The sequence below is a fragment of the Barbus barbus genome (assembly GCF_936440315.1).
Source record: "Barbus barbus genome assembly, chromosome: 40".
NCBI classification, from domain to species: domain Eukaryota; kingdom Metazoa; phylum Chordata; class Actinopteri; order Cypriniformes; family Cyprinidae; genus Barbus; species Barbus barbus.
The window spans coordinates 5,068,912-5,213,090 of record NC_136718.1 but is presented as its reverse complement, the minus strand read 5'-3'; the positions used below and the strand labels follow the sequence as shown (position 1 = coordinate 5,213,090).

At 39.0% G+C, this 144,179-nt stretch overlaps 5 protein-coding genes across 10 annotated transcripts in view; all 5 read right to left on the bottom strand.

Annotated features, from left to right (window-relative positions):
- rbm10 (RNA binding motif protein 10) overlaps nt 1-15,196 on the bottom strand; it is a 23,985-nt gene extending 8,789 nt beyond the window's left edge. For both annotated transcript variants that reach the window (XM_079400915.1, XM_079400916.1), the window contains exons 1-15: nt 15,120-15,196; nt 14,547-14,620; nt 10,136-10,664; nt 9,756-9,944; nt 8,583-8,652; nt 5,859-5,932; nt 4,113-4,199; nt 3,260-3,320; nt 3,005-3,163; nt 2,108-2,268; nt 1,931-2,028; nt 1,665-1,752; nt 684-876; nt 517-602; nt 310-397 (exon numbers count right to left, since the gene is read on the bottom strand). In XM_079400915.1, coding sequence (XP_079257041.1) covers nt 310-397; nt 517-602; nt 684-876; nt 1,665-1,752; nt 1,931-2,028; nt 2,108-2,268; nt 3,005-3,163; nt 3,260-3,320; nt 4,113-4,199; nt 5,859-5,932; nt 8,583-8,652; nt 9,756-9,944; nt 10,136-10,664; nt 14,547-14,563 — 1,900 coding nt within the window. In that variant the 5' untranslated portion in view covers nt 14,564-14,620; nt 15,120-15,196. The remainder of the gene's footprint in view (nt 1-309; nt 398-516; nt 603-683; nt 877-1,664; nt 1,753-1,930; nt 2,029-2,107; nt 2,269-3,004; nt 3,164-3,259; nt 3,321-4,112; nt 4,200-5,858; nt 5,933-8,582; nt 8,653-9,755; nt 9,945-10,135; nt 10,665-14,546; nt 14,621-15,119) is intronic.
- Nucleotides 15,197-17,637: 2,441 nt separating this feature from the next.
- rhoac (ras homolog gene family, member Ac) lies at nt 17,638-23,614 on the bottom strand. Its single transcript, XM_079400940.1, has 5 exons — nt 23,378-23,614; nt 21,662-21,817; nt 20,177-20,297; nt 19,112-19,242; nt 17,638-18,520 (listed from the first exon to the last, which is right to left on the bottom strand). Exons 2-5 carry the CDS (start codon nt 21,815-21,817, stop codon nt 18,347-18,349), a joined length of 582 nt encoding a protein of 193 aa, XP_079257066.1. The 5' UTR covers nt 23,378-23,614; the 3' UTR covers nt 17,638-18,346.
- Nucleotides 23,615-27,466: 3,852 nt separating this feature from the next.
- Nucleotides 27,467-31,867, bottom strand: LOC306859724 (cadherin-1-like). Of its 2 annotated transcripts, XM_079400938.1 has the most exons (7): nt 31,743-31,867; nt 30,537-30,647; nt 29,674-29,784; nt 29,270-29,495; nt 28,959-29,177; nt 28,175-28,280; nt 27,467-27,936 (listed from the first exon to the last, which is right to left on the bottom strand). In XM_079400938.1, the coding sequence occupies exons 1-6, from the start codon at nt 31,773-31,775 to the stop codon at nt 28,198-28,200; spliced, it is 783 nt and encodes a 260-aa protein (XP_079257064.1). In that variant the 5' UTR covers nt 31,776-31,867; the 3' UTR covers nt 27,467-27,936; nt 28,175-28,197. The 2 variants fall into 2 exon arrangements, with proteins under 2 accessions (XP_079257064.1, XP_079257065.1); XM_079400939.1 differs by lacking the exon at nt 30,537-30,647 and having other exon boundaries at nt 31,743-31,844.
- Nucleotides 31,868-50,696: 18,829 nt separating this feature from the next.
- Nucleotides 50,697-88,322, bottom strand: LOC306859711 (cadherin-like protein 26). Its single transcript, XM_079400914.1, has 22 exons — nt 88,263-88,322; nt 85,740-85,862; nt 85,446-85,595; nt 85,193-85,337; nt 81,595-81,767; nt 81,315-81,446; nt 81,019-81,201; nt 77,440-77,759; nt 77,192-77,334; nt 68,760-68,984; nt 68,003-68,224; nt 67,039-67,157; nt 66,175-66,276; nt 65,776-65,859; nt 65,650-65,685; nt 56,799-56,882; nt 56,673-56,708; nt 56,486-56,578; nt 54,812-54,895; nt 54,686-54,721; nt 54,499-54,591; nt 50,697-51,492 (listed from the first exon to the last, which is right to left on the bottom strand). Exons 1-22 carry the CDS (start codon nt 88,311-88,313, stop codon nt 51,286-51,288), a joined length of 2,841 nt encoding a protein of 946 aa, XP_079257040.1. The 5' UTR covers nt 88,314-88,322; the 3' UTR covers nt 50,697-51,285.
- Nucleotides 88,323-107,605: 19,283 nt separating this feature from the next.
- On the bottom strand, nt 107,606-140,147 carry LOC306859714 (cadherin-like protein 26). 4 transcript variants are annotated; one of them, XM_079400918.1, is made up of 17 exons: nt 140,088-140,147; nt 133,826-133,948; nt 133,532-133,681; nt 133,278-133,422; nt 132,183-132,355; nt 131,905-132,036; nt 131,607-131,789; nt 123,996-124,315; nt 123,746-123,888; nt 123,229-123,453; nt 122,415-122,636; nt 121,402-121,520; nt 120,469-120,570; nt 110,127-110,210; nt 110,002-110,037; nt 109,820-109,912; nt 107,606-108,576 (listed from the first exon to the last, which is right to left on the bottom strand). In XM_079400918.1, exons 1-17 carry the CDS (start codon nt 140,136-140,138, stop codon nt 108,370-108,372), a joined length of 2,508 nt encoding a protein of 835 aa, XP_079257044.1. In that variant the 5' UTR covers nt 140,139-140,147; the 3' UTR covers nt 107,606-108,369. The 4 variants fall into 4 exon arrangements, with proteins under 4 accessions (XP_079257044.1, XP_079257045.1, XP_079257046.1 ...); XM_079400919.1 differs by lacking the exon at nt 120,469-120,570; XM_079400920.1 differs by lacking the exon at nt 131,905-132,036.
- Nucleotides 140,148-144,179: the final 4,032 nt, after the last annotated feature.

Sequence of the window (144,179 nt, the reverse complement as noted above, 5' to 3'; positions counted from 1 at the left end):
AAGTATTCTGGAATTGGAATCGAATTTCGATTCCCAACCCTATTCGGAACCCAAATCGAATAAAGTTATTTTTGTTTCTTTGCACACAAAAACTACTCTCGCAGCTTCATAAAGTTATGGTTGATCTACTGATGTCACATGGACTATTTTAACGACGTCCTTCCTACCTTTCTGGGCCTTGAACGTAGTAGTTGTGTTGATGTCTATGGAGGGTCAGAGAGCTCTCGGATTTCATCAACAATATCTTAATTTGTGTTCTGAAGATGAACGAAGGTGTTACAGGTTTGAACGGGTGGGTGGTTTGCTTACGGTACTGCTGGCACTCCAGAGCGGTTCCAGGTGTGGCAGGCTGGTTTGGGGTAGCAGGCTGAGGTTTCCCAATGATTTCCACCGGGGCCTTTAAACACACACACAGTATAAAGAACGACAATTAGTGCTTCAGATAAGCAAAAGCTTTAAACTTAATAGTAACAAAGCAAATAAACTTCTGAATGAACAGGAATAATAGAACACTACCTGATGGGCTTGCGTGGGGGTTGTAGTGGTGACAAGTTGGCTCTGGGATGCTACAAGCGCCAATATGGAGGTAGCACCCGTTTCCCCTGTGATCACATACACATTCACACTTACTGCAATACAAGACTCGTCTGCTGACAGCAGATGTACGTGAGCTGTGGTTATACCTGTAGCGGATGTTCCTCCGTCAGGAGCACCTAATGTTGTGTGGCTGGTCAGTAGCGCAGACACTGGCCCTTTAAAGGCTTGCGCCTCTGCACTGAGAACCTGCAGGGCCGCCTGCCCAAACACAGCTGCTGCCGCCCCCTGCTGGTGCACACCCATATCCCCGCTCTGAGCTGCTGCCGAGAGCTGGGCCGTCTGGAACAATAACCAGTGGTCACCATCTCAACAGGAGTTTATACTGTGTGCATATTTATATATACACAATATATGTGTGTGTGTACGGTGTATATTTATTATGTGAACAAAAACTTATTTTGGATGCGATTAATCGCTTGACAGCACAAATTTTTACTTTACCCGTCTTCACTATTTAATGACATGACAAATTTATATTACCGCCACATTAAGATGTTTATTTCTCAACAATAAATATGTAGAAACGATCTAATTATATCATGAAAAAGTTGATATTAAAACTGCCTTATGTGCAATTTAAATGTTTCTAAACAACTCAGTTTGTACTTGAGTGTTGATTATTAAATACATGTAATTAAATCATTCATTATGAAACCCATTTTCAGAATTTGGCAAATTGAAACTTATATTTTGGTTTCAGTGTTTTCTTAAAACAATTATAATAAAATCAGTGCATCACTACTTGAAATGGCTAGTACAGTATCATGGTAATATTCAACAAACAATCAGTTTTTTTTAATTATTGGTTAAGATGAAATAGAACCAAGTTTGAATATAACAGGTCCATATCACATTTTTTCCCCAGTTGTTTTTAACTAGTAACAGTCACAGCCCAAAAACATCTTCAGGTAGACAAATGTGGTACAGAAGCAGAATAAAATTACATTAATTTAGTCTGCTGCCACATTTAAACATTGTGTGCCCTTTCATTTTAAACCATTCAACATCCTAAAGTTAATTTGTCATCCAAATTAGTATTAAGCCTAATTTCCCAGTGTTGTGGGTACCTGAGTGACGGCCCACTGAGCTGCAGCTATAGCTGTACTCGCTACTGTCGCCACACTCACTCGATTCCCATCTGTCAGAAAAACATCACTGAGAGACAGAGAGAGAGCTCATAAAACTCTACCCCATTCATATAAGCATTATTACAGTAATAAGGTGTTCTGTAAATATTCTCTCACATGTGTGGCTTCACTGCATTTTCCTATTACACAACTATGACGTCAGCCTTACGCTGCAGGATCAGTATCAGAACATCATGAACTCATACCGTTTGGAGCCCTTGGCAAACTCCACAGAAATGAGCTTTCCATCGATAGAGAGAGGAGGCTGTAGGGACTGGAGGATCTGAAGCAGCTGTGAAGCCTCCTAAAACACACATATTAGTCTTAAACATATGCTTTGTAGCCACGATACAGCGCTAACAGAAGTGGTGTCATCGTCTTACTACAATAGTAGTGAGCTGCAGGAAAGCAAACCCTCGGTTGAGCTGCGTCTGTTTGTCTTTGATGAGCCGTACATTTGAAGGTGAGAGAGAAGCAAACGGGGCCAGAGCAGACAAAATGGCCTCCAGCGTTGTATGGGGTCCCAGATTTCTCAAAATCAAAGCTGAAGAGGATAGATGTGAATACAGTGTATTACCCCAGATAAAAGATTTAAAGGCATAGTTCACCCAAAAACTCACCCCCAGACCATCCTTTTTTTCTTCAGCAGAATAGTGAAGAAGATTTTCAGCTGAAACCTTGGTGATTCATAAAATGCAATTCAATGGCTACCGTCACTTTGAGAGTCAGACACTAAATTAATACCTATGGCTTCTGATGATATAACAAGGTCTTATGAAGAAAAATGATCTGTGCAGTCTCGGGCAATGGGGAAATTCTACTCTTTTTGTTTTAATCAACTAGTCCAAAACATTGATTCATTTACGATAAGCACTCAATGACGTCATGTATACCCAAAGCACCCAATAATGATCTAAAAAGCAGGTGTTTTACTTGTCTAAAGCATATAAAGTGAATAAACTGGTCTTTGTTAGCTCATCTTTCTACATAAACCACGAAAAACCATTAAAACTTTCATTTGCACAGTTCACACATCCGGCTCATTGGTCTTCGGTCTGAGTCGAACGCTTTCCTCAGTTCAGTGACCGCTGGAGTAACTGGAGCGCTGAATGAGTAGGGTTAGGTTTAGGGGTAGGGATTGTGTTAAATCTAGATTTTTGGACTGTAACGTTGATCCAGGATCAACAAAAGATACTTGGCAAAATCACGGCGCCCAAGTAAATTAGCAGCAAATTTAAATTTTGGGGTGAACTATCCCTGTAAATGTGTGTATAACTTACTGTCATTGGCCACCTCGACAGCCGGGGACGAGGAACTTAAGCTGATAAGTGGAGCTGCTGTCTGGTATATGGCAGGAAGGGGCAGTAAACCCTGAGCTGAGTCCTTTAATTGCCCCAGAGGTAAACTCTTTGGCACCAGAGGCAGTTTCAACTCAGCCTCTGAAAACAAAGGGCCATATGCACAAACATACATTTATATTCATGTTTTTGCCATGCTGTCACAAATAACCTCAACAAATTAATTTGAATTCACACCTGATTTTGGAACTCCGCATTTGAAGCACTTTTCTCTTCGTTTGAAGTTCTGTACTCCACACTGTCCATCAAAACAGATGTTTGGGAAAAAACATTTTGTTTACATAAATAGCCGATATTTTGTTTTTTCCCCTTATGTCATTCCAAATCCACAAGACTTTTTTTTATTAATATTTTAAACAAAAATTAAGATATTTTTTGTTGCCCCTCCACTGAAACTCCATTCCACCAAAACTTTGATGCTTCAAAATCATAAAAGTAATCCATGTAAATCGAGCAGCTTAATCCAAGTCTTTTGAATAACTTTGTTTCTAACAGAGGCTGCGTTTACACTGGCAGAAAAAATCTGATCTTTTGCTCACATCTGACACAGATCTGAATTTGATGCACACGTGTAAACACAAAAATCCACACGCGATCAGATTTTTTTGTATCCGATCTGAGCCGTTTCCAAATGTGGTTTTAAATCAGATACATAGCCGATATCTGGACATCCGACCTACGTCTAGACACACATATCCGATTCGAACTCCCAAAGCGAGGGTGACACGTTTGTTCATAAAGATTTTTAATGCCGGCGTGCTGTATGCGGTCGTATTTTATTGAAATGGAAACTTTATATAGCTAAGAAATGGTCTCTTCAGAAGTCTTGGATTAAACCGCTCAATTAATATGGATTAATTTTATAACTAGTCTTTATGAACTTTTTGAAAGTTTAGGGACAAAAATCTTTCATGTTTCAATAAAAATATCTCCATATGGGTTTGGAACAACATGGTAAATGACAGAATTTTCATTTTTTAAATGAACTCAAAACTAATTAAGCTGAAATAACGAACATTATGAAAGTTACCTTATTGCAGAGCCAGTCTTCATTAGCACGGGGCTTTGGGTCACTGTAGTGCATAGACACACGCTGTCCCAATATAGTGAGCAGTCTCTGAAAGTGAGACACAGGAAGAGAAGGGACAAAAGAATAAAAGAGGTAAATATCATTTTCAGGGTGGAATTGGCACACTTGAGACCTCATCTCACACAAGAGGGGAGGAGAAGACTGGATAAAAGAGAGAGAGGAAGACAGATATCACCATCAGCTTGAGAGGACTCAGAAAGACGCGCCGGCCTGCGTGTGAGAGAGTGTGTGCGGACACCCTCTCCGGCCAGAAGCCTCAACCTCCCCCATTCAGGGGAACAAAAACATGTCACGCTCACTCCTGCCCAACCTTGAAACCCACATTAAGCCACAAATAAAACATCAAGACAGAGGTTTCACGAAAGCAAACTCATACAGCGATGACAGGGCATGTAGAATAAAGACCTGAATGTATTATTAAACCTGCGCCAACATAATTCCTCGAGGAGCTCAATGCTTAAAAACAAACGACAACTTCCCTCATTCAATCTGTACTTCACACTAGCATTAAAGAGATAATTCACCCAAAAATGAAAAATAGCTACTTTACTCACCCTCAGGCCATCTAAGATGTAGGTGACGTTTTTTTTCAAGAAGAAGATTTTTAGCTGAAATCTCTAAAAAGAACCAGTTCAGAAGAATATGTTTGTGAACAAATCACTCTGGACCATCTGTCTGAGGCTCTGGATTACAGATAATAATGATGTTAATAATAATTTAGTTTCTTGCACACGCTGATTGTTTCACTTCATAAGACCTCAATATATCGGGTTGGTTTGTGAACAAAAAAATCATTGGATAAGACCAAATCTGCAAGGCCATTAGCAGCAAGAACACTACATATCCATGTTCATTTCACATGGTTTTATATGTGAAATAATTAGTGCTTATTACGTCTGTGAAGACTTCTGGTCAAAGTCTACAGTTTTCTGTACAATTGTATGTGGAAACAAAGGCATCATTATTTAGATCAGATTATATTCCACACGGTCTATTATTGTGGCATCATCAGCACAAAAACAAACTTGTGGTTTACTCTTCCTGTCTAAGCCGGCGGTTCTTAGTCAGAATAAGCTGCGATGTGGACCTGATGCTCTCCAGCACTTCAGCAAGGAGGTTTACTTCAGGTATTTTGAGGGGAATGATGCTGTAATAAGTGTACCATAACAAACATACATATGTCTGCCATTGTATCACATTATTAATAACTTATTCCTAGCTATCATGTAAACTGATATTCAGTATAGAGGTCAGCTAATCTATGGACTCACTGGTAATAATTAATTAGATGATACATTAGTGGAACACCAAATTTTCATGCTGTTTTGGAACACGTTTCAAAGCCATGTGGATTCAACTAGAGACAAAATATAGGGCAGGTCTCACGCTAGGATCTTACGGCTGCCAAGAGACACTGTGGCAGATGACTGAAAAAGGGAGATGATAGCACACACAAACTGAGCTTTCAGGGGAACGCTGCTGAATTTATATTGAACTTGGGCATTTCCAGAAAATACCCAACTAGTAGCAGTGTTCGATACTTGTGCTAGACGGACAACCGACAGACCTCATTCTTAAGAGATGGCGAAATCTGTGAAATCATAAGGAATCCAGGCGTAAAGGGTATATTATATCCATACACGTGTGGACTTGTAGTGTGTATGCGTGTGTGCAGTGTGAAGTGACCTGGTTGGTCTCCATCCAGCGGCTGGCCTCCTGCAAGTGATTAAACTCGACGAAGGCGAATCCTCTGCTCTGACCTGGAGACACAGCCGTCGCCGGGCCACAATGACAGAACAACAACAACGCAGTGAGGGGTTAGTGTTTTCATATCGAGAGAGAGAGAGAGAAATAAAGAGAGAGAGATGGTAGAAAGAGATATAGCTGTATTCTAACCAATCATCACACTGTTGCCTTTAAACAGCTATAACGGTTGGAATTTTTTGTCCCTCTGCTATTTACACCAGTCAATTTAACATTAATTGCACAAGACAATTGCAAGAAACTATTAGATGTCTGATGCTTCACCAACAAAACCTAACATCTGAGAACTATATATACTACCGTTCAGAATATTACAATTTAAAAACAGCATTTCAAAATGCAAAGCTGATTTTTTAGCATCATTACTCCAGTCTTCAGTGTCATATGATTCTTCAGAAATCATTTTATGCTGATTTGCTGCTCAAGAAACATTTATTATGCTGTGCTGATTAATATTTTTGTGGAAATCATGGTACATTTTTCTCAAGATTCTTTGATAAATAGAAAGTCCAAAAGAACAACATTTACATGAAATAGATTATTTTTTTTTTTTACTGTCACTTGTGATCAATTTAAATTTAACACACACACACAAAACCATCCAACATAAACATCATTTGTGATTCTTGTTTTTAAAACGTTTCGACGCTCCCCGATTAACGAAATTTGCATACAAGTCTAATTAATAATACCTCTAATCTCATTTTGACTATAGGTTTAAACTTGTCTGAAATCACAACCGTCTGTACAGTACAGGCCGATACCTGTGGGCCTGTGGACTGTGTTTAAACAAAGATGTCTGGCCAATCTGCTCACACTGGATTAAGAATAAAGCTCTTAGAAATAGGCATTCCAAGCAGTCATACTGCAAAAAAAATAAAATCTAATTGCTAAAAAAAAAAAGACATTACATTTGGACCATAACCATTTTAATTCAAATTAAACTGACTAATCTTTAAACTGTGTTCAACAGCTATTCCACATGCCTTAAGTCAATAGTTTTCCCTGAACTTCTACCATAATACTTCCATGCCACTGACACATAAATGGGGTGGAAAAAATAAAGGAAACACCTGGTAATACATCATTATCAAGGATCTATTTACACGGTTTGCCTTCAAACAGCTTCAGTCCTTAGGATGCGGTCACACAAGTCCACAACCGTGCGGGGAACAGCACCATTCAAGAAGAGAATCTTGCTCTTATTTGAGGTGTACAGGATTTTGCAGAACATCTCGTTCAGAAGATTTTTTACAATGACATTTACATCTGGTAATTAACAACATCATGGAAGGTGTTTGACCTCATCCTGCTGTTTAAGAAGTCATTCTCAGTTGTATCGCTGCAGGCGTTTTCACCACAGGATATGGGAACAGTGTTTTCCCCTTAGGTGGCACTGATCCCGTTATGTAACTAGAGTAGTTGATTTAAGATGCAGACGACAGGACGATGAATGACTTCATGGCGTAGCCTATGAGAATGCAGTTATATGCCCGTAAATGATATTTGTGCTGTCAAATAATTTATCGAAAATAATAAATATACACACACACACGCATTATGTAAACAAAAACTTTTATGTATATATAAATACACACACAGTGTCTCGGTCCGGCGTAATAATCAAGGAACTTTGCTGCCGTACCATGGGTGCAGCAGGCGCAGTGATATTATATATGACTTTAAATGATATTTTGGGGGTAATTTCTTAGCCCAAATTGAAGTGTGATTAATTGGGGGTATATAATGTGCTTGACGGCCCTAATAAACTATGTATTACAGTCATCAGACATAATGATTCCCATGATTTAGCTATTCTTTTATTGATTAGGAACAATTAAGAGTTTCCTAAAAGACAGATTTAAATGTCATTCTTTGGCTTCTTCAAATGTAAATCCATTAGAACACAGACCAAAGATGAATCCTCAAAGCATCTCTTACTCTTAAAACTAATTAATTGACTCATCTTTGAAGCTGTGCGATTAAATGACCTGAAAGAAACAAAGTCTTTTAAATGGTGTTTACATTATTTTGTCCACCCTTTTAGCTGAGGACACAAAATTCCAAAACCCATCAAAAAAGCCAGAAATTGCTCACGTAAAGATCAGCCACACTTGTCTTCTCAACACAGCTATTGCAAAATACTTACACAATGTAAGGTGCAAGATCTTCCCCAGACTTCAGGACAAGAGCAATCAAAGTGAGATGAGGTATAAGGCTGACAGGACATGTGAAACAAGCTTGGCACTTGGGAGTAGTTGTGTTTGTGCTTGTGTGCAGTGTACATGTTTCCATTATTCCCATGCTTGTGGATGTATCGGGAGTGTTTATGTGAATGTTGTCTGGTTAAGAATAGTCTGACAAGGGGTGTGGTAAGAAAACAGTAACACAATAGAGAACAGGAAATAATCAGTGATGGCTGGGAGTTAAAAAACATACACCTGAAGGTTTCAAAGCACCAGTACTAAACAGCATCTTTACTCAACTCAACTACACCAGGAGGGAAGTGAGAAAAAAAGAGAGAGGCTGTACTGAAATAACACACTGAACTAGGCAGACGCAAGAGTGAGACAAGGCTTGTTATAAAAGGCAGTGGAAGAGAGACTAGGAGGTCAGTCTGGGGTACCCTTAGTAGAGCTTTCTTACCTGAAGACTTGTTCCTCATGAGGCGAACCTCTCTGGGCTGGATCCCTTGCTCCTGCAGTCGAGCCCGAATCTAAAGATCAAACACCAGCGCTTAACTACACCAAACCTCATAGCAGGACCTCAAATAAAATATTTGGGCAAAATGAGTATGATAATGGCTGAAATTTACTGAAACTTTACTCACCCTCAGACCATTCAGGATGTAGAGAGTTTGTTTCTTCATCAGAACAGATTTGGAGAAATGTAGCATTGCATCACTTGTACATCAATGGATGCTCTGCAGTGAATGGGTGCCGTCAGAATGAGAGTCCAAACAGCTGATAAAAACATCACAATAATCCACACCACTCCAGTCCATCAATTAACATCTTGTGAAGTGAAAACTGCATGTTTATAAAAAACAAATTCATCATTAAGGCATTTTAACTGGAATGTGTTATTATGGATTATGGACTCATATTTTGGCCAGAAGCTTCTGTCACATTTTTTTCTCCTTTCACATCAACATCCATTGACATTAGTTTAGAACTGTTTTGGACTGCTTTCACTTATGAATGGTGCTCGATCTGTGCATATTTCTCTCCTGATTCAGAAAAGGTGACTTTTGAGGACGTGCATTTTAGCAATGGTTTGAAGTTAAAATGTCTTGATGTATTTGTTTCTTACAAACATGCAGCTTTTCACTTCACAAGATGTTAATTGATGGACTGGAGTGGTGTGGATTATTGTGATGTTTTTATCAGCTGTTTGGACTCATTCTGACGGCACCCATTCACTTCAGAGGATCCATTGCAGAGCAAGTGATGGAATGCTACATTTCTCCAAATCTGAGCCAATGAAGAAACAAACTCATCATCATCTTGGATGGCCTAAGGCTGATTAAATTTTCAGAATTTTTTTTTTTTTTTTGGCTGAACTGTTCCTTTAAATCCTGTAATTTGTAGCATGATTTGTATTACACCAAAAAATGTCAATTTATCACACTGTTTTTAAAAAATATTGACTATGTACAATGTAAGTCTCTAGTGCAAACAAACACCAACTCCCACACAGATGTCTATTGCGAAGTAAATGCAGTTCTATTTTAGTTTTGTTTTCTGTTGTAACAGAATGCCACAGACATTTACTGAAATGGTTACTGTATTCATATCAAGAAATAAAAGTAAGACAAACCTCGTTAACAGTGGCATTTGGTGGGAGCATTCGGAGCATGACAATGTTGCTGGGTTTTTGGACCTGCTCTGTATCAGACCTGTAGTCCTGGTCACGGGGTTCTGGCTCCTCATGGCTCATTTCCAGAGCACGATGAAAGCTTCCATCTCTTATTTTGTCCCGAGTTGGTTGGGATTGGTCAGGAAACCCCTAAATCAGAAAGACAGTCATCCTAGATCGCTTACTCTTCTCAAGTTCTTAATAACAAAGAGAAATGTTTAGATATGCTAAAATGTTTATACAGTAAACAATATAAGGCAAGTAAAGGAAATTAAGATTGAATGACTGTATGCTCATGATTCACAGAAAACAACCCGTTCTAGAGAGATAAATGTACTAACTTGTTTGTGTGCAGAATGTCTGATATGTTTGTCTTCCTCAGCTCTCCATTCTGCACTGTATTCGCCCTGAGAGTTGTGCCGCCCTCTAACTCTGCCCCAGGTGTTGTCCTCATTTTCTTCCCCTTCTTCTGGGGCTTGTTCATCCAGATAGAGCTTCTGTCCTGATCTAAATGTCTGCATATCGCTCCTGTGTGCATTAATCTCTGGGTCAAACTCATAATCCTTATCATCCTGCTGGTATCTTGAGTGGATATGCTCATTTGGGGGACTTTGAAGGAGACTTTTTCCAAGTTGGCTGTTTTCGGATCCATGATTTCTCTTTTGTCTGAATCCGGGTCGGTTATTCGAGAAATGACCTGAGGCAAAGTCTGTCACGGCTTCAAAACTACTATCAGGCTCATGCTGTCTTACATTTGTCAAGCTGCTATTCAGTCTATTTTCTTGCCCATAGCCGCGATAGTCCATGTCCCTGTAGTCATGATCATCACACTCTTTCCCATAGCGACCCATGCGGTCACCACGACCGCCCCTATGACACAATGAAAGAGAAAGATTTAAAAAAAAAAAAAAAAAAAGTTCACTCAATTCACTGAAAATTTACTCATCCTCAGGCTATCCAAGATGTATACGTTTCTTCATTGGAACAGATTTGGAGAAATTTAGCATTACATCACTTGCTCACTAATGGATGGTCTGCAGTGAATGGGTGCCGTCAGAACGAGAGTCTAAACAGCTGATAAAAACATCACTATATTAAGATATTTTTAAGTTTAAACCATTGCTTTTGACTAAAATACAACATTGCGTTCTCCAGTGAAAAAGACATCTCGTCTAAATCAGGAGAGAAATAAGCATAGGTCAAGCACCGTTTACAAGTGAAAATTGTCCTAAATAAATATATTGGTGGATATTGATATGCGAAGGACAAAACAGGATGGACATTTTCACTGGATGAAGTGTTATGGAGTTTTTGGCCAGAAGCAAATGTATACAATTAAAATGCCTTAATGATGGATTCGTTTCGTACAAATACACAGGTTTTTACTTAAGATGTTAACTGATGGACTGGAGTGGTGTGGATTACTGTGATGTTTTATCAGCTGTTTAAACTCTCATTCTGACGGCACCCATTCACTGCAGAGGATCCACTGGTGAACAAGTGATGTAATGATAAATTACTCTAAATCTGTTCCCATGAAGAAACAAACTCATCTCAATCTTAAATGATCTGAGGGTGAGTACAATCAACAATCTGGCTCCAGCGAAGAACCAAGCATATGCATTCATGTACTGTCTGTGTGGGTGATAAAATATATTTAAACTAAGCAGTGACAGCAGCATCCTGCAGTGGGAAGTGGCATTTAATCTAAAACCCATTTTAAATCAACATCCGTCTACTTCTTAGTTGTTATAGATGCAGTTTTATGGCATCTTATTAACGCAAAGACAACATGGAATACTTGTGCTTCCCCATATTTGTAAATCCATCTACTACACAGAAGGACTATTTAGGTAAACTTAAAAAAAAACAAGTGTGATCAGCTGCAGGAACTTAAAGCGGTCATGACATGAGAAATCAAATTTGTCTTGATCTTTTGGCATATAAGAGGTCTTTGTACCATTTAAATATCTTGCAATTTGTTTTTGCGTTTGGTTTCAACAGCTCGTTCGCATCTTTGTACAGATATCAGAAGGATCCCAGCAAAAGGAACAAGTGGATAGTTTATTTTAGGGCTGCACAATCAAATGCGATTGTCATGTGCATCTCATCAGTAAAGTCGGTTCTGTGATTAGTAGTAAATCTCCATCAGTGTTGGGCAAGCTACTTGGAAAATGTAGTGAGCTAAGCTAAATGTTACTCTTCATTAACTGAAGCTTCACTACACTAAAGCTACAGCCCTGGGAAATGTAGCAAGCTAAGCTACAGTAACATGACAAAAGTAGTTTACTATATCTAAGCTATTTAAAAAAAATAAATAAATAAATTATATTGAACCAACATCATACCAAGTCAATGCTCTCTCAGTGATCAATAAAACTGTCAGTCAAGCAGATAGACCGGCATAATAGTTCAGATTAATTGTGTATACAACCACTGTTACAAACCAATTTGTCAAAAACAAAATCAGTATCATATGGTGGCCGAGAGAGCTCAACGCGCTGCAACTTCAGAGAACACATGAAAATAGAAAAAGCACCAGCAAAATCAAGAAAACATCTGCAGGTGGTGCAAATGCTCAGAATACAACCAAATACATTTTATTTGCAGTGCGTTTCTTTGTTTGGTTGTGTTGTGAGCATTTGCAGCGTGTACGTTGTAAAATTGAGGAAGTTGTTTTCTTAATTTGCAGGCGTTTTTTCTATTTGCAGCGCGTTGAGCTCTCTCGGCCACCGTAGTATCATATACAGGGCCAGATTTACCTTATATTGTGACATAAGCAAAATAAATGTTTGCTGTAGGCCGGAAACCTCCTAGTGGTAGTTGGTATTGTGGCTTTATTATATACAGATACATTTATACAAAGGGTAACACTTAACAATAAGGTTCAATAGTTAACATGAACTAAGAATAAACTAATTTATTATTAACTAATAAATTAGTTAATGCACTGTGAACTAATGCGAACTACCAAAGAACAACTGTATTTTCCTTAACTAACATTAACAAAGATTAATAAATAGGCTGCTGTAATACATGTATTGTCCCCATTGTTCATTCATGTTAGTTAATATACATCTTATTGCATAGTGTTACCATATAAATGTATATCTCTATACAAATAGGCTAAGTTTATTTGCATCGTTGCATGTGTCATTATATTAAAATCAAGTTCAAATACAAAGTTTTTGACCAGCGAATGTTTTTTTCCCATCATTACCGCCACATCAGAGGCAGTATGTGCATCGCATTACGTTTTCATGAACTTGCAGGTTATACAGTTTTCTATCGCTATGTGGGCACTCAGTTTTTTTCTGTTATTTGGCCAAAATATCACATTATAAATTATTGACATGATTCGCCCAAGATATTTGGCTGTGACTCGACAACAAAATGATAAGACACTCTTCTTCTCTGCTCCTTAAAAACAAAAAAACGTTAGCCTTTATAAATATAATGTTTCTTGAGTAAAGAAAACGCTGTACTTATTCAATCAACAGTTCTTTATTTACCTTCGGACTGCAAACAAGCTGAGATGCTCTAAACTGCACGCCGCACTTCATTGACGAGAGAGGCGGGAGGAATAATGAGGTTTGACTGACAGTTTGAGGAGCCAATGGCGTTACGAGGTTTAGGGTGGTGGCGTCACTTACTGATCCAAGATCCTTAGCTGTTATATTTCTGATTTGAGCTTGAGTTTCAGAAATGCTTTGGAAAATTTAGCTATTGTTGACGTTACCGCGCTACTTTATCAAAAATAGAGCTTCGCTACTGAAAAGCTATTTGATTCAGAAAGCAGCGACGCTACCAGCACGCTATTGAGAAATTTAGTTAAACTAGTACTACTGCCCATCACTGATCTCCATCACCTGCTTTCAGATGGAGCAGCATTTACTACACAGAGCCATAGTTCTCTGACAAGCTACGCAATATAAAAACACATCGCAGACAATATAATCGTACAATTATGAAATCGACGAAATTGTTCGCGATAATGATAGCTGTTTGCAGAGCTTCTCAGTGAACGACGGCTCTGTGTAGTAAATGCTGCTCTATCTGAAAGCACCACATTTAATAGCATGTTTTATTAGCCCTAGTTTATTTTTAATGGCATCCTGGATCGTGTCAGAGGATTGATCAGAGTGTCAGAAAGAATTTTTTTTATAAAAAATAATTAGATGAAGTGGTACTAGACTAGATCTCCACATCGCGAACCGTAAATAAATTATTTTATCATGCTTTTTTTATCATGTTGTCAAAAACACTCACATGCAATAGCGAGGGGGCGTTGATACGGTTTCCTATGCAATGAAGTTAACCAATCATAACAGTGGCCGACTACTGAGAAGCCTTAAAGGACCCGCCCCTTAAAACAGGTCATTTTAGACAGATGGTCAGATTGAGGGTTTAAAATAATCATGTTTCCACATTTTTATTTGTTTTTTGTGCAAAAAAAAAACTTTATTAACATTATAAGTAAACCTCAAAGAACACACATATATATATATATATATATATATATATAAATAAAAAAAAAAAAGTCATGATCCCTTTAAATACTTTTCTGCATATAGTTACACACCTAAAATCTTTAGTACATTTAAAAGATGTTGGTTATTTGCCATTTACCCATTCAGCATGAAGTTATGTAATAAGGTCAAAATATTTATGCAAAAATCCATCCAGCGGTTAAATGCAAATTGATATTAAAAAGAGAAGGTAACACTGCAGGCTGATGGACTCTTGACCTACCTCCTCTCATAATCCATGCTTCAGTGCAAGTCCACAGAAACGCCCACTTCTTTCTCTGCCTGCTTCATTTACAACTGTTGACAAAATATGCATTTACCAATACATTAATGAAAAAAAGCATATAACAAAGAGATTTTTTACTTGACTTCAACTGATCTTTTTTATGCAAGGGTAGGACGGAAAGTAGCGTGAGCTGTACGTAATGCAATGGATTGGTCCAAGCCAAAAACTCATTTGCATATCATTTCTTAAACGCCATTTGGAAAAACTAAAAAAAGGGTGCAAAATGCGCGGTCAGATATGATATCCAGTAGTTGTTCAGTCCTGCAGATGCTAAACTGAGCCTGACACTAATCTATAGAAAAATATATCTAAATACATACACAACAACCGTCAATGAAAGTTGTATCCCTGTGTGCCCCAATAAATAGCATCTGGAAAACAGTGGCTGCGCGCGTGACAGCTTAGAATCAGTTCAGAGAGCACGAGCCGCCCACAGAACACCGTGACAAACATCCACATACGCACAACTTTTAAAAAACAGTATTTTAATCGCATAATAATGACACTTACCTCTGTTGCACCAGCAGCGTCACAAGCGTTGAAACTGATACAGTGTATCTCCAGCAGAGCTCCGTGTAAGATGGCCTCGGTCCGGGAGGCGGGGACACAGCTCTCCAGCTGATTGGCTGAAAACACACTGGCATGCAAACGCATAGAAATGTGTATTAGGTAAGACAACCATTACTAGTAGTAAACATGTTCTACACTGCAGGCAACTGATGCACAATTTTGTTAAATTGCATACAATAAAATGCAAAAATCCCAAAAAAGGTTTGGACACAGTACTATTCACAATACTAATACAATGCCCACTATTCTTCTTGACAGATCAAGTGCTATGATATATTTCAATGCTTTTTCTTTTACACAGTCATAAAGACGTGCTCTTAACTTTAAGACGCCAACATATTGGTCTGTTAAGGTTACATAATCTCCTGCTAAACGAAAAAAAAATCTGAAAAAGTCACTCAATTGCTTTGAACTGCTGAACACAACTGATCCTACACTGACTTACAAACTACACAATGAAAAGATAAATAAAAGAATCACAACCCAGTCTTTAATGCCCCCGGTTTCACAGACAAGGCTTAAGCCTACTCCCCGACTAAAATGTAAGTCTGAACTGTTTTAACTGAAAGAAACTTGTACTGATTGATCTTAAAACATGTCAGTGCCCTTGTTTTGTCTCAAGATGCACACCAGTAATGTGTGTTTCTAAGGCAATTACTTTAAAATCCTAATTGAACTATGGACTAGTCCTGGCTTAAGCTAAGACCTGTCTGTGAAACCAGGCCATAAACTGCTAGTAAATCATAAAGTGCACATTTTATTGGTCCAGACTGCAGATGATTTGCAACTGATTTATGTCATATAATTAGAAGAAACACAAATAAATTGTGCTAATATATAATATATAAGCACAAATTATTTGTATTATTTTCAGTAGTACCTATATATATATATATATATATAGGTACTACTGAAAATAAGTTTATATTAAAGTGCAAAGTACATGTACAAAATGTATAAATAAAAATATGATTACTTGCAGTTTTGCAACACTATGTTATAAGTGTGTCCCACTAAATAAAGCCCTAAACACACTGCACGATTATCGGCTGTCCCAGATGAAAGATTTGCATCATGAAACAATCGTGGCCAATCAGAAATCGCCACGATTGCTTCAGGATGCCAGTCTTTGGTCTGGGACAGCCGATAATCGTGCAGTGTGTTTAGGGCTTACAGCTCTACAGTTTAGCTCCAACCCTAATCAAACACACCTGATCCAGCTAATCAATAGCTAATCAATCAAGGCCTTCAGGATTACTAGAAACTTCCAAGCAGGTGTGAGCTGGAGCTGGTTGGAGTTAAACTCTGCAGAGCTGTGGCCCTCCAGGAACTGAGTTTGAGACCACTGTTCTACACACACATGGTCTTCATGCCCATTTGAACGCTTGGACCAAATACAGGAAATAAGTCATGTGAGTAGACAAGTGCAAAGACTGCAAGTGAGGGTTTTTGGACAGGCCACTATACCTTACCGCAAATCCCAGCCTGCGACCCAATGTGCACACTATCCATTCTAAATTCTGTGTGATATTAGTAATTTTCAATACTATTTAGGGCAGATAGGGTGGATAGTATGCACATTGGGATGCAGGGACCGCTCCAATTCTGACCAGAAACACCTGGACCAGCTAATTATGATCTTCAGGAGCACTTGATTACAGACAGCTGGAGCAGGGCTGGAACTGAACTCTGCAGGTAGGTTCATCTCTAGAAACAGGGTTGGGCAGCTCTGCTGTAAGGTGTCCCATTTATTATCTCAAATTCCAGGAGAGCTCACATGCGCCCCCTTGTGTTGAGTTTCACAGCATTCAATACTAAAGTATGGACTTGGAGGACTGAAACACCACAATCATTTGGCTATGTTCATATACTCTTGAGTAGTATGCAATATTTTGTATGCCAACTACTGAAGACATACAACATGCATTTCCCAAAATGTGCAGTATACAACAAAATTGCATACTTAGTAGTTACTTCGTTTGAACAAGTGATTACTTGGTGTGCAAAATTGTATTGTCAATGCTTTTTTTTTAGCCCCTCTGAAGCACTTTGAGTTGCAGATGTTTGTTATGATTACTTTGTGATCATTAAAATATATGTTCTATATAGTATGAATATAATCCGGGCGTACTACATTCTTCATGTTGTCATTGTCTTGTGACCTACTACCAACATCAGTTAAGGTGATCCACTGCCATCCAACTCCTCTCCCGTGGCCTCATGGGATATCCATCAGATGTGCACTTCAGAGTCTTACTGGAAATAGTAGGTCATCCGGGGACGTTTCGCTTACGTTTTCAAATTCAGACATACTACTATTTTCATATGCAGCCATAGTGGCATTACATGACAATACAGCATACTAATGTTTCACTCACTATATAGTGTACAGTACACTGAGTAAGTAGTACCCCTTTTGGAAAAACAAGGCGTAGGAATTTGAGTGAATGGAAAAAATGACTTTTCAAATCTGGTTTTCTTTCAATTTTATTTCTAAATGCAAATGATTAAAAACTGTTTGCTTTAAATAAATCAGTATCACTAAATGGTTTAGATCCCTAATGTACAGCCCAGAATCCTTTGAGACATCAGCTATAAAAAAGGAAAAGCCTGAAGTGGGAGGTTAAACACAATACAGCCCACTTCAATGTTCAGTGTGTGCTTTAGTTGAGCACAGAATATTCAAACAGAATAAAGCCGGGCAGATACACGCATATACAATGAAGAGTTGGCAACCTGGAGACGTACATGCGCTCATTTGACACAAACATTCATATTCTTACATATACAAACATACATACAATCTGTCCAATGCACAAAACAGTCGCTGCAGGCAGGACGCTTATTAAAGACCTTTTTTGTTTAGGACTAAAGAGTGGGAGGAGAAGAATAACATCAAATATCCCAGAAATTAGAAATTATCTCTTTTTTTGCTTGATGTGACCAGAAAACTCTTATGCCCAAACTTTGAGATGACAGGAAATGACGTCATCTTGTTTCTGAAGTCTTTCGGTTGGTCTCTCGTGGTTTGTCTGACATGATGTCCCAGTATCAGTCTGATACGCCGACTGTACTAGGACATGAATGCTAGGCTCGTCCCATCATCCCTCCCTCCCTGCTCTGACGTCTCCTGGGCTGTTAACTGACATCCTCTCTTCTGCAGGTTTCTATAACAGCAGACAGCCAGTCTTTTTGCCCCGTTTCTTGGCTTGCAGCGCAGCCCTGGTGGCCATCTCAAACACCTCTCTCACGCCATCTTTTGTCTTGGCTGAGCATTCTAAATAACCAAAGGCGTTGATTCGGTTGGCCATGTCTCGCCCTTCCTCGGCCTTCACAGGCTCCTGAGTGAAGAAATATTTCAAAGATATTACAAGCATGTCTAAGTGACCACCCAATATCAAAGGAATAGTTCACCTAAAATAAGAACATTTTCACTCATCTAGGACTATTCAAAATTGATTCATCACATTTGTTCGATCTTCCATTTAAAAATACAAAAATGTTACCCAGAATACCTAAGCTTACAATGAAAATGGATGTTATTTATACTGTCCAGCTCTAAACAAACACCTCCAAATATCATAAAATAACTTTATGAACCACATAGTTTAAAGGTTGATCAACTAGTAGAAATTACCATCCACTTAAATGGAAAAGAGCAGCTTGGACATTTTGCAGCGTTTAAAGGAATAATTCACCCAAAATGAAAATTTGCTACAATTTACTCATCCTCAGGCCATCCAAAATGCAGATGACTGTTTGTTTATCAGCAAGTGATGTAATGCTACATTTCTCCAAATCTGTTCTGATGAAGAAACAAACTCCTCTACATCTTTGATGGCCTGAGGGTGAGTACATTTCCAGCTAATGTTAATTTTTGGATGACCTAGTCCTTTAAGAATTATAAATTTTACTAAGTAAAAAGGCCCTGCCTGTTTCATTTTGGCAAGTTCTCTTCGTGTGTGCTCATCATTTCGGAGATCCTTTTTGTTACCAACGAGGATGATGGGAACATTCGGACAGAAATGCTTCACCTCTGGTGTCCACTTTTCTGGAATATTCTCTGTGATGGATTAAAGGAGAAAGTGGCAATTGTATTAACCATATTTCAAATAATTTTTAAATTATGACAAGTATTTAATGGCTTAACAGAGTAAATCATCTTATATTCTTTAAACTGAGTTAATTGGTATATATATTTTTGTTTTTAGAAAGTTGATAACTGAAACTAAGCACCTGAATCTTTCCCTGTTACCTCAGCTTTGTACAATCTCAGTCTGTTTAGGTTTTGATGTAAAGACCTTATGAAAACCCGATCATACTTGAAAACGCAGTTCTGCTTGGTAGCTAAATTGCTGCATCGTTCATTTTGATGTGAAAGCATTGTATTTAGACCACAAGTGAAGGTTTCACGATTCAATTCATCAGAAAATGATTTATTCTTAGCTGACTGCTTTTACCACTATGAGAAACACACTTAAGGTGGTGATAAAAACGGAAGTATTATAAAATAGTAAAGTATAAGAAAACAGACTGGGTCAATTTTTATTTCATGTTAACTTATAAATTGAGATGAAACCTAAATATTGACAGATCTTTTTTTTCTGTACTGTGACATACATCCACAGTTGTAATGAATTATCATAGAAGTAGATTAAAAATAAAGAGGGGACTTGGATTAATGGGTTGATGATTGGATTTTGGGAAGTGGGCTCATGAAAGAAAACTTGCATCGGCAGGGTTAAGCAGACTGAATTATTGCCATTTCACCAGAAAATTGAGTTATGGTATTTTGATTAAAAATGGTCAATAATTAAAAAAAAAAACAAGAAATGTGCATGGGTGAATCATTCACAATAAGATTAATAACATGCATTTAGAAAATTTCATCTCATGCTGACTTTAATCTTGAAAACATGGTATCGTTTTTTCAACATTTAGAGTTAAAGTGTGATGATTGGGATAGTAATATCTAATTGTTTACGAGGACGTCTTACCCAAGCTATCAGGACTGTCGACAGAAAAGCACATAAGAATGACATCTGTGTCAGGATAGGAGAGAGGTCTTAACCGATCATAGTCCTCCTGTCCAGCCGTATCCCATAAGGCAAGCTCTACCTGTAAGAAGAGAGATATTGGTCAATGTGCTAAACTATTTCAGACAAATAACACAACAGCAATCCTCTTACACGACAATTGTGGCCTCACTTATAAAAGAGGAATGTACATGTATAACTTGCACCAGTGTAACCACATCTATATGGCAGGACAAAATACTGAATATTCTTCTGGTGATGTTGGCAAGTTCAATCAATTCATTTCAATCAGTAGAAAATGTGTGCTAAACGAAACGGATTATTTAAAGGAACACTCCACTTTTTTTTGGAAATGGGCTCATTTTCCAACTCCCCTAGAGTTAAACAGTTGAGTTTTACCGTTTTTGAATCCATTCAGCCAATCTCCGGGTCTGGCGGTAGCACTTTTAGCTTAGCTTAGCATAGATCATTGAATCGGATGAGACCATTAGCATTTGGTCATCAAAAATGACCAAAGAGTTTCGATAATGTTCCTATTTAAAGCTTGACTCTTCTGTACATCGTGTACTAAGACTGACCGAAAATGAAAAGTTGTGATTTTCTAGGCCGATATGGCTAGGAACTATACTCTCATTCCGGCGTAATAATCAAGGAACTTTGCTGCCGTACCATGGGTGCAGCAGGCGCAGTGATATTATGCAGCGTCTGAAAGTAGTCCCCAGCTAGTAGTCCCCTATTATCGAAACTCCTTGGTCATTTTTGAGCGAGTGGTCTAATGGTCTAATCCAATTCAATGATCTATGCTAAGCTAAGCTACACTAAACGTGCTACAGCCAGACCCAGAGATCGGCTGAATGGATTCAAAAATGGTAAAACTGTTCCTTTTTAAAGGTTTGTTTATCGTTACCCAAAGCACAGTTCCACTTTTCACATATTAACCCTTAAATGCATACCTTGGGTCTCTACCCTCTCCCTCCAATGTTTAAAGTTAGACATCAACTTTCTTAGTATTCCTCAATCTATTCATTATAAACAATATAAAAAGAAAATAGTAAAATATAAAAGTTTTTTCTGATTTGTTTTGGTAAAAAGTGTATAGGGTCGCTAGAGACCCGAGGTATGTAAATGTGTAAGTGTAAATAAATATACTTTATTTTATTCTTCTGTAATTGTTATTAAAATATCAAGAGTTTTTTGCTATTGCAGCAGTTAGAGATCCATCCGTGCTGGATATATAGGTCCGGATCGCTAAAGACCCAAATATGTAAGAGTGATTGGCCAAAAATTCATGCATTTAAGGGTTAAAATATTTTTGTAAAAAATACTTGTACATTTAAGTAAATATTGCACTTTATTACAATGCATTCATTGTTTTCTTGGTGCATATCAGTGAAAATAATTGCATTTTTTTCCCCCCAATTGTTTACCAACTGTGTGCTTTCATACCTGTTTTCCATCGACCTCAATGTCTGCAACATAGTTCTCAAACACTGTCGGCACGTAGACTTCAGGAAACTGATCTTTACTAAAAACAATAAGCAAACAGGTCTTTCCACAGGCTCCATCACCCACTATCACCAGTTTCTTACGAATGGCAGCCATCTGCAGAGGAGAAAGATAAAACAAACGATCAGCAAAAAGAGCTTTATAGATCTGAAGCATTTTAAGAAAGAGTCCAGGAGTGAAGAAGCACCTTTAAAAGTGGAGAAATGCCAAGTTTACATGATAGATAGATAGATAGATGGATTCAAATTTATATTTTTACATATTTATGTTTACATTATTACTGTCAAGTAGATAGATAGAAAGATAGATAGACATATAGATAGACAGACAGATAGATGATAGACAGACAGACAGACCGATAGATGACAGACAGACAGACAGATAGATAGACATACAGAGATAGACTGATAGATAGATAGACATACAGATAGATATACATACAGATAGATAGATAGACATACAGAGAGATAGACTGACAGATAGACATACAGATAGATAGATAGATGATAGACAGACAGACAGACCGATAGATGACAGACAGACAGATAGATAGACATACAGAGATAGACTGATAGATAGATAGATAGATAGACATACAGATAGATATACATACAGATAGATAGATAGACATACAGAGAGATAGACTGACAGATAGACATACAGATAGATAGATAGATGATAGACAGACAGATAGATAGATAGATAGATAGATAGATAGATGTGTTCTGTGAATCTTTTCAGCATGAACCGGAAACACAGCTGCGGAAGTATCATTTGACCGGAAGTTACACTGCATCTGTATCGCTATGTTAAAAAAAGAAAGAAAAAACAAAACTTTCCGCAAATATTGACCAAATGATAAAGGCTATAACCTTAAAACACCACATAAGCGATTATCTACGTGTATTGTTGCGTGTAAAGATCGTTATATTGATGATAAGAAACCGTCATGTCGCGAGGCCTGTTACCGCACCCCACCTTCAAAACATTCACACAAATAACACAATAATACAACATAAACATTAATAATAATACAACATAAAACATTAACAACCGCTGTAACACACATACTAGCATGCACAATTACTGTTTTCTTTAAAAACAGACTCGCCTTGCTATAACTTAGATATAACCGTGAAGGAGAAGGGCTGCTTAAGTTAGCCGCTAGCCGACATTATTCAGAAATAAATGATTTTAAACGCACTTAAAACAGAAAAAGGGTCCACACCCCATTATATAATGCCACGAAGACGTTAAGAAACACATTATTTTATGAGCATTTATCTTAACTGTAATCCTTTGGGAAAACGGTGTAAGCGAAATACGATCAAACCGATTTAAAACAAGAATAATGTTTGCTTTAATTCACTGAAACAGATTTTAACATAAGTCTGAAGAGTTTAAACGGTGGATTTCGTTAATCGTTGAATATTTTCTCGTTAATTCAGCTTAGAAAGCAGCTCAATTTAAGCATCTGAACAATTTAAAATCGTTTGTTCAAACTAGCTGTCAGCATAAATGATGCAACTATATATAAATATAAGTTATATATATATTTACAGTCGGGTCGACTGAACGGAAAATAAATCTCGCCAAACGCTATCTGACATTCTCGATAACTTTATGTATTTACACAAAACATCTGAAAACATTTACCGTGTTCTTGTTGTTGTGCTTCGAGGAAGTATGTGCTCTCCTGTCTGTTCCTGCTGGTTTAGAGTCCGCCCATCACTGCTCTCTCTCTCAGACTCAGCTGCTGGGGCTGGGTCTCATAAACCAGCACATTTTTGCTTCTTTTTGTTAAATTAAAGTCACTTTACAAACCTGGAGCCAGAGGCCTCCCTTCATTGAGTTTCCTTTGACCTAGACTTTCAGTCATAAATCAAATTCCATCCCAAAACATTGAAAAACATGATCAAGATCATTGGTTTACGTCAATATTCATTCACCATTTAAATCACAAGCATCAATTTTGGCCCTAAAAACTGATTGAAAAATAAATAATGAAGGTAAATCAATATTTTGTATTGTCAATAGTGCATACTTGTTGAATTACGCGTATTAAAATAATATTTATGTGTGTTTAGCATAGGCCTGCATATAATATTCTAGCTTTGAAATTAGTCCTGGGGCCTGTTTCATAAAACAAGTTCACCAAATAAGCCAGGCTTATTTTAAACCAAATCAATTGGCAAAACTAACTGAAATAAACCTGGCTTATTTGGTGAAACAGGCCCCAGATAAGACAAAAGAGTCAGTTTATTCATTCCACAAATGTTTATAATGTCCTTTCCATCGCAGAATAAATGGTGATTTCAGAGCTGTAGTAGAAGTATTCATGTCGGTTCTGAAAAAATTGCTTAAGTTACAAAAATTCAAAACAGTCTTGTGTAAAATAAGCAGCAGACCTGTTGAGAAACACAGTTTTGCTTCCTCATATACACACAAGGTTAACCTGTTACCCTGCGCCCCTATTTTTGAGCATTTTGTAAAAAACGATATAACCAAATAAAAATGTCTGTAGCTCTTGAACCCTAAGGTCTATATTTAAAAATCTGGTGTTGTTTGAAACTAGACACTTGATCCTTTGTTACTCTAGAGTCATAATAACTCAAAATTAGTATAGCAATAGAGTAAAACAAGGTAAAATATACATGAAATTGACTCGCGATATGTTTTAATGAAGCTCACTAAGGGAAAAATGGATGAGACTTTCATGCCAAAGGCCTGAAAACACCATAAAGATAAAGCTGAACATCTGACCATGTTTTGATTCAAATTTGAGGATGATACTCCCAAAAATGTAGTTTCTGTAAGCTTTTATTTAAAAAAAATCTAGGCGTCCTTTCAAAAAAGCCATTTGGAGACCCCAAATAGACACTTTGTAAACAAATGTCCAAATGAGTCAAAACTACATAATACATATATGTATATCAATTCAGAACTGCTCTGCCCACCAAAACACACAATAAAAAACTATTTCTGAACAGCATTTGTAGTGCTGACTCATTTAGTCATTTGGTTAGTCTACAAATGGCATTTTTGAAAAAAAACGCCTAAATATTTCCTGAAATAAAATATGAAATAATAATTTTTTTATAGGTAAAGACTTACAGAAAGTACATCTTTATGGTATTTCATTTCAAGAAAAGCTTTGGAAAAGTCATTTGGATATTTTATTTCAAGAAAAGTCTAGGAATCCTTTCAAAAATGCTATTTAGAGACTCCATAAGACACTGCATACTACATATGTATATCAATTCAGAACTGCTCTACCAATGAAACCACAAAAAAACACAAAACTATTTCAGAATTTGAACATAACTAAACAGTCTTTATTCTGAACAATTCCAATAATGAAAACAGTGAACCAAAACAGATTTGATCATTTTTGAACTAGTGAAAACACAAAACATGCAAAATACATTGTTTTTACAACATTTGTATTTTTTATTTATTTTATATGGTGAATATTATGAATATTACTATTTTACTAATATAGTAATAGATTACTATTACTAATATTACTAAATAATTAAAAAAAAAAACTATTTACAGTATTTACAGTGGAGGAAGACGCTCTAGCAGCCACTAAAATTGTTTTTTTTCTGACCATCTGGATTAACCAGACCTCTGAAAAGACAGGGAAGAGTGAGAGAAAAAGAGTGAGAAAGTGTGTAAGCAAAACAAATCAAACTTGCAACACTGTTTACATTTTGTACACACACACACACACACACGCGCGCACGCACACACACACAATAACCGGGACATACCCACAAACAAACACACCCACCCACCCACACGAACAAAACTCATGTAATCCCCTCATATTATCCCTCTCCGTTGTCATTTTTAGAATCTAAAACAGCTAACATGAAACAAAAGCTGCAAATACATGATAAAGACACATAAACATTCAAGAGGAGGGTGGAGACACTTACGTGCTAATGCTATCCACGCTTCCCAGCGATCTCAGCGCGTATTCGGCTACTAAATTAGCCATTTTTCTCCCCACGTCCTCCAAAACACCACCAAACGCCACAGAAACACTTCTCAAGTCGAAGATCCACGATGGAGAGATTCAGATGTGAGCTTTGGACAACATCTGTTCGCTGATAGCCAGTCTGTGTAGCGCCGCGACGCCATTATGTGTACGCTTCATGCGTAACCCGAGAGCGCACGAAAACACACGGACAATACGCCGAGCTATTCTCTAAACAATCTTACGTAAACTATTCAAACTGTCAATCACTTTAAACGTCCTTGTGGTTGGCTAACACTTCCATCCATCAAAACTGTGCTGGCGAGGCATTGGCTGGGTTCAAACACCCCTATTGTGATGTGTCCGGATTGACACCTCGCTGACCCATTCACGGACGCGCTTACTGTCCCGGGTTATAACAGCTCCTGCGATTGAAGGAGAGAGACGAGGGAGGGCTATTCTTACTCGGAAGAGACTATTCTGCTGGAAATAGATGGCGTTTCAAAGCTGGAATACGAATTATAATCGATATTTATTGGAAAATGGACGCTATCGATAACTATAACTCGAATCGCTTATGTAAACAAAGGAGGATCTATCGTGTTTTCCCCTATTTTTTCGTTGTTTTGGATTAAAAAGTGGATGCATTTTGAAGAGTGGACCCTTCTCTTGAAATGTATGCTGGTGTGTCTTGGAATAGTCTGAGCTGACCAGCGCTATTGGCGATCAAACGTGAGTACTGCGGTTCGCTTTGTTCATTTTAAATGGCCGGTCTTTCAGCATTTCTGTTAACCCTTTCCTCTCTGGTGTATTGATTTCAAAAACAAGCTCACATCGTTAATCTTGAGTGTTTTAGCTTTCAAATGATATATAGTTAATGATAATTGATTGAATATTGTTCTAAAACAAAGGTAATAAAAAGTCCGACCACGCCCGACCACGCCCTTCCGGCCCGCCCGCGGGCCGATGCGGGTTAACAGGTTAAATGACAATGAAAGCTTAAATTGAATTTTCTAGTTTGCTAAAATTCCACAAGGCTAAAATGCTCAAAGTTGAGGAAGCAACTAAGTGTGAAGAATGTTTTTGTATTAGTTTAACGACTCTTAAACAAGCCTAAGTACTAGACAGACATGCATGCATTGTTGATCAACTTACAGCAGTCGTGTGTTTTCACTTTCCTCACAATTACGCTGGTTAAAGTAGCAGTGTTATCTTGTTACATGGTATTTTTTTCCTCCTGCTGACAGAATCTGAACAAGAAAAAACAGATTTCTGTCTAATTTGCCCGATCATGTCTCTCAGAAGGAATGTGAATGTGCCCTATATTAATTGGGTGATGGTCTTCTGGTGATACGATTCTCATTATGAATGTGTGCACTTGTAGACCTACTGTTAAATTTTAAAAGACCAAGACATTATTTTTTCTTCCTTTTGGGTGTGTAGTCTATCAGGTGGAAATCAATGAAACATCTACTGGTTCGTTCAAAGGCCAGTAGAGACCATTTAGGCCACACGGTTAACACTTTATTTTAAGCTGTTCTTGTTATACATTACATGTACTTACTATTATAATAACACTTAATTATGCATAATTACATGCAATAACCCTAACCCAGACCCTATTCCTAACCCCGACCATACAGTAAGTACATGTAGTTAATTAATATTACTCAGTACTTAAATGTATAATTGCACTGTAACAAGGACACCTTAAAATAAAGTGTAACCTTAAAAAGATAAGCAACAGATTATTTTTATTTCCCTTTATTTGACCACAATAAATAAATGACAATTAACTAAATATATAACGGTCATCACAAAACATGAACAATCTCTGAATTTCAGAAATTCCTACATATAAAAACTATAAATATACCAGTGTAAGCATAACTCTGTACAGTATCACCTACCCAGTCTTAGCAAGAGATAAGGGTTGTTTATGAACACTTTCACATTTGCATGAGCTGATATAATCATGGCACTTACATATTCATTCACCCCATGCACATAAAGCAGAATTAATCATACATCTATTCTCAAAGTCATTCACACTGTACGACTGTACATTTCAAACAACCAAAGCACCCTTCCTTTTAATTGACAGCGTAAAAGCAATGTAGTGCATTCATCAAAATCATTTTCTGATGTCGTTCATGTTTTCACCGCACATTCAGTGACATGACTGAAGTCTGGCAGCGTTTGTGTAACAGCTCTGGCTCGTCAAGTAAAGCTGCGGATAATAGAGGACATTAGTCTGAGACTCTGGGTTTTAGCATGTTGCCTAATCTGCAGCAGAAATTGTGACTGGATGTAGATCTAGCTGTTTAATAGAGCCTTTAATTTACATAATAGGAAAATGAAACATCATATTGTCATAACATATTTAAAGGATATTTAAATAACTTGCTAAAATAGCTGAAATTGGTGTTCGATGATTCTAATGAATAAAACTGCAAAATAATACTTACCAATGCTCTCAAGTTCAGAGTGTTTAAATGCTGTCAGGAATGACAACGTTCTCTGGTTCCTCCACTTTCTTTGCTCCGATCCGACAATGCCCTATCAACAGGATACCTTTTGTTTTAAAACACACACACACACACACACACACACAAATGATTAGATACACAACTTCAGAAACTATCGTTCAAAAGTTTGAGGTCGGTGAGCTGTCTCACAAAGGCTGCATTTATTCGATCAAATACATTACAGTAAAATATATTACAGTAATCTTGTGAAATAGTATTATGATGTATAATACGTTTTTTACGTGAGTATATTTAGATAAGTAATTTATTCCTGTGATCATGAATTTCCAGCATCATTACTCCAGTCTTCAGTGTCACATGATCTTCAGAAATCAGTCTAATATGCTGATTTGCTGCTCAATAAATATTTCTGATTTCTGTTGAAAACAGCTGTGCTGATTAATCTTTTGTAACATTGTAAATGAGTTATTTTTAATTTCATGCAGCCTTGCTGAATAAAAGTGTTGATTTTTTTTTTTTTTTTTTAAAACAAACAAAAAAACATCTCACCGACCCAAACTTCTGGATAGTAGTGTATACTGATTCGTATACAATTTATTTGATATATATATACTTGATATTAAAATGCATCCTCCAGTAATATAATGCAGAGGCAGCTTGCAGAATATAATATTTGGATGAACCAAACAAGCATTTCTGCCAGCTCCTCAAACTAGTGAATGTGAAACCCAGGATTGAGCTTGACATGAAATCACGCTCTTACCCAGCAGCAACAGGGTGGCGGTGGTGACGATTAAGGCAGCGACGGCTGTCACGTACTTCTTTGTTTCTGGGTCTTTGCAGTTTGCAGAACCATCACAGTCGCAGACATGCAGCGAGAGGGTCTGGACTGAATACTGGCCCTGGCTGTCAGAGATATTAAGGGTGAGTTGATGATCTCCCACATGTACGCCACTCTCTTTGATCAGCCTCACAGATGTATCTGGGAGAAAAAACAAAACAAAATTGAATTACAGTGGAAACAGGTATGTTTGTTTGCAAATACAGCGTTAAAAAGATGATTTTCTCTATTACCATTGTCAGACAGAAATGGAGACGGAAGCCTCCATTTCCCCTGGACGTCTCCTGTCAGCTTGACGTGTAATGGTGGGCTGTACAGGGCTGGTTTGAGAGCTGTAATGCTAGTTGTATCCTCAGACAGACACATGGTCATGACCTCCTGCACTGGTTCAGACTTCATTCTCTCCATTACACCCACTTGTTTCATCGTCTTCAATACTGAGGAGTCACTAGCATCTTTCTGGATAAACCGTGATTGGAAATGACATTAATGTGCATCTTGGAGTGTTCAACATCAGTCTCAATTCAGTGATAGAGGTATATAACCCTCATCAAAAACAATTCAATCAACATAACTCGACTGAAAAAACAACTGAAAGCTCTGAAGACAGAAACAAGTTTACACTCTGTTTACTTACTGTTTTTGTGTGTTTGTCGATGATATTCAGTATCGCTGCGCTTGTGCTGGAGAGCTGCATCTTCTCCCCACGATCCTTTGCTTCAACCAGAATAGTGTATGTTTGGGCCTCCTGCATTGAAAAAGGAACACCAAAAGTTGAATATCTGAACTATATCTGTCAGATGATCTTCGACCTTTTGAAAACACGTCTGTCAAGTTCTTGGGAATGTATTCTCTGCAATTCAATAGCTCTAATAATACCACGTGGTATAACCATTAATTAAAAAGTTAAAAATAGATTTACTTTGAATAAGTGTACATATCACAATCACTTTTTAAAAAGGTTTTTAATATAGGTTTAAAGTAAAACGTTTTTTTCACTTATAGTGAAATATTTATTCATAAATGTGATGACGACATTTATTGACCTTAAATTACCATAGTCGCAACATTCTGTATAGGCCTTTCATTTTATTGTAGATCTTTTCTTATGTTTTGTGATGTTTTTCAAATAATGAGTACCAGTAAAAAAACAATAAAATAAAAATAAATGAATAAAATGCCAAAAAAGAAGCAACCTAATTATAATTATTTAATGGCATCATTGACATTTTTTGACTTTTACAAAAAAATCTTAAAATGATAAATTAATTTTAATATTGATCCGTTTTTGTCCACAGATACAATGTCCATGAATGGAAGACTCTTCGATAACTTTCTTCTCAATGTTTAACTAAAAAAGGATGGAAACATTCAAAATTATTCATTTGGTTGAGAACGAACTCAGAATTCTGTGCTCATGCAAAGACGTATGTTGCTTTGAATTTAATAAGTTGGTATTCTGCTATAAAGTGGTCAATTAAAGGTTTCAGTATAACCTACATCTCCCAGTTTATATGGGAAAGGACCAGTGTGCTCCTCTTGCGTGGTCAGTGAATCCACAATCCAGGCTTTGTTTAGTTTTGATGTGGTTGAACTCTGAATCCAGACACTCTGTAAAAGAAATTATTGCCCAAAACATCGCAATTTATCAATTAAAAACTCAATAGCCCAATCATTTCAAGTTCTTATGTTAGCTATCATGTTGCAATGGTAACACTTTATTTTAAGGACCAATTCTCACTATTAACTAGCATGCATATTACTAGCATATTGGATGTTTATTACTTATAAAGCGCGTATTAATGCCTTATTGTGCATGACTGTATCTTAGATCCCTTTATCCTACCCCATACCTAAACTTAACAACTACCTCACAAACTATAGCAAGGTGTTTATGGGAAAAGCCATAGTTAATAGTTGATAGTGAGAATTGGTTCCCAAACTAAAATGCAATCAATGTAACTTGCAACCAATAATAAGGTTGTTTTACAGTATTTTAATGTGAATTATCTGAAAACTTTTTGACAGGTACATTGTGCACCATTCCATTGTGCTTTACATAAATTCAACCTTGGATGTCTGCCACTATTTATTATTTCCAGTTTATAAAAATTATCTGCACACTTAATCTTTTCTGAATGCCATTGATTTTAATGACAACATATGTAAATATCCAGTAAAGTGGAATATAACACACACACACACACACACACAAAGAAAAAGAAAACTCTACCTTAACATAATAAAAGTAGTCAGAAGTAGTGATTTTAATATATAGGTTTTTTTTATATTTTTTAATAACAAAACGAGTAAAATGTTTTGGTAACACTTTATTTTAGACTCTATTACATGTTATATGTACTTATTATAGTTTAATAACAGTAAATTATGCACTAATTAATTAGAAGTAATTACAAGCAACTAACCCTAAACCAAATCCTACGAAAGTACATGGTATTGATTAATATCCCTCAGTACACTGTAAAAAAAAAAAAAGTTGAGCCAACTTAAAATTAAGGCAACCAGCTTCAGCAGATTTTTGCCTTAATTTTAAGTTGGCTCAACTTTTTTTTTTTTTTTACAGTGTAGTTGTAATTGTATAATTACACTATAAGAAGGACACCTTAAAATAATGTGCAACAACATTTTTATGAAATAGAAAACTAATATTAAACTTAAATAAATAAAATCAGTTCTGTTACTTACTGCAACAAGGAAAATAATCACAACTGTCTTCATTTTAAGCAGTGAGAGGGATCAGGCGCTCAGATTCAGGATCTTGCTTTAGCTGTGGTTTAAAGTGCATGTGAAGCAAGCTGGCTGTGTCAAGAGCTAAAGGAAGACGATTTGACAATGTTTATCTGAAAACCTACTGAATCACATGAATTTTTAATAGCTGTAGCACCCTATTGTCTGACGTGCTTTCTAAGGAACAATGTATGACGGAGTCTGGCAAGAGTCCAGACATTCTTAAACGCAACAAAGCAAGAAGTATGAGACGCTACTAAAACAGGTTCTGGTTTCAATTAAATCGAAAAGAAACTTGTTTCAAACGTTAAAACGAATGATATATGCATGAACTTGTACATAGATGTAAACTAGGCCTTCTGTGTTTACCTGTTGGCAATGTGTTTACTGTTGTATTCTGTGGTATGAGTTCAGCTTGTGTTTCCCTATAGCATAACTTTGATAGGTCAGATATTTTATGAACCCATTTATATCCTTCCAAGCAAACAAACCCCACTTCTCATTCCTGACTAAACACAACATACTGCACGAAAGTTGCACTCTCACTTTAATGTAGCTCTGTTGACCAATGATTTTCATGTTTTAAGGTAAGCAGGTATCAGCATTTCTAGAGCTAGTTTTAAAATCATAATATTCTGTGATCTGCATGGAGGATTTTATTTGAATTTTGCTCATTGGAAAACACATGCAAATGTCATTGTATTTTTAATCTGTTATATCGAACAACTAAGATAACGCCAGAATTTGGCCTTTTGTGATCAGCTATCGCTTTCTAAATATAGTGTCAGATCAGAGGTCGTCTGTGAAAAGAAAATGGCATTTACAGTAGTCAACGGAGATGATCAAATGATCGGATGTCTTTGACTTTGACTTTTTGAAAAGACTTTGAAGTGCACTTTCATTGTTTCATTGAAGAGTCTTAATTGTACAACATAAATAACCACAGGTCACACCAAAAACATTTTGTTAGAACAAATCAATCAAAACAGATAGGGAAGATTGATTTTAACCAATTAGAAATGTGTTACTGGCATAGGCACTGCAAAAGGAAAAAAGCCAACTTAAAATTTTGAGGCAACCAGTTTCAGCAGAATTTTTATCTTATTTTTGTAGGAGATTCTCAACTTTTTGTTGTATAAACAACAAGTTGAGAACTCAAAAATCTGCTGAAGCTGGTTGTCTCAATTTTAAGTTGGCTCAACTTAAAGTTAAGTGAACTTGACAATTCACTTAACTTTATTTTTTTAAATTATTATTTGCTTAAATTTTAAGGCAAGGGGTTTCCTCAATTTAAGTTAAGTCAACTTTTTACAGTGTAGTTAAGTTTATAGTTGATTTATTTATCCTACGTGACTGAATATGTACTATATGATGCCATTCTGTACATGCATAAGTGTCACATGAAATTCTGTACAATTAAATGTTTTTAATGGCCCTTGTAGACTGAATTTCAGTCTTATTGTTGTAGTGCCCGGGGAACAATTTGGGGGTTTGGTTCCTTGCTCAAATCATGGTATTGAAGGTGGAAGGAGAGGGCAGTTCATTCACTCCCCCACCTACAATTTCTATACTGAGACTCGAACCCACAACCTTCAGGTTACAAGTCTGACCATCTAACCATTAGGCCATAACTGCCCACTTTACTATACGAAACCAAAGACATATAAATATAAATTCTATAATGGTGATTTTACTGTTTCCACCATAGGCAGAAGTCAGTGGGCACTGAATTTCAGGCACTTGGATTGCTTCAATAAAAAAGGCCCAGTTTTATTGGTGGTTTATTTGTAGTCAAATGCTATTTAGAACTTGCATGTTATAGTTTATTTTAAGCTTATCTTTCTAGACTATTACATTGAAAACTATTGTAAAAGTCCATGCATCAGGTAGATTTTCCAGTGTACTGTCATAGGCAGCTTTCTAGTCTATTCCTTTGCTGACTCCTCATATAAGAATGTTGCATGCCAAAATGAATGAAATTCCAGGCGTGCATAGCTTTAGGGGTTTATTTAATCATTTTCGTTTTCTCAGCCTACATCACAGAAGTGCTTATTCACAGCACACACTAGACTCTGCGTACATTCACTAACATCACAAACAGTTCTGTTTCTAATCCTCGCTTGAAAACGTTGGGGCAGTCATGGCCTAATGGATAGAGAGTTGGACTTGTAACCTAAAGGTTGTGGGTTCGAGTCTCAGGTCTGGCAGGGATTGTAGGTGGGGGGAGTGAATAACCAACACTCTCTCCACCCTCAATACCACGACTGAGGTGAGACCCTTGAGCAAGGCACCGAACCCCCAACTGCTCCCCGGGCGCCGCAGCATTGGCTGCCCACTGCTCCGGGTGTGTGTTCACTACTGTGTGTACACTTGGATGGGTTAAATGCAGAGCACACATACTTGGCCACACACCACTTCCCTTTCCCTTGCACCTTTCTTCTGCTAGAGCCTCTACAGTTGCCTACTTGAGCTTTAAATCACATTTTATACATTAAACCCATCATGAATTTAGAACACATAACTATCAAATTTAACTCCTATAAAATAAAATAAAAACATTGGGGGTACTCTTTTCCTTATATATCAGAAACATTAACATTACATTAACTGTTATAAGCCCCACAAAACAAGGGGTCTGAAAGGCGTTCAACCCATCCAAACCAGAATAGAAAGGATTTTTACATCCCAAGTTTTTTTACATGGTCCTTCAAGCCAGAGGAATGATTGGCTGCAGCTAAGGATATCTCATCCAGTGAAGGATGCTCCCATTGTACCACATAGGAGAATAATGAACCCACCAGCTCGCTTAGCAGACTATGAGCTCAGTGGACCGATGTCTCATGGGTGCCCACCAAGCAAACCAGAGCAGAAGAAGAGTTCAGGAAATCCAGAGTGGATCCTCACAGACCAGTGAGAAGGTACATCAGACAAACTCAGAGAGAGAAGAGTGCATTATGACATCAAGTAAAGCAGCTGCCAGAGCTCACATTCTTGTTGCTGCAGATGAAGCAATATAATGCAGCACTTCATCAGGAGTTGGAGGAACTTAAACCTGAATAGAAAGTTCCACCCAACCTAACCACTCCCCCACGACCATCCCAATGCTCCTTCTCTCAGGTCGCACTGAGTCCAACTTTGATGGACGAGTGCCCTGACCTAACTGAACATTTGGGGCGAATGAACATACCCTCCAGTGGTGAGAGCACAATTTTTCAGCCCAGTTTGGAGACCAACCTGAACCTATCCAGTCTGAATATACATCACTGAGACCTGCTCAGGCAGAGTACAGCTTTGGACCACCATGGTATCCATCCATGCAGAAGAACTTACAGCGGTATATCACCATTCCATCATTGGCATCTCCTGATCCAAGAGAGCCTGAGGATTGCTTTGGAGAACATCCCGCCTAAGTAAGCCACAGAACAATTTAGGTCACAGATCACCTGAAGCTAGAGGAAGTTTTTCGTGTGGCAGACTCATGTTGCAACTCGAGGTTCTCATTCACCAAGACCATGAGGACTCTTAATAAGATCCTGGGCTTGCCTGCTGGAAGATGATGTGGGCTCTTCGAGATGGCACATTCAGAGCAACCACGTACAAATCTTCAAACATTCCTGGCCATGTTGGGCCACCAGAAGAAATAGGGTTTGTTCCCTGGGTGACCAGTGCCCAGAGATGAATGTTGAGAGTGGATTAGTGGAGTGTGGTGGGAATATTGCGGTACATACTGGAGATCTTGGAGACATCCCAACAGAGGAGCTTTGGAGGTATTGGAAGAGGTGGGTTGATCTTGAGAGCACTGGATACAGTTCACAAACAGAGTGAATGGCAAGATGGGCTTGGGTTCTTCAGTGGATTCTTCAGGAGTGTGGAGATGGGAAAGAGCATCTGCTTTGATATTCTTGGGGACTGGATGATAGGAAATTAATGCGGGCGAAAAATAAAGCCCAACTTACCTGACGGAGACAGTCTTTTGGCTTCCCAAAGATACTCTAGGTTCTTGTGATCAGTTAACATCATAAATGGTTCTTGGACACCCTCCAACCAATGCCTCCATCCTTTGAGCAGAAGCTTTATGTCCAGGAGTTGGGATTCCAATTTCTAAACACCTTCTTTCAAACTGAAACTTTAATATAACAAACTAAGGAATTGCTGACACAAGACACAGGGAAACAAAGTCTGGCATTAATGTCTTTCCTGTATGAATTATATTCTGTGGAAAATAAAAGAAGATCATTTGATTTGCTTTAGAAGTGTTTTTTACAGTACAATAGAGGTCAAGCGTAACCAGGATATTTGAGTTAACAGCATCCTACAAAATATCTTCATACCAGAAAGTCATACCGGTTTGGAATGACATCAGGGTTAATAAATTATGACAGAATTTAATCGCAGTAAATTTACTTTATGGCATCCTATAGGCCATTTAATCAGTTTATTCTCAGCACATAGAGACTCCTAGATATCACTCTATAGAGACTGTGTCTGTTCTCCGAACTAGAAAATACAAAAACATCCAGATCAATTTAAGAGTAACAATTTAATTGATGTTACTGTGGCTACTGTATACAGGCCAGTGTAACAGGTACAGAAAGTATTATGTTCATGTGAATTTAGAATTACACACAAAACATTTTCAAATGTGTACCTGATATGCCTGTCTATGTGTGTGCAGTGCACCTGCCCCTTTAAATTTCTGACTGCAATGTTGAACTTAATTTCCTCTCTTTGCACCTCCTCTTCCCTTTCTGCATTGTCTCTGGATGGGAGAGGTGGGTTTTTTAATGAGCTCTGATTAATCTAATTTAATCTTTTTCTTTTGAACTACTTTTGTACTTAAATGTGTAATTTAAATCATATCTGTGACATTATTTTACCTATATATTTGATTATTTTCATATTTCCATCAAGTTTGATCAGTTTTCTGTCCGATGTGAACTTGAAGCATGTGCTGATTACATTGCACTTTACATTCATGTTACAGAAACGGAGAAAGGGCGAATTCACACCGTATACATACTTTTATGTCTTATCAGATTAAAAGAAGAGTTGAACCATCAGCTGATGTCCGTGTGGTTATTCCATCTAAAAAAAAAAACACACAACACAGATTATACCGGTTACACCAGCAGGGCACCATAAAGACTTTATTACAGAATTTGGCGATTTTTTTTAAATTGAGTTAGTGCTGCCTGCAGATAAAGTCTTAATTGTTGGTGATTTTAATATCCATGTTGATAATGAAAAAGATGCATTGGGATCAGCATTTATAAACATTCTGAACTCAATGGGGTTAGACAACACATGTCAGGACCTGCTCATTGTTGAAATCTTACTCTAGATTGAATAATTTCGCATGGAATTTATGTTAATGGTGTTGAAATTCTGCAGCAAAGCGATGATATCTCAGATCATTATCTAGTCTGTTGTGTACTCCATATAGCTAAAGCTGTAAATTCAACTCCTTGTTATAAATATGGTAGAACCATCACTTCTACCACAAAATACTGCTTTGTAAGTAATCTTCTTGACTTATCTAAATTCCTCAGCATTTCCAATAGATCAGAAAAACCGGTAAGACTTTAGAATACTAATCCTTTGTTAATGAATAACTACACAGGAACAAGTCACTAATGCACTATTAACATTGTAGTAACTACTATTACCTAACAATAAACTCTAATTATTGATTTAATAAGCAATAGCGCTCAGTTGAAACTGGTAGTTCAATGTTAGCTAATCAATAACTACTATTTTTTTATATATATATCCTGGAGAACTACTAAGAACTACTGTATACAGTGTCATAATTAATGTGAATTATGCATAATGTATAATTAATTCTAAAATGAAGATCATGGTAACCCACTAATAATGACTCAAGAATGATCAAATTCTTTTAAAGGAACTACTAACTACTTGGATCAGTATTCTAAAGTGAAAAGCATCATTGTAAGCTTTTGAGATATATGTAAGGTTTTGGATAGTAATGACTCAAGTGTTACTACATCCTTCTGAAGAAACTACTAATTATTTAGATCAGTATTCTAAAGTGAAGATCACGGTAACTCACTAGTAATGATTTAAGTGTTACCAAATCTAGCAAAATGAATTTCTAACCAAAACCTTAGAAAAACCTTAAAAGTTTACAATGACTTCAGTCGTTACTAAGGAGTTATCATGATCTTCACTTTAGAATACTGATCTAAATAATTTGTAATTCCTTCTGAAGAATTTGGTAATACTCGAGTCATTACTGGTGGGTTACCATGACCTTTACTTTAGAATTAATTATTCATTATGTATTATTCACATTTATTATGAACCTGTATACAGTAGTTCTTACTAGTTCTTAGGGAGGTATGAAAAAATAATAATTACTGATTAGCTAATAGTGAACTACCACATTCGACTACACTATTACTTACTAATTAATTAATCAGAGTTTCTTGTTAGTTACTAATAGTTACCAGAGTGCTAATATTGCGTTTCTCATGTGTTCTTGTGTAGTTATTCATTAATGCTGGAACAGTATTCTAAAGTGTTACCGAAAAAACTGGTGGTGTAACAGAAACTATGGACTCTCTCTTTTCTAGCACTTTAGATATTGCTCCCAGGGGCATCAAGCACTCATTAATTTTGAGGGGGAACGGAGGGGTGGGAATATATATATATATATATATATATATATATATATATATGTATGTGTCACAAACTCGGCCTCTGTGGCCCACCCTGAACACCACCGGAGGGCACCATCACCGGAATATTAATGGAACTGCATTTCCCACAATGCCCTGAGACTGATTGCGGCACAGGTGTTTCCCATCACCGTTACCCATATAAGCTGCAATATCCAACAACTCACCGCAAAGTCTTGTATTGCCCCGGCTACACTACTAAGCGTTTATTCCTTGTTTATTGATCTCCCGTTTACGACCTTGGACTGTTTATCCGACTCTGTGATTCCCTGCTACCTGCCTTTGTGACTTGATCTCTGGACTGTTGTTTACTTCCCCTGTCTGCCGCCTGCCCTGACTCTAGCCTGGATATCGTTTATGGATTCTGATTTATCTTTGACACCCCTGTCGCTGTTGACTGATCTCCGCCTGTTTGACCCTGTCTTATCAATAAAGCTGCAAATGGCTCCCTCTGCCTCAGACCCCTCATTACAGTATGTATATACACGTGATCGCAAAAGGAAGCTATTACAAACACTTGATGGTGGTTTAAAGTGAGTTCTCAGTAAAAGTGTACTATTAATCTCATAAATTGTCTTATGTAGCATGATGCTAATGTTAGCTCTAACGCACCTGCAGAACAGGTCCAATTCTTCTTCATAATGCATTTTGTCATAATACTTAATGTAAGGTCGCAAGAAAATGTTGTGTTGTATTTATTTAGAAATGCTTTTGATAATAGTTGGGTAAATGTGTACTGGGATTGAAGCGATGTGGCTTGGTAAAAGTTTTATTTGATAATGGCTGAAAAAAAAAATTAAATAATAGAATAATAAAAAAATTAATTCTGAAAAAGAATAATAAGGATAATGTCTCATACCTGACGGAGGTGTGAAGGGTTCTGTTTCCTTTTTGCGATTAATCAAAGTTCATGACTGTGATTAACGCGATTACATTTTTTTATCGATTGACAGCACTAATATATATATATTATATAGTACCTAAGAACATGTTTCACATAATCAGTGTTGTTTACGTTCGTGGGGGGAAGCGCATGCATGAGCGTAATCTGCGTATTAAGCGTTGTTTACGCTTCGGGGAAAGAGTGTTTATGCGTTGTGATACTCTCTAAAATGGTGGACAACATAACTCAGGGGAGAAGAATGGTTGAGTAAATAATGCTATTTTTGTTTTCTTTGCGCAAAAAAAGTATTCTTGTAGCATAGCAAAACTGAAGTTGAGCCATTGATGTCACATGGACTGTTTTACTGATGTATTTACTATGTTTCTGGACCTGGGAACATTTCAGTTGTGTTACTGTCTATGGTGGGTCAGATAGCTCTCTGATTTCATCAGAAACATCTTACTTTGTGAAGATGAACGAAGGTCTTACGGGTTTGGAACAACATGAGGGTGAGTAATTAATGACAGAATTTTCATTTTGGGGTGAACTAACCGTTTAAACTAATTTGTTACGTATTATTACATTTTTATCACAGATTGCCCCCAAAATCCATTTAATAAATAGAGACTATATATAAAGTTGAAGACTCCTTTTTGGCCACTTACAAAACTAAAAATAATTACATACTGTAAACAAATCATTCTGTAAAATGCACGGTTGTGAAACTGCTTATCAGCAAATAAAAACTCTATTATCACTATCCACCCATGTACAAGAGAAGGTTTTAACAAAAAATAAAAAATAAAATAAAAAATAAATTCATTACACCACCATGCTTTTGTGTAATAATTTTTTTTTGAAATTATTAAGCTCATTGACTGTACATAATTCATGTAAATGTTTTTTTTTTTTTTTAAAGATAACTGTTGTACACTTTGTTGTAATAGAAATTTAATTGAATTTCCAGCATTCAAAAACAGTCATGACATTGTCATAATATTTCAAAAGATTCTGAAAAAATGCAACACACTTGCTTTGTATTTGTGTTTTACACACGCAGCCAGATTTTATAGCATCTGCAGGAATGGATATTGCATCCAGTTCATTGTTGGCTAAAAATTGTTCTTCATCTGTGTAACAGTGCGGTTCATTAATACCAAGCTCCTCATCACAGGTTTGGAGAGCAAATAGTTTCTGAAGACAAAAAACAAAAGCACCATGAATATTATTCACCATCCTCAATCAGACATTTGGAAACCATTAACCAAATTTATTTTACAAGATCTAAAAAACCTATTGATCTAAAGTTCTTAATGTTTACTCGGCTAACGAGGAACATTGTCAGAACTTAATGTTTCCAGTAATGTTAATAAAATGTTCAAAAGTTCTCTGTGGATTACTATTGTTCTCAAAGCATTAGTACAAAATCATTACTTATGAATCATTCATTAAAGGTTTTATATCTGAAACAATGTTTTATAATCCACTTTTTATACATTCTGCTAACTTTAACTAATTTTGAAACTACATGCCAACTAGCAGTCATTAGAGTATTAGTAAATTGTTTGTTTAATATCTGTTAAAACAGCATTTTGATGATCCTCCAACAGACATTCTACTGACTGCAAGTAATTCTACAAGTACATGCCAACTTCTTCTACTAACCCTAACCTAACAGTCTACTAATACTAGGGTGACCATGCGTGCCATTTTTTAATAATGACATGCATGGTCACCCTAACTAATACTCTAATTAAAGTTAGTTGACATGTAGTTCCAAAATTGTTTATAGTTAGTAGAATGCCTGAAGTGACTCAAAATAAAATGTTTGGTAGTCATCTAACATTTCTTTAAATGTTACTACATTGAACTTTTAAACAACAAAATATTTCCCAGAATGTTCTAATTTACCCCAGTTGTCAAAGAACACGAAGAGTTTTATTGTTACTTATGATTTGTGATGTAACCTTGGGCTTGAGGTTACATTTGTAGACATTTATATTGTTTATGTTGAAATAATCAGTTTTGTGAAAACCTATACTGGAAGACACCTTCATAAAAACATCCCGATTTAGATTAAAAGTTATTCAAGGCAACAAAGGGTGTTTGATATAAGTATGAGTTGAACTCATTATTATTATTATTATTATTAAAATGCACAAAATCAAACATTCCTGAAAAACAGTTACTGTGGGTTGTGTGATGGAATTACCATACAGTCTGTTCCTGGATTTTACATATTTGTTGTGATGAGATGACCAAGGGCCTCATTCATTGCAATATTTTTTTTGCAGAATTGTGAGAACTCAGAACAGCAATTAAGCATGTAGCTGAAATGAAAAAAGAGAGTATTTCTAAAATCAGATGTTTTCACACTTTCACAAAGTTATCAGCCCCATTGAATACATTTTGCAGTGTTTAAAAAAAATTGTTCACACAAAAATTTACTCACACCATCCAATTAGATGAGTTTATATTAGTGCTGTCAAACAATTAATCGTGATTAATCTCATCCAAAATAAAGGTTTTTGTTCACATAATATACAGTATGTGTGTGTACTGTGTATATTTATTATGTGTATATATAAATACAAACACATGCATGTGTATATATTTCAGAAAAATATGTTGTTTATATATTAAATATATTTATATACAATATAAAATAAAATAATATAAATATATAAATGTATATACAAGTAAATATTTTCTACATATATACTGAATTTGTGTGTATTTATATACACATAATAAATAAACACAGTACACATACATATATTTTGTAAACAAAAACTTTTATGATTAATCATTTGACAGCATTAGTTTATATGTTAATGGGAACAGATTTGGAGAAATTTATCATTACATCACTTGCTCACCAAAGAATCCTCAGTAGTGTATTGGTGCAATTACAAAAAGCATTCTTTATTCATAATGTCAGAGTTAAAGTACCTTAATTTAGTCTGGCAGAAACATTATTTATGATTTAACTTTTAATTAACTAGTTTGTTTGTTTCCTGATGTAATGTGAAATGATTAACTATCAATTACATCTAACACAAGAAACACAAGAACTACAACTGACTTCAGCCACAGCCTTAGATGAAATCAACTGAAATAAAATGAAACATTAAATCTCTCAATCTCAGCAGAAGTTAATTAAACAACTCCACAAACAACATCACCAGCTTCACTCATTACTAACCAGACTGACTTAATTTCTGTCACACATCTACATAAGCTCTTACTGGGAATTACAGAGGATCAGATGTTGATGTTTTATGGGTTAAAATGATGCCACCATCATCGAGAGCAGTGTTTGCTCTAGTTGGGCTCTTGACCCTTGACTCCCGCTTTAGATCTCTCTACGTAGCAATGCATGTGGTGTTGTACATTAAGCATGCGTTAGTTGCTTTTATAATGAGATAGTCATCATGAACTGATTTCATTACAAGTAAATTTTAGGTTTTGCATAATCAACCCTGTGAAGCTACAGATGGCATACAAAGTGCTGCTCTAATAGTTATTGTAAATGACTTTAAGACAATCTAATGCACAACAAATGTCAAACATCTGTATTATGTAGATACACAGACATCAAGAACCAGCATATGAATCTCAACAATGGTGACAATCAACAAAATGCTTTGTGCTGCAATGCATGCTGGGTAAGACCATAGTAAAAACTCCCATCATGCACTGCAGTATAAATAATTATTGTCACCACTGTTGCGGATTACATGATAAGTGTTCATGTCTAAAAGCCTGAGCTGATGCGATTCTTTATCTTCAACACTGAAAGAGCCCAACTAAAATAAGCACTGACCACCATTATTGTGGCATCATGTGTTTTTTTTTTTTTTGGTCAAGGTCATTAAGTTGGGTCTTTTTCATTGAAAGAGATTCCAAATAACTCTTCTCCCCAGTTAATTCAACTAACTCCTGAAGCTTTATTATTGATGCCTCCAAGGTTTTCATATCTCTTGACACCTGTACAATGATATTTTGAGTGTGCTGTTAATTCGTACTTTTCCAAAATCCCACCACTGTCTCAACGGTTGAAAATAATTCCTTGTGGCTCTAAATGATTTCCCAAAAAATTTAAGTGTATCTTCAAAATTCTTGTCACACAACAGGATGCTGTTCATTGACTTCAGCTCGGCATTCAACACAATAATCCCACAACAGCTCATAAATAAAGTAAACCTGCTGGGCCTTAACAATTCCCTTTGTAACTGGATCCTGGACTTTCTAACCGGAAGACCTCAGTCAGTTCGTGTCGGCCACAACACCTCGAGCACTACCACACTGAGCACAGGTACCCCACAAGGCTGTGTGCTTAGCCCGCTGCTCTTCACACTGCTGACCCACGACTGCACTGCCAAGTTCAGCTCCAACCACATCATCAAGTTTGCTGATGACACAACAGTGGTAGGTCTCATCAGCAACAACGATGAAATGCACTACAGAGAGGAAGTGGCACAGCTGGCTGAATGGTGTGGCACTAACAATCTGTCCCTCAATGTGGATAAGACAAAGGAGGTTGTGATGGACTTCAGGAGAAACTGCGTTGACCACCCCCCACTGACCATCGACTGTGGAGAGAGTCAGCAGCACTAAATTCCTGGGGGTGCACATCACAGAGGATCTCACCTGGACCACCAACACCATGTCACTCTCCAAAAAGGCACAACAGCGCCTACACTTTCTCCGCCGGCTGAAAAGAGCAAGTCTCCCTCCACCCATCCTCACCATATTCTACAGAGGCACCATTGAGAGTGTGCTGACCAGCTGCATCACTGTCTGGTACGGGAACTGCAGTGCTGCTGACCGCAAGACCCTCCAGCGGACAGTGAAAAGCTGCAAAGATCATCGTTGCCCCTCTCCCCTCCATCCTGGACATTTTCCTTACACGATGCTCCAGCAAGACCAACAGCATCGTGAAAGACTCCACCCATCCCTCCCACAGTCTCTTCCAGCTCCTACCATCAGGAAGACAGTCCTGTCATTTGCATTTTGTGTAGCTATTGATGTTTCCTTTTTTTCAGGACAATCTCGGATTAAATGTCCTACTTTATTGTAAGCGAAACACTTAATTTTCCCCTTTGCCGCATAGACAACATAATCAAACTCATCAATCCTATATTTAAATGTCAGGTCCAATTCAGTATAATCTTGTACAATCATGAAAGCAAACCGTCTAAATGAAAAGACATGTTTTAACATTGGAGATGCACTTCCAATGGGGATTTTTTTAATCGAAGAAACCAACTTGCCATACCGGGAAAGAGACTGTGATAACAACTGGTCACTTATGAACACCGCGGTCAAGTGAGCCACCTGGATCTCGTTGCACGTCTGTTTGTGGTATTACAGTATGGAGACACGAAATGGCCAAAGAGCTGACGAAGACCTATATTTCAGCGGTTATGAATTAAATGTGTCCCAAAACACAAAAGATACAGTTATATTATGTTTGAATATATCGTAGTAGTTTTCCATTAAAATAAAGTCTGCTAAAATACATTATAGCACTGATTATTTCCTACTATTTTCTACATGCATTATTCAAATTCCTTCAGAGTTAATACGAAAATATCATTAAATTATTTTGCAGAATGACCAAGACTCTGTCTGTGTCAACTTTCCCTGGGTTTTACTGTCAAATTTGGGAGAAAATTAATGGCAAAGTGTGTCACAATGCATTATAGAACTCCTTGACATTTAGACAGGCATTATTCAAATTCCTTCAGAGTTAACAATAAAATTGGAATGAATTCTTCTTCAGGACACCCGAGACTCTGTCTGTGTCAAGTTTCATGAGATTTTACTGTAGAATGTGGGAGAAAATTAATGGCAAAGTCTGTCACAATGCATTATAGCACTGACCATTCCTTGATATTTATACAGGCATTATTCTAATTATTCTAATTAAGTATTAACTCTGAAGGAATTTGAATCATGCATGTAGAAAACAGCAGGAAATAATCAGTGCTATAATGTATTTTAGCAGACTTTATTTTTATGGAAAACTTCACAGTATAATATATTCGAACATAATATAACTGTATATTTTATCTTTTGTGTTTTGGGACACATTTAATTCATAACCGCTGAAATATAGGTCTTCGTCAGCTTTTTGGCCACTTCGTGTCTCTGTACTGTAATACCACAAACAGACGTGTAATGAGATCCAGGTGGCGGCTGGCTTGACCGGGTGTTCACAGATGGCGGCTCAATTGACCGCGGTGGATAAAGCTAATGAATTGGTTGAGCGAGGAATTGTTGTTGATGGTTTGTTTACACCTGTTCTCCCTCTTTCAATGCCGTCTAAAAAAATGACATTGTCTAATGTTTCTCCGTTTATGAACCAACAGGTTCCCCTATAGCAAGACAACAATCCTCTACACTTACTGCGGACGCCACCTTCACTGCATGATGCCACGTGAGTGTATTTAACCCCCGCGAATCCGGGGCCATCATGCTTCCTCAACAGTCAGCACATGGCCCGGAGCTCACTCTCACCAAGATTAAATTTAAATGAAAACAGACAAAAATACCACTCCAAAAAACACACTTATTTATGGCTCAGCAACCACAAGCTCACACTTACAATCAAAGACGCTCAGATTAAATGCACGCTCTCCACACACTCACTCCACAAACGCCCACGCATGCGCACGAGAGAGAGGGAGAGGGGAAGGAATGCATATTCAAATGTCGGCAGGCAGAAATTGGGACCAGTGTTATTTTAATATCATTGACATATTATTATAGTTTTTGTTAATATTTAGAATTAGATTTTATTTGTATATTTCCTGTTTTCATTTTAATTAGGACTTGAGCACCGATGAGCAAGAGAAGCTTTGTAAAGGTGTAAATCGCATTTCAAGCGCAAGAAAAAATTATTTGCTGCATTTTGCTGTTACTCGTAAGTGTAATTCATGTATTGTGAAACTGCATCTTCATGCTAACACAAAATAAATATGATTTGCATTCTTATGACTTCCATTTTTTCGTGCTTACACTTTTGGCATGGTTTTTGCGCTTGAAACGCCTTTACAAAGCTTCTCTTGCGTATGCAAATTTAATTTACGCTTACAGTCTTATGTACACTTTCACAAATCTTACCCTGCGCATGCAAATCTTTATGGCATTATTTTACCTTCATACTAATCCGATTCAATGATCTATGCTAAGCTAAGCTAAAAGTGCTACTGCCAGACATGGAGATCGGCTGAATGGATTAAAAACGGTAAAACTCAACTGTTTATCTCTAGGGGAGTTGTAAAATGAGCCTATTTCCAAAAAAAGTGGAGTGTTCCTTTAAGCAGACCTACATTAGGTAGGTATATTATAACAAATATCCTACTAGCAGAGGGCGCCAATGGCCTGGTGTTGTTTCACTTTACAGAGTGATTAAATTACGTTTAAATCCATTTAATTTCACATGCAAATTCAGAGCGAGGGTTAACTTTTATTTTGAAATCGCAATGTACAACAAATAGCATATATATTAATATGTTGATGTATTATGTAGTTGATGACTATTATGCACATCTCCTGTTTATAAGAGCAAAAACTTCTGATTAGCTAGTAATGTTAGTTTGGTTGAGAGTGAAAGCGGTGTTCCTCTCATACCATTGGTAGGCGAACTAGTGAACGCAAACTGATATCAAAAAGTTTTTTTTAAATGTAGAAATATCTTTTTTTTTTCTCAGCCGCACGCCGGAGATCTGGCACGGTGCCGGAGAACTTTAAGCCCTGCCGTCAGATTCAACCAAATATGGTGCTCCAGATTGCTTGCTGATCGCCTGTACAGTGCGATCCAAACACACTCCAAAAAAGTTGGGACAGAGGCATGCTTAACACTGTGTCACATCAACTTTCCTTTTAATTACAATGTTTCATTGTTTAGGGATTGAGGATACTAATTGTTAAAGTTCTGCAAACAAAAGTCTTGTCTCGCTTTATAAAAGACTTCAGAAGCTCAGCAGTCTGTGATCGTCATTGTCTGATTCGCCTTTTCATGATGAGCCATACATTTTCAGACAGAGACAGATCTAGCACATTCACTCTGTCTACAAACCCACGCTGTTGTAGCACATGCAGAATGAGACCTGGCATTGTCTTGATATAAGAGCCATGGACTTCCCATGAAAGACATCATCTTAATGGCAGTATATGTCTCTGTACAGCACACATTTCCACTGTCTTCTTGATTATCTGAGATGAGCTCTGGCCCAGAGAACCCGGCAACTGAATATCAGTTGATCACATTCAAATTACACTGTAAACCAGTACTCAGTTGTTTTGTTGAGTTTCGGCAGTAAACAGTAGATTACTTATTTTCATTTCCTGTTAGAGAGGCAGTGTCCTGCTTTAACATTAGCCACTCCCATGGGTGTAAATTTCATCTAACAGCTGAGGTGGGGACAATAAACCTAACATTTATCAAGAGCAATTTTTGAAGGGGACACAAATAATGCAGCCAGAAGTGTACAATGGGGATTTTTTGTACTTGGCACTTTGGTGCACTGAAAAATCCTCTTATGTCCATCTTCTTTTCTCTGTCATTTTATCTGTCCAGCAACACAAACACTTAACATCATATTGAGCGAAACCAACACAGTGGTAGATCAGTATTGGACTTCACACATTGGCACATCATTTTTTTGTCATGACTGAGCATCATCTGTATTAAAGAGAAAAGAATAACTTCATCCGATGTTTAAAGTGAATAAAATAGCCTTGACAGCCTACTTACTGGAGTTCCACAACTCTTGCTCTAGACTCGTGTGTGTATCAGTGAGGTAAAGGGGGAAAGCAGGCAGTGGGCCAAACCACTGTGAGGCAAGGGAGGGGGACTCAAAACACTTTTTTTTGTCCCATTTGTATTGTTTTACTACTTGTGCAGTTATTTTGAGTATACATCATTCAATTATTTTCAATACACAGTGTTTTTTTTAATTATATATTTTTTTTAGGGGGGAAACCCTCATATGTCCACCTATGGCCTCTCCAATTTCTTATCTCCGAATGTTGAATAAATTGATGTGTCATGTCCCCTGTTAAACATAAGAGGGAAGTGTCGCCTGAATTTTAACAGTCAATGACCTCCTCATATCATGTACACCTATTTGCAATGTGTAATATAGTTGTTTTAACCAAGTGTGCATTTTAAATAGCATGCATGTTTATAACTATCGTGAATATCATGGAAAGTACATGTTGATAACTGTCACGAAAATTTCACAATCATTCAACAGCCAACAATAAAATACAACACTGTAGTGGAAAGAACACAAAGACACAGAACTTTTTTATATACAGCTATAAACACAGCCTAACCCTATTTGTAACAGAAAACTTTATGCACTTTTACAACAACAACAAATTATACTTATAGTACTAATACTAATACTAATACTAATAATATTACTAATAATATAATACAGTACAGATATTCCCCAATGCCTCAACTCTCACGCTGTGCCACGTATCTTATTTTTATGTTTTACATTTTACGTTTTACATTTTACAGTTATCTTGTTAGGTTGCAAGTCATGTTGCAAGTCATGTTGTTTTAAGATATGACCGTTTGTGCATGTCTGTGGGTGGCACATAGAAACATAACAGTGTTACTGTCTCGAGTTTTGAGATCTTTATACCATCCAGCTGCACTGCCAGATTTATAGAGTAAATCTGTAAGTTATCAAAGACTGATCAGTTACTGAATCACTGCACAAATGAAGCCCGATGAACCAACTACATCAAATAGTGATGGGACTTTGCGTATAAAACTCTTCATGGGTTTCATCCTTAAAGTATGTGTGTTCAAACGTCCCTCCTCTTTCCCATTCATTCATGTTTGTTCTCTTTTTTTCCTGAATTTCGGTTAAACCATATGGTTTGAGAATATCCTAAAGAGGACAGGTTTTTAAAAGTCCTTTATATTTTAGAAAAGTAGATGACATTACAGTGCACATAATTTTATGGAAAGAGGAACAATAAATATAGTTGGTAAGCATCTAAAGAAATTATTATTATTTTTTTTTCAAAGCCGAGTATCTTTTCTTTTCCAAGCGGTAAATAATTTTATCAGCATCCTCATCACGACTTGGTGCATGTGCAGTTAAACGGGTAAACGGAGTAAAAATAATTTATTGAATAAATGAACAGAGTAAATAGGTGAAATATATGAGATTACATATATACAGTATATTAGTGCTGTCAAACGGTTAATCATGATTAGTCGCATTCAAAATAAAAGTTTTTGTTTACATACTATGTGTATGTACTGTGTATATTTATTATGTCTATAAAAATACACACATATACAAGTATAAAAATATGTTGTTATAAATGTTACGTTTATATATTAAATATATTTATCTGTGATATAAATATATACATGTAAATATTTTCTTAAGATATACTGTATGTATATATATATATATATATATATATATATATAGGACCACACCCCTAAATGTATATGTATGTATGTATGTATATATATATATATATATATATATATATATAGAAAAGTCGTGACGTATTGTCAAGTATGGTGACCCATACTCGAAATTGGTGCTCTGCGTTTAACCCATCCAAGTGCACACACACAACAGTGAGTAGTGAACAAATGCACACACACACACACACCGTGAACACACACCCGGAGCAGTGGGCAGCCATTTATGCTGCGGCGCCCGGGGAGCAGTTGTGGGTTCGGTGCCTTGCTCAAAGGCACCTCAGTCGTGGTATTGAGGGTGGAGAGAGCGCTGGACATTCACTCCCCCCACCTACAATCCCTGCCGGCCCGAGACTCAAACCCGCAACCTTTCAATTACGAGTCCAATTCTCTAACCATTAGGCCACGACTTCCCCACATTACATTAATATATATATATATATATATATATATATATATATATATATATATATATACTGTACATGTATATATGTGTGTGTGCTGGATGTTATACAATGCTCTTTAATAAATACATAATGTAACTCATATATGTATCTTATAGATTTTTTTGATTAATGGTACTTTTATGCATTCATAGATTTTGGAAATATTAAAGATTTTTGAGTTACAGGAGGGAAACAAGTGATAAACAGTGCTATTGTGAAGCGGTTACTGTGTGGCATGTAAAAGGGAACTATTTCAAGAGCTGTATGTTGAACATAAATTAAAAAAGAAAAAACGGGTTGAACAGGTTGAGAGACAGGTTGTTTTGTGTTAGGTTTTAAAATAAAACCTAACACAAAAAAATAAATAAAAAATAAATAAATAAAATGGTAGCATGTCATGCTTCAGTAGAATAAACACAGAGTTTTATTAAACGTTCATCGATTCTTAAATAAGTGTACAAATAATACTAAAAAACAGTCAGAGTTTCACATTTTTACAGTGAAGGATTAAAAACACCTGAAACAACAGAGCAGTTTCACGCCCAGGGGAACAACAGACCCAGATATCAGGAGTTTGCATGACACACTCAAAATAGACATTCTCTTCAAACACGCTTAACAGCAACTAAAAACGCTAAAAACCCTACTATCACCACCCACCCATGTACTCTTAGAGCAGGTTTCATCAAATAATTACACCAGCATATGTTTTTATATTAAATATCTGCAAATTTTTCCCCATGAACACAAGTGCCAAAAATACAAAACGAAAACGAACAGAATAAAAGCCAAAAACCTGAGCTCATCAAACAATTAATACTACTCCTTTGTTGCTTTTCAAGCACTGTGGATTTTTGCATTCAGAAAATTCAAATGGAGTTATATTTATCATCACTGATACTGTAGAACTGTAATAAAACTTTTGAAGACTTTTTTTTTTTTTTGCATTTTGTCCTATACATTTATATTTGGACTACACTTCCTGAGATAATTGTCACCTTCTCATCAGGTCAGGTCTGGAAATTGTTGCTAGCTGACTGAACCTGCTGTCCAGATTTTTAAGCATCTCTGGATGAAAGTCATCCTCTGGAATTGATATTGCATCCAATTGATCATTGGCTGTAGGCTGTCCTTCATTTGCGTAACAGTGCGGTTTGTAAATACAAAGTTCCTCATCATGGGCTTGGAGAGCAAGTAGTTTCTGAGGGGAAGGAGGAAAAAACAAAAGTACCATAAAATTTATTTACTGATGATCTAAAATCCTGTTGATCTAGAGTTCTTAATGTTTACTTAGCTTACAAGGAACATTTTCAGAATGGTTCTCTCAAAATTTCTTCCAGTAATGTTAATAAAAAGTTCATTTAGAGTTTTCTGCTCTTTACTATTGTTCGAATTTCCACTTTAGATGTTCTACTAACTATACTTAACTTTGCAACTCAACTAGAAGTCATCGGAATATTAGCAGACTGTCTACATAGTAACTACTAACACTTTATTTTGATGTTCCCCAACATACATTCTACTAAATAACTTTGCAAGTACATGTCAACTTATTCTATTAATCCTGACCTTGACTTTCTGTCTAATACTCTGAGAGATACTTGACATTTAGTAACAAAGTTACTTGTAGTTAGTAAAATGTCTATGTTATGAAGTAGACTATCAAAAAAAAGTGGAACCAAAACATTTCACTTGGACGTTCATCTAACATTTTTTAAATGTTACTACTTTTTTAAAATGCTTAGAGAACATACAAAAGTAACTTTCCCATAATTTTGGAAAAATTATTAAATGGAATATTCCCTTATTGTTCAAACTAGTGCTGTCAAACAATTAATTTCATCCAAAATAAAACATTTTTGTTTACATAATATGTGTTTATACTGTGTATATTTATTATGTATATGTAACTAAAAACACATGCATGTATACATATTTAAGAAAAATATGTTATGTGTATATATTAAATATATTTATATATAACATAAAATATAAGAATATGAAAAATACTGAAAACCCCTCCTGTATAATGTATAAACGTGTAAATATTTGAAGTGCTGTCAAACGATTAATCGCGATTAATCACATCCAAAATAAACATTTGTTTATATAATGTGTGTGTGTACTGTGTATATTTATTATGTATGTATAAATACACACACATACAGTATAATTTTGGAAAATATTTACGTACATGTATATACATTTATATTCTTATATTGTATATTATATATAAATATTTGTAATATATAAACAACATATTTTTCTTAATACACATACACAGGGGTGTCGCTAGACCCCTTTTACTGGGGCACGTGCCCCAGTATAAATCTGCTGTGCGCCAGTATAAATCTCAAGTTTAAGTTTGAACAATTTACTTTATTAGTCAGTGTATTCATTTACATCGATAATCGATAATAAAAAAATGGTCTTTATGTAACATAATAACCTAATTCACGCGAGGCAATGCCTCTATCGTGATATGATTGGATATGATCGGTTATGATTGAATGTGATTGGTTCATGATAAATCCCGCCTCTTGTTTTCGGGCGAACTCTCGGCGTGAATGAAGACAATGTTATCGATTATATATAAAGTAAACAACTCACCCGCTTAGATATCACTGCTATGTCACACATCAAAATAAAAATGGCCTGAAATGGCCTGAAAACGTGATGACTAGTTAGTGAGAATTCAGCATGATGAAATGAAGTATCTTCGTGTCTGTGACAGTGTTTACAGGGCTTTTATGAGGATGACTCGAATAAGTTGTGTCTATTACACTAAGTGCAAATAATTGGTAGAAGCAATTTATTATGAGGCGCCACGTAGGATTAAATCAAACTTCGCTTATCAATACATACATAAAACACGTGCATATACACCTATAAATTACTTGCATATACATGTATACTATTGGATGTTCAAAATATATATATGAAATACACGTGCACACTAATATGAAATCCATACCAATATATGTTAGTAATGAATGCATATACACTTGTGAATAACTTGCATATACATATAAACTTGACGCATGCATACACCTATAGACACTCGCTAATACATATAAACACGATCCATGCATATACACCCACAACAACACACGCACATACATATAAACTCGCTGCATGCAGACATACCTATACATACTCGCACATACATATAAACTCGATGCGCGCATACACAGCCATAAAACACTCACGAAAACATACAAAATAAAATTCACAAACATATACAATTCTGATGAGAAAGACGCATGCTTTAGTTGTGTATATATGTATATGCAAGTGATTTCATATGTGGATGTGCGTGAACTTTTCAATGTAAAAGGAAGGCATTTCACTGTAAAAGGAAGCAGCGGCACTTCCGGCGGGACATTTGAAAATGCTTAACGTGGCTTAATGCATTAAAACAGTGTTTTTAAAAGACCAAACTCAATAAACATGTTATGAATAAAGCATACAATGCATAGACATGCAGATGAGTCCAGAATAAGAACGTAACGCGTTTAATTACGCGTAAAGCGTTTTCCTCCCATAAGGAATATGCTTAACCTGGCTTAATGCATTAAGACAGTGTTTTTAAAATGCCAAACTCAGTAAACACATTATAATGAAATCAAACTATCAAACTACCAATCAGTAGTTTTGGGATCATAGATATTGACTTTGAGTCATAAAAAAGATGCCATTAAACAAATATTTTTAAAATATACTGTCTTTATGTTGTTTGTACATTAAATTGAAGATTGAATGTGAAATTATTGCGATATAAAAGTATATTTTCAAACTTTAATGTTAGGTGGGATTAATCGTGATTAATCGCAATTAATTTCAGAAAAATGTGCGATTAATTAGTTATTTTGTTTAATTGATTGACCTATATATTATACAGTATATACTGTATATATATATATATATATATATATATATATATATATATATACACACACACACAAAACAATGACCCTATAACACTAGCATTCTCTATTCTTTTTCTATTCTATCAACTTGTTTTCTTTTTATTCATTATAAAAAACCCTTGCTACTTGTACTGTGCTGGGATAACCAAGACTTGTCACAGCACTTACATATTATTGATGTTTTGCTGGTTTTGATTGCTACTATTGTCCTCATTTTTAAGTTGCTTTGATAAAAGCATCTGCTAAATGACTAAATGTAAATGAAAATGTAAAATCACCTGCTTGATGGCAATGGCAAGTTTTTGATCCAAGTAAGATGCTTTGGTGTTGTAAGAATAATTGCTTCTAAAACCTGATCTGACACCCGATTGCTGGTTGAAAAAAGCACAGACAATGTTGTGAAAAAGGCTGAGCTTTGCTGCAGTTAGCATATCATGTGAATTATTACTTTCATTTTATTCTTACCTGAACATTTATTCTGCATGCTCGTCTTGTGAAATTCTGAAAAACATACAGAAACAGAAACAGTCCATCACAAAACAAGGGAAATGACCAACACTTTGAAATCTTGATGTAGCTGTTAATACTCACTCTGTTCGTCGAGCGTTTGAATGTCTGGTGGTTGTAGACTGACGATGGAGCCTGTGAAACGGCCTGCTGTCCTTTATGTATTACCTGGATGTCAGGAAGCAAAATTATCATTTTAAGAAAATGTCTCCTGTTCATGTTAAATGTTACTACTTTTTTAAAATGCTTAGAGAACATACACAAGTAACTTTCCCATAATTTTGGAAAAAATATCAAATGGAATATTCCCTTATTGTTCAAACTAGTGCTGTCAAACAATTAATTGCATCCAAAATAAAACATTTTTGTTTACATAATGTGTTTATACTGTGTATATTTATTATGTATATATATATAACTAAAAACACATGCATGTATATATATATTTAAGAAAAATATGTTATGTGTATATATTAAATATATTTATATATGTATAACATAAAATATAAGAACATGAATAATACTGAAAACCCCTCCTTTATAATGTATAAACGTGTACATATTTGTATACACAGTACACATATATAGTGTAAACAAAAACTTTTATTTTGGATGTGATTAATCACGATTAATCCTTTGACAGCACTATTTCAAACAAACAAACAAATAAAGCTTTTAACATGTTTAAAAATTAGACATCATTCAAAATGAACGTTTTTATAACTTAATGATAACATTAACACAACGATCTTAAAACATTATAGTTGTGAAATGAAGAAAAAATATATAAATAAAGAATGAGTAGACAGTAGAGTAGTAATGTGTGTATATATATATATATATATATATATATATATATATATATATATATATATATATATATATATATATATATATATATATATATTAGTGCTGTCAAACGATTAATCGCGATTAATCACATCCAAAATAAAAATTAGTTTATATAATGTGTGTGTGTACTGTGTATATTTATTATGTATGTATAAATACACACACATACTGTATATATTTGGAAAATATTTACATGTATATACATTTATATATTTATATTCTTATATTGTATATTAGATAAATATTTGTAATATATAAACAACATATTTTTCTTAATACATATACACAGGGGCATCGCTAGACCCCTTTTACTGGGGCACGTGCCCCAGTATAAATCTGCTGTGCCCCAGTATAAATCTCAAGTTTAAGTTTGAACAATTTACTTTATTAGTCAGTGTATTCATTTACATCAATAATCGCGGCAAAAAAAATTAAAAACAAAACTGGTCTTTATGTAACATAGTAACCTAATTCACGCGAGGCAATGCCTCTATCGTGATATGATTGGATATGATCGGTTATGATTGAATGTGATTGGTTCATGATAAATCCCGCCTCTTGTTTTCGGGCAAACTCTCGGCGTGAATGAAGACAATGTTATCGATTATATATAAAGTAAACAACTCACCCGCTTAGATATCACTGCTATGTCACACATCAAAATAAAAATTACCCTCTAACACTAGCATTCCTTATTCTTTTTCTATTCTATCAACTTGTTTTCTTTTTATTCATTATAAAAAACCCTTGCTACTTGTACTGTGTTGGGATAACCAAGACTTGTCACAGCACTTACATATTATTGATGTTTTGTTGGTTTTGATTGCTACTATTGTCCTCATTTGTAAGTTGCTTTGATAAAAGCATCTGCTAAATGACTAAATGTAAATGAAAATGTAAAATCACCTGCTTGATGGCAATGGCAAGTTTTTGATCCAAGTAAGATGCTTTGGTGTTGTAAGAATAATTGCTTCTAAAACCTGATCTGACACCCGATTGCTGGTTGAAAAAAGCACAGACAATGTTGTGAAAAAGGCTGAGCTTTGCTGCAGTTAGCATATCATGTGAATTATTACTTTCATTTTATTCTTACCTGAACATTTATTCTGCATGCTCGTCTTGTGAAATTCTGAAAAACATACAGAAACAGAAACAGTCCATCACAAAACAAGGGAAATGACCAACACTTTGAAATCTTGATGTAGCTGTTAATACTCACTCTGTTCGTCGAGCGTTTGAATTTCTGGTGGTTGTAGACTGACGATGGAGCCTGTGAAACGGCCTGCTGTCCTTTATGTATTACCTGGATGTCAGGAAGCAAAATTATCATTTTAAGAAAATGTCTCCTGTTCATGTTAAATGTTACTACTTTTTTAAAATGCTTAGAGAACATACACAAGTAACTTTCCCATAATTTTGGAAAAAATATCAAATGGAATATTCCCTTATTGTTCAAACTAGTGCTGTCAAACAATTAATTGCATCCAAAATAAAACATTTTTGTTTACATAATATGTGTTTATACTGTGTATATTTATTATGTATATATATATAACTAAAAACACATGCATGTATATATATTTAAGAAAAATATGTTATGTGTATATATTAAATATATTTATATATGTATAACATAAAATATAAGAACATGAATAATACTGAAAACCCCTCCTTTATAATGTATAAACGTGTACATATTTGTATACACAGTACACATATATAGTGTAAACAAAAACTTTTATTTTGGATGTGATTAATCACGATTAATCCTTTGACAGCACTATTTCAAACAAACAAACAAATAAAGCTTTTAACATGTTTAAAAATTAGACATCATTCAAAATGAACGTTTTTATAACTTAATGATAACATTAACACAACGATCTTAAAACATTATAGTTGTGAAATGAAGAAAAAATATATAAATAAAGAATGAGTAGACAGTAGAGTAGTAATGTGTATATATATATATATATATATATATATATATATATATATATATTAGTGCTGTCAAACGATTAATCGCGATTAATCACATCCAAAATAAAAATTAGTTTATATAATGTGTGTGTGTACTGTGTATATTTATTATGTATGTATAAATACACACACATACAGTATATATTTGGAAAATATTTACATGTATATACATTTATATATTTATATTCTTATATTGTATATTAGATAAATATTTGTAATATATAAACAACATATTTTTCTTAATACATATACACAGGGGCATCGCTAGACCCCTTTTACTGGGGCACGTGCCCCAGTATAAATCTGCTGTGCCTCAGTATAAATCTCAAGTTTAAGTTTGAACAATTTACTTTATTAGTCAGTGTATTCATTTACATCAATAATCGCGGCAAAAAAAATTAAAAACAAAACTGGTCTTTATGTAACATAATAACCTAATTCACGCGAGGCAATGCCTCTATCGTGATATGATTGGATATGATCGGTTATGATTGAATGTGATTGGTTCATGATAAATCCCGCCTCTTGTTTTCGGGCAAACTCTCGGCGTGAATGAAGACAATGTTATCGATTATATATAAAGTAAACAACTCACCCGCTTAGATATCACTGCTATGTCACACATCAAAATAAAAATTACCCTCTAACACTAGCATTCCTTATTCTTTTTCTATTCTATCAACTTGTTTTCTTTTTATTCATTATAAAAAACCCTTGCTACGTGTACTGCGTTGGGTTAACCGAGACTTGTCACAGCACTTACATATTTTACATTTTCATTTACATTTAGTCGTTTAGCAGATGCTTTTATCAAAGCAACTTACAAAGGAGGACAATAGAAGCAATCAAAATCATTGTCCTCATTTGTAAGTTGCTTTGATAAAAGCATCTGCTAAATGACTAAATGTAAATGAAAATGTAAAATCACCTGCTTGATGGCAATGGCGAGTTTTTCATCCAAGTAAGATGCTTTGGTGTTGTAAGAATAATTGCTTCTAAAACTTGATCTGACACCCGATTGCTGGTTGAAAAAAGCACAGACAATGTTGTGAAAAAGGCTGAGCTTTGCTGCAGTTAGCATATCATGTGAATTATTACTAGGGATGCACGATATGAAAAATTTTAACCGAATTTTAAGTCCTTCTCATGGCCGATACCGGTACCAATACCGATAATTAATTTTTATATTATCATTTTCATATAATCTGCAGTTTGTGCACCCAGGAGAATACAAAATCTAAGATTCACTGATTAAACTGACATTTTAGTAGCTCTGGCCTAACTATAGCAAACATCAGTCCTGACTCTTCAAATGTTTTTTATTTTTTGTGTAAGGCACCACAATACTTTGTAACAGAAATGGTTTAACAGAATTATGACAGAACTATGGTTTATCTGCAATTAACAACTCATTAACAACAAATTTATATTCAAATATTTCATGCATAAAGAAATGCATCTATTCAACGTTTTTAGTGCACGAGGATGAGAAAGTTATATAGTCTTTAAGCAGTGTTGGGAGTAAGGCGTTACAAAAGTAATGCATTACAGTAACGTATTATTATTTGCTGTAATGCAGTAGTGTAAGGCATTACTAATCAATTTTCAGTAATATTTTACTCGGTACATGTTCAGTAACCCTTGCATTACACACACCTTTAGCCCCCAATTATTATTATTATTATTATTTTAAATTTAATTTAAAATCGGGCTCCTACTTTTTTATGTCCCAATGAAAAATTGCCGCGCTGGTGGAAACAACATGAGTCCGTGCTGCTGCGACTGTCAAGAGCCGTCAGCACAGATGAAGAGTTCTGCTTCAAATACACACAATAAAGCAAAAGCCCCAGCAAAAGTAATTACCATGAATGTGTCCGCGGGGGAAATAGTAAGGATTCACCATCTCCTCGTTAGACGCGCCTTTAGATAGAAGTGCTGTCACGGTTCACTCATTCATTGTTTCCTCCTTGTCACGTGTATTGTCATGTGTGTGCGTGTAGTACGTGTGTGGGCGTGGCCGAGCCATCACCGTTCACTACACTCAGCTGAGCGTCGTTAGCAGCGCCAGCTGCAGCTCCTTTACTCACCCATAAATACTCACCAGTTTCTCCTCTCCTTTGTCAGATCGTTGTTGATATCTCCTCATGCTGTGTCTTGTGCCTGTGCCTGTCGTCATTTCCCATCCGTGCTGCTGTCTGGTTTTGTGAGTCGGAGTTCCGTGTTGGTGTTGCTGTGTTCCACGTCCCGTGTCTGGGTACCTCACCTGTCTTCGGATCCGTTCATCACCACAACCACCTGTGTAGTTCATCTGGTCCCTGCGTTACTCCTCGGCGTCGCATTCCTGTCGGTGTCTCATTCTCTGACTACAATAAACTCTCTTTCTCACTCACAACTTGCTTCCTCATCTTTACCATCATGACAGAACGATCTGACCAAGGAATGGAAGCAGCGGGTGCCTCAGTTGGATCCTTGGAAGCGTTCATCGCCCAGAGCATCGACAGGATGAATTCCCAGGAGACAAGTCTGAATAACATGGGCCGTGCTATTCAGGCTCTAGTGACGCAGGTGTCCGAGCTCACCCAGCAATTCCAACAACTGCGAGTCCCCACTGTGCCGCCCACGCCGCCAGTTCCCTCCATTCCATCTGAATCCCTCTTCCAGGCGGAACCTCGTCTGCCCGTCCCAGAGTCTTATTCCGGCGAGCCAAGGTTTTGTAGAGCCTTCCTCACTCGGTGTTCTATGCACTTCGCTCTACAACCCCGAACATTCGGCACTGAGCAGAGCAAGGTGGCGTTTGTGTTGACGCTGCTTACTGGAAGAGCGGCACTATGGGGAACAGCGGTGTGGGAGAATCAGGATCCATGCTGCGTCTCGTTCCAGGCACTATCCGAGGAAATGAAGCGAGTATTCGATCACGCCGCCGCCGGAAGGGAGGCGGCCAGAATCCTCGCCGATCTCCGTCAGGGTGAAAGATCAGTATCGGATTACTCCATCGAATTCCGGACCCTGGCGGCGGAGTGTCGCTGGAACGAGGAGGCGCAGTGGGAGATGTTCCTGCATGGACTGACTGATCGCGTCCAAAGGGAGATCTACGTCCTGGACCTCCCCACCACACTCAATGGACTTATTGACTTATCTATAAGAGTCGACGCTCGACTTTCCAGGATCGAGCGACGCGTTCCGGCCAACCGAGTCCCTGGTGGGGCGGAGAGTCAGCGGTTCAGCAACGGGGAGGCGGTCAGTCCTACCTACGATCACGAACCCATGCAGGTGGGGCGGGCTCGGCTTTCCCGGGAGGAGAAGGATAGGCGGAGATCCCAGGGCCTCTGTCTTTATTGTGGAGGGGCAGGACATTACCTGAATAAGTGCCCACTAAAAGACCAAGCCTGATAGTAACTGTGAGGCTACTGTCGGGTGGGATTTCCGCAGAGAAGACCTCACCACCATCATCGACCCTCCTTCCGGTAAGACTAAGATGGGCTACACACACTTACGACTGTCAGGCTCTACTCGATTCCGGAGCAGAGAGTAATTTTTTGGACATATCATTTGCACTAAAGCTTCAGATCCCCACTAAACCCCTCACACACAGGATTTCTGTTCACGCCCTCAGCGGTCAGGAACTACCCACCATCTCCTTTATCACTGAACCTGTCACGCTTATTACGTCAGGCAATCACACGGAAACTATCTCCTTCATGATCATGGACTCTCCTCTTGCACCTGTTGTCCTCGGCCACCCCTGGCTCATTGCTCATAACCCCAAAATAGACTGGCATCAAAGAACCATCATAGCTTGGAGCAATCGTTGTTATAAGTCTTGTCTTGTGTCTGCCTGTCCGTTGGTCTCTGTTTCTGTGTTTCAGCAGGAGGCGGTGGATCTGTCAAACGTGCCCGCTGAGTACCAGGACCTGAGGGAGGTGTTCAGTAAGTCTCGAGCAGCTTCTGTTCCCCCGCATCGTCCTTACGACTGTGCCATAGATTTACTGCCAGGTACGTCTCCGCCTAAGGGCAAGTTATATTCGCTTTCTGTTCCAGAAAGGGAGGCTATGGAGAAATATATTTCTGATTCTCTAGCTTCTGGGTTCATCCGCCCTTCCTCTTCTCCTGCGGGGGCGGGGTTCTTTTTTGTGGGGAAGAAGGACGGGTCCCTGCGTCCTTGTATCGATTACCGGGGGTTGAACAACATCACGGTAAAGAATACTTATCCTTTGGCGTTGATGTCTTCAGCCTTCGAGAGGTTGCAGGGAGCGTCTATTTTCACGAAATTGGATTTACGTAATGCTTATCATTTGGTCCGCATCAGGAAGGGGGATGAGTGGAAGACTGCTTTTAACACCCCCAGGGGGCACTTTGAATACTTGGTCATGCCCTTCGGGCTGTCCAACTCCCCAGCGGTCTTCCAGGCACTCGTCAATGACGTGCTGCGAGATATGGTAGACCAATTCATATATGTTTACCTGGATGACATATTGATTTTTTCTTCATCTCTCCAGGAACATGTGCAGCACATCCGGCGAGTGCTTCAGAGGTTGCTAGAGAATGGGCTTTTTGTCAAGGCGGAGAAATGCGCTTTTCATGCACAGTCTGTTCCTTTTCTAGGGTACATCGTTTCGTCTGAGGGAGTGCGCATGGATCCTGAAAAGGTTAAGGCTGTGGTGGAGTGGCCAAGTCCAGATTCCCGTAAGGCCCTACAGAGGTTTCTGGGGTTCGCCAACTTCTACCGGCGTTTTATTCGCAACTTCAGCCAACTAGCCGCACCTCTGACTGCCTTGACCTCCCCCAGAACTACGTTCAGGTGGTCTAACACAGCTGAGGCCGTGTTTATCAAACTGAAGGGCCACTTTGTTTCAGCCCCTATCCTCATAGCCCCTGATTCCTCACGTCAGTTTGTGGTGGAGGTCGACGCGTCAGAGGTGGGGGTAGGCGCAGTGTTATCCCAGCGTTCTTCCACAGACGACAAGATGCATCCCTGCGCGTTTTTGTCCCATCGTTTATCACCGGCCGAATGTAATTACGACATTGGTAACAGGGAGTTGTTGGCAGTCAAGCTAGCGTTGGAAGAGTGGTGTCATTGGTTGGAAGGGTCGGGGGTACCTTTTATCGTCTGGACCGATCACAAGAACCTAGAATATATTAGAACTGCCAAAAGATTGAACCCCAGGCAGGCTCGGTGGGCACTTTTTTTCGGTCGTTTTGATTTTTCTCTCTCGTACCGCCCGGGTTCCAAGAACATCAAACCCGACTCTTTATCGCACATTTTTGACCGTTCCGAACGCCTGTCTACTCCCGAGTGCATTTTACCTGAGACTCTGTTTGTCTCCGCCCTCACATGGGAGGTCGAGTCGAAGGTCAAGGTGGCCTTAGAAGGTGTAACGCCTCCGCCCGGTTGCCCACCGAATCGGTTATTTGTGCCTGAGGGTTTACGGTCAGACGTTATTCAGTGGGGGCATTGTTCCAACGTGGCTTGTCATCCAGGAGTCAATCGTACTCATTTTTTGGTTAAGCAAAGATTCTGGTGGCCACGTATGGCTCGCAACGTTCACAGTTTTGTTTTGGCTTGCTCAGTTTGTGCCACTGGTAAGACTTCCAATCGACCCCCAGATGGGTTACTTCAACCGCTGCCCGTCCCTTCGAGACCCTGGTCCCATATCGTACTAGATTTTGTTACCGCCCTCTCAGGGCAACACGGTCGTTTTGACTGTGGTGGACCGGTTCTCGAAGGCGGCCCATTTCATCCCCTTGCCCAAATTACCCTCAGCCAAGGAGACAGCGTTGACAGTCGTAAACCACGTCTTTCGCTTACATGGCCTCCCGGTGGACGTGGTTTCCGACAGGGGACCTTGTTTGGTCTCCAAGATTCCTTCCTCTAGGAACTAACAACTGTCTATGGTGGAGTATGCCCACAATGCATTACCAGTGTCATCCACGGGCCTATCTCCGTTTGAATGTAGCTTAGGTTACCAGCCACCAATTTTTCCCAGTCTGGAATCCGCTCACGCCTTTGTCCAGAGGTGTCACCGCACTTGGACTAGAGCCCGTGAGACTCTGCTCCAAGTGGGGGCGCGCACCAAGGCTAAAGCCGATCGCCACCGGTCTAAGCCTCCCGTTTACGTCATTGGTCAAAAAGTGTGGCTTTCAACCAGGAACATTCCTCTCCGCTCCATGTCTAATAAACTTGCTCCCAAATTCATTGGCCCGTTCACGGTCACCAAGATCATTAGTCCGGTGGCAGTCCACCTCAACCTTCCTCCGGTGTACAGGAGGATTCACCCCGTCTTTCATGTATCCAAAATTAAACCCGTGTTTCATTCTCCCATTAATCCCCCCCCCCCGCGCCGCGACTCGTAGACGGAGAACCCACATTTTCGGTAAACCGTATACTGGACACAAGGCGGAGGGGACGCGGGTTTCAGTACTTGGTGGACTGGGAGGGTTACGGTCCGGAGGAGAGAAGTTGGGTACCTGCGAGAGACATACTGGACCACTCTCTGATCGATGATTACAATCGACAGGTAGGGGAACCTGGGAACGCCAGTAGGCGTTCTTAGGGGAGGGGTACTGTCACGGTTCACTCCTTCATTGTTTCCTCCTTGTCACGTGTATTGTCATGTGTGTGTATTGTCGCATTCCTGTCGGTGTCTCATTCTCTGACTACAATAAACTCTCTTTCTCACTCGCAACTTGCTTCCTCATCTTTACCATCATGACAAGTGCATCTTCACGGATAACGATTATATTAAAGAGTTTTTGTTTTCGTTTTTATTTATTTCGTTAAGTAGCAATTTAAAGCTTTCTTTAGAAATATTTATCAAGTCTGTAAGGCATGTATTTCGGTTCATTTTTGTGAACGAAGGACAGTTGCGCATCACAGATCAGATTTAATTTATCACCTGAGGAGAGTGAGTCGAGCTGACTGACAAGAGTGAGGTGAAAAAGACAAGACGATGGCAGAAGAGTTTCAAAACGAAATGTAAAAGCGCCTGTTTTAAAAATATTTTTGGATTTTGAAAAGCCTGTTGACCTGCCATTTATCGAAGGTGATATTGGAAGATCTATTTATTTATTTTTTAAACATTCGTTTCTCATTTAGGTTATTTGGTTCCACAGTATTTGCTGATTTTTATTTTATTTAAACTGTGATATTTTTCCCATTATTTTACATCAAGATGTATGCAGTCCGTGCCTCAAAACCTTCCATCTCACTAATAAACGTTCTACGTTTTATAATTATTTGTTCCTCAGTCTTTACTGATTTTCAGTTTTGTATAGGCCTACCATGCATATTTAAAATTTGTAAGTTATCTGTTATTTTATATTAGGCATATAGCATGGTGTATTTTTATTCGTTTGGTTAATAAAAGTTAGCTATATATTCTATGTTGTGTGTTGTAATTGATGCCGAATTGCCGTTAATTTAAAAGTGAAAATAAAATACGCACGGTACTTTTACAAGCTATTTAAGCAAAGGAAAGTGAGAAAACTCAAGCGAACTAAAAACAAACAACTTTGACGCCGAATTGCCACTAATTTAAAAGTGAAAATAAAATGCGCACAGAGCTTACAAGCTATTTAAAACTGAAGGAAAGCGAGGAAAAGAGAGAAGACTCAAACGACGTCCACCCCCCATCCACTGAGGTGATACCGGTAAGGTGTTGACACATGTCGATTAACCAGTGGGAAAATTTCCTCACTGTCACAACCCTACTTGATGCCTTTTTTCCTCCTTTCGGAATCCTTGCTGAACACGCGTTGGAAATAGCAATGGCAAAGTCCTCCTCTGCCACCGAGAAAAACTTCCAGACCGGCGAAGACATGTTCGCAAATGATGACGTAATGAGCACAACACATGCTGAGAGTCACTGCAGTTTAAAGCTGCAATCACTTGCACTTGGAAAGAAGATGAATCTCAGATAAATCAGACTGATTGATTGATTTACCAGCAAGCATACTTTATCGGATCTAATTATCGGATTTAATTTATTTATCGGAGCAATAAAAATTACGTCATTTTCTCCCATATCGGTCGATAATTTATCAGTCCGATAAATATCGTGCATCCCTAATTATTACTTTCATTTTATTCTTACCTGAACATTTATTCTGCATGCTCGTCTTGTGAAATTCTGAAAAACATACAGAAACAGAAACAGTCCATCACAAAACAAGGGAAATGACCAACACTTTGAAATCTTGATGTAGCTGTTAATACTCACTCTGTTCGTCGAGCGTTTGAATGTCTGGTGGTTGTAGACTGACGATGGAGCCTGTGAAACGGCCTGCTGTCCTTTATGTATTACCTGGATGTCAGGAAGCAAAATTATAATTTTAAGAAAATGTCTCCTATTCATGATAGCAAACAGGAAGCAGAATTTAAATTTAGGGAAGTAGGAATACAATCTTTTAAATAAAACGATTCTTAAATGAAACGATACAATCTTTTTTTTTCTGTTTGATTTACTCTTGAACAATTTATCATACACACAACATACAGGCTATTTCCAGACACATTATAGACAATGTTTGAACTTGGTTTGGCAGCAAAATATTATTTCCCAGAATGCTCTAATTCACCCCAAGTGTAAAAGAACATAAAGAGTTTTATTGTTACTCACGGTTTGTGATGTGACCTTCTGGCTTGAGTTTATATTTTTAGTTGCATTTATACCGTTTATGTTGGAAGAATTTGTTTTGTGAATACCTACACTGGAAGACACCTTCATGAACACATCAAGATTTACATTAAAAGTTATTCAAGGCAACACATGTTTAATGTTTGATATAAATGTGAGCTGAACTTATCAATACTTTACACTTTACACTATGGTTTGGTTTATTATTATTAATTCATGATTTGTACTAACCATGGTCAAGAATGTTTAAAGCATTTTTGAATCTATAAACATAATGCAATGCAATGCAATGCTATTCTACAGTATTTGTTATATTACAGTAATTAATTACAACACTAATAACACGTGTGTGTGTTTGTGTATGTTTATGTGGTTTATGAGGACACAAATTTGTATAATGACATGGGTATGACAGAGGTATAACAATATGAAGGTGGTTTATGAGGACACTGCCTATGACCCCGTAATTCAAAAGGCTTAAAAAAACATACTAAATGTTGTTTTTTTGAAAATCTAAAAATGCACAAAGTCTTCTGTGAGGGCTAAGTTTAGGTGTAGGGTTGGTGTAGGGCAATAGCACACACAGTTTGTTCAGTATAAAAACCATTACGCCTATGGAGAGTCCCCATAAACCACAAAAACCAACATGTGTGTGTGTGTGTGTGTGTGTCAAATTATATTTTTTACAGTTATATTTTAACATTAACAAATGCTGTGTGCATTGTTCTTTCATGTTATTACATAAACTAATTACTTGAGCTAATGTTGATATAAATCCTTGTTGTAGTGTCTAAAACTGAATAAAATGCACAAATCCAAACATTACTAGTTGTGTGATGAAATTACCATGCAGTCTGTTCCTGGATTTTCCATATTTGTTGTGATGAGATAACCGAGGCCATCATCCATCATAATCATTTTTTTCTCCTCCTTGCAGGACATCAGTAGACTCATTAAGCACATTACTGAAATATAAAAAGAGAGTATTTATTTTAAACTTGGATACTGTCACAAAGTTATCAGCTCCCTTGAACACATTTTGAAGTGTTTAAATAAATAGTGAATGAAAATTTACATTGAAGATGTTTGAAAGTTGTTTCTTTATTGGATTTGGAGAAATTTAGCATCGCATTACTTGCTCACCAATGGGTGCTCTGCAGTGAATGGGTGCCGTCAGAATGAGAGTCCAAAGAGCTGATAAAAACACCACAATAATCCACAAGCAATCTACACCACTCCAGTTAACATCTTGTGAAGTGAAAAGATGCATGTTTGTAAGAAACAAACCCATCATTAACATGTTTTAACTGTTGCTTTCAGCTAAAATATGAGTCCATAATCCATAACATTGCTTCTTCCAAAACATTCTGATGGCACCCATTCACTGCAGAGGATCCATGGTGAGCAAGTGATGAAATGTTCAGATTTGTTCAGAGCAAACAAAGTCATCCACATCTTGAATACCCTTAGGGTAATTGTCAGCAAATTTTTGGGTTTCAGTTCTATTCCTTAAAAATCAAGTGAATAAATCACCTAGATTTTCCCCCAAATACAGAAAAACAAACATTCTAAGTGCATTGTGGCAAAACAAAACTACAGAATTTACAGAGAACAAATAATAAAAAAAAAAACACACATTTGAAAATTGTATGTGTCATTCAAAAAACAGGTTTTTACAGGTTTCTATGGCAAGTCTTTTGTTGTTTTACCACACCCTTAATGGTTGGATTTACTCAGTATTATGAAACAGTTTTCAAAATCCTTCATAGCCTATTAGTACTCACCCAAACATTAGACATCACCATCTCACCTGTGAGAATCAGAATTGCAAGAACAACCAAGAAGGTGGCAACAGGCCCCATCCGAACTTGTGAGACCATCCTGACATGGCAGGTGGGAGTGATAGAGCAGTCACACACCGTGACCGTCAGGTTCTGGATGGAGTATAATCCCTGCTGGTCTGATATTTTGATCTGGAGGAGGTGATGACCTGAATACACATGTTTTTCTTTTAGAAGAATCACCGTTGTGCCTTTAGGAGAAAAAGTGTGACGATAAAACGAGAGTTAGTATTAGTATACGTATACGTATACTATGGGTCAAAATTAGGAATAATTAAGAGATTTAAATGTTTTTAAAATAAGTCTCTTACGCTCACCAAGGCTACATTTATTTGATCAATAATACAGTAATATTGTGAAATATTATTACATGTGAAATATTATTACATTTTACTTTTACACTAACTTTTTATTATTATTTGAATATATTGTAAAAAGTAATTTATTCTTGATCAAAGCTGCTCAAGAAACATTATAAATGTTGAAAATAGTTGTGCTGATTAATATTTACATTTTTAACATAAAAAAAACTTAATTATTCTAAAATCGTGGCTGTTAATGTAGGCAGAGAAATCTTAAGGAGGTCATGGAAGAACACTCAAGACATTATTTGCCTAAAGTCAGCATAAAACTGTGTTAATAACCTTTGATGTGTTTTCAAAGTGAAATATTATATTCAGTGAGAGTAGGGTGGTCTGGACCGAGTGAAGAAGACAGTGGCTTTACCATAAGCTGGTTCAAACCTCCATTTGTCCTTAACATCTCCTAAAAGCTCATAGTAGAAAGGCGATCCATATGGAGGAGAGTCCAGGTCTACGGCTGTGATGTTGACCATTGTGGGTTCTTTATCTATGCAAATGCTGACATTGTTCATATCCAGTATTGGTACGTTATCATTTTGATCATTCAGGTGAATGACTAGAGTTCCAGTGCCTGTCAGCAGAGGAACACCTGCAGATCAGAGAATGGAGGAAACAGAAATTAGAGTATAAATCATGATCAGGAATCATGAGGTAGATAAATATTGAGAGTGTTGTTTTTTATGCAAGTAAACAAGATATAAGTAAATGCATGTATATCAAATGAAATTAATTTGAAAATAAAAGGAACGTCTTGGTTACGTATGTAACCCTCGTTCCCTGATGGAGGGAACGGAGACGTTATGTCGTGACGACATTAGGGGATTTACTTGGAAGCCCCGACTGCCTCTGATAAGAGAAAACGCCAATGAAATTTGGCTAGTGGATTTTGCATACCTGAGCCACTCCCCGTGCATACGGGTATAAAAGGGCGACAGGTGCATCCACTCATCAGGTTTTCCGCTGAGGAGCTGAGAACGTGTCCCTGGCAACCAGCGATGGTTCAAGATTGTGGCATGGGGACATAACGTCTCCGTTCCCTCCATCAGGGAACGAGGGTTACGTACGTAACCAAGACGTTCCCTATCTGTCGGTCACTACGAGTTATGTCGTGACGACATTAGGGGTCTATGGAAAGCGGCACAACCTGAACCCCGTCACGACCTTGTGGCATGCAGATGTTGACAAGCTAGCGCATGACAGACAAATGCGATGCGAAGGTCGCAATCTTCCCGTCGCCCCAGCGCAAATTCGCTAACCTTGGCGCCCGCAGGGACCACTGAGTACATTGCTGCTGGAGATAGCCAAGCCGCTGTTCCTTTCCCCAGAAATCGGAAGGGATTTCGACCTTCTATGAAAGACTGCTTCAAGTCTTTCCTGTTTGTTGTTACAGCCCAGCAGTAACGACGGGGAAGCGAGCCTTCCGGAGAAGGGCGCTACGGAGGCCACACCCTGCCCGAAGGGAGGTAACGTGTGGAGACACTGGTATGGACTGGCCCAAGCCTGGGGCAGTGCTACATATGCCTGGACCCCGGGGCAGATCCTACCTAGGAGAAGGGAGGAGAGCTGCCAGCAGGGTCTGACAGAGCTCTGTCAAAGGGAAGACACGGGTTTACCGTGAGGGAAACTGTACCGTGGATGAATACACATGTGGGATCACCCGAAGGGAATCAGGCCACACGGGCACCTAGCCGAGTACAGGGGCTGACCGGAGACCCGGGCAAGCTAACACCGGTACTGGGCCTGGCGTCAGACTGCTCCGCCCAGCCTGACTGCCGGGGGTGCAGGAGGAACTCCGCCAGGGTTCGCCGTCCGGGGAACTAACTGGAGGAGAGAATAGGCGCTCATATCCCCGGGTAAGGGGGAATGGCGCAGCAAGCGTGACACTGGCCAACTCTTCCCGCCACTTACCTGTTACCCAACACACGGGAAGAGACTGGCTCAACGCGGAGACTGTAAAATCTCGCGAAGGTGTTCGGTGTCGCCCAGCCCGCAGCTCTACAGATGTCTGCCAAAGAGGCGCCGTGCGCCAGCGCATAGGAGGAGGCAACACTCCGTGTGGAGTGAGCCCTCACCCCGAGGGGGCACGGCTCGCCTTGGGATTGGTACGCCAAGGCGATGGCATCCACTATCCAGTGGGCCAACCTCTGCTTGGAGACAGCCTTCCCTTTCTGCTGACCTCTGTGGCAGACAAAGAGCTGCTCAGAGCTTCTGAAGCTCCGGGTGCGGTCCACGTATATGCGCAGCGCTCTTACGGGACACAGCAACGCCAAGGCTGGGTCTGCCTCCTCCGAGGGCAGTGCTTGCAGGTTCACCACCTGATCGCGGAAGGGCTTGGTGGGAACCTTAGGCACGTATCCAGGCCGGGGTCTCAGGACAACGTGAGAGTAGGCCGGCCCAAACACAAGGCACTCTTCGCTTACCGAAAATGCTTGGAGGTCCCCGACCCTCTTGATGGAAGTGAGCGCGGTCAGGAGCGCTGTCTTAGCCGACAGGAATTTCAGCTCGACTGAGTCCAGCGGCTCAAAGGGACCCCTCTGAAGTCCAGCCAGGACAATAGAGAGATCCCAGGAGGGCATCAGGGGTGGCCTAGGAGGATTTAACCTTCTGGCACCCCTCAGGAACCTCACGATGAGATTGTGCTTCCCCAGGGACCGGCTGTCCACTGCATCGTGATGGGCCGCAATAGCAGCCACGTACACTTTCAAGGTGGAGGGCGACAGTCTGCGCTCCAACCTCTCTTGCAGGAAAGAAAGCACCACTCCAATCGTGCATCTTCGGGGGTCCTCCCGACGAGAAGAACACCAGTCCGTGAACAGACTCCACTTCAGTGCATAGGCTTGCCTAGTTGAAGGGGCCCTAGCCTGAGTGATGGTGTCCACCACAGCCTGTGGCAGGCCACTCAAGTCTGCCGCGTCCCATCCAGGAGCCACACATGGAGGTTCCACAGATCTGGACGCATGTGCCATATGGTGCCGAGCCCCTGAGAAAGAAGGTCCTTCCTCAGAGGGATGCGCCTGGGAGGGGCTGTCGCGAGGAGGGTGAGTTCCGGAAACCAGGTCCGGGTGGGCCAATATGACGCAACCAACAAGACCTGCTCCTCGTCCTCCCTGACCTTGCACAGTGTCTGTGCGATCAGGCTCACTGGGGGAAACGCATACTTGCGCAGAGCCCGAGGCCAGCTGTGTGCCAGTGCGTCCGTGCCGAGGGGGGCCTCGGCCAGGGAGAAATACAGCTGGCAGTGGGAGGACTCGCGGGAAGCAAACAGGTCTACCTGAGCTTCCCCGAATCGACTCCAAATCAGCCGGATCGTCTCGGGATGGAATCGCCATTCTCCGGGGAACGTGAGCTGTCGTGAGAGCGCGTCGGCTGCACGATTGAGCTCCCCCGGAATGTGGACGGCGCGCAGCGATTTGAGCTGTGACTGACTCCAGAGGAGGAGATGGCGGGCGAGCTGTGACATGCGGCGTGATCGTAGACCTTCCTGCCGGTTGATGTACGAAACAGCCGCAGTGTTGTCCGTGCGGACCAACACGTGCTGGCCTAGGAGCAGTGGCCGGAACTGCTTTAAGGCCAGATGCACTGCCAACAGCTCTAGGCAGTTGATGTGCCAAAGCAGTCGAGGCCCCGTCCAGAGCCCCGAGGCTGCCTGCCCGTTGCATGTAGCGCCCCAGCCCATGCTGGAGGCATCTGTTGTGACAACAACATGCCGGGACACTTGTCCTAAGGGCACCCCGGCCCGTAGGAAGGCAAGGTCCGACCAGGGGCTGAAAAAGCGGTGACATGATTGCGTGATGGTCACACGACGTGTCCCGCGGCGCCATGCCCATCTCGGGACCCGTGAGTGTAACCAGTGCTGAAGTGGTCTCATATGAAGCAACCCGAGCGGCATGACTGCGGCTACAGATGCCATATGCCCCAGGAGCTGCTGAAACTGTTTCAGCGGAACCACTGTCCTGCCTCTGAAGGAACTCAGGCAGTTCAGCACTGATTGGGCACGCTCGTCCGTGAGACGTGCCGTCATACTCACGGAGTCTAACTCCACACCGAGAAAAGAGATTCTCTGCACAGGAGAGAGCTTGCTCTTTTCCCAGTTGACCCGAAGCCCCAACTGGCTGAGGTGCCGGAGCACCAGGTCCCTGTGACCACACAACTGTAGGGTTATTACATATAATATTAATACGTAATTTAAAGAAATAGTTTAATTTAGCTCAAAGGGACTCATTTATGATTTTATAGGGATTTGAACAGAATCAGTGTTACGGCGATTCACTGAACGAGCCGTATGACAAACTCTGCACTGGATATTAAAATCCCAAATATAGTGAAAACACTATTAAATAGCACAGTAACGAAATCGACAGATTAAGGCATTAACTTGTGAGCAGAAAACACAAGATACTTCTCTTTTCAATTAAATTAGAATTTATTTATATAAACCTAAGACATAAACTAATCCAACACATGAACACAAGCATTCACACATTCACACGTTGCAGAAAGAGAGAAAGTGAGGAAAGGATGAGTTTAAGAGAATGGAAATGTGAAATCCCAAGTTCACAGCAATATGTTCAATTGCATAGACCTGAACAACCATCAATCACTTATTTAACCCTCGCTTTGAGTTTCTCAATGAGGCTAAAATTTATATTAACTGCACCTGATTCAGTTAGAATTTGGAGGTGTAGCTTGCGTGCTTTGCCTTGTAACGGGGTTGTGTCCTCGTTGCAGACAGGGGGTTCCCGAAGTGTCTGATTGGCTGGAAGTTCAGTAGTCTTTGAAGTGACGTCTTTGGGCGTTGGCTTGCTGGATGTTGAAGCTAGTGCAGTCGAAGCTGGACTTTGTATCAAACTTACATTAACACACGAAACTCCACGGAAAGAAAAGAAACTAAAGTAAAATAATAAAAATAAAATGATTATGGCACGTGGGCCAGAGCACGCTCAAAGAGCAGCACGCACGCGGTGAGAGGGACAAGGGTACGAGAGTCAGAGAGGAAGAAAGAAGGAGGGACAACAGTCTTAAACTCGCTTCTGGACACATCCCCTCTGGATGTCTTGACCAATTAGATACTGTCCTTGCTTGGGGTGTTGGTCTGTTTCTCCACCAAATCATAAATCAACTTGTTATCTATTCAGTCAGAGGTCCAAACTTTACAGGCTTTGGCAAAGTATACCTTTTTGAACATGATTTCATAATAAGACTATGATGCATTTGACAAAGAATTGATTGGAAGAAACATTCAAAGCATGAATTTTCAAGCTCATACATACTAAATATGCAATATTTCCCTTTAAGGCTCGAGCTATTCAATACTTATTGAAAAGACATACATATTATTTGATTAAAACATGATATGTGGTTTACAACATAATATGAGGTTCTGCATAAAAATGTCCTTTTAGGATGATTTTATGTGCATATGAAAAATAAAGTCTTTGTTTAGTTCTATGGAGAACGAAGGCATGTTCTTTAGACAAAGGAATGTTGGTTGGACTGTCTTCTATGTGGGGGAGAAGTCAGTCTAAGGAAGCTTGTGAATTCAATCGTGGAACACGTGATGGCCATCTCTTTGACCATCAGTCTTGATTATTTGCAACAAATTTGACAGTCTCCTTCTTGAATTGGAATTATCAATAAGTGTTATTTGTCTCAGTGTTGCAAGCTGTTTGGTGAAAGAGGCTCGCTGGTTAGGAGGCAGGAATCCGATTTATGGCGTTGTCCTGTTACAGCTTTGAGGCCTCTCTGCATTCCAGCTCCTCAGGTTTCAGTGTTCTGATGCATCTTAAAATTGTCTGATTCAGTCTCTGATATCCTACACAACTGTTCTCGCGACCGGGCCAGGATGAGCCAATCGTCGAGATAGTTGAGGATCCTGACGCCCACTTCCCGTAACGGGGCAAGGACGCCCTCCGCCACCTTCGTGAAGGCATGGGGAGACAGGGAGAGACCGAAGGGGAGGACCCTGTACTGCCATGCCCGCCCCTCGAACGCAAACCGTAGGAACGGCCTGTGTCGAGGGAGAATCGAGACATGAAAGTAAGCGTCCTTCAGGTCGATCGCTGCAAACCAGTCTGCGGACTGAACGCATTTGACGATGCGCTTCTGTGTCAACATCTTGAACGAGAGCTTGTGTAGGGCCCGATTCAAGACTCGCAGGTCCAGGATTGGCCGGAGGCCACTGCCTTTCTTGGGCACGATGAAGTAGGGGCTGTAAAACCCCTGCCTCATCTCGGCTGGAGGGACCGGCTCGATTGCACCCTTTGCCAGAAGGACAGCAATCTCCTCGCGCAGGACAGGTGCATCTCGGACTGCCACCGAAGTCTCGAGGATGCCACTGAACCTGGGAGGCCGCCTGGCGAACTGAATCGCATAGCCGAGTCGAACTGTGCGAATGAGCCAGCGAGACGGGTTGGGTAGCGCAAGCCACGCCCCCAGATACCGTGCAAGTGGCACCAAAGGCACAATCGACGTGCCCGCAGTGGTGCAGCGAGGGGGAGTAAGGTTGGATGGAACAGAAGGCGGTGCGTTCTGACTCATCCCCACAAAACTCCCTAAGTCCCCGGGGGGACTGGCTAGAGGTGCGCGGGGAGGCATCGCGTCCCCAGACCGCACTCTCTTGGCCACTGGCAATATGGGTCTCGGGTGAGAGTGAGGAGGCAGTGCGTCGCACACTGTCAGCCCGCAGACCTGGGAACCCGGAGGAAAGGGAAATTGCTCTTTCTTTGACAATGTGGGTACCACTGGCCCTTGAGCCAGTGGCGGAACAGAAACAAAAGAAAACACAAGATTCTCCAACCGGCCCTCCTCCGCGGGAAGGAGCGACGCTAGCCTCGTCGTCTCCTGGGAAAGAGCAAATTCCTCCATCTCCAGGTTGTGCGCGTCAGGGCCGCTTTGTCGTCTTCCTGGAGGACTTGGCGGCCGGCTGAGGCGCAGGGGGCGCCACACTCCTGCGAGAGGCTCGACGCACCGGCCTAGGTGACGACTCAGCACGGGGCGGAGCAGCTCTGGAGGACGCAGGAGGGCGCCCACGGCGACCAGCAGACTGGGGCCTGGCCCTTGGGCCAGCGGTGGCAGCTGGAGCATCCTGCCGTTTAGGGAGGGTATGCTGAATTGCCTCCGTCTGCTTTTGTACTGCTGAGAATTGCTAGGCAAAACCCTCGACAGTGTCGCCAAATAGCCCCGTCTGGGAGATGGAGGCGTCGAGAAAGCATACTTTGTCGACGTCCTTCATTACGGCCAGATTGAGCCAGAGATGGCGCTCTTGGACCACTAACGTGGACATCGCCTTCCCGAGGGACCGCGCCGTGACTTTCGTCGCCCGGAGAGCGAAGTCAGTCGCCTTGCACAGCTCCTGCATCAACCCCGGGTCGGGACTACCCTCGTGCATTTGTTTCAGTGCCTTGGCCTGGTGAACTTGCAGGATGGCCATGGCATGCAGGGCAGAGGCGGCCTGGCCCGCAGCGCTGTAAGCCTTGGCGGCAAGTGCGGCCGTCAGCTTACAGGCTTTGGACGGGTGACGCGGACGATTCCTCCAGGTGGCGGCGTTTTGCGGGCACAGGTGCACCGCAACCGCTCTCTCCACCTGGGGAATATCCACGTACCCCCTGGCCGCCCCGCCATCGAGGGTAGTGAGGACGGAGGAGGGAGACGAGCGGCTTCTGGCCGAGAAAGGGGCCGTCCACGACTTCGTCAGCTCCTCATGCACCTCCGGGAAGAAAGGCACCGGGGCAAAGTGCGGCCGCTGGTCGCGTTTTGCGCCGATGAACCAATCATCCAGCCGCGAAGGCTCGGGACTGGGCGGTCTGTTGACCTCCAGCCCGATACTCACGGCTGCCCGGGCAAGCATGGCCGTCAGCTCTGGGTCCGGATCGGCAGTGGCGACAACACCCGAGGGGGGCAGCCCCGCCGATCGTTCATCCTAAGAGGACGAAAGCCCATCCCCAGATGCCGCGATCGACATCTGATCCTCGGGCGGCGCACCGAATGAAATGCTGGCGGCCCCGTGGGGCGAACCAGCGAAATCACTCGGGAGCCGGACGGAACAAGCGCTGCGAGAGGAGTAAGAGGTCCGCGGGGACGTGCCCGGCGGAGAAGCTCTTACTGTCACCCTCAGATCTCCTCAGATGCTCGAGCCAGAGAGACCGGGACGGGTGGCGGCAGAGGGTGCCATTCCTTTCAGAATGGAAAGGCGAGATCGCAGCGTTGCCATGTTCATACGCCCACAACAGGCGCATGACTCATCCACAAACGCATCTTCAGCGTGCTGGATGCCCAGACACTGAAGACAACGCTCGTGACCGTCATCCGAGGACAGGAAGCGACCGCAACCAAGAGAACATGGACGGAACGGCATCTTTAAAAAGACGCGAACCGCCCAGTGTTTTAGAAATTTGCTCTTTCAGGTGAAGTGCCCAGGGGAATCGCTGCTGCAGGGACACCGCTGTCTGCACCGTGACGCCACCCAGGAACAAATCTTTGAGGCAGAAGGCTTTGTGGAGATCGGCATAGACTTCTCATCCACTCGGCTCCGAAGCAAAAAATCTGATGAGTGGATGCACCTGTCGCCCTTTTATACCCGTATGCACGGGGAGTGGCTCAGGTATGCAAAATCCACTAGCCAAATTTCATTGGCGTTTTCTCTTATCAGAGGCAGTCGGGGCTTCCAAGTAAATCCCCTAATGTCGTCACGACATAACTCGTAGTGACCGACAGATAGGGAAAGGAATTGTCTATATAGGTATCCTTGGTATAATATGATAATATCAGTAATAGTTATGAGTACATTTCATGTCTTACCTTCATCCACAGCATAAAGGGTTGCTGTATAGGTGCCGTTTATCACAAATGGCGACTCTCTATCCAGAATTTTAATTGTGGATACTTTTCCTGTCTTTGCATCAATAGTTATCCATTTATCAATATCTTCACCTGTAACAAATCTGATATTTGAAGAAACCAGATGAATTCACCTGATGCTTTTCTTTTAACAATGATACAGTGTCAGTGCCAATAGTGAAACATACAGTAATATTAGCTTCTCTTACTTAAATGTGTTTACGTGGCCTCCATCCATGTCTTTAGCAGTGAAGGTTGTAAGACTTGTTCCTACATCTATGTTCTCCATTACCACAACATGTTTAACAGGGGGTATAAACACTGGAGGGTCATTGACATCTTCTACATAAATGGTCACTGGAATGTTGTTATTGAGGTTTGCAGCACTCATGTCAGAGCTTTGGGGTATTTTGTCGAGCGCCCACATGGCATTTGGTACTTTCTCTTTAATCTTACAGGAAAAGTAAGGAATTTCATTCTGGACACTGATGGACAGATTGTGATTTGTTTGCTCCTCATAGTCCATTTGCTGAAATGAATAAAGAAAGTTTAGAGAAAAATCAACATGAATGTATATAGAGATGTTTTTGTATCTGTTCTGTTTTAAAATACCTCCTATCCCAGCAATCCGTATCATATGCACGCCAAAGCTGATTTTTGCATATAAATAGTACACCAATTTTCTGTTTCTATTTGGTGTACTATTTTTGCATATAAATAGTACACCAAATAGAAACAAACAATTGTGCCATTGAAATGCACATTCATGAGATGGGGTCACTTTCAATGTGCAGGGTACTCAATTGCTTTGAGTTGTTTGCCTTATGCTTCAGACCAAGACACATTTCATGGTTTGCATGCATTTGTAAAAATATAAATCATTTTATATAAATTTTGGAGCACATAACGCCACCCCTACCCTGAGCCTACCCACTTCTGAACAATACAAAACACGTAACAGGTAAATGAAAGTACAGTCAAAGGTATTTATTGCAAAAACTGACCATAAAAAAGCAGTATAAAATCATTACAAACAAGTTGTCTGAAGCCATATGATATCTTTATGCAACAAACAGTGTAAACCATTATGTTTTAATGGCTGAAAATGATCCCACTCCAGTAAATCACTTATATTTTATGCAAAAAGATACCAGGGGCCAGATTTACTAACAGATTGCGCCAGCGCAAACCATCTGTTGGCATTAAAATAATACTGTTAGGATTTACTAAAGACGTGCAGTGAAGAATTAACGCGAACACAGTTATTTTTGCGCCTGACCTTATTTAATATGCACTTGTTTCCCTTTTAAATGCAAAATTTATGGGAGGAGAGTAATAAAATTAGTGCTGTCAATCAATTAAAAAAAATGAATCGCATTAATCATAGTCATGGACTGTGATTAATCACGATTAATCGTAAATTTAAAATACTAGGATTTACCTGTAAATGTGTTGAAATAAAGAAATGCATGACAAACTAGTTTAAGGAAACAGAACCTTTCACACCTCCACCAGGTATGAGACATTATCCTTATTATTCTTTTTTTTTCAGCCAATATCATAATAAAAATAAATACAAATAAATACAACAAAACATTTTCTTGCGACCTTACATGAAGTATTATGACAAAATGCATTAGAATTGGACCTGTTCTGCAGGTGCATTAGAGCTAAAATTAGCATCATGCTACATATGCGATCACGTGTATACACTTTGGGCGGCTGCGGTACATTATAAAAGTAACCCAAAAAAATGAGGAGCATCTCGCTGCATGCTACAAGATCCAGGGGGCGTGGTTGGATCCAGATCCAATTCCTCCCACCTTATATACCTAAACCTACCCGTCTCCACCCCCTGATCCCTAAACCCACCCCATCTCCACCCCCAAGATGTGGATCCAACCACGCCCCCTGGATCTTGCGGACTGCAGCGAGCCCTACTTGAAAAAAAAATGCACCCATGGCTCTGTAATTTTTCCCGTGACTGTATTTTCAAAATAGCCCAATTGTGCGAAAAACCGCGACCCTGGCAACACTGGTTCGCTGTACCCTTATATCACATATGATTATAAATATCTGTCGCTCTCTTTCTCTCTCTCTCTCAGACACACTCGCTCTCTCTCTCCGCGTTCGCTTCACTTTTGTCTAGCCCGGCGACTCATAATCACACAATCCCTGCGTCCCAATTTGCATACTATCTACCCTATCTGTCCTAAATAGTATTGAAAATTACTAATATCACATAGAATTTGGGATGGATGTATGATGCTACGATGACGGTAAGAAGTTGGGGTCAAACCTTCTCAAATTATTAATTTGCATTAAAAAATATTAACACGTTAACATTTTTAGACTAATCGCATGCGTTAACGCGTTAACGTTGACAGCCCTAATTAAAATGAATTATGCAATGTAATATACAAACATTTTCTCTTGTCAAATTACTGGTATTTGAGGCATTATTTTACACCCAAAAAAGCATCCGAACATATCCTTATGGTAATTTGTGCTGCGCTTGGTAGATTGCGTTGGTCATTAAGGAAATGAGATGTTGAGAATTTGCAGGATGTCAGTAAATCACCCACAGAAAATTCCCATCTGCGCTGTTTTGGAACTGTGCTCTCACGCTAAAATTTGCGCTTTTTAGTAAATCTGGCCCTAGGTGTGTTTGACTTCATGTGGCGCTGCGAAGGCCGATTGGCGGCTGACTTACAGCAGTGCATTCCGGTTTTAAATTTGTGTATGCTGGTTAGATGCATGATGCAGTTGGTCTCTAGACACACAAGAGCAAATGACATTTCACAACCAGAGCTGATGTGGTGCTTCTTCTACCTTTATGGTGGATGGAAACGGTGATCACATTTACTGTGGGGAAGTCGTGGCCTAATGGTTAGAGAGTTGGACTCGTGATCCAAAGGTTGCGGGTTCGAGTCTCCGGCCGGCAGGAATTGTAGGTGGGGGGAGTGAATGTCCAGCGCTCTCTCTACCCTCAATACCACGACTGAGGTGCCCTTGAGCAAGGCACCGAACCCCCAACTGCTCCCCGGGCGCTGCAGCATAAAATGGCTGCCCACTGCTCTGGGTGTATGTTCACGGTGTGTGTGTGTTCACTGCTGTGTGTGTGCACGTTGGATGGGTTAAATGCAGAGCACGAATTCCGAGTATGGGTCACCATACTTGGCTGAATGTCACTTCACTAATGTCACTTCACTTCTCTCAAGAATCAAACGTTTTGCCTCGAAAGACTTGGAATATTAATAATTAAATTGAAATGGTTAGGTTTAGGAGAAGGGGTTGGGTTACGTGCTCATGAATGTGGAAATAGTGTAATGTAAATAAAATTGTGACTGGTTACATTGAAAAATCACAACCCAACATATATACAATAATGGTAAAATTATTACCCAGTATACAGTATAATTTAATCTTGACGATATTATTCCAAATGCCTTTCGCATTGGCCAAAGGTTTCTAATTTAAAGCAATGGAGGACCCTGCATGTCAAAAAATTAGGTAAAGGGGTACCCTTTGCATCAAAAAGTACTACCAAAGGGTCCTGACCAAGCATCAATATGACGAGTTAGTGAGAATGTGTTTTGTGCAGAGTCAACTATACAAGGCATTTCTGTGTAAACTGATTTTAGAGCATCGTAACCAGCAACATGGACTCATGGACTGCAAGTTGGCGAAAACCAAACCGAACAAAACAAAACAAAACAAAACACAACAAAAAACACAAAACAAAACAAAAAACACAAAACAAAACAAAACATCAAGCATCTACCTACCTTAACGACTGTTAAAATCCCTTCATTCGTAACAGGGTCTGTTTCTATTTTGAATATTTCATTTATATCTCCGTGGATTGTGTATTTGGCTTTCCAAGCCTTTGAACCACGGACATCTTTGTCTGTTACTTGCAGTCGCAGAACTTCAACCCCAGTTTCTCTCTCCTTGACCTTCCCCGGTCCCTAAAATAAGTCAAATATTTAATTGGGTTTCACTGGAAAGTATGTCTAACTTGCCATTAAAAGTAATAATCAAGAATATCACATGCATAATATCAGTCCACTATGACACTTACTGTTTTGCCAGAGAACTCTGGAAGATTGTTATTATTGTCCGAAATATTGATTATCAGTGTACTTGTACTTGAGAGCTGTATCATTTCCCCTTTGTCCTTTGCTTCAACAAGGAGTGTGTATTTCTGAGCTTTCTGGAAAAGATTAATTTAGCAGAACATTTCTTAGATGGGAAAATGAGAAATATTCATAAAGCACGAAAAGCAAAACGCATTGTCTCAATGGAATAGCGGATGTATCAAAGGTACAAAAATGAAAGAATGAAAGAAATTACATCCATACCTCATAGTCCAAACACCCCTTAAAATAAATTGTCCCAGATTCTTTTTGCTGCTGAATATATAATTCAACATTATCTGTCTTTGGTGTGACAGACTTGATTGTGAAAGCGAATGCTCCATTGTTTGTACTTGAATCATCCTGATCAGAAGCCAGTACAGTCAGTACTTCCTTGCCTTGATACATATTGAGAAAATTAAGTGTTATTGCTTACACGTCCATCATTATTTATAAACCCTAATGCTGTTTCAAACCTGTATACTGTTATTCTTCCTGTGGAAAATTATGCTGTATGTATATGGTGACGAGTCGGCTGCCTCCCCCCTTATTATCATCACTACCCCGTCCCATATTCGCCTTCACCAGGCTCCCGACGGGAGTGGGTGTGTGAGAGAGGAGGGGCGCTAAAACAGCCAGGGCTGGCGGCGTGTGATGAGGCGCACCTGATGTGAATAGAGCCTCATCACCGCCGCCGTTTAAATGCCGAGCGCGCCTCTCGTGGGTCCAGGAAGGGTGCGTCGAGTAGGAGGACTGCCGCACCCGTTAGACGGCTGACGGTCCAGGATGCCGGGCCGTCGAGTCCCCCAGAAGTTCCGGGGGCCTAGGAGTAGGATGTCGCCGCTGGAAGAAGCCGCCGCCACTCGCTCCCGGACCCGAGAGGGGAGCGCGTGCGGCCACCGGACTCCGCCCCTTCCCTGGACCCTTCCCTCCTGAACACTGCCCTCCTTCACAAGCCCCGCAGCACGACGAGGACACCAGATCCCCCTGTTTATTTTGGGACACTTTTTCCCCCTTGGACACTATTTTTGTTGTTTTATTGTTTAATAAAAACCTCTCCGAGGCCTGACGCCACGCCCACTGTGTCTGTCGTTTGCTCCTCCCGCCACAGTGGTGGAGAATGCGGGCAGGCGGAGCCTAGACAGCGCAGTTGGGCAACATCTGATGACGTCATCGCCTCTCGCTCGCAAGAAGCCGTGGAGCCCGCACGGGGACGGAGGAACGACGGGGACAGCCACCAGTGGGGTAAGTGACGTTCTGTCTATTTGTCATCATTACCCCGTGGTTGGTTGAGGCTGTCGACTAAAACCCGCTTTCTCTGTCCCGGTTCCGGCGCGGTGCGAGAGGGAGAGTTGCCCGGAGAGGAATTCCTGCCCCGCCCACTCCGACCGCTGGAGCCTGGTTGAGGAAGGTAGCACTTCTGCGTGGGCGGCGACCCTAGGACGGGGATGTCGCTTGGGGGGGGGGGGGGGATGTGACGAGTCGGCTGCCTCCCCCCTTATTATCATCACCACCCTGTCCCGTATTCGCCGCTCTTCACCGGGCTCCCGACGGGAGTGGTTGTGTGAGAGAGGAGGGGCGCTAAAACAGCCAGGGCTGGCGGCGTGTGATGAGGCGCACCTGATGTGAATAGAGCCTCATCTCCGCCGCCGTTTAAATGCCGAGCGCGCCTCTCCTCGGGAGACCGGTCTCTTCCCCCGTGCATGCACACTGGTGTCCTCGTGGGTCCAGGAAGGGTGCGTCGAGTAGGAGGACTGCCGCACCCGTTAGACGGTTGACGGGCCAGGATGCCGGGCAGTCGAGTCCCCCAGAAGCTCCGGGGGCCTAGGAGTAGAATGTCGCCGCCGCCACTCGCTGCCGGACCCGAGAGGGGAGCGCATGCGGCCACCGGACTCCGCCCCTTCCCTGGACCCTTCCCTCCTGAACACTGCCCTCCTTCACAAGCCCCGCAGCACGACAAGGACACCAGATCCCCCTGTTTATTTTGGGACACTTTTTCCCCCTTGGACACTATTTTTGTTGTTTTATTGTTTAATAAAAACCTCTCCTGACGCCACGCCCACTGTGTCTGTCGTTTGCTCCTCCCGCCACAATATATATATATATATATAAACATTATGTGGCCGTCAGGCTCAAAAAACACATAGTCAATGGATGTAAGAAACTGACCAAAATAAAAGTCATTGAAATCTTCCTCACAGTTAATAGATTTATTAATTAACCATGTATTTTCCTGCAGTTAAAGGGATATTTAACATAAAAATTACTCTCATGTTGTTCCAAACCCACAAGGCTTTTGTTACCTACATTGATCTTCCATTACACCAAAACACTGACATTTCAAAAAGTACACAAAGATATTGTAGAAGTAATCCATGAATTGAGCAGTTTAATACAGAAGTTCTGGAGAGATGTGATTACTTCATATGATGAGCGTGTTTAGTTTAGGCTTTTATTCCCATTTAAACATTGATCGGCACATACATAGAGCACATCTAATATGGTATTTTCACAACTAAGAACAAAGCTCACTGGTTCTCGTGCATCAAGCAAGCATGTTTAAGCTTTCATTTACCACACAAGCTCTATGTTTGTGCACTGGGCTACGTTTCTTGATAGCAATTGATCTTAGCGATTAAGAGCGTTTTTTACAAGTTATTTTATGAACGTTCGTTATTGTTTCATGTGCGTTTCACAAAAATGCTCCAGGACTTATTTCATGTATTTGTATATGAAATAAAAAAAACATTCAGTGTGGAAAAATATTTTTCAAGGCACGTCAGTGTCTATAACTTTTTATCAACTCTGGATGATAGATAGTAGAGTGTCTTCTTTCCAAAGATACCTAATTTGTTTGTGTAGCACACTTTGTCAGGAACTGTTACCATTTTAAATTAGGTAGGTTATTTTCACCTGTGAGGCCCACAATGGGGGGCGAAGGCTAACAGGTTAACACAATCGCACGTAGCTTTTCCATTGGTCAAGTGCTGAAATGTCACCTTATAGAATGGCTCGTAATTGTAGTACACACTTGTTTATTGAAATGTTTAACCTAATGCTGTGTTCCAAACAACTCGGATATGATATGATATGATATGATATGATATAAGGTATCATATAATATAATATAAATATACTATATATGTGTGGTTGTATATATATATATATATATATATATATATATATATATATATATATATATATATATATATATATATACATATATATACATATATAGCTATTATATAATATCTAGAGACGTTATTTTCAGGTACAATACATGGCTGGTTTTTGTGCATGCCAGTAATTTTTTTTGAGTTCCTCTTTTAATTTTTTCAAGCACTCTGGCATTACCCTATTAATTATATTATTTGTACTCTCCTTGCCGTGTCCATATACAGCATTGTATTTTTAGGCACTATTCTTTCATATTTTATTTTGTGTTCAGTCATTTAATTTTTTATTTTATTGGTATGTTAAACTAATTTAAACAAACAAATACACAAGCAAAGCCATAAACTAATGAAGAAATATACATAAGAACAATATTGAAGTCACACTGGAAAGGAGTAAAGTTTAGGTGCACTTTGCCTGTTGTCCTGCAGGTGACCTTATAAATCTGTCTCCTTACGACACACTTAGGGAGTAACGATGACTTTAGAGCATTCGTAGATCTACGAAGATTTTCAAGTTCTAGTTAAGTTACAGTGCTTTTGGGAAACAGACCGTAAGTCTAAGGTCTAACGGTGAGTAAATAATGACAGAATGTTCTGTTGTTTTGTTTCATAAATGAAGTAGTGAAGTGCAAACTATAATGGATTACCTTGATCATGTGACTCGTCCACAGTCACTTCATAGACTGACTTTTGAAATTTTGGTGCGTTGTCATTTATGTCCAATATTTTGATCTCAAGCCCAAGTCTTGTATCCACTTCATTATTGGATTGATTTCTTGCTTCAAATGTTGACTGCAATTGAGTCCAGTGAATATTAATATACAGGGCTTCTTTGCAGTGTATTTGAATGAATTTCGATGCTGTTATGCAATGGATACAGTGTTCTTAAGGAGAACTTACACGGAGAAGTTTAGGGCCGCTTTCATAGTCCAGCCTTCCATGTACTAAAACGTAACCTGATTTTTCAATGCTGAGAATATTCTTTGGATCTTTATCCACACCATCGCCATGTAATATGTAATTTACTAAATAAGACCTATCAAGTTCAACCTGAAACACAGACAACATACACACTGAAATGTTCACATAATCATCATATTCAGCAATTTAACCTGTAATGTGAAACATATTCAGATAAAACTGAGTTGAATGAGCTCTATAGCTGAAAGTAGTGACTGTTATGATGCCGCTCACCTTGCCTATTTTATATGGAAACGGACCGGGGTATTCTTCCTCAATAGTAAACGAATCAATGATCCATGCACGCTTCTGTCGTATCCTCCCACTGTCAGCCCATACACACACGCTCCAGACAGACTGAGTTGAAAAGAAGACAGTATGTTATGTTACAAAAGTTAAGTCAATGTGTGAATCTGGCCATAATTTGCCCATATCACAGAGAAGCATATGAGAAATAGCACTGAGTTTAATGTCAACAAAAAATAAATAAATAAATAAAATTACAGCACTCATAATTCTTGTGAAATTGTACTTAATTTTCATGAAAATAATATGAAAACAATACTAAGCAATATTAAAGAATTTTGAAGAATGTTGGTTGATGGTAGCCATTGGCATTGATTTCTTCCCACTTTTTTATTTTTATTTTGCACTTTAAAATTGCAAATACATTTGACCAAAAATTACAAGGGCAAGTAACGCATTGAATTAAGTGAAATTTTGAAGTAAAAAGACCGAAAACTTATTTTCTTGTAAACTCTAATAATGTACTATTATTTACAATTTTTTTATGAAAGATGGGTTTAAATTTGAAATGTAGATCCATAAATTACTTTGAAAATGTATTTTAAATATAAACATTTTGCAGAGAAGGTTTTGACAAAGCAATTAAGTTCATTTTCAGTTATCAGCATAATCAGGTTAATTAAATATAGTTTTCACTGCATAGACGTACATTGCTTATACTTGATTTTATCATCAAAACAGACAATAAATAATGTTGCATAAAGATTCCTTATTAATTGTAATGAACTCGTTTTTTTCCCCCCAGTGTAATTTGGTATGATCAGAGGTAGACAGTAACAAATTTACTTGATTACTGTACCTAAGTACACTTTTTGAGTATCTGTACTTTACTTGAATATAATTTTTTTTTCCGAAAATTATGATTTTAACTTCACTATTTTTGGAAAGTTGAATATTCACTCCACCACATTTCTATCAAGGTCCTCGAAGTAGCAGCTTTGAAAGTTAGTAGGTGTTTTTTTTTTGTTTTTTTTGGAATCACAGATTACGTGCAATGATTTCCCAACATTTCTTGAACACTGACCAGTTGCAAATGAGAAATATTTATTTACACCAATTTAATAATAAGTTATTGTGGTGTATTGCACACAATATTGTCTGATTTTGCAAAATTGTGTAAACAAAAATATTACGCAAATAAAGCACAACAGAAGAGCTGCTGTATGCCTCCTAACAAAGCACAATAGGTGCCTTGAATTTTTTTTTCTTATCAGTATTTACATCAATTTCACTGTGCACTCAGTTAAAATGTGGATTACTGGCTACACATAGATGTGTACACACACTGCCAGAGGTGGGGTGTTAAATAAAACAGTTTTTTTGTCAATTCACTTGTTTCTTTTCTTTGTTCATTGTTTTCAACATAACCAGTGTATTCAGTCAGTGTAATGTATTGTAAGTTGCTTCTGAGGCGAAAGGTATTGCAAGTATTACATACAACAATAAAACAGTGTATTGACATAAAAAAGGAAATATCCTTTTAGTACGTAAGTCCTTTAAAATCAAGTACTTCTATATTTTTACTTGTATACTTTGTCCTCCTCTGGGTCTGATTAACTAAAAACCTAATTTAATTTGATCGTGGAATGATAGCACCGAAGATATAGTCCACATTGACATGCCATTGAAATCCACATTCTGTATCTGCAGCACAGCTGCTGAAAATAAGATATAAAGTATCCTTAAAAGTTTAATAGTTGTCAGTATCAGTTAATGATGTCAAAACCTAATTAGTTACTGCTGATGGCAAAACTTTAAAAGTTTAGGACCACTGCCAAGTCAGTATCTAGGCGTTTTCCGAAAACATGATATGTATTTTCTGGCCAGCATTCACAGTAATAAATCAAGAATGTTTATGCTTCTTAGAATGCTTGAGAATATATACATTTGTAAACCACATCACACATTTTTTCATTGTTATGTCAATCCTTTAAAAATGAAGCTCATAACAGTGCAGACTGTAAAGAATACTATATACAATAATTAGATATTGCCATGCATTTTGACTCAGTTCACATAATTATTTATTATTTATTAATAATAAGCATATATGAGAGTAGACAGGAGCTTTAAGGCATGAGCTTACAATGCAAACATTTCTTAAAGTGCATACTAATGTTCTTGTGTCATGACCCAGAAGATTTAGAGGAATGAAAGTCCCTTTCATCCACACCTCTAATGGCTGTACCATAAATCCAATTTAACAAAACTCTTCAAGCATGCTCTTCCTTTACAGTTCTTACTATCTGACGCATGACAAACAATCACATCAGCTAATCATTCAATGGAAAGCAAAGCTTCTGTAGCCTATTGTTGATAAAGCTGGCTTTATACAGTATGACAGACTTAGTTCCTGCAACATAAACGGCTGTTGTCTAGAAATCTGAGCAAAGAAACATGAGGCGGTGCGAGCGGATCTAGTGTATCACATCACAGAGAGCTTTAACTCACCAGCAGCAGGAGAAAGCTGACAGGAAGGGTCCTCATGCTGAAGCAGATCATCACTGAGTTTCCTCTGTCTCTTACAGTAATCCAGGCTGCTCATATGACACATGAGAGAGAGGGGAGGGCATATTCAAATGATGGTGGGAAGAAACTGGGGCCAGGCTTTACTAGTTATTGTTAGCATTCGGAAATAGATTTTACTTGCATATTTTCTGTGGTCATTTTAATTTAATTTAAATTTGTAGTATTTTTTATTGTTTTGTCATTTTGTTTTTGTAATATATGTGTATATTGTCCTCATTTGTAAGTCGCTTTGGGTAAAAGCATCTCCTAAATGACTAAATGTAAATGTATATTTTTATTAAGTTTTAGTTTTAATTTATTTAGTTTCAGTCATTTTGAGAAAAATCATGGTAAAAAAAAAATCCATAATAATATTTAAATAATACTTTTGGCCAAAAAAGCCAAATATATTAGTTTTTCTCAAAATTATATTTATTTATTAAATTATATTAAGTTAATTTAGCTTTTGTTTATGACGAAATATACAGAAACAGCAACATTACGAACTGAAGGAAGTTGAAAATGTAAAAAGAAAGAAAGAAAGAAAGAAAGAAAGAAAGAAAGAAAGAAAGAAAGAAAGAAAGAAAGAAGAAAAAAAAAAGATTTTAAGATAAAACTAATTTTGTTTATCACTGGTTAATTGAGTTTACTTACTATAAATAAAGACAACTTCAAAAGATTTTAATGGTTATTCTAATGTCTTTTTAAATATCTGTCTTTAAAAAATATCATATTTTCTGTTAGGTACGAGCAAAACAAAAAACAATCATTTGTTAAAAAGCGTATATTCTATAAGCATATAGCTATAAGATTGATTTTACACACAGGTAGCATTGTGTGCTGTGTATTACAACATTATTAATTATTTAAAATTATACTTTATACAATTATTTTTATTTTTATTGTATATGAGGCATATTCGCTAAATGGTTACACCTTGTTAACGTTTATGTGCTTAGTGCTATATATTATAATTCTGTAGTATATTAATTAATTCAAGTAAACCATCCAGTTGTTGCCTACATGAGACGCTTAATAAGAAATTAGGTAATGCAACATTAATTATATTCTTTGGAAACAGTGTTGAACAGTAAATGAAGAGAAGTATTCTCACTCAAGGCACACCTATTTCTAATAATGACAGCCTGTTATCAGAGGGTGTTATCAAAGTGTTTACCTGCCAACTTTACTCATCACTGCACAGTTCCTGAGTACAGGACAGGCTGGGCAAGTTAGCACATGGTAAGGAAGTATACTTTTAATCCATTGTCTATACATTTTACCTTAGCAGTCCTTTTTTGATCCCGACCAGTGGATATTGGTATAAAAAAAGGAAAAAAATATGAATTTATTGCATGGTACTGGTCATTACAGTACTTTCTGTATTCATTGTTCAGTTCTACAGTTTATTAATATTGGATAACAAGTCTGAATTTACAAATAAACTGTACTAGTGTGATGTCTGTATATTATAGTGGTGCTTAGGCTCCCAGTTTCACAACAGGGAATGAGGAGACGAGGAGGAGACGATTGAACAAAATCAGTCTTTAATAATAATCCAAAAGAACCTCAATATAGCGACCACAGGAGACCAAACAAGAAATTACATATAACAGTGGACTCTAGACACAGGAAAACACAGGGCTTATGTAATGAGACCTTGGTAACCCGATGAGTCCTTTACACGATCTGACTTTGCTGCAGTTGGAACTGAACTGCTGGTTCGTCTGGCCAGAGGAGAACTCAACCCTTCTGGTTATGTAACTGTGCTTTTTTATATTAAAGGGGGATGGGGGGTACAATGCTGTTTCATGCATTCAGAGTTGTTTACACTGTTAAACAGTTACTCCACCCCAAAATGAAAATTTTGTCATTGATCACTTACCCCCATGTCGTTTCAAACCTGTAAAAGCTTCGTTCGTCTTTGGAACACAATTTAAGATATTTTGGATGAAAACCAGGAGGCTCGTGACTGCCATTGACTGCCAAACAATTAGCACTGTCAAGGCCAAGAAAAACAACGAATGAAGCGACGAGAATACTTTTTGTATACAACGAAATAAAAATAACTTTTTTTCAACAATTCGCCTCCTCTCTGTCTCTCCGTGTCAACGTAGTGCCATTTAGGAGATTATCCACTGAACGCAATCACATCATTTTTGTTTCCAGGTGGAACGTTAAAGAAAGCAACACACACATCTCCCGGAAATCCTGTATAATCTAACCAATCCAATGACGACTTTGACACTCCTGAAATTTTTCCAGCTAAGTGTGCCATATGCATCAGACGTTTAGCCAGCGCTCCGTGGGTGTGATGTCTGAGGTTGAGACTTGTAGAGGCGGCGCAACTATAACAACGTAAATAATCCTGCACATGCTAAAGCGGTACTAAACTGCAGTGGAAACGCAAACAGAGCTGAACCGAGCCATGCCGCACTGAGCCGTGCCGAGCCGAGTCGTACCACGCAGTGGAAAAGTGCCACTTGTTCAGCTTCCCAAAAGAACCCAGCGTTACGTGAACAGTGGATGCAGTTTGTTTTTCAGGGCAGCAATAGAGTTTCGGAAGTGTGTTTGTTGATGAACATTTTATAAACAATTAAGGCCCAGTTCGACACTGGATTTGCACTTTGTTTGATACTAAAAGATAGAGCGGTCCCAGCTTTAAAAGGTCCTAGTCCTGATTCTGAACTGCAGATGATAAATGAAACAGCATCAAATGTCTGCGTTTCGTTGGCAATCGGCGTACGAGTGCTCGTGACTCTTTAGCTCCGTTCACGGTGCGCCTCTAGGAGCTCGGCTGTTTTCGAAGAGAATCATAAATCTGTAACTTTCTTTTATAAATATGATAAAACTAAAGACTTTTTGGAGATATGAAGGATGCAGTACTACTCTATAGGTACTCAAAGATTAACATGATATATGGTGAAACTGTGTGTGTTATGCCCCCTTTAATGTTTGCATCATCCTTTTCCCCAGCTCTATTTCTCTATTAGTTCTATTTTTTTAAACGTAACAATTGCTGTTAACATTTAGTTTTGAGTAAATGTTATACAAATGAAAATTTGATTGAGTTAACACACTTTCTGCAATTTAACACCCCTGAACTTGATTGCATATCAAATTCTAACCCAGAAGTGAAAATATCTTTCTGTTTCAAAATAGTTTTTGAATTGTTTCTTTGTTGGCATAAGCTGGCATAAATGTTCTGTTTGTAATAGCAAGACATTTTACTATGTAATTATTATAATTTTTTTTACTTTCAGTCACGCCTATTTTTCCATTTTTCCATAGAAGGTAGTCTATAATTTCACAGACAGCATCACGGGATCTCACACAGAAAAGCTAACATTTAAAACTATCCATGACTAATGTAAATAAACCAACAGCACCTGGGGTGTATTCCAGAAAGCACGGTTAACTTACCTTCAGTTAAACCCTGAACTTTGGGTTGATTAACCCCAAACCTTGCTTACTCGAGGTATGTGGTTCCAAAAACGCGTCCGGGATTAAGTTCATTCAACTCAGAGTATGTTCCTGGTTAAAACTCAAGACAATCTCAACAGAGCGACGAATCGATGAGTCACTATGGAAACGGGCACAAAGAAAAAGCGCACCATGCTGTTTCTTTCTTCTTCTTTTGTTTGTTTACATGCTTAGTGCATATCGCCACCTAATTTATGGTTGTGTAATCATTTTTTTCTCCCGTTTAATCTTCAATCCTTGAGAATGACATATTTTTAGTTTGATGCTAATTACAGATAACTGTTATATATGCCAATAAAATAACCATATTAGAATAATATATTACCTATATTATCTATAATATAGAATAATATATATTTATTACATATATTAGTGCTATATATATATATATAGTCATGGTGCACACAGCAGGGAGGAACAAGGAACACGCATACAAGGTGGTAAACTCAAATAACAAACTTTACTGATGAAGACAGGGCAGGACAAGGCAAGGCAGACATCAAACACCGGGGAGTAACGAGTAGACCAGACGAAATGACACTACACAGACAGGACTATAAATACACCGGTAAATAAACTGACACGGCTAGACACCAATAAACTAATGATTACATCAGACAAGGACAGGAAACAAACCAAATAAGGGCACAAGAGGCAGGAACACATGACACACACGACAGATGACTGACATATATATATAAGGCTATATTATATAATCTAATATTATATAATGTTGTGCGCTATCTGTCAGGCCCACTGAAGGCTGGTCAGTATGTTACGCGTGCACTGATAGCACTGAAGTGAACTAACCCTGGAACATAACCTGCTCCAGAGCAGGTTATCTTCAGAGAGCAAGTTACAATGGTTACTTACATACCCTAAAAGTAACCTCCGATTTTGGAACCGAAAGCCGAGTTCATCCACTCGCTTATCGTCAAACTTACCCGGGTATGTCACATAACCTGCTTTCTGGAATACACCCCTGAATGTGTTGAAATAAATGATGCAGTATCATTATGGTGTGGTAAAGGGAAGGGCCTTTTAAAAGGAAATCCTTAATACGCAAACCAGAATCTGACTATTCAAAGAAACTGTAAAAAAGAGCAACAAATTAGTTTTACTATATGCAAATATAGTAAATATAGAATTTAATATAGAAATATAGAAACATATAGTAAATATAGAAATATAGAAACACTTTTACTATATGCAAATACTTTATGTTTGTTTGTAGTTTTCAGGAAACAGGCTACCAGTACTGAAATAGTTACCCACTAAAGAATAATTACTTTAATAATTATATAATAAATAACCAGAAATAGATGCCATAGGCTTTTTGTTGTTGTTTAGATTTCACATTAATAACATCACAAAATAACTGTGCAAGTTAAACCCTTGTTAGGTCCCTTGCACCATGAACCACAGGTTTCTGCACTGTAAAAAAATATCGTGATTTTAACGGTAAAAGAATGAAAAATGCCACAGTAAAAACCTGGTAAATGATTAACAGTAAGTTCCCTTACTATATACAGTGAATAAGTGTAATAGATATAACCTTTGTTTTTGAGAAAGTAGCCTCAGAGTCGACACTCATAGATTGTCTGAAACCACACCCTACACCCTCGTTCACGAGTCCCTACATTAGTTCACTATATAGTCCACTAGACAGAGTGATTGAGAACAAATGAGTGAATTTAGACACTGATGAACACCTGCTGTTAACAAACACATTCGGAGGGCTCCTCCATGACTGAGCATGCTCCGTAAAGCACTTCCACACATCAGCATTGAGCCCAGCAGGTTGGTGCGAAGAACAGAGAGCACGTTTTCAGATTTACTCCTCAATAACAATTAATCTCTTCAAAATAAGCACACATTACATTTACATTTAGTCATTTTGCAGATGCTTTTATCCAAAGCGACTTATAATTGGGGAATACAAAAAGCGATTCTTCTTAAAGAGACAAACAGACAAAGGAAGTGCTCGTAATACCAAGTTTCAGGCATTGTTCAAATAAGTACAAGCTAGAAGGAAAGGATGTGACGTGTGGCCAAGGTGGTGCCCCATACTTGGAATTTGTGCACTGCATTTAACCCATCCAAGTGCATACACACAGCAGTGAGAAGTGAACAAACACACACACACAAACACAAACACACACACACACACAAACACACACACACACACACACACGAATGCAAATACAGGAGCTAATCAGAATGAAACTGTAATGTTGGCTATCAGTATATATGTTTGTTTATTCAAGTGATTCTATATTTGGCACATGTAAATATTGTCACTTTCTTTACTTAGCCTATGTTTTTTAATTATATGTTATATGTTTGGTCCATGAGATTCTGTTTTTGGCACATGTAAACATTGTCACATTATTTCCTTGCATAATAAATAAATAAAATAAACACACATTGAATAAAAAAAATAAAAAAAAAACAATCACTGAAGGAAAGAACAAGAAACAAAACATCAACTGACATACAGCCACAGTCTTAAATGAAATCAACTGAAATAAAAGGAGGATGATCACTCTTTGCCACAAGATGGTACTTAGTAACAGCAGAATTAAAGCCGTTACATAAAGTAAACACTACGTTATTACCAGCTTTATACAGAGGTAATATGAAAAGAAAATGCCATCAAAACTTTCCTGGCTGAAATGTGAGTTTACAGGTATGATTTAAACACCACAAATCACACAACATGTTCATTATTCATCATCAGTGGAACTAAACAACAAGACATGTTGGCATAAACATGGGCTGTTTGGTGATTGCTAACGGCTTTTTATTTTGAAACATGCCATGCTCACATTTAATTAATTAAATCACAGCCATATTAACTTTAATGATCACATTTAAACAATAGAACGATTCCTATTTTTCCATCTCTGGATTTAAAATTTAGACTGACACACAACAGACTACATCCACGCAAATTACTGAAGTCGCACTGTATGATGTTACAGAAAGCTGTCCGATCCAGTTCCTTTCATCTGCACGTTAACATGCCGACACTTTTGTGCTGAGCTAACGTTACCTTACTAGCGAAATAAGCAAATGCATTGATTGTGCATTCCGCTTACAATATATTGGTGAAACATACCAACTACACAAACTGTGTGGGGGGAACCTAAACTGAACCATTCACTATATAGACCGTTTCAACGGCAACAACATAAACAAACGTTACTGCGCATGTGCGCTTTTGTGGCCCTAACTTAACTTCCGGTAGACAAACAACAGCCAGAGTAGATTATCTTTTGATACCAAGCAAAATATGTTTGCTGCGTAAATCAGACAGACTGAGATGCAGAGATAACTACTTGGACGGACTTATTAAAAATGCAAATTCATTCTCTGCCAGCAGGAGGCACTTTATAGCGGGAGAAGTAGAGGTTTCCCCGGAAACAGCTGTTGGGCTGTACATTACACAAAGCAGCGCTGAGCTAACAAACGCTGCTTTATCAGGCATACAAGATGAAATGAAAATGATATCGAACATTTTCTAAAGACAATCTTCCCTCAGAAATACAGTGATATAAAAACACCCGCACCTCGTTTTGATTTTTAAACGTGCTTTACGTGCTCATGTTTGTTCAACGAAGCCTTTTGGAAAATCGGTCAGTTTTGATATCATGGCGAGTCACCACAAATAAATAAATGTATGTGAAATACATCCCACAGCACAATAACCTGAGCCCAACTTCATTACTCATAACTTTAACTTTAATTGCGTTTGTAGCCGGTGCCACTAAATTATGTTTTATTAACAAAGTTCGGGAGGAGCATGATCAGATAATCAGTCTGGCCCAGGTGCAGCTCGTCAGCTAATCATCTTAACAAGCACATCAGGTGTATATATACAGCCAACTCACCTCTGTTCTATGACAGTTTTCCAGCGTTACTTGTCTGCTACCATGTCCAAAGTAGTATCGTCTCCTTCTGACCACGAGCTAGCCACTCCAACACGAGCCACTGGCTCAAAGACGCTGTCTTCTCAAGCCACTGGCTCTAAGGCACTTGCCTTGCAAGCCACCGGAGAAAAAGCACCACCTCCTCAGCCAAGTGACACCGCAGAGCCCCACACCTCGGCGCGCGGACACCGGTATACAAGATCAACAGCTCACACACCAAGCCATCAAAGACTTCATTCACCTCCACCATCAAGACAACCAGCACCATCCTCAGTATCATCTTACATCTCCGCTTCACCATCCATTCCTCCCATAGCAAAATGGACCGTAGCAGGTTTGAGACAAGCTCTGGCCAATTCAGACGTCCGAGTCTCCCTGGAACACACCAATACCCCTTCAAAGACAAGTAGAGTCCGTAAGAATAAAACCTCATGTTTCTGACACTTCCTCTTCCAGGTCCAGTTCCAGCCCCCCACGGTCGAAGAGAAACAGCAGGCCATCAACAAGCCGGGGCTGCGCCCCAGACTCCGCCCTTCCAGATCCTGTTCCGCCTCACTCCCTGGCTCAACCAGATGCCTCAGCCCCTTCAGGCACCGTGCTGCCTGCTGCATCGCATGCTAACCTACCCCATCACCCCTTTCCTTCCTTTCCTGCTTCTTATCTAGCTCCTGCGGCAGACGCTAGCGTGAGGATGCCAGCTACCCTACCACTTCTCTTCTTCAACCTCTGCTCCCTTTTTCTCTCAGTGGCCTGCAGCCCCCACCGTAGATGCCGGCTCAGGACTACACCAGCCAGCGACACAAACTAACTGGCCTCCTCCCTCTTTTCCTTCAACTTCTTCTCATCCCCTACATCAAGCTTCAGGGGCTAGTGCAAGCGCGAGGCTGCCTCCGCCTTCAGTAACTGCCCCCATTTCCCTCCCTTCCAGCTCTGCTCTCCTTTCTAGAACTCACTGCCCAGTCTACAAAGCTGTCAATAAAAAATCTGAAAACTACTTATCGACTCCAGTCAATATTTATCAGCTTTCCACAGAATTATCCCACCACCCAGACACTAACTTCACCAATTTTCTACTTTCAGGTCTCAAAGAGGGTTTCAACCCGGCATTACATGCCCTCTCTCCAAGAACATAATTTGCGACAATCTCCAATCTGCACTTGCAGAACCGGATGTAGTGACTAATCTGATCAAAAAAGAAATCGAATCCGGTTTCATGATCGGCCCTTTCGATGCACCCCCTTTCGAATTTTTTCATATCAGCCCCATCGGCGTTGCCACCAGAAAATTTTCGGGGAAAAAACGCTTGATCATCATTCTATCACCTCCACACACTTCCCTATTTCCCAGCATAAACAGCCTCATTCCCCTTGAGGAATATTCATTGCACTACCATGACATAGATCAAGCGATCATCATGATAAGAAACGTAGGTCGCGGTGCATGGCTGGCCAAAGTAGACATCACTTCTGCTTTTAAGGTGATGCCTATTCACCTAGACTTTTGGCATCTATTTGGAATTCGCTGGCAAGGGAAATTATACTTCTCCGTACGCCTAACATTTGGATGCTCCGAATTTTCGATATGTTTTCAGAAGCCATTTGCTAGATTCTCTCTAACAATTACTCCATCATTTTTTTTTTTTTTACAATGGTCTCATATCTTCCCCCAATGACATCCAACTGTTCACTGATGCGGCCCCTATTTTACTTAACTGCTTGGAGATGCTTCAAAGTTTTCACCTCTCGTACAACCTGCCATTCCCCGATTTCTCCCTCCTCTCGATCACGTCTTTCGTCTCCCACCTCAACACCCGTAAGAATCTCCAAGCCCGGTCCATCAAAGGTTATTTAAGCGGGCATCCAATTTTTTCACAAATTAATCCACGGCGCTCCTTCTCCCAAAATAAATAATTCTCAAACATCTCTTGTAATCAAAGGCATTCAGAGCTCTCATCCTCCAATCCCAGACACTAGACAAACCTTAACCTTAGACATTCTTTGTAAATGCATCCATATTCTCCGCACAGAGTGCACTCACTTCATACCGCTCGTACACTTGACGCTATGTTCATTCTGGCTTTTTTCGGTTTCCTGAGATGCTCGGAATTCACATTAACTTCCAAATTCAACCCCAAACATCCAACCGTCTCTGACCAACGTGCTTGACCGCGAAACCATCTCCTATTTCATTAAACAAAGCATATCAGATCAGGAAAAAAGAGTTAATTTAATTTACATCTTACCCTGATCAGTTAAATGACACATAATACCGCCACCGCAGTGCCCTGCTAATTTGATACTGCCACCGCAGTGCCCGCCTCATTTTTGATACTGCCACAGCAGTGCCCCGCTCTCTGATACTGCCGCAGCAGTGCCCCGCTCTTTTGATACTGCCGCAGGAGTGCCCCGCTCTCTGATACTGCCGCAGCAGTGCCCCGCTCATTTCATACTGCCGCAGCAGTGCCCCGCTCTCTGATACTGCCGCTGCCGTGGGCTCTCCCTTCCAGTGCAGCAGAGCTGCGGCTCCCTCCGGTTGCAGCGGGAGCCCTCCATCCGTTGTTCCGAGTTTTCAAGGCTCATTTAGCACTGTACAGGGCTCCCCCTTGCGGCGCAGAAGAGCCGCAGCTCCCTTCGGTCACACTGAGAGCCCTCCATCCATCGTTTTGAGCCTCATGGCTTATTCAGAATCAGACAGGGCTCTCCCATCTGGTGCAGCAGAGCCGCAGCTCCCTTCGGTCACAGTGAGAGCCTTACATCTGACGCTTCAAAACATGCCAAGTTTGCAGCCGCAAGAGGGACTCTCCCTTCCGGTGCAGCAGAGCCGCTGCTCCCTTCGGATGCAGCGAGAGTCCCACACCTGGCCTTCCATCGTGCTCCTCATTCGGCTCCTCGCACAACCCATTTATGTTCATGACAAGTGTAACATTTGGACCAATCAGACACACAACTATTTGTTATATTTAACAAATAATCTCTTTTGCCCCCTCACCTAACCGAAAGGCCAACTATGAGGGTCTGTGGACCCTTCCCCACGAAATGCATCTAACACCTAAGAAGGTAGAACAGGCCTCTGGTTTCATGTTGTAGCATTATGACCAATCAGACACACAATTTTGATTTTGATTTAACAAATCAATTAGTTATTAGATTAACAAATGGTCACAGACCCCCCACCCAATACACATACTGGTGCTGGTGTGTCTGTAAATGACTCCAGGCCTCTGGTTCCATGGCAACCCATCTGATAAGACCTGTTTTATTGCTCAATGGAATGCGGGTAGAGCAACACTTCCTCTTAGGGAAGACACATTCCACCATAAAAATGGACTCTTCTCTACTTAATTCATAGAAAAACCTTTCTTTGAATGAACACACATATCTTTAGGTCATTGTGTATATAATTACTGTTCTTGTATTTGTTTTTGTGTGTTATACACTGTTTTCTGCATGCTTATGATAGATCATTAATTAATATCACTTTAGCTGCATCATGTTTAGTTTCTATCGGTTCGTCTTCGGATTATCTAATTGAGAGTGAATATTACATGTTGATACCTACGCAACATATTAGTGTCCTAAGAATCTTTAGAAGTTTGTGCATTAACCCAGCTGAATTACCTATGCAAATTACTATGTTCAGAGACAAAGGGTCATAAAACTTTCCCTCCAAAAATTCAGGACTCTATTGGGTATTTGACTCTCCAGAGGTGTGACCTCTATAGCAGATAAAGCTCCCACTTCAGAGATGCCCAAGCAGTCTGCGGTTTTGCTAGATCCTTAGAGGATGTGAGCTAGAACATTTTCTGACCCTCTTAAGTTTTTGTGCCAGGCCTTTGCGGCCTTGTCTTTCCATTCAACCAAGCTCCTTGGACCTCAGAATGATCTCTTTCTTAGCTCTTTTCCATTCAAAACTTGGAAGAACATTTCTACCTGAGAACATTTTTGGAATTCATCACTCTTCAACCCAGAAGAACGTGATCGGGAGTCCAAAACTTTGAAACCATTAAGACTTTCATCTGAGACTGGATTCCGGACACTTGACCCGACCAAAGGCAGTGCAAGTATAACATTTAACTAAACGAAACAGAGGTTTAGTATAAGTTATAGACCCCATTGTAAATGGCACTGATGGTTTTACTCAGGTGGTTAAAGGACTTTCTCCATAACTGCATTCTCTGGTTTTCCTAATGGCTTCATCCATCAACTATCATTTAGCCTTTCCCCATGTATGAGTGATTGTACGTATGTATGTTAGTTAGTTAGTTTGTTTGTTAGACTAGTCTGCATTAGTGTTTAGTTAATAAAAGTTGTGTGCACAAATTACATGAGTTTCTGATTCTGCCTTGCATATTAAATGTCCCTTTACGATTTTGACCCTTGCTACATGCTCTAATGCATTAATAGGAAAGTATTTTCTGTGGCCAAGGAAATGCCCTTTTTTAGCGTTGATATGAACTTACACTGAATGTTCGCTGGATGGACAGATCAGCTGATGGCAATTTAATTCTGCGACAGTTATTACTGTCAGCCGATATAAATAATTGTAAATTAATCATAATTAATCATAATTATTTATATACAATTCCCTTTTGAGCTTATAAATTGTTACACAAGCATATTTTTTGGGGGGCTACTAACAATTTCCTCTCTGGTTGCTGTCCCATGTCATTAGCTTCTTTTGGGGAGTTCTCTGGTTTCGGGCTCTATCCTGAGCTCGGAGCCCTCCCTCCTGACAGCACGCCAAATATGCTTACTATTAGCTCAATCATATTATATGTTAGTGCGAACTCGTGAACCAGACTGATAAACAAACACAGACCGGAAGTTAACTTCGGGCCAGGCGTGTGCGCTCGATGAAACCGTCTATAGGCAACTACAGCCAGGGTGTTGCTGAAAATGAGTGTGTGAGTTTGCTTGCAGAATGCTGTTGTCACTGCTGCAAATTCCCATATAAATAATTATTAATAATATAAATAATTAAAACAAACAAAAACAAAACACAATCACTGAACGAAAGAACAAGAAACAAGACATCAACTGACATACAGCCACAGCCTTAAATTAAATCAGTTGAAATAAAAGGAGGATGAACTCCACAAACAGCATTACCAGCTCCACTTATTACTAACCAGTTTGACTTCATTTGTGTCATATATCTACAACAATTCTTTGAGAGTTAACAGAGGTTTATGTATTACTTAAAATGTTTTGTTTGACCTCACCATTTAGGTGATCAGTATTTTCTTTAGTTGGACTATTTACCCTTGACTCTTTAATGTTAGTTTTTCTCTGGCTGTTGAACTGTGTTTGTGAAGCACATTTGTTATGACAGGAAAAGCCAAGAAATTGTAATTAAGTAGTTTTACGTTGGTGACATTTAATAATAAAAAAATCAATTCATGCTGGAAAGCATGTTGGGTGCCAGTACAAAACTCCCAGCATGCATTGCACCATGAAAAAATTATGCAGCTAAATGTTCTTACAAGTTTTTTATTTGCTTTTATTTTGGTTGTGACTTTTCAGTAGACTGTTTTGTAATGTTCAGAGTTCAGAGTATTTTTTCTTGTATATATATTTTTTACTCATTTTTGGTTGTTACCTATTTTGAGATTCATACACTGATGGTTGATACTTGTGTGTGTTTAAGTTCTGCCATAGTTCAACATTTATTTGTGTACATTGTGCTTAGAACTGTTTCACAACATTTGATTGCTGTCGTATCAGTGGTGCAGTTTAAGTGTATTAACATATCACATATTTAAACATTATTGTAAGATTAAACATTGTGTACACAGATTAAACATTGTGTAAGATCAGTGAATTAGTCTAGATCATGATGGTTTTAACGTCACAAACATCAGTTTCATCTGATCATAGATTCTTTTGACTTTTCTTGTTTTAAGAACTGTACTTAAAATTGAATTAGGTCACTACCTGTATATGTTAAAAGACACAAGAAATAACACCGTTTAAAGTCTTAAATCTATTGTTTGTACTTGTTTATGTGATTTTATTATTGCTTTCCCTATTTTATTATTGATTTTATTGTATTTGTTTATTATTATATTTGTTTTGATATAACTGATATCTTATTGCCCTTGTATGTTCGTTATTCTAAAAATTGCAAAAAAAAAAAAAAAAAACTAGCATGGTAACTCGCATGCACATGCACAGCATTCTCTGCAAACAATTCCATCAAACTCTATGTAAGGAACTAAAGAGCCATCTGGTGGAGAATCCATCCATATAAGGACATCACAACGACGTCCTGGCAGGTAGGCTACCATGTGTCTAAGTGGCTGGGGATGGACTCTTCTGACTGGAGCAGACCCTATGGAGAAGTTTCATATACATATTATACCAGAAAGTCAAGTTGTAATTCTAAATGTAAGTGCACTAACAATGTTTTCATGTTTAATACTGTAAAGCTTGCTTTAAAACAGTCTTTAGAAGATTTTACAGGAGTGCCGATTGCAGAGTTTGTGAAGACATCCACGCCTGTTTTCTCACAGCTGTCATGTTATTTTGTATTTATTTTGTTATTGAGATGAAATCGAATAAGTCTCTCAGCAGCATGTGCAGCGTCAGGATGTTTGCTTACTACTACCAAAGACTTTGCTACTACTCAGGTATTTCAAACTACTTTTATACTTGGGCAAACAATGAAAAAGCATGGCCTTTACACATGACAGCATTTTTTGTTTGTAGTTTTGTAAAACTTTCCCACACTCTCCTGATTCGGCTTCACTTGCACTTCGTTTGTCTTCTATTGACATGCACGGCATGCAAAACGAGGTGCTCAAGTTCCATTCCATTGCTTGTGGCTCACCTTTTTCAATGTAAAAATGCTTTTGTGTGAATGGCCAAAAATGTGTTCTGTCCACTGTGTCATCAGTTCACGTGCGAGTTAAGAGTTGTTCATAATCCAAAATAATAAATACGATTAAGCAATAAACTACACAACAGTCTTTTTATTCCATACCTGGCTTTGTTCAACTTAAATATTATGAATGTCAGTTGTTTACATCGGAATTACACTGTAAACCAGTAATATGGGGCATGTTCAAGCTCAGACAGGTGCCCAGCGTTTTGCTACAGTTTCCTGGTTGAACAACATGCTTCCTGGAAACGTTGTGCAAGGGTGTGCAATGTTTTCTCTTGTTTGGTGGGTGTGTCAGAAATGCAGCCCAATCAGCAGCAATATGTAGCATAAACCACGCGGTATTAAAGAGACACTTCGCACAGTGGGTCCAAGTGAAGTCGTTTACAAATGTGTCCGCTGCAGCTTGGTATATGCAACAATTGAAGATATTAGAAGACATGTTTGTAATGAGAGTTTTATAGTAACAATATTGCATATCAACATGATGGTGATGAATTTGTAAGTAAATGTAATTAACATCAAAATAAATTCACAAGAGCAAGTATATTGAACAAATACAGTACACAGAATCTCTTGGATTACAATTAGCAACTATACGGATATACTGTTATGTCCTCTAAAGTTAACGTCCCGTGGTAACTAGGAATTAGGCAAAATTTTGCCATAAGTTAAATATTTTATGGTTCTGCAATATATAAATATATTCTTGTAGAGCTGCTTTGCAACGATTTGTATCGTAAAAAGCGCTATAAAAATACACTTGAACTTGAAACTTGAACTTATTGTTTGCCCAACATTAAAGGCAAAATAACTGAATTAATAAGAGCACAAGAATAGATCTGGAACTTTAAGTCTGTCTAAATATCATGTAGTAATTGCAATGTCTTCTGGTCCTTATCCTTCCCTTAGGAAGGTGTGCTGACACTGATTAATGTAACATAAAAATACTATACATATTTATATATTTTGCTATTGTATTGTGGAGCGACACTTTCATAAACTTTTCTATGCTCCTCTGATTATATAATGGTACATATTACAATATCATAGCACAACAACAGTGATCAGCAATAATGATAAGCCTAATACTCACAATAAATTAATAAGGTCATATAGATCATAACAGTCTCAGAGGTAAGAAGTGGATTATCCTTCAACTGAAATGTTTGTATTTTCATCCTGAAATGCAAGGAAAATGTTGGATCACAATAATTAGGAACCACAGTTTCCACAAATCCCTTCACTCGATTGGGATGTACTCTTTTATTCTGGACGCCAAGGGCAGTGACTGTTACATCGAGTGTATTTTGCTGTATTAAACACGTATTTATACCGTTTTCATCAGGCTCTGAAAACTTTTCAAAAAGAACACAAAGACGGGGGTTCACGTGACGCTTTAATGTGCCAACACGGACAGTAGCCAAGCTCTGTGTATGTAACCCGTCTTTTACTGTTGTTCGACTTCTTTTCTTACATTTGGGGTAGTTTTTTTTTGTTTGTCGTTGGTCTGTAGATGTCACACAGTCAGAAACACACTGGCCATTCTGGAAATACACTCCAGCTCGAGCTGCACTCAAAGTTAGACACAAATCTGCCATGAAAGCAAGTAGTGAGTAGTGAGTAGAACAATGGTAATGTGTGTGAATAGAGTATTAGCAGTGTAAGCGAGATTAGCGGCAACCACGCTGATGATGCTAATGAGCAATAAGCTAATAGCGGACTCGGGAAATCAAAATAAAACTAATGATAAGGCACTCTGGCTGTTTTTGTTGTAGAATGCGATAGAGGATATATTCATATGTTGTAGAAACAAAAAGTATGGTATAAAACTGATTTTAAGATAAAAAAAATAGGCGATAAAGGATTAATTTGAAGGAGCTCAAACTCAAAACATGCGGCAGCATGATTGGCAACAAACAGGAAGTGATGAAAAGACATCTTGCTGTAACCTCTGTAATTCTTTTGCAGAAAATCTCCTGCAAGACAGTAGATTGTCAGAGCATCACCCCAGCTTTCTGGAGATTGTTGGTAATTTTACAGACATGTCTTTTAGGGTTCATTTTCACAGCTTTTATGATTTGTCTGTCATCAACTACTGTTGTTTTCTCAGCCGATCAGGTCGTTGTTGGTTGCTGGTGGTTTCCAAACTCTTGATTTCTCCATGCCCTTTGTTTTTGCTATAGCTCTAATTGACTTCCTCTTTTCTTTTAGCATCCAAATTGCTTGCTTTTCTCTCAAAGTCAGCTCCCTCATCTTCATCCTGGTTTGTGTGTGTCATCATCAAATGCAAGATTCAGAATACAGAAGTAATGGATATAACTGATACGACACATTCCCTGCTTTTAATATCTGAAGAATTAATGCAACAGGACACAGCTGATCACTTAGAAAGACCTGTGAGGCAACTGCTCCAATACTTATGCTCACATCAGATAGAGGGATGAAACTCTAAAAGTGCTGAACTTCTTAGCTGGTAAAACATCTCTGTGTTGAATCACCCAATAATAAAATGTGACATTCTGTAGTTTTGTCTCATATTCATCTTTTAATCATATTTACAGATTTCATGACTTCACAGCAAACAGAAATTTTGTCTTTACTGTTACTTATGGAGGGCACTATTTTTCTTTCTTTCTTTCTTTCTTTCTTTCTTTCTTTCTTTCTTTCTTTCTTTCTTTCTTTCTTTCTTTCTTTCTTTCTTTCTTTCTTTCTATCTATCTATCTATATGTGTGTGTGTGTGTGTGTGTGCGCACGCGCGCATGTTAGTGCACTGGATGTTATAAAATACTCTTTAATAAATACATGTAAACTTCATTGAAAAAAGTAACATGATGTAATGCATGAACAAAAGTAATACATGATGTACCATTCATCAAAAAAGTAATAAGATACAAGTATATATGTATAAGATAATAATAAGATAGTGTGTATATATATCTCATTAGTTTTTTTTTGGATAAATGGTACTTTTATGCATTTGTATCAGAGTGAATCAGACAATTTAAGATTCGATCAGAACCTTGAAACATGAGTATCCGAAATTCCACAAAGAGGCCCAAGATGACAGGATGTTCATAAATCACATCCTAGCGCCACAAGGCTGAAGCAAGCCTAACAAACCAACTCTTTCACAGAACAGCTTGCAACATTAAGACGAAAGAACACTTATTGATAATTCCAATTCAGGAAGGATATTGTCAAATTTGGTGTAAGTAACCAAGATTTATGGTCAAAGACACAGCACATCATGACATCTCATGAGTAGAGACTTCGTTGGGTGGGTTCCCCCACCCAGGACAAGAACCAGACTGAAATTCCTTATGAGACATTTTAACCTCTTTGGTCTTCACAGAACACATTCTTACTTAACAGAATGGCACAGAAACAGCCTTTCAATGCATATGTAGATACACCAAAATCACCTTAAAAGGACTTATGAGCAACTAATTTCTATGCATAACTCCATATTATGTATGTAACCCACACATTTGACGATCATGTGCTAATCACTTATTGTGTATGTATTTTGAATAACTATTGAATAGTTTATAGGATTATATACATGTTGGGTATATGAGTTTGAAAATTCATGCTTTGTAAAATGCATTAAATTCTTGTTATATAAATCATGTCCAAAATTATACTCTGCAAGATTGGGAAAATTTGGACCATGTGATTGATAAAATAACGTGTTGATTTATATATTGCGAGGAGAAACATAGCAACACCCCGAGCTAAGACAATGCCTAATTGGTCAAGACACCATTTGGGATGTGTCCAAATGCCGAGTTTAAAAACTCAGGACACCATCATATTATGCTTTTTTTTTTGCCTTGTCTGCTTTTAGCCGCCACCTTTTAGCTTTGGCTTTTTAGTCATTGCTTTTGCCCATGCTTTTTGCCACTGCTGTTTGCCCGTGAATTTTTCGAGCGCCGTTCCAGCATGCTTCAGCCTGCATGCCTGCTGCTACTTAACACCACGATGAGAAAAAAAACACCTAGTCTCGTTACATCCTGTTATTCATTTACTTCATTTTCTTTTCTTTCCGTTGAGACTTTCGTGTCTCCGAATTCACTTCGAGTGTGACCGCCTCAAAACTCAACCGGACCACAACTCCACATCTTCAGCCAACGCCCAACCATCACTTCCCAAGACATCACTTCAACGACTACTGAACTTCAGCCAATCAGCAAACTTGGGAAACCACGTTTTGGAAACCCCGTTTTCTGAAACAATGATGACAAAAGGGAATCCCTTAACACAAAGACAATGCAAGTACAACCCCAGATTCTAGCTGAACTGGTGCATTTAATATAACGTTTAATAGCCTCATTGAGGAACTCAACGCGAGGGTTAATTAAGTGATTGTTGGTTGTTCAGGTCTATGCAATAGCACATATTGCTATAAACTTGGGATTTCGTATTTTCATTCTCTGAACTCATTCTTTCCCCCCTTTCTCTCTTTTCTGCAACCTGTGTGAATGCGTGTGTTTGTGTTAGTTTACATGTCTTACACGTATCCAATAAAGTCTTATTTATATTGAAAAGAGAAGTATCTTGTGTTTTGTGCTTACAAGTTAATGTCTTAAACTGCCGATCTTGTTACTGTGCTATTTAATAGTGTTTGCACTGTATTTTGTATTTTAATGTCCAGTGCAGAGTTGATGTTATACGACTCGTTCAGTGAAACGCTTGCCGACTCAGTGATCAGCCGTAAAACAGTGATTCTGTTCAAATTCCCTATAAAATCATAAATTATTCCCTTTGAGCTAAATTTACGTTTCCCTTATACATTCAAAGATTTTGTGAAGTTGCGGGACAGTAATAAAAAGGGCTATTGTGAAACGGTTACTGTAAAAGGGAACTATTCAAGAGCTGTGTTGAACAAAAAAAGAAAAAAGAAAAGAAAACACAAAAAACAACACACAAAAAGGTTGAACAGATCGAGAGACCTGTCAAAATAAAACCTAACACACAAGAAAACCAGTAGCATATTATGCTTCAGTAGATTAAACACTGAGTTTTATTAAACATTCATCAATTCCCATTCGTCAGTATAAATAATAGTCAAAAACAGTCAGTTTTACATTTTTACAGTGAAGGATTAAAAACACCAGAAACAACAGAGAAGTTTCACTCCCAGGTGAACAACAGACCCAGATATATTAGGAGTTTGTATGGCAAAGTCAAAATAGTTTGAATAGACATTCTCTACAAACACGCTTATCAGCAACTAAAAACGGTATTATCACCATCCACCCATATACACCATATACTCTTAGAGCAGGTTTCATCAAATAATTACACCAGCATATGTTTTTGTATTAAATGTCTGCAAATCCAGAGATGGATGCTCCGGGTGTGTGTTCACTGCTGTGGGTGTGCACTTTGGATGGGATAAATGCAGAGCACAAATTCAGAGTATGGGTTACCATACTTGGCTTCATGTGACGTCACTTTCACTTTCAAATTATTGCCCATAAACACAGTTCATAAAATACAGAACGAAAATAAACAGAACAAAAGCCAAAAACCTGAGCTCACATAAAACGATTAATACTACTCCTTTGTTGCTTTGCAAGCACTGTGGATTTCTGCATTCAGAAAATGCAAGAGTAGGAATATTTATCATTATTGGTACTGTAGAACTGTAGTAAAAATTCAGAATACCGTCATTGCATTTAGGCTGTCTTGGTCGACTATTGATTTATGATGACGTCACATATTTAGGCTACACTTCCTGAGATAATTGTCACCTTCTCATCAGGTCAGGTCTGGAAATTGTTGCTAGCTGACTGAACCTGTTGTCCAGATTTTTAAGCATCTCTGGATGAAAGTCATCCTCTGGAATGGATATTGCATCCAATTGATCATTGGTTGTAGGCTGTTCTTCATTTGCGTAACAGTGCGGTTTGTAAATATCAAGTTCCTCATCATGGGCTTGGAGAGCAAACAGTTTCTGAGGAGAAGAAGAAAAAATTAAAACCCATGAAAATTATTCACCATCCTGTCACACATTTGGACATACTTGACCAAATGTATTTCTCATGATCTAACCTGCTGATCTAAAGTTATAAATGCTCACTCAACTAACAAGGAACATTCTCAGAACTTTGATTAATGTTCTGACAAGGTTCTCTTGAAGTTATGAACAAATGTTCTTCCAGTAATATTAATAAAATATTCATTTAGTTATCTGCTCTTTACTATTGTTCTCAAAACATTAGTACAAAATCATTACTAACAAATCATTCATGGAAGGTTTTATATCTGAAAATGTGTTAAACCTTTATTTCGAAAGTCCACTTTAGATGTTCTACTAACTATAATTAACTTTGCTGTTCAACTAGCAATCATTAGAGTATTAGTAGACTGTCTGCTGAATATCTTTTAACTTTATTTTGATGCTCCCCCAACAGACATTCTACTGATATAAGTAACTTTGCAAGTCCATGCCAACTTATTCTACTAACCTTAACCCTAACCTACTGTAACTAATAGTCTAATGAGAGTCACTTGACATGTAGTTACAAAGTTACTTATAATTAAAATGTCTGTGGACTATCAAAATAAAGTGGAACCAAAACATTTCATTTGGACATTCATTTAATGTTTTTTTAAATGTTACTACTTTTTTCAAAATGCTTAGAGAACATACAGAAGTAACTTTGCCATAATGTTTGGAAAATTCTAAAATGGAATGTTCCCTTAATGTTCAAACAAACAAACATTAATATTTTATAAAAAATATTAAAAATTAATATTTTTATAGGCTAACTTAATGGGAACATTACCACAACATGCTTAATTAATTAATTCATAAATTTTACATTACATTTTATTACTAAAATTCACAAATTATAGTTGTGAAATGAAGAAAGTAGAGTTGTAATGCATGCTTACAGAGGCATAAAATGTTCTCTATTCTTTTTCTATCCACTTGTCTTCTTTTTATTTATTACAAAAAATGACCCCTAACACTAGCATTCTCTATTCTTTTTATATTCTTTTGACTTGTTTTATTTTATATATATATATATATATATAGTGCGAAAAGACCCTCTGAGACTAGTGTTCCCTACTCTTTTTCTATTACTTGTTTTGTTTATATATTACTTCTATTGTCCTCATTTGCAAGTCACTTTGGATAAAAGCGTCTGCTAAAGGACTAAATGTAAATGAAAGTGTAAATGTAAAATCACCTGCTTGATGACAATGGCGAGTGTTTCATCCAAGTAAGATGGTTTGGTGTTGTAAGAAGAATTGCTTCTAAAACTTGATCTCACACTCGATTGCTGGTTGAAAAAAGCACAGATGATGATGTGAGAAAGGCTGAGCTGGAGTTCTTATATGATGTGAATTATTACTCTCATTTTATTCTTACCTGTAAATTGTCTCTGAATGTACGTCTTGTGGAATTCTGGAAAACATACATTTCAGAAACAATCCATCACAAAACAAAGAAAATGACCAACATTTTGAAATGTTGCTGTAGCTGTTAATACTAACCCTATATGTCGAGCGTTTGAACGTCTGTTCGCTGTAGACTGACGATGGAGCCTGTGAAATGGCCTGCTGTCCTTTATGCATCACCTGGATATCATGAAACAAAATGATCATTTTAAGAAAAGGTCTCCTGGGTAACAGTTTAGGATACTGTACCATCATTAATGAATAACTACAAATGCTGGGTTAAATATAACCCAGCGCTGGGTTAAAAAGGGACGAACCCAGCAGTTGGGTTATTTTGACCCAGCAGTTGGCAGAGGGGGAAAGTCCGGGGGTCAGAAAGTAAAAGTCCTGCCATATGTTTATTCCACCCATGAACTCAGCGGCTGATTTCACCAGAGGAGGAACCAAGTCATTCCTTTCAAGTCACAAGCAAGTCTCAAGTCAAATCCCTGGGTGCCTGGGTCGTCTTCGGTTCAATTAGTTTTGTCGTAGAGATCGTTTTGTTGAGGGAACAACATCCATTTCTCGTGGCCACGACATAAGGATGTTTAATGTGTAAACAAACCTACATGACCATAGCAACCCGGGATTATCAGGGATACATTAATATTTTATTTTGAGTTAAGAAATTGTTATTTTAATTATTATAGAAATTATTACATATTTCAATTATTACATTGACCATAGGCTTCCGGACTGTAGGCAATTGCACGCGATGTACACAGCATTAATCATGAATAGGCTAAATGTTACATAAAGTACATAAAATAAAATAGACCTACAAGAAAACATTTTTATCCATCCCACAGTCTTGCTAGCTGTGTGTGTCCATTAACTGATCGTATTTTTCTGTAATATTTGTATATTATTATTATTATATTATTATTATTACCCTATTATTATATTTTTATATTAGATTTTTCCCTTCATTTTGATCTCTTTACATAACGTTCTGACGAGTTTTGTAAATAAGCCTACTGTAAATGCTCGACATAAAGTTTTGATTATGCTGACTGGAATTTTAGCCTATTGGAAATGCAGTTTAAAGGTTGAATTTAACATACAGTATATTTATTTTTTTTCTGCGAATTAATAATTATTCATATTATAGCCTACTGCCTAGCGTTTCGTTGAGGAATTAATCATTCACGTAGTTTCATATGTAAATGAAAACACAACACGCTCATTTATCATCATGCACTGCATAAATAGCCTACAGTCATAAAGTATTGGCATTATTGTCAGGCGTTTGCAATATTTGCTAAATATATGGTAGAAAATAGCATAATTATATAGAACGTTAATTAGATATACACAAATTGAAAGGGGAAATAAGAAAATATTATATATGAAATAAATATAAAATATAGCCCTAACAAGGTAATATAACCTAATTAATAATATACATATATTAAATTAAATGTTTAATGTTAATAAAAATGTTTTATCCATATCTGATAATCCCGGGTTGCTATGGTCAGGTAGGTTTGTTTACACTTTAAACTCGTGGCCACGAGAAAAATATAGCTGTGTCTCATTTAGAAGGATGCGTCCTTCGGAGATCTCATTCAAAGGGTGCATATGTCATCGAAAAGCAAGTAGGACACTCCGAATGCTTCTTTCACAGGAATTCGGAGGATGCATCAGGTGTATCCTTCGCTGCTACAGATAACCCACAATTCTTTGCGTTGCCGTAAACAACCGTAATTAATTTGAAAAATGCTGGTGCCGGCAGATGTACACACAAGCGCGGTGGTGTTTTCAACTTAACTTAAAGTGGAAGTGAAGCAGTCAGTTAAATTTACATTATTTAGTAAAGTGATTTCCACTTTGATTAAAAAATATATAACGAACATGATTAATGTAACCATTTTAAAGAAAAAAGATTGTTTTTAATAGTTTTTGGAGCAAGGGCGCCGCCATCTTGCAGTACCACAGCGTGTGACGTCACGGGGTTGGTTCGCCCCGATGGCCAGTATAGTAATATACGCATTTCTTTACATTTTGAACACACGCTTGTTTTGAAATGGAGGACGATGACCTTGAAAGCACTGTTGAGTCCATAATAAGTTCAATTGCCTATGCATTTGAGTCGATACGGCGATGGAACCGAGCAGTAGGGGTTGGAGAAGTCGTGAACCTGCTGGTTTGGGGTAACATTTAGTCATTTGGCAGACACTTTTATCCAAAGCGACTTACAATTGGGGAATACAAAATGCGATTCATCTTGAAGAGGCAGGAAGTGCTCGTAACACCAAGTCTCAGTCATTGTTCAAATAAGTACAAGCTAGTAAGGGAGGGAGAGAAAGACAGAGGGAAAGATAAAGGTTTTTTTTTTTTTTTTTTTTTTTAAGTTTAGGATGAAGTCAAGTACTGCCGAAAGAGATGAGTTTTCAGTTGTTGCTTGAAGATTGACAGGGATCCAGCATTCCAGATAGGGGTGGGAAGATTATTCCACCAGCCAGGAATGGTGAACGAGAATGTTCTGGAGAGTGATTTTGAGCCTCTCTGTGATGGTACCACAAGGCGTCGCTCACTAGCAGATCTCAGACTTCTGGAGGGGATGTAGGTTCGTAATAGTGAGTGGAAGTAGGAGGGTGCTGAGCCTGTGGTAGTTCTGTACGCAAGCATCAGTGACTTGAACTTGATGTGAGCTGCCACTGGTAGCCAATGCTAGGAGATGAAGAGAGGCGTAACATGCGCTCTTTTGGGCTCATTGAAGATCAGTCGTGCCGCTGCATTCTGAATCATTTGTAGAGGTTTGATTGTGTTTGATGGCAGACCAGCCAGAAGAGCATTGCAGTAGTCCAGCCTAGAAACGGCAAGGGCCTGGACAAGAAGTTATGCAGCATGCTTTGTCAGAAAGGGCCTGATCTTTCTGATGTTGTGTAGTGCAAATCTGCAGGATCGAGCAGTCTTTGCAATGTGCTCTTTGAAGGTCAGCTGGTCATCAAAGATTACACCAAGATTTCTGACCGAAGTTGATGAGGTAATCATTGATGAGCCGAACTGAATCGTGAAGTCATGCTGTAGAGTCGGAGTGGCAGGGAAGACAAGAAGCTCCGTCTTTGCCAGGTTGAGCTGTAGGTGATGTTCTTTCATCCATGCCGAGATGTCCGCCAGGCAGCCTGAGATCTGTGCAGCTACCGTTGGCTCATCTGGTTGAAAAGAGAGATAGAGCTGTGTGTCATCGGCGTAGCAGTGATAGGAGAAGCCATGTGCATGTATGATGGGACCCAGTGATGTAGTGTATGTGGAGAAGAGGATGGGTCCAAGAACCGATCCCTGAGGAACTCCAGTGACCAGTTGATGTGGTTTGGATACCTCCCCTCCCCAGGCCACCCTGAAAGATCTACCGGTGAGATAGGATTCAAACCAGCGAAGTGGAATCCCAGTGATGCCCAGTGATGAGAGAGTAGACAGGAGAATCTGATGATTGACAGTGTCAAAAGCAGCAGAAAGATCCAGCAGAATGAGGACTGATGATTTGGAATCGGCCTTTGCAGTTCGCAGGGCTTCAGTGACTGAGAGTAGCACAGTCTCTGTTGAATGGCCACTCCTGAAACCTGACTGTTTAGCATCCAGTTTGTTGTACTGTGAAAGAAACCGTGAGAGCTGGTTGAAGACAACTCTTTCGAGTGTTTTCCCTACGAATGGAAGGAGAGAGACAGGTCTGCAGTTTTCTAAAAGAGAAGTGTTTAATGTAGGTTTTTTGAGCAGTGGGGTTACCCGAGCCTGCTTGAATGCTGTGGGGAAGATGCCTGTGAGGAGAAATGTGTTGATAATGTGTGTGAGTGCTGGTAGGAGTGTGGGAGAGATTGTTTGGAGAAGGTGTGAGGGGATTGGGTTGAGAGGACATGTTGTAGGATGGCTGGGTAAAGTGCGGATTGGAAACAGTACTCGTTTACGTGAATACTCCTCAAGACTGTCATTCTGATTTTATTTTGTGTGCATTTGCTGATGAAGGCGCAAAAGAAAGCTTAATTTGGTACTCACGTGCTGTCCGAGCCGAGCTGTGGCTTTTTGTGTGTGTGCGGTGCCACCGGCACATGATTACCGCATGAGAAATGTCTATCCCAGCGTGTAAGTACCGCATTGAAATCTATTTTGTGCTGTCTCATGCTTGAATGGCTTAAAACACTTTAATATTTAAACTGACAAGGCTTAAAACACGTGAGAATGATAAACTTTATTGAGGAAGCAGCACTGCCCTGTTCAGAGAGGTGATTAAACACTACGGCCTGTTAACAGCAGGAAAGCTAAATGTATTCGCAGATGAACATACTGAATGAAGCATTGTTTGTTTACATCAAATTGCGCCTGTCATTATGAAAACAATGTTTGGGATACAACGATCAAAACTTATCATATAGACAGTTTGATGTTGAATATTCATCCAAATGATGGTGAAAACCAAATTATTTGTGTGTTAAAATAACATTTGTGTGTTCAAAATGTAAAGAAATGCGCATATTACTATACTGGCCATCGGAGCGAACCAACCCCGTGACGTCACACGCTGTGGTACTGCAAGATGGCGGCGCCCTTGCTCCAAAAGCTATAACAAAACAACCTTTTTTCTTTAAAATGGTTACATTAATCATGTTTGTTATATATTTTTTAATCAAATTGGAAATAACTTTACTAAATAATGTAAACTTAACTGACTGCTTCACTTCCACTTTAAAGTACCTCCAGTAAAAACAGATAAACTTTGTTCTTAATATCCTCCTCCTTTTTTCTTTAACAGATGTCTATTGTATGTACGCTGCAACTCCTCAAACATTGAGCAAAATAAAACAAAAGCATTTGTTTTTCAAATTACTTTCTAAATTTAGAAATAATTTTCCTTCATTCAAGGAGTGTGAGAGCGCAACGATTCTCTAAATGTGTTGGCAAATCAACGTGATACTTCCTGTTTCCTTTTCTTCCCATCCTACGAAGGCCGTCTCGTTTTTAATTCTAGGTTGAGGACACTTCGTTACGCATCCTACAGAGCATGCGACCTACAGAGGATTCGACCTCCGGAGGACGCATCCTTCTAAATGAGACACAGCTTATGTCGTTCCCTCAACATAGCATCTCGATGCCATGACATAATATCACATTCACGACAAAACTATGTGAACCGAAGACGGCCCCTCCCGGGCACTGTATTTGAGGGCTATGTAAAGTATTGGATAGTAATTATTCAGGTGTTACTACACCCTTCTAAAGCAATTACTATTTTTTTTTTTATAAGACCGTGATAACTCCTTGGTAATTACTGAAGTCATTGTAAACTTTTGAGGTTTTTGTAAGATCCTGGTTAGTAATTCATGTTTTGCAAATGTTTCATGTAGATCTTCACTTTAGAATACGGATCCAAATAATTAGCAGTTTCTTCAGAAGGATGTAGTAACACATGAGTCATTACTATCCAAAACCGTAGATTTAGCTCAAAAGCTTACAATGACGTTAGGGAGTTAAGATGCTTTTCACTTTAGAATACTGATCCAAGTAATTAGTAGAAAGGCAACTCCACGCTGTGTCCTCTAGAGGGCCCTATGGGGACACCTTCAGCGTGACCGTTGTCTGAAGCATGAATGAAAAACGACAATGAACTTGACATTGGCAGGCGGCAGTCTATGACGTAAACAACTGCGGGTATAAAAGAGCACCTGTGTAATACGTCAATCTTACTAGCCAAAGCTGAAGGTTTGTCAAGGTTAACATATGCTGCTCTCTCATTGAATGTTGACACTGCCATTCTTAAAAAAAATTATACAATGCTTCTACACTTTGTTTGGATGAATATCCTCATCTATATGGAATCTGATCCCTAATGTTGTTTTTTCCAAACTAGGTGGTTTAAGTTTCTTATTAATCTGTAACTATAACATCATGAAAATCCCTGTCAAATGATCTCTTTTTCATAGGCAAATGTTGTTGGCTTGGTCCCTCATTTTTAAACACAATGTTACACCTCACTCGTATCTAATCTGGAATAACAAGAATCTAATGTATAAACACAAATCTCCTTTTTTTTTTTAAATTGGTTTAAATATGGTATTATTTTTGTCTCAACTTTTCAGTCAAAATGGTTCAATCTGTAATTACTCTGAGTTTTTAGCAGCTAAGCATGGAATTCCTGTTAGTCCGAAAGAGTTTTCAATTGTTGCTGATGCCCGGATAAGTGCTCTCTTAAAAGACTTAAGAATGATATTAACACCAACCCTTCTTTCTGTTTAGAAAACAATGAAACGTCTTTACATTTATTCTGGAATTGCTCTTACACAACATTTTTGGTGTGACATTCTTGACTTTATCGAATGTTATGTGAATCCTAATTTTGAGTTTACTTATAGCAATCATTTTTGGCTTTCATGAATGTGAAAAAAAGTGATGCTTATTGTATAAACCTTTTTTTCCTGTTAGCTAAATATCATATTCATAAATGTAAATTTTCTAAATGCAAACCTCTTTTTTTAAGATTCAAACTTGAAATGAAAATTTATTTTGATTCTATTGAGTTCTCTATGAATATAAAAGCAATAAGATCAATGACTTTGTTGAAGGACTTGGCACTTCCTTTGGACTGAAAGACTGAATGTCCCCGAACGGTTGTTGTATTGTTATGTTTTGACGATGACATTTTTTTTTTTTTTTTTTTCAAGCATTCAATTAAACAAAAAAACTGTGTAATACGTCATCCTCTTCTTTGTCTTCAAGCCCTTGTGTACGGAAGCACAAATGTTTGACTCACGAGAGAATAGGATGCGCTCATTGTTGGCATTCACGGGGCTACTACTAGCAGAGGTAAAGCCTGTCTTTACTCAAGTTTTAGTCAGCATTTGCACGAGCACGTTCACCTCTCGAGGGAGTTGAACAAGCTTAATGCAGTGTATTCTCCTGATTCTTGACGAATTTAATGTTTGAACAGAGTGTGTTTGGCTCTCGGGGGAGCTAAATGCACGCTGTGAGATGTGACTGCATTAAGTATGCCTCGAATGCTTGATTGACTATAAAAGATTGAGAATTGAGCGTCTCTCACCCGTGTCTCGGGTCTCGTGGCTGCCAGGGCAGTTAGACAGACCGATCACGGGATTGTAGGCGGGGCATGGAAGGAATCTAACGAGGAGTGCTTTCTCTTTCAGAATTTCTTTTTTGTTTCTATTTGTTTTTTCAGAATAGAAACTGTGTAATGAATGTTTTTAGGTTGAGCATGGTTTGTGCTCCTCTGACCTAGAGAGTTAGGCTGAGCACTCTGCTCCCTAGAATTAAAAAAAAAAAGTTGCAGTTATGTCGGGTTGTGAGGCTCTCTGTGAGCTTCCCTGATCAGCTGTTCTTGAGCCTGGTGCACTCCCCTCCCTTTGTGGGTCGCTATGCCTAGATTTCAGTTCCCTAGAGCTCCGCTTAGGCAGTACTATTAGTGTATAGGCTCTATAGTGAGCCTCACTACTGTCTCGGGCGTTCAGTGTGGCTAGGTCTCGTCTCGTTCTAGGGAGTCATCATGCTGAGACCTCCACTCTTAAGAGCTCATCAACTAGGGCTGAGTGTTGTTAGGCTTCCTCTCATTTAAGAGAGTTATTCTGCTAAAGCCTCCGCTCTCCAGAGCTCCGCTTAGGCAGTATGAATGTGTAGGCTCTTTCTTTGAGCCTCACTAACTGTCTCTAGCATTGAGTGTAGTCAGGTCTCCTCTCGCTGAGAGAGTTGTTATGCTGAGACCTCCACTCTTAAGAGCTCTTCATCTAGGGCTGAGTGTTGCTATGCTTCCTCTGGTTTTAGAAGAGCTCCGCTCAGGCAGTATTAATGTGTAGGCTCTTTCTTCTGAGCCTCATTAACTGTCTCCAATAGCCAGGTCTCCTCTTGTTTTAGAGAGTCAATATGCTGAGACCTCCACTCGTAAGAGCTACCCTACCAGGATCGAGTGTTGCTAGACTTCCTCTCACTTAATAGTCATTCTGCTTAAGCCTCTGCTCTCCAGAGCTCTGCTTAGGCAGCCCTATTAGTATGTAGGCTCTTGTTTGAGCCTCGCTAGCTGTCTCTAGCGCTGAGTGTAGTCAGGTCTCCTCTCGTTCTAGAGAGTCATCATGCTGAGACCTCCACTCTTAAGAGCTCCTCAACTAGGTTTGAGTGTTGTTAGGCTTCCTCTCATTTAAGAAAGTCATCCTGCTGATGCCTCCGCTTTTCAGAGCTCCGTCTTTGGCAGGAATATGAGTTTGTAGGCTCTTTCTTTGAGCTTCAATAACTGCCCTTGGCGTTGAGTGTAGCTAGGTCTCCTCTCACTTTAGTCGATATGCAGAGAACTCCACTCTTGGAGTTCCATACTTTGGTGGGAGAGCTAGTCTATGACGTGGCAAGCTTGAGCTTGCCTGTAGGAGGCCTTTTGGCTTGGGCTATGGCCACGGCGATTTGCGGGGGCAGGGATATATTCCTCTGAGTCTTTGACTTAGGAAATACAGTATTTGGACACTCATCCCTCAGCATGGCAGCGTTGGTATTTTGTTCCCATAGCGCCCTCTAGAGGATGCAGCGTGGAGTTCCCTTTCGAAATCCTCACAACCCGACATAACTGCATGGTTATGCATGTAACCATGGTTCCCTGAGAATAGGGAACGAGTTGCTGCGTCTTCGGGCATTCCTGCATCTCCTTCAGACAAAGAAGTGGATGACGTATTACACAGGTGCTCTTTTATAGCCGTAGTCGTTTACGTCATAGGCTGCCGCCTGCCTATGTCAAGTTCATTGTCGTTTTTCATTCACACACCGGACACGCCAAAGGCGTTCTCATAGCGCCCTCTAGAGGACGCAGCGTCAGTGTGACTGACTAATGGGATCTCGCCCGAGAGCCCAATCACCTTCGAGTGTTAACAAAACAAGCCAGTGACAGTTGGTGTGCATGTTTCAATGGCTGGGTCTGCCTCCTCCCGGGGCAGCACTTGCAAGTTCACCACCTGATCCCTGAAGGTTGTGGTGGTAACTTTGGGCACATATCCAGGCCAGGGTCTCAGGACAACCTGAGAGTCAGCCGGCCTGAATTCTAGGCATGAATCGTCGACCGAAAATGCCTGCAGGTCCCCTACCCTCTTGACCGAGGCCAATGCAGTGAGGAGCGCTGACTTCAATGACAGAAACTTAAGCTCTACTGACTGCAGAGGCTCGAAGGGCTCCTCCTTCAAGGCCGCCAGGACCGAGGGGAGATCCCAGGAGGGTACCAGATGAGGGCGCGGAGGATTTAACCTCCTTGCCCCTCTGACCTGATGACCAAGTCGTGCTTCCCCACAGACTTACTGTCTACTGCATCGTGATGTGCGGCAATAGCGGCAACATACACTTTGAGGGTGGAGGGAGACAGCCTTCGCTCCAACCCAGCTTGCAGGAAAGAGAGCACGACCGTGATTGGGCATCTCCGGGGGTCTTCCCAGCGGGAAGAACACCAATTGACGAACAGGTTCCTCTTCAGCCTGTAAGCGTGTCTTGTAGACGGGGCTCTAGCTGAAGTGATGGTGTTTACTACCGCTGGAGTTAGCCGACCTAGAACCTCCGTGTCCCGTCCAGGGAGTCTGGAAGCGGGTGCCAGAGGGTGCCCCCTCTCTGAGAAAGGAGATCCCTCCTCAGAGGAACTTGCCAAGGAATGGCTGTCGCGAGGAGCATTAGTTCTGGGAACCAAGTCCGATTGGGTCAGTATGGCGCTACTAAGAGGACCTGCTCCTCGTCCTCCCTGACCTTGCACAGTGTCTGTGCAAGAAGGCTCACTGGGGGAAATGCATATTTGCATAGGCCCCGAGGCGAGCTGTGTGCCAGTGCGTCTGTGCCAAGGGTCCCCTCGGATAGGGAGTAAAACAGCTGGCAGTGGAACGTGTCCAGGGAGGCAGCTTGTGAAGGGCCCAGTTCAGAACACGCAGGTCCAAGATTGGTCATAACCCACTTTATATATATAGTTATTGATTAGCTAATAGTGAGCTACCCGTTTCAACTGAGCACTATTACTTACTAAATTATTAATCATATTTTCTTGTTAGATAATAGTAGTTACTGCAATGTTAATAGTGCATTAGTCAATTGTTCCTGTGTAGTTATTCTCATTAATGAAGCAACAGTATTCTAAAGTGTTGCCGTCTCCTGTTTATGGGAGCAAACAGGATGCAGAATTTCAGTTTAAGGAAGTAGAAATAAGATCTGCTTTTAACACTTAATTTAATTTAATTTAAACATTGATTTTTTTCTTCTTCTTTTTTTTGTTTTAATCATTCATGAACAATTTATCATAAACACAACATACAAGGTATTTCCAGAAACATTATAGATTAAATTAAAATAAATGTTTGAACTTGGTTTGGCAGCAAAATATTATTTCCCAGAATGCTCTAATTCACCCCAATTGTCAAAGAACATGAAGAGTTTTATTGTTACTCACGATTTGTGTTGTGACCTTCTGGCTTGAGTTTATATTTGTTGTTGCATTTATACCGTTTATGTTGGAAGAATCAGTTTTGTGAATACCTACACTGGAAGGCACCTTCATGAACACATCAAGATTTACATTAAAAGTTATTCAAGGCAACAAATGTTTAATGTTTGATATAAATTTGGGTTGAATTTATCAATACTTTACACTAATGTTTGGTTTATTATAGATAAACAATGAATTATGTTCTAACCATGCTCATGTTTACAGCATTTTTTATCTATAAAGGTAATGTAATGTTATGTGTGTTATTTTACAGTATTTGTTATATTACAATAATTAATTACAACACTAATAACAAGTGTGTGCGTGTGTGTGTGTGTGTGTGTGTGTGTGTGTGTGTATGTGTGTGTGTGTGTGTGTGTGTGTGTGCACCTGGTATTCATCACGTCCTGGGGACCAAATGTCCCCACAATGATAGTAATACCAGTAAATCTTAATCTTGTGGGGACATTTTTTGGTCCCCATGAGGAAACAAGCTTATAAATCATACAGCATAAAGTTTTTTGAAAATCTAAAAATGCAGCATGTTTCCTGTGAGGGCTAAGTTTAGGTGTAGGGTTGGTGTAGGGCAATAGCACATACAGATTGTACAGTATAAAAACCATTACGCCTATGGGATGTCCCCATAAAACATGGAAACCCAACATGTGTGTGTGTGTGTGTGTATGTGTGTGTGTGCGTATCAAATTATACAAGATGTAGCCTACTTGATATGTCATTTTTAACATTAACATTAACAAATCCTGTGTGCATTGTTCTTTCATGTTGTTTTCATAAATTACTTGAGCTAATGTTGACATAAATCCTTGTTGTAAAGTGTTACCTAAAACTGAATAAAATGCACAAATCCAAACATTACTAGTTGTGTGATGAAATTACCATGCAGTCTGTTCCTGGATTTTCCGTATTTGTTGTGATGAGATGACCGAGGCCATCATCCATCATAATCATTTTTTTCTCCTCCTTGCAGGACATCAGTAGACTCATTAAGCACATTACTGAAATATAAAAAGTGAGTGTTTCTTTTAAACTTGGATACTTTCACACTTTCTCAAAGTCAGCAGCTTTGAACAAACTTTGAAGTGTTTAAATAAATAGTTTACACAAAAATTAAATTTGCTGAAAATTTACTCTTAGATAACTTAGATAAGTTTGTTTCTTCATGGGATCAGATTTGGAGAAATGTAGTATTGCATCACTTGTTCACCAATGGATGCTCTGCAGTGAATGGGTGCCGTTAGAATAAGAGTACAAACAGCTGATAAAACATCACAATAATCCAGTAATCCACACCACTCCAGTCCATCAGTTAATGTCTTTTAAAGTGAACAAAATGCATGTGTGTAAGAAAAAAAAATCCATCATAAAAGGGATAATTCACCCAGAAATGAAAATTCTGTCATTAATTACTCACCCTCATGTTATCCTCTGCAAAATACATGTAATGTTATTTCAGAGTTTTCAGTAAAAGCACGTACATACAGTTCGAATCCAGGAGTCTTTATTTACAAGATATGACAGCTTAGATTTGTTCAGAACAAACAAACTCATCCATGTCTTGGATGAGTAAATTGTCAGTAAATTTAAATTTTTAGGTGAACTATTCCTTAAAATTACCCATATTTTTCCCCAAATGCAGAAAAACAAACATTCTAAGTACCTTGAAGCAAAACAAAACTACAGTATTTACAGAGAACAAATTAAATAACATTTCAAAACTGTATGTGCCATTCAAAAAACAGGTTTTTACAGGGGGTTTTTTTGTCAACAACAAGTCTTTTGTTGTTTTACCGCACCTTTAATGGTTGGATTGACTTGTACAGAAGGATGGGTTTTCAGTTATGAAACAGTTTTCAAAATCCTCATCCAAACATTAGACATCACCATCTCACCTGTGAGAATCAGAATTGCAAGAACAACCAAGAAGGTGGCAACAGGCCCCATCCGAGCTTGTGAGACCATCCTGACATGGCAAGTGGGAGTGATAGAGCAGTCACACACCGTGACCGTCAGGTTCTGGATGGAGTATAATCCCTGCTGGTCTGATATTTTGATCTGGAGGAGGTGATGACCTGAATACACACGTTTTTCTTTTACAAGATTCACCGTTGTGCCTTTAGGAGAAAAAGTGTGATGATAAAATGAGAGTTAGTATTAGTGTACGTATATACTATGGGTCAAAATTAGGAATAATTAAGAGATTTAAATGTTTTTAAATAAGTCTTTTATGCTCACCAAGGCTACATTTATTTGATCAATAATACAGTAATATTGTTAAATATTATTACATTTTAAATAACTATTTTATATTAAATATAATGTAAAATGTAATTTATTCCTGTGATTAAAGCTGAATTTTCAGCATCATTACTCCTGTTGTCAGTGTCACATATTCCTTCAGAAATCATCCTAATATGCTGATTTGCTGCTCAAGAAACATTTCTTAATATCAATGTTGAAAATAGTTGTGCTGAATAATATTTTTCTTTCAAAAACTTAAATCTTAATTATTCAAAAATTGTGGCTGGCATAGAAACACAATCTTAAGGAGGTCATGGAAGAACGCTCAAGACATTATTTTCCTAAAGTCAACATAAAACTGTGTTCATAAACCATTTTACTTCTGTGATGTGTTTTCAAAGTGAAATATGATGTTCAGTGAGAGTAGGGTGGTCTGGGACCGAGTGGAGAAGACAGTGGCTTTACCATGAGCTGGTTCAACCCTCCATTTGTCCTTAACATCTCCTAAAAGCTCATAGTAGAAAGGCGATCCATATGGAGGAGAGTCCAGGTCTACGGCTGTGATGTTGACCATTGTGGGTTCTTTATCTATGCAAATGCTGACATTGTTCATATCCAGTATTGGTACGTTATCATTTTGATCATTCAGGTGAATGACTAGAGTTCCAGTGCCTGACAGCGGAGGAACACCTGCAGATCAGAGAATGGAGGAAATAGAAATTCAGTTTATTAGTATAAAATATGATCAGGAATCATGAGGTTGCAAGCTTAGTGTATCAAATATTTGAAAGAGATTGAGAGTTGTTTGATGTAAGTAAACTATATATCAGTTAAACAAGATGCAAGTAGTCACAGGTCATTCCGTAAATGCTCATGTATCTCAAATTAAATTAATTTGAAAATAAAAGGAAAGGTCTGTCCAGGTATACTTGGTATAATATGATAATATCGGTAATAGTTATGAGTACATTTCATGTCTTACCTTCATCCACAGCATAAAGGGTTGCTGTATAGGTGCCGTTTATCACAAATGGTGACTCTCTATCCAGGATTTTAATTGTGGATACTTTTCCTGTTGTTGCATCAATAGTTATCCATTTATCAATATCTTCACCTGTAACAAATCTGATATTTGAAGAAACACCAGATGAATTCACCTGATGCTTTTCTTTTAACAATGATACAGTGTCAGTGCCAATAGTGAAACATACAGTAATATTAGCTTCTCTTACTTAAATGTGTTTACGTGGCTTCCATCCATGTCTTTAGCAGTGAAGGTTGTAAGACTTGTTCCTACATCTATGTTCTCCATTACCACAACATGTTTAACAGGGGGTATAAACACTGGAGGGTCATTGACATCTTCTACATAAATGGTCACTGGAATGTTGTTATTGAGGTTTGCAGCACTCATGTCAGAGCTTTGGGGTATTTTGTCGAGCGCCCACATGGCATTTGGTACTTTCTCTTTAATCTTACAGGAAAAGTAAGGAATTTCATTCTGGACACTGATGGACAGATTGTGATTTGTTTGCTCCTCATAGTCCATTTGCTAGAAGCCAAAAATAAAGAGAGTTTAGAGAAAAATTTAAATAAATGTATATAGAGATGTTTTAGTATCTGTTCTGTGTTTAAAATAGCTCCTATCCCAGCAATCCGTCACACATTGACACTTGGTCAGGAACCCATTTAGCATCACTTTTCAATGTGCAGGGTACTCCATTGCTTTGAGTTGTTTGCCTTATGCTTCAGACCAAGACACATTTCATGACTTGCATGCATTTGTAAAAATAGAAATCATTTTATATAAATTTTGGAGCACCTAACCTCACCCCTATCTAAAACCTACCCACTTCTGAACAAATTTAAAACATGTAACAGGCAAATAAAAGTGCAGTCACGGGTACTTATTGCAAAAACTGACCATAAAAAACAAGATTTTAATCGTGGAAAATTATCCTGCGCTCACACGCTCACATCTCATTCAAAAAGATACTATTGCTGCGTTCCAGTCCATTTTTTGTGCCCTTCACTCGCAAATTTCCCTCCGTCTCGTTTACTCGGATGTACGTCATTGATTACTAAGCCCTTGATCACTTAGAATCCTCTATGGAGTTGTTGTTTTTTTGTTTACATTTTTTCCCCTTATTAATTTAATTGGTACAGCATTCTATATAGGTATGCTTGAACTGTTATAAATGTAAAAAAAAAAAAATTTATATATTATAGAGTTGTTTGGGGTGGGAATAAATTAAAAGCAATGATATCATAATCGTGTTGCATTGTGGTCTATGGAGCGGCCTGAAGTGTGCATGTGAAGCAGGTTGTGTTTCAGATGCCATACTATCATACTACTCTTACTCTTTCTGCAGTATCCAGTATGTATGCTGTGCATAGTATGCAAATTTTCTGTATGTATGGAATACCTGGGTGACCTACTAATATTTGCCAGAATCTGCTAAATATAACTCAGGTAAACTGAAATCAGTACAGAAGCTGTGTTCAGAATGGCATACTATCATACAAGTCCTACTATATTGCAGTATGCTGTGTTTATAGTGTGAATAGTATGTGAATTTTCTGTATGCATGGAATGCCCGGATTATCTGCTAAATTTGCTGAAATTTGATGTCTGCATCTGAAGATGCTGCATGGGATATTGTTTCCCAGAATGCAACGCGCTCCATGTGACGTTTCATCTTCAAACGCGTGAATGACCTGGAGGCGGGGAATAGTAATTATAAATGTAAGACTTGTGTATGTACGTATATACATATACATGCAAACTACAAACTATCACTGTTTATCTAAAAACAATATGCCTGGTTGTGATAAACAGCACTGTAAAAGACACATGTATTTCTGTAGTATCAGTGGTGTAGCGAGTAAAAGGCGTGTGCTGTGTGCTTTTGACGCGATCGACCTGTGTTGGAATTCGCCTTTTGTCAAACTCGTGCTACTCCTTTTCCCATCACATACCAGATCAGAAAGGCATTTATTTTCAATAAAAAAATAGGTGTGTTTGACTTCATGCAGCGCTGCACAGACCGATCTGCGGCTGACTTGAAGCAGTGCATGCTGGTTAGAAATTTTGGCCAACTTGAGAAAGTGCCAACACCACGTGACTGTGTCTGTGATGTACTGTATATCATGAAAGTACCGTAAGAGCGTTTTGAGAGCAGCTTCTCAAGAGCTGGGTTCGGGCTCTATGCCGAGCTCGGAGCCCTCCCTCTGGACAGCATGCCAAATATGCTTATTAATTGCTCAATCATATTATATGTTAGTGCGAACTCGTGAAACACAAATAAATGCATATATACCCCCACTTGATTGGTATTTAAATAGCATGGGCCCTGAAAACGTGCTGGTCTGAAAACTAGGTTTGTTCAAGCGCATTGTTGGCGTGTTTGCTATTTTGAGGCAACTGAAAACGATTGCGCCATTGACCAACTAAAACCTGGTCTAAAGTCAATGGCACAGAATTGTTTTAGTTTATTTAAAGGGCATGTTAGTAATATGCGCCTATAGGTGGGTGCAAATATAAAAAAAAAATGAAAGGATTGCAATGTAAAAGATTATTATTGTGTACACAAGCAGATCCGTTTCGTCTCTGAGACGCGTTCATATGAAGCATTTACCAATCATTTTAAGGAGGTGTTTGGAAGCGCTACCGAAGCGCTCTCAGTGGCAGACCAGTTACCGCGCCTGCGACAAGGCACTTCCTCTACCCACGAGTACACAAGCGGTTGGAACGAGTTGGACTTTCTTAGCGCCTATTGTCAGAGATTAGACATTCGCATCCGCACCCAGATGGCGATTTATGACGATACCGTGGGGTTAGAGAGTTTTATGCAGAAGGCTAACCACATCTCTCAACACTTATCAGCCTGCCACCCTGCTGAAGCCGTTCTCCAGCCAGCCTCACCCGCCAACGGTTCCCCAGTACCAGAACCCATGCAAGTAGACATGTCTCGCCTGTCCGCCCGTAAACGAGCCCGCTAATGGATGGCTGGGCTGTGTCTCTACTGCGCCTCATCTGAACATTACATCCAAGCCTGCCCCATTAAACCTCCACGTCCAGCGGTGAGTACAATCCAAACTGACCCAATCATTTCCAAGGTTACTGTGCTGAATGTACAACTGCTCACCCCAGTTCAATCCATTGCAGCCTCCGCTCTGGTCGACCCGGGCAACTTCATCAGCCAAGACCTCATAGATCGGCTACATCTGCCCCGTCAACGGCATGCCCGGTAGCTCCGAGTCGAAACAATCAACGGAAAGCCACTTGGATGTGGATGTGTGAGGTTTGAGACTCCACCTCTAAGACTTCGGATCGGTAACTTGCATGAGGAGATCAAATTTCTGGTACTGGAGGAGGCCACCGTGGATCTCATCCTGGGATGCCCTTGGCTCATCATCCATTCCCCAGAGATCAGATAGGAGACAAGCGAGGTAATTCACTGGAGCGAGTTCTGTCACCATCACTGTCTCAAAGGAATTCCTCATCCACTTCACCAGTCATCTGCCACTCAGGTAGCTTCCACGTGGGTTGAGAGTCCCGAACCCAGTACAACTCCCTCCATTCCATCTGATTATAGGGCGTACCAGGATGTTTTCAGCAAGCAGGCAGCCACCGAATTACCACCTCATCGGCCATGGGACTGTGCTATCGATCTGCTGCCTGGATACAAACTCCCCAAGGGTAGAGTATATCCACTGTCCATCCCGGAGCACAAGGCTATGCAGGAGTACATCCAGGAGGCTCTCAATCAAGGTTACATCCGTCCATCCAGTTCTCCGGCAGCATCGAGTTTCTTCTTCGTGGGTAAGAAGGACGGGGGCTTAAGGCCCTGCACTTTTATCGAGCACTAAATTTGCAGACTGTCAAGCTCCCCTATCCACTTCTCTTGGTCCCGCCGCACTAGAGAAACTCAGTGGGGCCCGCATTTTCTCTAAGCTGGACCTGCGAAGTGCGTGCAACCTTGTTCGGATCCGGGAAGGCGATGAATGGAAGACAGCCTCCTTCCGGCCACTACAAGTACCTCGTGATGCCCTTCGGCCAGGAATTAATGAATGAGGTGTTCTGGGAGTTTCTCCATCGCTTTGTGATAGTTTACATTGACGACATCCTCATTTACTCACAGAACCTGGCTGACCATCGCCAACACGTCAAGCAGGTTCTTCAGAAGCTCCGACAGTACCACCTTTACCTGAAGCTAGAGAAATGCGAGTTCCATCGCCCCACCGTGCAGTTTCTCGGCTATGTCATCAGTCAAGAGGGTATCCAGATGGACCAAGGGAAGGTGAAGGCAGTCGTGGAAGGGCCAACCCCTCAATCTGTCAAGGAGCTTCAAAGATTTTTAGGATTCGACAACTTTTATCGTCGCTTCATTAAAGATTTCAGTTTGCTCACAGCCCCGCTCACCACCCTGCTTCGCGGGAAGGCCAAATGCCTGTCCTGGAATCCCAGCGCCCAGGAAGCCTTTGAAACACTCAAGACCGCTTTCAGCACGGCCCCCATCCTTCGCCACCCTAATCCACACATACCATTCGTGGTTGAAGCGGTTGGTGAGCCTACTAGCCTCCAGCCTTGCGCTTTCTTCTCTAAGAAACTAACCTCAGCGGAGCAAAATTATGATATTGGGAAAAGAGAGCCGTTGGCCATCAAGCTGGCCCTGGAGGAGTGGCGGCACTGGCTTGAGGGAGCTAACCACCCTTTCACGGTCATCACTGACCACAAGAACCTCCAATACCTCCGTGAAGCCAAGAGGCTCAACCCCAGACAGGCTCGCTGGGCCTTATTCTTTTTGAATTCACCATTACCTAACGACCGGGAAGCCGCAACTTCAAGGCCGATGCTCTATCGCATCTCTACTCACCTGATTCCACTGTGGATCCCGAGCTGATTCTCCCTCTAGCCCTCATTGTTAACCCTATCATTTGGAAAATCGACAAGGATATCCTCACTGAACCTGCTCTGCTGGGAGGCCCAGAAGGGAAGATCTTCGTGCCGTCTTCCCAGCGACAAACCCTTCTGGGCTTAGTTCACAAGGTACTGGTTGCCCAGTATGTCCTCTGACGTCATCCGGTATGTTCATTTATTAATTAACCATGTGTTTGCCTGCAGTTAAAGGGATATTTAACCCAAAAATTACTCTCATATTATTCTAAACCCATAAGGCTTTTGTTCAAAACACATATGAAGATATCCTTATTGAAACCTCAGATTTCTGTCCCGAATTACACCAAAATATTGCCTTTTCAAAACGTACCTAAAGACATTATAAAAGTAATCATGAATTGAGTAGTTTAATACAGAAGTTTTGGAGAGACGCGATTACTTCATTTGATGAGCGTGTTTAGTTTAGGTGATGTGATAAAATTTACCGGCCAAAAATTTTTTTTACCGGCCATGAAACTTATTTTTGCAAAAATAGGCAGTCATTACTACTTCAATTACTAATGTTTTTGGCTTTCCAAAAACTCGTCACCAAACACCAATGACTTGTACATATGGGTACAGTCATTTTAGACACTTTCAAAACTGTTTCAATAGAGATTGAAATACAATTTTTAAAAACATGAACTATGTTTTCATCTTTGTTGCCACAGTTTTGTTAGTGCCTTTTTCTGTTCTAAAGAAGGGGGTGTCACAGTAGTTTTGCCAAATATAGTATATGTACAAGTCATTGGTGTTTGGTGATGAGTTTTTGGCTCAAGGTCTGCATATAAAATCACACCAGAGGTGTTCAGCTGGGATCAGGCCTTGACTTTCTGCAGACCAGTCAAGTTCTTCCACACGGACTCAATCAATCATGTCTTTTTGAACTGTGCCTTATACACAGAGGCACTGTCATGTTAGAATAGAAAAGGGTCCTGTCCAAACTGTTGCTATAAAATTAGAAGCACGCAATTCCCTAGAATATCATTATATGCTTAAACATTAAGATTTGTACTCATAGAAATGACTAAAGTAGTCAAATATGTTCATTATGTAGCGGGTAGGACGTAGGCAGCGGGAATTGCGCCTTGATTGAACCAGGTGGTGGCTGTTTGGCGCTGCACCTTTTGATTGAATCAGGTGGTGGCTGTTTGGCGCTGCACCTTTAAATCCAGCAAGCTGGCGGTTTCTCTGATTAGTGTTGTGCTACAGACTCTTGGTTTCTTGGACTCTTGATTTGTTGTACGAGTTGATGTGAGTTCATGCTTAAATGTATTTTGGCCTCCTTGTGAAAACATGGATCTGATTTGATTCAGACTATTGCATTGTTTTGTAGCTCGGCTTGGTGTTTGTGCGGTTATTCGGTGCCGTGGTTACATCCAGCTCCTTGTCTTCACGAGCCCTCATTGGCTAGGAATGGTGTCTGCGTGGTTCAACGAAAATGTAAGTTTTCTGCTTTTACTTAGAAGCAGCGTTCAGTTTTTTTTAGGCACTGGCCGTAATGAGTCTTCATTGATTCGTGTTCTGTTTATAGTAGTTACTGGTTCAGAGTGTGACCACTACAAGTTTGCCGAGTGCTGATTGTTGTACGGAGAATGTAAGTTCACTGGCTTCCTTTCTCCCTCACGTGTGTACATCTTCGTCACGGAACGCTTGTTCTTATAGTCATGTTGATTTGCCATGTCTGTATTATAGTTTGGCTTGGGAATGTACGAGTAAAAACCAGACATAATAAAGTGAACGCTACAGTATTGCCAAACAAGCTCTTGGCTGGACGCTGTGGTCTGCGTTCATACAGGTTGGTAATGTAGGCTACTTTAGCACCTTGCCCTGTTCCGACTGTTGATATTTAAGGGAATACCTTTTACGGTTTAAGTAATTTTTAGCCCATTGATGCACAGGCTACAAATTAGGCATAGCTTTGATTTGACCCGTATAATTATTTGTATGATATTGTAATTGTTTTCTTTGCAGGAGGGTCGTTATATGCCATCTTGACCACTGTTTTTCCTGTGCCTTGTTTTTAGTATTCAGTGTGGGTGTGGGAGGGAGGCCCACTGTGTTGCCCCTCAGCCTCTCCCTTGTGCGTGTGGTTGTATGTTTTGTGTATGTAATGTTTGTATTTTAGGCCATTGGGTTGGTACAATATCTTGGGGGGTAACAACTTTGTTGTGTGGCCACTGATTTACTGAGTGTAACTTTTTGTGTTCTTTTTGTGCATGTGACTTGTGATGTGCCTTATTTATTCTGAGTTTAAGTTTTGCTGAATTTTTATTGTGTTATTTAAACATCTTGATTTTGCACTTTGTTGCCCCCGTTGTTGAATTTGTCCAGAGGCCTAACGTCTGTTTCATGTGTATGTCTAATTTGAGAAATAAAATAAATTGTTTTTTTTAATACTCCAGTCCCTCTTTATCCTCTTATTTCCCTTTATTGGGATAGCCTGCTTGTAGACATCTAATATTTAGATTGTTGGTTATCAACTTGTGAGCGGTTACAAAGGGCCCCTAGGGGTTACAATTAGAAGGGGGTGACCCAATACTTTTGGCAATATAGTGTATATGCAATAATGGCAAAATTATTACCCAATATATAAGTTAATCATGACGATTAAATTCCAAATGCCTTTTGTATCTGCATATTAACATCAACGGTTTCTTATTTAAAGCAATGGAGGACCCTGTATGTCAAAAAACAAAAGAGGTCAAAAGGTGACACCAAAGGTCACACCAAAGGTCAAGGGTCATTATGTGACAAGTTGGGAGTGAGAATGTGCTTTGTGCAGAGGCAACTATAAAGGCATTTCTGTGTAAACACTGATTCTAGAGCATCATAACCAGCAACACGGACTCAACCTTTTGACAGGTTGGCGAAAACAAAACAAAACAAAACATCAACCTACCTTAACAACTGTTAAAATCCCTTCATTCGTAACAGGGTCTGTTTCTATTTCGAATATTTCATTTTTATCTCCGTGGATTGTGTATTTGGCTTTCCAAGCCTTTGAACCACGGACGTCTTTGTCTGTTACTTGCAGTCGCAGAACTTCAACCCCAGTTTCTCTCTCCTTGACCTTCCCTGGTCCCTAAAAATATTTCATTGGGTTTCACTGGAAAGTATGTCTAACTTGCCATTATCCAAGAACCAAGAATATCACAAGCATAAAAACCTGTAATCCAACAATTCACTATGAAACTTACTGTTTTGCCAGAGAACTCTGGAAGATTGTTGTTATTATCAGAAACATTGATTATCAGTGTACTTGTACTTGATAAACATATCTTTTCCCCTTTGTCCTTTGCTTCAACAAGAATTTTATATGTCTGAGCTTTCTGGAAAATATTAATTTAGCAGAACATCTCTTGGGTAGGAATAGAGAAATATTTATAAAGCACATGAAGCAAGACGTGTTGTCTGCATGGAATAACAGATGTATCAAAGGTACAAAAATAGTGAATTAATACAATTACGTTCATACCTCATAGTCCAAACACCCCTTGAAATAAATTGTCCCAGATTCTTTTTGCTGCTGAATATAAAATTCAACATTATCTGTCTTTGGTGTGACAGACTTGATTGTGAAAACAAATGTTCCATTGTTTGTACTTGAATCATCCTGATCAGAAGCCAGTACAGTCAGTACTTCCTTGCCTTGATACATATTGAGAAAATACTGTTATTGTTATTCTTCCTGTAGAAAAGTATACTGTAATATTTTTAAGAATCATTTTGCGGCCCTTGCTGTTCAACAACAGTTTATGGTGACCAGTGGCCATTAAGCTCAAAAAACACATATTCAATGGATGTGAGAAACTGACCAAAATAAAAGTAATTGAAATCTTCCTCAAAGTCCATAGTTTTATTAATTAATCATGTGTTTGCCTGCAGTTAAAGGGATATTTAACCCCAAAATTAGTCTTGTGTCATTCTAAACCCATAAGGCTTTTGTTCAAAACACATATGAAGATATCCTTATTGAAACTTCAGATTTCTGTCCCAATTTACACCAAAATGCTGCCATTTCAAAATGTACATAAAGACATTATAAAAGTAATCCATGAATTGAGCAGTTTAATACAGACGTTTGGGAGAGATGTGATTACTTCATATGATGAGCGTGTTTAGTTTAGGCTTTTATTCCCATTTAAGCATTGATCAGGCACATACACAGAGCACATCTAATATGGTATTTTATAAATATAGCTCAAACATATTTGTGTCACAACTAAGAACAAAGCTCACTGGTTCTTGCACAAGCATGTTTGAGCTTTAATTTCACTTGTGCAGTGATCAGTGGTGTTTCCAAGATTAACAAAAGTCTTTTGGATCCACATGAGAGTATGTAAATTTTCATATTGTGATGAACTATTTTTTTTTAAGAGTAAGGGCAGTTGCAAAAGCCTGTGCAGTGTGTAGAAATTATAATAATAATAAAATTTTTTTTACTTTAATGTTATTAAGAGAAAAATAACAGCATTGTGGAGTTCAATGACATGAGGGTGAGTAATGATGGAACGATCTGTTTTGTGTCTATTGTTTCATAAATGGAATAGTGAAGTAATGTATGGATTACCTTGATCATGTGACTCGTCCACAGTCACTTCATAGACTGACTTTTTAAATTTTGGTGCGTTGTCATTTATGTCCAGTATTTTGATCTCAAGCGCAAGTTTTGTATCCACTTCATTATTGGATTGATTTCTTGCTTCAAATGTCAACTGAAATTGAGTTCAGTGAATTTTAATTATACCGACCTTTCTTGCAATAAATGAATTTCAATGCTGTTATGCAATGCATACCACGCTCTTAAGGAGTAGGCCTACTTACACGGAGAATTTTAGAGCCGCTTTCATAGTCCAGCCTTCGATGTACTAAAACGTAACCTGATTTTTCAATGCTGAGAATATTCTTTGGATCTTTATCCACACCATCACCATGTAATATGTAATTTACTAAATAAGACCTATCAAGTTCAACCTGAAACACAGACAACATACACACTGAAATGTTCACATAATCATCATATTCAGCAATTTAACCTGTAATGTGAAACATATTCAGATAAAACTGAGTTGAATGAGCTCTATAGCTGAAAGTAGTGACTGTTGTGATGCCGCTCACCTTGCCTATTTTATATGGAAACGGACCGGGGTATTCTTCCTCAATAGTAAACGAATCAATGATCCATGCACGCTTCTGTCGTATCCTCCCACTGTCAGCCCATACACACACGCTCCAGACAGACTGAGTTGAAAAGAAGACAGTATGTTATGTTACAAAAGTTAAGTCAATGTGTGAATCTGGCCAAAACATGTCCATATCACAGAGAAGCCTGTGAGATTTTGAGTTTTATGTGAACTGCAAAAAATAATAATAATAATAATAATTACAGCACCCATAATTATTGTGAAATTGTACTTAATTTCAATGAAAACAATATGAAAACAATACAAAATATTATTTAAAACATTTGAAGAATGTTGGTTGACGGTAGTCATTGACTTACATTATTTTTTATTTAATTTTTTTTCCCATCCTGTGGAAGTCAATGGCTACCAGCAGCTAAAAAATAATTTGGTAACATCATACGAAAGTCAAAGAACCAAATTTGAATGGTTTTGTGGCAATATGTAGGATTTACTTTTAATTTGCACTCTAAAATTGCTAGTAAATTTGACAAAAAAAAAATGTTTTGTCATTTTGTTTTTGTAATAAATGTATATATATAAGTGTTTTATTAAGTTTTAGTTTTAATTTATTTAGTTTCAGTCATTATATGAAATAGCTGCCCTGATACCTAATTAAAATAACATAAATGTAATAATATATATATATATATATATATTGTGACACGTATCCTGGGCACCTATCAGCGTCGCCCTGGAAACGGAGGAGATTCACCTGCTCACAATCACCGCGGGCTGATTGATCCCAGCTGCGGCCACTTAGGAGAGAGCTACAAAAGCTGCAAGAGAGAACAGTTCGGTGAGCAACGACTCCAGACAAGTCTCCTTAATGTTGTCTCTGTCCCTACAGAAAGCAGCTGATCGTCCAGCCCGCCACCCGAGCACAGACCACGGATCACCCTGCACTCAGCCGGCTGGCAAATCGGACCACCGCGCACTGAAGAAGAACACCAGACACGTTGGGACTTTTCACCTATCTTTATTTCTGTTCAATAAACACACCCTCCGGGGTCTTTATTGCACTTCAGTTTGTCGTGTGATTCTTCAGCCCGCTACACTGGTGGAGAATGCGGGCAGATTGCTGAAGAATCACCGACAATCACACGAACCCCGAACTCACAATTTTTTCCTTTTTCTCTGTTTTGGATTCCACAACAGATTGGAGAGCTGGTCGAGTCCATCGAGCTCGCGGAGGCCACACAGCGACGGGAGGCTGGGGAGCGAGCGCTGCCTTTTCCCCGGAGGGTGTATCAGGAGCGACGCGCGCCGGAGGGCACCCAGCGCACAGTCAGCAGGCCAGCGGTTCCCGGCCCCGAGGATGAGCCAATGCCCACTGAGCCCCCACGTTCGCCCAATCGTACCTGGCTGGCAGGCTGCGCCGTGCACCAAGAGCCGACCATATAGGGCCCTGCTGGATTCAGGAAGTGCGGTGAGCTTGGTCCAGGCCTCCTTATTTCCACCACGGGCAGGAGCCAAAGCCCGTTTACCTGTGACGTGTGTGCACGGCGACACTCGACATGTACCAACCTGCCTCATCACCGTCTCCGCGAGCCCAGGCACCTGGCCTATTGAAGTAGGTTTAGTGGAGGACCTACCGATTCCCGTGCTTCTGGGAAGAGACTGGCCAGGGTTCGAACAGCTGCTTGCCGCGACGTCACAGCCTGCCAGCCCCGCCGGAAACCGCCGAAGGAAAAGAGCCAGCCGAGGACCCCGACGACGCCCCGCCCTCCTAGCCTCAGAGAGCACCAGAGAGGGTGAGTCAACCCCCCAAGCTTCTGACCTTTTCTTTGATGTCTTCCAACAGGTTGGGGGGGGGGGAGCCTTCGCGAAGGAACAGCTTGAGGATGAGCGGCTGAAACACTGCTGGAAGCAGGTGAGAGTGGTCGAAGGAAAAGATGTTCAACCGCCACCTCACCCGACCCCGCACTTCATAGTCCAAAATGGCCTGCTGTACTGTATCGCACAGCGAAGGGAGGAGGAGGTGAAACTGCTGGTAGTGCCACGCACCAAGACCGAGGCCATAATGGAGTTAGCCCTTTCCCATCCCATGGCCGGCCACCTGGGGGCTCAGAACACTGCCCAGCGAATCAGAGACCGGTTTCACTGGCCCGGTCTGGATGCAGAAGTGAAACGGTTCTGCCAAGCGTGCCCGGACTGTCAGCGGACGTCGCCACAGACTCCTCCCCCATCGCCGCTGATTCCACTTCCCATCATCGAGGTGCCCTTCGAGCGGATAGGAATGGATCTAAACCAAAGACCGCCTTCTCCACTCCCAGTGGCCACTGGCACTACCGGGTTCTCCCCTTCGGGCTGCACGGGGCCCCAGCCACCTTTCAACGGATGATGGACATTCTGCTGAGGCCCCACCAGGCGTACGCGGCGGCCTATTTAGACGATGTAGTCATCCACTCGGAGACCTGGGAGGATCATCTGGAAAAGCTTCGGAGGGTGCTTCTCGAGCTGCGACGGGCTGGGCTCACCGCCAACCCCAAGAAATGCCACCTGGCCCTTCCCGAAGCAAAATACCTCAGATTCCAGGTAGGCCGAGGCCTGATCCGGCCGCAAGAGAAAAAGGTGGCAGCAATCCTCTCGGCCCAGCGACCCACCACTAAATCACAGGTACGGGCCTTTTTGGGGTTGGCGGGATATTATAGATGTTTTATACCTAACTTCTCCTCCTTAGCAACGCCCCTGACCGACCTGACCAAGAAGGGACAGCCGGAGAGAGTGAAGTGGGGTCCCAGCGAGGAGGACGCTTTTGAAAGGGTGAAGGCGGCGCACACCTCAGAGCCGGTACTGCGCGCTCCCGACTTTAACTGTCCCTTCTTGTTACAGACGGACGCTTCCGACACCGGGTTGGGAGCCGTGCTGTCGCAGGTGCAGGACGGTGTGGAACACCTGGTGATTTACATCAGCCGAAAGCTGTCCCCAGCGGAACGACGGTACGCAGCAGTGGAGAAGGAGGCGTTGGCCGTCAAGTAGGCATTCCTGGAGCTGAAGTACTATCTCCTAGGCCGGAAGTTCACCCTTGTCACCGACCATGCCCCGTTGCAGTGGATGGCCCGGGCTAAAGACATGAACGCTCGTGTGACCCGGTGGTTCCTGGCGCTCCAGGACTTCCACTTTGACGTGCGCCACCGGGCAGGGACCGCCAACGCGGACGGACTCTCCCGTCTTTGGGCAGCTTTCGCAGGTCGGTCAGAGTTTTCCCCTCCTCTGGCCCCCACCTCCCCCCTCGCTCGGGGGAGGGGGGGTGACACGTGTCCCGGGCACCTATCAGCGTCGCCCTGGAAACGGAGGAGATTCACCTGCTCACAATCACCGCGGGCTGATCGATCCCAGCTGCGGCCACTTAGGAGAGAGCTACAAAAGCCGCAAGAGAGAACAGTTCAGTGAGCAACGACTCCAGACAAGTCTCCTTAATGTTGTCTCTGTCCCTACAGAAAGCAGCTGATCGTCCAGGCCGCCACCTGAGCACAGACCACGGATCACCCTGCACTCAGCTGGCCGGCAAATCGGACCACCGCGCACTGAAGAAGGACACCAGACACGTTGGGACTTTTCACCTATCTTTATTTCTGTTCAATAAACACACCCTCCGGGGTCTTTATTGCACTTCAGTTTGTCGTGTGATTCTTCAGCCCGCTACTATATATATATATATATGTTTGTGTGTATATATATATATTTATTTTTGTTTTTTTAATGTTTATTTTGTTTCATGTAATGACAATGTTTTATCGTTTTTGTTTTAGTTAACAATAATAACCCAATAGATGGGGTGCAATATGTAGCTAGTCGTTTAGAAGTTAAAAGAAAGAGAGATAGTTTTACATTTACACTATACAGAAAGGCATGAATAATGACTTCAAAATGAATAAAGAATAAATAGTGGAAAAAATATTAATTATACAGAGCTTACATGAATTTATAACATGCAGAAAAAAATCATGGCCACAAATTAAGATTATTTTCCTCCATTTTAGTTAAATTGTAGCAATGTTATACTAATTTGTTCCCTTGTTCTAATCTCGTTAATTTGTGGCCAAAAAAATTGGCCATGCATAAATTATTATAAATTATGTTTTTGACAAAAAAGTAAAATGTATTAGTTTTTCTCAAATGTAGCTTTTTTTATGGTAAAATTCAATTGTAAAAGTCCAAAATACACAGAAACAGCAACATTACGCACTAAAGGAAGTTGAAAATGTAAAAAAGAAAGAAGAAATGTTTCTTTGAATTTTGTATTATATTTTTGACCAATATAAAAATGTACTTTAAAAAAATGACATGGTTATTTCACTTTTTTCAGAGTCCCAACTTTTGATACAGAATTGATTTTACACACAGGTAGCATTATTTATGTAATATATATATATATATATTACATACATATATACTTTCCTACAGGAGATGCTTAATGTAATGCTTAAGTAATGCAACATTAATTATATTCTTTGGACACAGTGTTGGACAGTAAATGAAGAGAAGTATTCTGACTCAAGGCACACCTATTTCCAGTAATGACAGCCTGTTATCAGAGGGTGTTATCAAAGTGTTTACCTGCCAACTTTACACATCACTGCACAGTTCCTGGGTACAGGACAGGCTGGGCAAGTTAGCACATGGTAAGGAAGTATACTTTTAGTCCATTATATATATATAGTATATGTAGGATTTACTTTTAATTTGCACTCTAAAATTGCTAGTAAATTTGACAACCCCCCCCCCCCCCCCCCCAAAAAAAAGAAACAGCAAGTAACGCATTGAATTAAATAAAAACTTTTGAAGTAAAAAAGACTTGTAAACTACAATAATGTACTACTATTGACCTAACCCTACCTTTCTTTTTTATGTATTATTATTATATTATTTATTTATTTTCCAGTGAAGATGGTTTTAAATTTGAAACGTTTAAATATAAATACTTTGCTGAGAAGATTTTGACAGAAAGTAAGAGCTTGAAGAAGGTCCACATACTCTCAAACATCAAAAGAATCACAAGCGAGATGAAAGCATGTAGAGCAATTTACTGGATAAAAACAAGGCAAGATTTTGACAAAACAATTAGGTTAATATTCATCATAATCAGGTTAATTAAATATAGTTTTCACTGCATAGACATACATTGTTTATACTTGATTTTATCATCAAAAAAGAGAATAAATAATGTCACATAAAGATATTTTATTCGCAATGTCAGGGTGAAATTCCCTTCATTTAGTCTGATTATTTATGATTTAATTTTAATTGACTCATTTGTTTTCCCACAGTAATTTGGTATGATTAACTAAAAACCTAATGTAATTTTGATCGTGGAATGATAGCATGAGGTTCTAGTCTACATTGACATGCCGCTTAACAGAAGTCCACACATCTGCGGTCCAGCTGCTGAAAATACGATACAAAGTATCCTTTCGAAGTTGAATATTTGTCGTATCGGTTAATGAGGTTAAAAGCGAATTAGTTACTTCTGATGGCAAAACTTTAAAACTTTAGAACCACTGCCAAGTCAATATCTAGGCGTTTTCCATAGAAAAACAAAACCAAAAAAAAACAAGATATGTATTTTCTGGCCAGCATTCATAGTAATAAATCAAGTTTTTTTGTGATGTATATGTTTCTTAGAATGCTTGAGGACATATACGTTTGCAAACCACATCAACATGTCAATTCTTGAAAAATTAAGCTCACAACTGTGTGGACTGTGAAGAATACTATATACAATAATTATACTGCCAGTGCATTTTGACTCAATTCACATAATTATTTATTATTTATTAATAATAAGCATATATGAGAGTAGACAGGAGCTTTAAGGCATGAGCTTACAATGCAAACATTTCTTAAAGTGCATACTAATGTTCTTGTGTCATGACCCAGAAGATTTAGAGGAATGAAAGTCCCTTTCATCCACACCTCTAATGGCTGTACCATAAATCCAATTTAACAAAACTCTTCAAGCATGCTCTTCCTTTACAGTTCTTACTATCTGACGCATGACAAACAATCACATCAGCTAATCATTCAATGGAAAGCAAAGCTTCTGTAGCCTATTGTTGATAAAGCTGGCTTTATACAGTATGACAGACTTAGTTCCTGCAACATAAACGGCTGTTGTCCAGAAATCTGAGCAAAGAAACATGAGGCGGTGCGAGCGGATCTAGTGTATCACATCACAGAGAGCTTTAACTCACCAGCAGCAGCAGAAAGCTGACAGGAAGGGTCCTCATGCTGAAGCAGATCATCACTGAGTTTCCTCTGTCTCTTACAGTAATCCAGGCTGCTCATATGACACATGAGAGAGAGGGGAGGGCATATTCAAATGATGGTGGGAAGAAACTGGGGCCAGGCTTTACTAGTTATTGTTAGCATTCGGAAATAGATTTTACTTGCATATTTTCTGTTGTCATTTTAATTTCATTTAAAATTTTAGTATTTTATGTTTTGTCATTTTGTTTTTGTAATAAATGTATATATATTTTTTTAGTTTTAATTTGTTTAGTTTCAGTCATTATATGAAATAGCTGCCCTGACACCTAATTAAAATAACATAAATGTAATAATATATATATATATATATATATATATATATATTATTTTAATGTTTATTTTGTTTCATGTAATGACAATGTTTTATCGTTTTTGTTTTAGTTAACAATAATAACCCAATAGATGGGGTGCAATATGTAGCTAGTCGTTTAGAAGTTAAAAGAAAGAGAGATACTTTTACATTTACACTATACAGAAAGGCATGAATAATGACTTCAAAATGAATAAAGAATAAATAGTGGAAAAAATATTAATTATACAGAGCTTACATGAACTTATAACATGCAGAAAAAAAATCATGGCCACAAATTAAGATTATTTTCCTCCATTTTAGTTAAATTGTGGCAATGTTATACTAATTTGTTCCCTTGTTCTAATCTCGTTAATTTGTGGCCAAAAAAATTGGCCATGCATAAATTATTATTATAAATAAATTATGTTTTTGACAAAAAAGTAAAATGTATTAGTTTTTCTCAAATGTAGCTTTTTTATGGTAAAATTCAATTGTAAAAGGCCAAAATACACAGAAACAGCAACATTACGCACTAAAGGAAGTTGAACGTGTAAAAAAGAAATGTTTCTTTGAATGTTGTATTATATTTTTGACCAATATAAAAATGCACTTTAAATAAATGACATGGTTATTTCACTTTTTTCAGAGTCCCCACTTTTGATACAGAATTGATTTTACACACAGGTAGCATTATTTATGTAATATATATATTCTGTAGTATATTAATGAATTAAATTAAGTAAACCATCCAGTTGTTTCCTACAGGAGATGCTTAATTACACAGACAGGATCATCACACAGAAAAGCTAACATTTAAAACTACGCATGACTAATGTGGATAAAGCAACAGCACCTGAATGTGTTGAAATAAAGGATGCAGTATCGTTGTGGGGAGGTGATGTGGTGTGGTAAGGTGAAGGGCTTCTTCTTAAAATGCAAAGCAGAAATTGATTAACCAACTATTCATGGAAACTAAAAAAAAGAGCAACAAACAAGTCAAAACACTTTTATTATATGCACATACTTTATGTCTGTTTAAGGAATGTGTTATATATGTCAGGAAACAGGCTACCAGTACAAAGAACAATTACTTTAATAATTAAATAATAAATCAGCAGAAATAGATGCCATAGGCTTTTTTTGTTTAGATTACATTCTTATTAGGTCCCTTGCACCATGAACCACAGGTTTCTGGCTAACCACTATTTTTACCCTGTTTGTTTTGAAAAAACTATTCCAAATATTCAAATTCATCCATGCATTCACCATAAAACAGGTATTTTTATTTAACCGTGAAAAATGATCTTGAAAAAGGTAAAGGCTACCGAAGAAAAAAGCAGAACCAGTTTGTCAGCGTCTCTCACACACGCAACCATTCCTATCGTTTTATATTGGGAAGTCTTATCTCATATCTTATGGCACAGTGAACTGAACTGAGAAATACAAACATTGTGACAAGAGTTTGGCAATGTTTTGTGGAAACAGAAACAAATATATGATTTTCTATTACATTTAACGTCATCATGTATTTTTTAGCATGTGTGACTTTCTTCTGTGGAACACTAATTATTTATTCCAAAGAAAAAAGAAAGACTTCTGGGTGAATAAATGACAGAAATGTTCATTGCTGGGTGAAGTGAAACCCACACACATTCACACCAGAAGCCACTGCACACCTCGATTTAATCTTGTAGTTTTCTTTTATAATTATTATATCAGAACTGACCGGGGTGGGTTTAAAAGTTCATTTAGCAACTTCCATCTGTGTTTTTTTTTTTTTTGGTGATATATTTTGACTTGTTTTGAATGGTCCAGTGATTTTTTATGTATCACATTAACTAAACAGAGTTTGCTCAGGCTACTTGTAACAACTTCTCAGAACTTGTTTCATTAAAGGAATAGTTCACACAAAAATCAACATTTGCTGTATATTTACTCACCCTCTCATCCACACTGATACAAATGATTTTGTGGTGAAGTAAATACTACAGAAAAACAAAAAGTAATTTATACATTAAATAATTTAGTCCAGGCAAAAATTTTAAAAGAATAAATTCAATATTAGTACTCAATTTAAGCTAGTAGAATATAAAGTTTGAACTTATAAGTATATTTTACATGGAATTGTTTGTTATTTTTACAAAGATTGTTTAAGTAAATATCAACATCATAATCATGCACTTGGGCATGAATAATTAATAAGGTACATGTATTTGCTGTTTTCGAGATGCATTTACACTGTTTTATGGTTGCTTTTGTTGTTAGGTTAAGTAACTTGCTGTTTTGTGACATCTGGAGATTTTTTACTCAAAATGACCCATTCATACTCAAACACTATAGCAGTATATTCACTGATTGTCACCGTTATTGTGTATCATGTGCCAAGTATTCAGGTCTCTGTATTTATTCAGTTAATAACTATATTGAGTCAACATATTACCTTAAAATGAACAACGAGCAGTCTACTTGCTTACATACGTGATTGTAACTTAACCACGTGGGTTATAGGCATTTTATTTCAGTGCTATGTTGTTTGAGTAAAGTTTACAAACTGTGATTGAGTGAAATGTACTTGAGTATTGCAGGGTAAACTTAAAATAATTAAGTAGAAATTACACATCAAACTCTACCTGGCCACATTAAGTTTACTTATTTCCTTTGAAATTTTAGATAACTTAGTTAAGTAGATTTGACCTAATTTAAATTTTATTTCAAAAATATGCGTGCAAAAACTTGGAAAATAAAAATGTGTAAATTTAACTTAAAAAATTAAATAAAAATGTAACTTTTCAGCACGATGTAGATGAGTTTGTTTCTTCATATGAACAGATTTGGAGAAATGTAGCAATCCATCACTTATTTACCAGTGAATGCTCTGCAGTGAATGGGTGCCGTCAGAATGAGAGTGCAAACAGCTGATAAAAACATCACAATAATCCACACCACTCCAGTCCATCAGTTAATGTCTTGCGAAGCAAAAAGCTTTGAGTTTGTAAGAAACAAATAAATCATTAACGCATTTTTAACATCGAACCATTTTCTTACAAGTCCTTTATGTATAATATTGTTTTGACAGCTTGTCTTGTTGGATTGCCCTTGACACGCATGCGCTGATTTGTGACTGCGTGTTTTGAGTTTGAGCTCCATCAAGTTGATTCTTTATCGTCTATTTTCTATCTTAAAAACAATTTTATACACTATCATTTTCGTTTCTATAACGTGTGAATATATCCCCTATAGCATTCTAAAACAAAACCAATCAGAGCGCCTTGTTATCACTAGTTAACAAGCACAGCACATCGCCCGCGACGACGATCATCGTGCCAGGACCGCTTCCCACGTATCGACGAGGAAGCGAAAGGTTCAGTAGACTTTTTGCTTTAAACGAATGGTTATTGTCATGGTGTAAAGAACAGAAACTGCTCTTTGTTAATAACTGGAATCTTTTCTGGGAGCGTCCTAGGCTTTTTCGTGCTGATGGCCTGCACCCCAGCAGAGTCGGAGCAGAACTTCTGTCGGACAACATCACCAGGACGCTACGCTCCATCTGACTAGTAAGCCAATTCTCAAATAACTGCTATGATGACTTTTGTTCTACCCACTTAAAAGTACTTGCGTTGTCCAATCTATACAGACTGTGTCTGTTCCCCGAATAGCGAGATCAAAATATAAATTCAATGCAGGATCTAGAAACCAGAAAAACACAAAATAAATGAACAAAAAC

What these genes read in the sequence shown, in the direction of transcription:
- LOC306859714 (XM_079400918.1), bottom strand. Translation starts at nt 140,138, where the DNA reads ATGATCTGCTTCAGCATGAGGACCCTTCCTGTCAGCTTTCTGCTGCTG. An exon ending in GGACGAGTCACATGATCAAG is followed by an intron (nt 132,356 to 133,277) that starts GTAATCCATACA and finishes ATATGTATCAAG; the next exon opens with GCAAGGAAGTACTGACTGTA. An exon ending in CAGAGTTCTCTGGCAAAACA is followed by an intron (nt 131,790 to 131,904) that starts GTAAGTTTCATA and finishes AAATATTTTTAG; the next exon opens with GGACCAGGGAAGGTCAAGGA.
- LOC306859724 (XM_079400938.1), bottom strand. Translation starts at nt 31,775, where the DNA reads ATGAAGACAGTTGTGATTATTTTCCTTGTTGCA. An exon ending in TGATTATTTTCCTTGTTGCA is followed by an intron (nt 30,648 to 31,742) that starts GTAAGTAACAGA and finishes TTTCTTTTACAG; the next exon opens with AGTGTCTGGATTCAGAGTTC. An exon ending in TCCATTTCTGTCTGACAATG is followed by an intron (nt 29,178 to 29,269) that starts GTAATAGAGAAA and finishes TTTTTCTCCCAG; the next exon opens with ATACATCTGTGAGGCTGATC.
- rhoac (XM_079400940.1), bottom strand. Translation starts at nt 21,817, where the DNA reads ATGGCTGCCATTCGTAAGAAACTGGTGATAGTGGGTGATGGAGCCTGT. An exon ending in TTGAGGTCGATGGAAAACAG is followed by an intron (nt 20,298 to 21,661) that starts GTATGAAAGCAC and finishes CTCTTCTTACAG; the next exon opens with GTAGAGCTTGCCTTATGGGA. An exon ending in AACTTGCCAAAATGAAACAG is followed by an intron (nt 18,521 to 19,111) that starts GCAGGGCCTTTT and finishes TTCTTCACTCAG; the next exon opens with GAGCCTGTGAAGGCCGAGGA.
- LOC306859711 (XM_079400914.1), bottom strand. Translation starts at nt 88,313, where the DNA reads ATGATCTGCTTCAGCATGAGGACCCTTCCTGTCAGCTTTCTCCTGCTG. An exon ending in GGACGAGTCACATGATCAAG is followed by an intron (nt 81,768 to 85,192) that starts GTAATCCATTAT and finishes ATATGTATCAAG; the next exon opens with GCAAGGAAGTACTGACTGTA. An exon ending in GAGGTTTGAACCAGCTTATG is followed by an intron (nt 68,225 to 68,759) that starts GTAAAGCCACTG and finishes TTTCTCCTAAAG; the next exon opens with GCACAACGGTGATTCTTCTA.